The 116169-nt window shown below is 42.5% G+C and overlaps 1 protein-coding gene across 1 annotated transcript; it reads left to right on the top strand.

Annotated features, from left to right (window-relative positions):
- The first annotated feature begins 70569 nt into the window (after positions 1-70569).
- On the top strand, positions 70570-114276 carry OVCH2 (ovochymase 2). The gene is made up of 20 exons (XM_054972457.1): positions 70570-70660; positions 73206-73315; positions 75869-75960; positions 76100-76272; positions 77499-77594; positions 82753-82904; positions 85330-85525; positions 86203-86226; positions 88199-88289; positions 88398-88531; positions 90334-90474; positions 92132-92262; positions 93661-93754; positions 97517-97648; positions 98878-98958; positions 104238-104424; positions 108055-108127; positions 110926-111118; positions 111327-111478; positions 114014-114276. The coding sequence occupies exons 1-20, from the start codon at positions 70570-70572 to the stop codon at positions 114200-114202; spliced, it is 2532 nt and encodes an 843-aa protein (XP_054828432.1). The 3' UTR covers positions 114203-114276.
- Positions 114277-116169: the final 1893 nt, after the last annotated feature.

Genomic DNA, 116169 nt, shown 5'->3' with positions numbered 1-116169 from the left:
TGATGAGGAGTCCAGCGTCATGCCAAGACTTCTGACCAATGGAACGAGCACAAATGATGCCCCATCAAAGTCCAGGAGCTGGATCCTCCCCTCCGACACCCAACGGCCCAAGTACAGGACCTCTGTCTTTTTGGGATTCAATTTCAGTCTCTGCTTCACCCACCCAGACACGGCCTCCAAAGCTTTAATTAGGGCTTCAGGGGGAGATCCAGGCCATCCATCCATCAACAGATACAACTGGGTGTCATCTGCATACTGGTGACAACCCAGTCTGATCCAGAGGAAACTCCATATCAGCTGGGCGAGGGGGAGCATATTCAGATTAAACAACAGAGGGGAGAGTATCACCCCCTGAAGGATGCTGCACACCAGTGGTTAACCTCTCCCCAAGCTCCACCCTCTGTCGCCGACCATGGAGAAAAGAGACAAGCCACTGCAAGGCAGTCTCTCGTATCCCCACATCAGCAAGGTGGTGGGTCAACAATTTGTGGTTGACCGTGTCAAATGCTGCTGAGAGATCCAACAGCACCAGCAGCGCTGACCCACCCCAGTCCAGATGCCTACAGAGATCATATGTGAGGGCAACCAGCACTGTCTCAGTCCCATGGCCCAGATGGAAGCCGGATTGGAATGGGTCCAGAACTGATGCATCTTCCAGGAATGCCTGGAGCTGTTCCACCACTGTCTGCACAATCACTATACCCAGAAACGGGAGGTTAAAGACTAGGTGGTAACTGGACGGGTCAGTGGAGTCCAAAGTTGGTTTTTTCAAGAGAGGCTTCACTATGGCTTCTTTTAACGCCCCAGGAAAACCCCCGGAGCTCAACGACAAGTTAATAATAGCCATCTAATGGAGCCCTCAGCCCATCTGCACTGGCCTTAATCAGCCACGAAGGGCAGGGGTCCAAGGTATACATAGTGGGCCTGACCAGCTGCAGGATCCTGTCCACATCCTCCTGGGAGAACAGACTGAAGTGATCTAAAATCGGACCAGAAGATTGCCAAGGGGTCTCCTGTTATCTTACTGTATTAACTGTGACTGCCAGATTGCAGTGGAGGGACAAAATTTTGTCTGTAAAAAAGCTCCACAAAGCCTTACAGCTAATAGGCAAATTTCTAATTTGGCAGTCTCCCTGCGAGAGAGAGACCAAAGACCAAACTACTTGAAATATTTTTGCCAGGCGTGAGCCTGCAGACACTATGGAGGCACTGTAGTAATCCTTCTTTGCTGCCTTCACGGCCACCTCATAGGCCTCTAAAAGCTCTGAATTCTACCATAGGCTTTCATAAACACTCTACAAGATGATCTTACCTCTTCGTCCCAACTCCGTTGCCACACTCACTCAAGCCATCTCAGTTCCCGCTTCATCTGTCAATGCTCGTCTATATACCAAGGGGCTAGTCTGGCATGGGAACGGAGAGGGCGACAGAGCTATTTCATCGATGGCAATTTTGTCAATGGCAATTTCATCGACATGTTCTTCACATGTTAGATGTGTCATGTAGAGAGAGACTCAATTAAGAGAGAAAGGGTTATACTAAATCCAACACTGTAGTTAGAAAAACAAGTTAATGCAGCTGCAAAAAAGGCCTTCTATCAACTCAGACAAGCCTGGACACAGACCAGCCTACCTTGAGACAGATGAGTCGCCTTCCTGGATTCATGCCACGGTAACATCAAGACCATACTACTGTAATGCACTCTATTTAGGAGACTCTAGCTGCTGCAGAACACAACAGTTCATTTACTAGTGGGAGCTAGGCAGATCATGCACATTACTCCCATTCTGCAGTTATTCCACTAGCTACCCATCATTTCCAGGCTCAGTTCAAGGTTTTGACTATCACATGGCCTTAGCTCCTCATATCTATAGGACCACCTTTTCCCCTATGTTCCACCATTGTTCAGATACCAGGGGGGAGGGAGGGAGAAAGCAGCTGTGTGTCTATGGCTGTAAAGCCTGAATGCTTTTGTCCTTTGCATATGTGAGAAGCCTTTCTCTTCTGCATATGCAGGGGAGGGGGGGCCTCCAAACCTTGCCTCTAAAGCTCTGAATTCCACCATGGCTGCCCTGGGTCCAATTTTTTGGGTTCACTGACCCACAGTTTGCAAAGCAGTGAGTGAAGATGACCCCATTTGTGCATGTCATCTACCTACTTCTTTGTGGCTGCGTGGTGGACAGAACTGTCTTTGTGATATACATTTCCATATGGCCCAACTACCTGGTTCCAGGTTATAGTGTTAGCAAATATGAATGCTGTGCTGTCACAAAATGGCATTGTCAACTATATCAAAAGGCACTGATAAATACAGAAAGACAAACTGGGATGCAGACTCCCAATCAGAGGACCACTGTAGAGCATTCATCAGGGCAACCAATGATGTTTGTCTGCCATGACGGGCAACAATCAGACTGAAATGGATCATCTTATGACTTAGCAACAGGGGTGGACCGGGATGCCAAAATAGCCATGGAAAATGGCTCTTCACCTCCACTGGTCCCATCCCTCTTCCAACCCCACTGCCTCATCAGATGGAGATCCAACAGCTAATGGCTAATATGCAAGTACAAGCCAGCAGTAGCTAGCGCCATAGTGAAGCCAAGGACTACTGCTGCCTGTCTCAGCTCGTCCTTGCCTCACTTGCCTCATCATTGGTGCCTCTGGTCAAGGATGATCACTGATGGGGCAAGTGAGGCAAAGACAAGTCAAGTGAGGAAGACAGGCAGCAACTGCAGCACCAGGCTTTTCTGCACCACTATACCACTGTCTGATTCTTGCCTAGGTAGGTTTAATAGCCCTCCTGGCTGCCTGGTCACTAATGGGTGTGTGTGTGTGGAGAAGTTATACCCCAGGCCACCATCCTATGGGAAATTTTCTCCTGGAGGCCATAATGGCAAACCTGCTCCTGCTTAGAAGCCCCCTATCTGTTATATTCTAGCATATGACATTTTCTGCTCCACTATCCCCTTTCTCCCCAGTCTTACAGTTGCTGACTCTTGATTGTAACCGGTGATTTGGGGGTGAAAACTGAGGAGGATATAGTTTAGGAAGGGAAGGGACCTCTGCAGGGAATATTATCATAGCATAGAGCCCCCACCCACCCCGCTCCAAAGCAGCCATTCTCCCCAGGGGAATTGATCTCTCTTATCTGGAGATCAGATGTAATTCAAGGATAACTCCAGGCCCCACCTGGAGGTTAGCAACCTTATCCAGTCTGCTCTTCAGATCAGCTCTGTTGTTCTCTGTATGCTTAAATCATCTCTCCATGCACCTACTGATGCTTTAGTCAAATCCCTCTCCAAATGCCAATAGCTTCCCAACTGATGTGTCACCAATTTTTGCATCACTGATTTTGTTCACATTCATCCACTTTTCAATGTTCACACACACACCCTTTCCATCATTGTTGCACTCTCCTTCATTTTCACCCACTGACTGAATTGGTCTATGGGCACGCAGTTTCCTTTGTTTTGTTGATTTTAGGACATATTTTTTTGATTGTTAGTTGGAGCCTCCAGCCAGACGACCCATATTGGCTTGAAGCCATGTTTTAAGCCCCAGGCTAACTCCAGACAATTGGGGGGGGCGGGGTTGAAAACTTAAAGCCACTGCAGAAAAAACTGCTGCCTGCTGTTCTGACCCATTTCTCCATTGTTCTCCTCTCCTGAAAATCTGACAAACTCTCATTTCCAGAACTCACCCATAGCTCATCTGAACCTTTCTATGGAACCTGGCAGCCGCATATATCAGACAGTTTTTGTGCAATGTCTGAGCAAATGGAAAAGTTGATGTCTTGTTTAGATGGATTGCAGCCTGCATGTTTAGTTCAAGATTTTTCGGCAAACAAGGGTACACATGATATTTGTAGAAACATATATCCTGTCTTTAAATTGTTCCTGGCCACTCCATACCATAAAAAGCTTCAACTAGACATTTCCTCTATTAAAATAATAATAACATTCAATTTCTATACCTCTCTTCAAGACAACTTAATGCCCACTCAGAGCAGTTTACAAAGTATGTCATTATTATCCCCACAACAATTACCCTTTTAGGTGGGTGGGGCTGAGAGAGCTCCTAGAAGCTGTGACTGACCCAAGGTCACCCAGCTAGCTTCAAGTGGAGAAATGGGGAATTGAACCTTGTTCTGCAAATTAGAGTGCAACGCTCTTAACCACTACACCAAAAAGGGAAAGACATTTACCCCCAGAAGTGTTAGTAACCATAGCTCCAGGGCACTTTGTCTTTAATGCCTCCCACAGTTTTTTGTGGTACTAGCATTTATTTAGTGCCTGTACTGGCCTGTTCCATGGTGTTCCAGGAGCCTTTTGGCAGGGAAAGGTGTAATAAAAGCAGGATATTTCCATGTTTCCCTTTCTAAAATATTGGCCGTTTCCCCATGGTCTATATATAGCGAAAGACTCACAGAAGGCTGCCGGCTTCCTCACATGATATTTGACACCATCCATTTACAAAACGTCACAAACATGATTTGGGTCTTTAATGTTTCCTACTGTTTTTTCTGATACTAACTTTTCTTTAGTGCCCATTCTGGCCCGTTCCATGGTGTTCCGTAAGCCTTTTAGCAGGGAAAAGGTTAATAAAAGCATGGTACTTCAGTGTTTTCATTTCTAAAATCTTGTTCTCCAGCATCTTTAACACATCCTGCTGCTTTTTGTGGTAATAGCTTTTCTTTACTGCCCGTTCCGGCCCGTTCTGCAGTGTTCCATAATCCCTTTGGCAGGGAAAGGGTTAATAAAAGCATGCCACTTCAATGTTTTCAATTCTAAAATCGTGTTCTGCATTTAATATATTGCTTCTCACTGCATTTTGTGGTAATGGCATTTCTTTAGGGCCTGTTCCAGCCTGTTTTGTGCTGTTCTGGGAGTATTTTGGCAGAGGAAGGGTTAATAAAAGCGTTTCGCTTCAGTGTTTTCACTTCTAAAATATTGTTCTCCAGTGTCTTTAACACATCCTACTGCTTTTTGTGGTAATAGCTTTTCTTTAGTGCCTGTTCCAGCCCGTTCCATGGTGTTCCGGGAGCTTTTTGGCAGGGAAAGGGTTAATAAAAGCATGCCACTTCTGTATTCTCATTTCTCAAATCTTGTTCTGCATTGTCTGTAATGCTTCCCACTGCATTTTGTGGTACTGGCATTTCTTTAGTGTCCATTCTGGCCTGTTTTTTTTTTTTTTGAAAAATTTTTTATTGGGTTAGAACATTTTTATTTTTACATTACAATCAATTTTCCCCTAATTTTTCGTTTCTAACCCCCTCCCTTTCCCCCCCTTTTGTTGACTTCCAACAGCTTTCCCACCCTCTGTCCCTTTTCCCTTACTTCTATTAAATTCCTCTGTCTAAAACAGATATACATTCTCCATTATATTAAGCAGTGCATCATTAACTCCTTTAATTATTATACACCCAAACTATACGTCTTTAGATAAACAATTTATCCCATTTTCCAGTTTTGAATAATTCTATATAAACCTATATATCATAAACCATAAAAATTTCCCACATTTAAATCAAACAATTTGATTTATTCTCTATATATTACTCATTTCAACTTTTTATGGTAATTCTATATAACTCCTCAGATACTCAATCAATTTAACTCTTCTATACATTCAGTTTGGTGCATATAAATCTTGTCAAAGAAAGAAAATATTGTTAGTTAGTCAATCCTCATGTTTAAACCTTATCATTAATTATTCTCTATCAGTTGACCTATACATATCTATATATATCTCAATCAATTAATCTAACTGCTTATAAATTCACATTTCTCTTCCTCCCCCGGTAAAGTCACCCCTCTCTTTTATACTTTTATTATATTTCAATAGTTCTCAAACTGCCACAGTTTTCCTCCCACCTCCCATTTCTTCTCCAGGTATTGTTTCAGCTTCTCCCAGTCTGTGTTGAACTGCCCTGAGTCCAGATCTCTCAGTTTTCTTGTCATCTTGTCCATTTCAGCCATATACAGCAATTTGTAGATCCAATCTTCAATAGTTGGTACTTCTTGTACTTTCCATTTCTGCGCATACAAAAGTCTAGCTGCTGCAGTCATATAAAAAATCAACGTCCTATGATGGGCTGGAATTCCCTCCATTCCCAAGTTTAGCAGCAGGAGTTCTGGGTTCTTATTTATTTGAAACTGTAAAATTTCACTCATTTCTCTTATTATTTCCCCCCAGAACTGCCTAGCTACCTCACACGACCACCACATATGATAGAGGGAGCCCTCATGTTTCTTACATTTCCAGCATTTATTAGAAGTATTCAAATTCCCTAGCGCAATCTTCTTTGGTGTCATGTACCAACGATAGATCATTTTGAAAATGTTCTCTTTAATATTAATACATGTCGTTGTCTTCATTGTAGTTTTCCACAAGTATTCCCATGCCTCCATTGTTATTTCTTTATTGAAATTTATAGCCCATTTCACCATCTGTGTTTTAACTATCTCATCCTCAGTATACCATTTCAGCAATACTTGGTATACCTTGGATATTCTTTTCTTGTCTTCTTTAAGAAGGGTCTGCTCTAGTTCCGAGTTCTCTGTTCGTATGCCCCCTTTTGCAAAGTCTGAGTTGTATAAGTCTCTAATCTGTCTATACTGAAACCAATCATAGTTAGGTGATAGTTCCTCTTGCGTCTTTATTCTAAGTTTAGATACTTCAATCTTAGTTATTTCTTTATACGTTAAACATTGTTGTTCATTATCCACAGCTCTCGGATCTATCACCTCATATGGAACCACCCACAAGGGGGTTCCTTCTTGTAAGTAAGTTCTATACTTCTTCCAGATTGTAAATAGACTTCTCCTTACAAAATGATGCAGGAACATCGAGTTGACCTTTACTTTGTCATGCCATAGGTATGCGTGCCATCCAAAAATTTTTTTATATCCCTCTAGGGCTAATAGTTTCTTATTCTTTAATGTCATCCACTCTTTTAGCCAAATTAGGCAGATTGCATCATGGTAAAGTCTCAGATTGGGCAGTTGCATTCCGCCTCTCTCCTTTGCATCTTGTAAAACTTTTACTTTCACTCGAGGCTTCTTGCCTGCCCAAACAAAATCTGATATTTTCCTCTGCCATTTTTCAAATTGTTTAGAGTCTCTGATGATTGGTATTGTCTGTAACAAAAACATTACTCTTGGTAACACATTCATCTTAACTGCTGCAATCCTGCCCAACCATGACAGGTTCAATCTATTCCATTTGATCAAGTCTCTCTCTATCTGAGTCCATAATTTTTCATAATTATTCTTGAACAAATCTATATTCTTTGCAGTCAGCTCAACTCCCAAGTATTTCACCTTACTAGTTACTTCACAATCCGTTGTTTCCATTAACAATTGTTGTTTCTGCTTAGTCATATTTTTGCATAATATCTTTGACTTCTTTTTGTTAATGAAGAAACCTGCCAAATCTCCAAACTCCTTGATCTTGCCTATCACTTTTGGCATGTTCTCCAGTGGGTCTTCTACAATTAACATTATGTCGTCTGCAAATGCTCTGACCTTATATGAGTAGTCCTTTATTTTTATTCCTCGTATTTCCTCATCTTGTCGAATTTGTATCATCAGAATCTCCAATACTAAAATGAACAACAATGGAGATAACGGGCAACCTTGTCTTGTTCCTTTACTAATCGTCAATTTTTTGGTCAATTCATCATTCACTACAATTGCTGCAGTCTGGTCTCTATAGATTTCCTTGATTGCTCTGACGAATCTTTCTCCCAGTTGTAGCTTTTCCATAGTGGCAAACATAAAATCCCAGTTTAAATTGTCAAACGCTTTTTCAGCGTCTACAAAGAAGAAACCAACCTCTTTGTCACAACGCTTGTCGTAGTATTCAATAGCATTGATCACTGTCCTTAAGTTGTCTCTTATTTGTCTGTCTGGCAAAAAGCCTGCTTGTTCCTCCTCTATGACTTCCGAGAGCCACCCCTTCAATCTCTCCGCCAATATCTTCGCAAAAATTTTATAGTCATTATTGAGTAGTGATATAGGCCTATAATTTTTCACGCTAGTCAGATCTTGGCCCTCTTTTGGGATCAATGATATATTCGCTTCGCTCCAAGTGTCTGGAATTCTTTGATCCCTAAAAACTCCGTTCATCACCTCTTTTAGGAATGGTGCCAGTTCATTGGCCATTGTCTTATAAAATTTAGCCGTAAGTCCATCTGGCCCTGGCACCTTTCCTAGATTTGCGGATTGTATTGCCATATTTATTTCCTCATCAGTTACTTCACTATTCAACTTATTTCTCCAAACTTCCGAGATCTCTGGAAGTTTGGTTTTCTCCAAATATGATGCTATTGATTCTTTGTTTACTTCTTTTTTATTATACAGCTTAGCGTAAAATTTATAAAAGGCTCTGCTAATGGTAGTCTGCTCCAAATACGTTTTGTTTTCTTCACAAATTTTATTTATTATTTTCTTTTCCCTTTTCTTCTTTAATTGCCATGCCAAATATTTCCCAGGTTTATTAGCACCCTCAAAAGCTTTTTGATTCAGTCTTTTAAGGTTCCACTCCAATTCTTTGTTACTCATTGCTGTTAACTGTTCTTGAAGAATTTTGATTTCCTGATGTATTTTCTTTTTCCCTGGTCTCTTTTTTAACTGTACTTCTTTGGCCTTTATTTTCTCCTCAATCTCTTGTCTTTTCTCCTCTTTCTTTTTCCTTGCTCTACCATTTAAGTCCATTAGTATGCCCCTTACAACCGCCTTGTACGCGTCCCAAACTTTACTGGTTGGTACTTCTTTATTCACGTTGTATTGTATAAAAAACTTAGTCTCTCTTCTCAGTGTTTCCATATTCTCACTTTCCTGTAACAGGTCCTCATTTATTCTCCAGGCTTTCCTTTTTCTCCTTTTTCCAAATTTCCACATAATTGGGTTGTGATCTGAGCCTACCATCGGCATTATTTCTACCTCCTTAGTCCATAGCGCTAAGTCCTTTGAGGCCCAGATCATATCAATTCTTGATAATGTAAGATGCCTTGCAGAATAAAAAGTAAACTGTTTGGTTTTAGGATATTCTCTCCTCCATACGTCTTCGAGAGTCTCTTGTTGAATCAACTCAAAAAAAAGCTTTGGCAATAGTCCTCTTTTCTTTTGTGCTTTTGTAGTCTTTTTGTCTAATTCCAAATCTGTCACTCCATTGAAATCTCCAGCAAGAATTATCTGGTCATATACAAGATCGTCTAGGTGCTTCCTTAAGTCCTCAAAGAAGCTTTCCTTTGCACCGTTAGGTGCATAAAGTCCGACTACCAACACTCTCTTTAAGTTCCAATTACATTCCACTGCTACAAATCTAGCTTCCACATCTCTCATAACAAATTTTGGCTGCAGCTCCTCTTTTATATACAACACCACTCCTCTTTTTTTCTTGTTGGAAGCCGCTACAAATTCTTTGCCCAATTTTCCAGATTTTAAATATTTTACATCCTGTTTTCTAATGTGGGTCTCCTGCAAACAAACAATATCACACTTTTGTTTTAGTAGCCAATGAAAAATATTTTTTCTCTTATTCGGTGAGTTTAGTCCATTTATATTCCAAGATAATACTTTACATTCCATATTCATGGTTTTGTTGGTAAGTCTTTTTCATTGTCCTTGATAAATCTCTCCATCTCCCGCTCAGATCTGATACGTTTTTTTGCCCCTCCAAACTCAAAGGACACTCCTTCCGGTAACTCCCATCTGTATCTGATATTCATGTCCTTCAAAGTCTGAATTAGCACTCTATATTTTTTCCTGTCCAATAACACTGATCTGGGCAGTTCCTTCATTATAATAATCGTCTTGCCATCAATCTCCAATGGATCTTGAAATTGTTTGGTCACAATCTTCTCTTTCATATTTCTAGTTGTAAACTGCACAATCACATCCCTTGGTAGTTTCCTCTGGGTTGCAATTCTCGAGTTCACACGATACGCCACATCTAGGATAGCCACAATTTCCTCCTCCTCCTTCCCCAGGTAATCAGCCAACACCTCAGTCATCTGTTCTTGCGCTGACTTCCCTTCCGCTTCTGGCAGACCACGAAAACGAAGCTGCTTCTCCATGTGTTTAGTTTCTGCAACTGACATCCTCCCCTTCACCAGCCTCATCTCTGTTTGTTGCGTGTCTATTAAATTCTCCATCGCGTCTTCTACTGTTTTAACTCTCTGCTGCGTTCCTTGTAATTCACTGCTAATCGTTTCCACACCTTTTTTCACTTCTGACAGCTCCGACTTTACTGTCTGTGTAACTTCCTTGACCTCTTTAATAAGCTCCAATTTCGTGTCCTTAAGTTCTTTCATCATGTCTATAAGTTTTTTGTCCAAGTTTTCTATTGCCGATTGCCACTCTTTTTTCGACATCGTGGGGCTTGCTTTAGCTCGCTCCCACGAATCTGCTCTCTTCCTCAGCTCCGTGGCGTATAATTAAACGTTTTCCTTTTTTTTAAATGTCCCAATCTTTGCCAAAATTAATTTTTTATATCCAAAATGTCGGGCGTCTTTTCTCTATGGTTTCTCTATGTTATTATAATCCAAGATGGCCTACTTCCTCTTCCGCTGAAGCCACGACCCTTCCACTTTCAAAGATGGCGATTCCCCACTTCCTGTCCTTTGGCAAGGGCCGCTTCCCTCCAGCCACTCTATTGTTGTTACGCACTTCCTGTCTCCCGTCTTCCCACAGCAGGTCTCGCGATGGTGTCTTTTTCCCACAGCTCCAAAACCACAGGTATTCAAAACAATAGTCCGATTTTTGTAATAACTTCTTTAAACTTAGTCTCTTTTAAAATACAACTCCTGCCGAGTCTTCACCTCCTTTTCGCTAGTCTGTTGCAGTTTAAAAGTCTACTTTCTTTCCTCTCTGTTTTTGTCAATCTGTCCCGTTTCAAGAGATAGCGATCTTTACCTTCTCTCCAGCTTTCTCGGGTTGTAATCGCTGTTTCGATCTTAAATTCTCCTCTCGACTTCCCTCCCCGATCGAAGCTTGGGTATGTAGGTCTTATGCCAGCCGAATTGGCCCCAAAATTGCCGCAGAGGTTATAGCCGACCCGTCGCAAGGTGGGACCTCAAGGATCGGGGGGGAGACTCCTTGTGTAGAGCCCCCCCTCGTCCGAGATCTAACTCACCCTAGGGTCTTGAGCGTTCTTTGCCTGCTCCCCGCCTGAGAGCAGTCGGCCGCGGGTTATTTTCACCCCTCCGGCCGGTTTAAAACGGCAATCCGGTCAGCTCCACAAATGGAGCTGCGTTAGACCTCCATGAATCCCAAACCGGAAACCATTCTGGCCTGTTTTGTGCTGTTCCAGGAGAATTTGGGCAGGGAAACGGTTAATAAATGTGTGACAGTTCATAGTTTTCAGTTCTAAAATATTGTTCTGGAGTGTCTTTAACATATACCACTGTTTTTTGTGGTACCACTATTTGTTTAGTGCCTGGTCTGGCCCATTCCAGCTTTTACCCTGTCTTGATCTCCACTGCTTGTAGATCCACTAATTCCAGGAGATCTCCAGCCACCAACTGGAGGTTGGCAACCCTACAAGTTGACACTTTCGTCTCGCACTCAGAAGGGTTCAGGTCAGCTTATAGATGCAGTCCAGTTCCCACTCTTTTCTCCAAAGCTACCTTGAACTGCACATACGGGAGTGGGGGAGAATGTACTAAAAGGAATGACAGGATTGCTCATTGGAAATAATGAGAGAGGCTTCAAGGCCCATTGGAAATAATGGGAACCAGGAATGCCAGTTTACTTGCATGGGCTCCATTGAAATACGTTACAATCTAGGGTCTGTCATTTCAGTCAAAGAATGCTTCTGCTACTCCCTGGGGCTGTCATTCCACTCTGTGGGCTATTATTCCAGTCTCAGAACACTTCTGCTACTCCCAGGGGGCTGTCATTCCAGTTCCCAGGACACTTCTGCTACTCTTAGGGGCTGTCATTCCAGTCCTAGAATAGTCTATCTGGGCCCAGAAAGCTTTTGTTACTCCCAGGTGCTGTCATTCCATTCAGGCGGCCTTCACTCCAATCAAAGAACACTTCTGCTACTCCCGGAGGCTGTCATTCCACTCAGGGACCTGTCATTCCAGTCCCAGAACGCTTCTGCTTCTCCCAGGGACTGTCATCTCACTCTGGGGGCTGTCATTCCAGTCCTAGAATAGTCTATCTGGGCCCAGAGACCTTTATGGAAAATCCATTCCACATTTTCTTTGTAACTTTTTTTGTGGTGTAATGCATTTCAATGGAAACCGTGGAAGTAAATTGGCCTTTGTGGCTCACATTATCTCCAGTGGGGCTTCAAGCCTCTTTAATTCCAGTGTCATTCCTTTTAGTACATCCCCATACTGGGACCTGATGACAGCTCAGCTGGAGAAGGGCCAGGCAGAAGGGGCTGCTTCCCTCTCCCAACTCTGGGGCAGCCAGAGCTTGCAACTAGCATGGAGTCAAGCAGAGGGGCCCTGGGTAAAGGGAGGGACCACAAAATTCATTAAAAATTGAGGGGCCATAGACTCCGCTGCTATTGCTATTCAGTATGATCCTACTTGGTAGTTCCTGTATTGCTTAATACATCGGCCATAGAACTAGTTGTATTCTGTTTCAGCATTTCTTCAGCTCTTTTGTGGATCCTTGTGGATTTTTAAATGGCTGAATGGGGATTTTTACTCCAGTATCTCCACTTTTCTATTTCCGCAGATAGAAGGTTTCCCATCCATTGAAGTGTAACTTTGCCCCTTTCCCCACAGCCTAAAATGCCTCCTCAAATGATGCTCAGGGGGACAGGGGACCCCAAGGAATAGCTTGGGGGAGCTAGAGACCTACTTCAAGGGAGAGGGGGGATTAGCAAAAGTTGCTACCCATTGCACACAAAGAAATTTTAAATGAGTTCCAACCCCTAGTTGAACACTAACCACCAAACCACAAAAATACTTACGGAAAATGTATTTAGTCTTTTTTTCATGTACTACAGTCTCTGAAAAACATGGGAGGCACTATTAACCTAAGGTTAACTTCTTGCACTTCCCTGGTGCTTCATTTTTAGTGTACAGCACTTTCACCTGTGGAATGAGGATTTTGTGGATTTTAACCCATGTCCTCCCATTCATGGTATTTCGTAATGTTAATGTGTCCAGTGCTCTGGCCAGGATTCCTTACCAGGGATTGGCTTTCAGCTCTCATGTCTTACACTATCGGTTGTATTAATCATTCAGGCTCCAAGAGAGACCTGGCGGTATCCTCACACAATCCTTCCTTGGTAGATTGGTAGAGGCTATCACACTGTCCCTTGGATGCATGACTGCTCAATGCCTTTTACCTAGCTCTGCTCTCCTCACCGAGAGTGCTGTTTTTTCCTTGCTGCATTCCTGCTTGTTCTTTGGCAGTGACACTTTTAGAAAGCTTTCTGCTTCTCTAGAAGCATCTCTGGGAGAATGTCAACGAGACACTAAGCATTTATTGGGAAGGTGGTCCTCCGTAGTTTCTTACTTTGAGAGCTTCATACCCACCTTTCAGTAAGTGAGCTTGCTACTCTCCAAATGTGGGACTGTACAGAAGCCAGGAAGATGAAAACAGGCTTGCTCTTACCTGTAACTTTTGTTCATCGTGTGGTCTTCTGTGCAGGTAGACATTCTTCCTACCCTGCTATAAACTTTCTGGAACCTTGGTTTCTCGTGGGACTCTAGCAACGGCAAGGAGAGAACTAAGGGAATAGCACCTGTCCTGGTCATGTGATGTTTTTGGTGGGAAAGCACCAAAGAGAGGAAGGGTGCTCCTAGTCTTTGGAAATAATCAGTGCCTGGCCTGTGTGTGCACAATCCCAATGTGTGCCTGCACAGAAGATGAACAAAAGTTACAGGTAAGCGTGACCCTGTTTTCTGGTCCAACCCTCTGAGGCAACAGAAAACAACTCTGCTCCATCCTCTGTATGACAGCCTTTCAAATGCTTGAAGAGGGCTATCATATCACCTCTCATTTGCCTCCTCTCCAGACTAAACATTTCTAGCTCTTTCAACCTTTCCTCATAGGACTTAGTCTCCAGACCTCTCACTATCTTCGTTGTCCTCCTTTGGACACATTTGAGCTTGTCAACATCCCTCTTAAACTGTGGTGCCCAAAACTGAATGCAGTACTCCTCGTGAGGTCTAACCAGAGCAGAATAAAGTAATTCTATCACTTTGCTTGATCCGGACACTATACTTCTGTTGATGTGTTTGCCTTTTTAGTTAGCACATCACACTGCTTACTCATATTCAGTACTAAGACCCCTAGATTCTTTTCACATGTACTACTGCCCCCATCCTATAATTATGCTTTTAATTTTTCCTAACTAAATGCAGAACTTTACGGTATCTTCATTTTTTTTCTTCTACTATGTTTGCTACCCCTCCCAATTTAGTATAATCCGCAAATTTAATGAGCACTCTGTCTGTTCCTTCATCCAAGTCATTTATAAAGATGTTGAACAACACAGGACCCAGGACAGATCGCTAAGGTACTCCTCGTGTCACTCCTTTCCAAGAGAATGAGGAACCATTTACAAGCACTGTATGGGTTCCTTCTGTCAACCAGTTACAAATCCACCTAATGCTAGTAGGTTCCAAACCATCTTTTACCCACTTGTCAATAAGAATGTCATGAGAAACCTTATCAAAGGTCTTACTGAAATCAAGATTTATTATGTCCCCATAGCATTACACTGATCCAACGAAGTAGTAACTTTCTCAAAAAAGGAGATAGAGTTAGTCTGACATGACTTGTTCTTGCGGAACCCGTGCTGGCTCTTAGTAATCAGAGCTGTCTTTTCTAAATGCTTAAAGTCCCCAGTTCAATTCTTGCTTTTGCTATGAACTCACTAGTTGGCCTCAGACAAGATCACCTTGGCTATTACTCCATAAGATAGATATGGCTTACACACAGAACTATTGTAAGGACTGAAGCAAGACAATATGTGTGAAGTGCTTTAAACACTGAAAGTGCTAAATAATAATAGTAAAAATAGATTGCAATTTGAGGAATTCTTTTAATAGTGATAATGTAATAATAGGAGGTGATAGGGTAGTAAGAGGAGGTAATAGGAGGGTGGTGGTTTTTGTTAAAATATAATAGTGAAAATTGAATGTGTGTTGCAACCTTAGGCTCCTACTTGATTCTTCTGTGAATATCTTAATTTTCCTGTATTTCAGGTGCTCTTTTATATTGCTTATGTTGAGAGTTTTCATATTTTGCTGAGAAAAGGGAAGGAAACACAAGTGAGCTGCTGAAGTAGGCAATGTGAAACTTGCTGATTGCTGTGATTGAGAAGCACAAATCTCCAGTGATCCTAGGAGTGGGGCAGTCCTTAGTTCTGGATATAGCTCCTTCTCTCCAAAGGCAGGGTTTTGATCCCTGAGGCTCGGGACAAGTCTGTATGAAATGAAAAATTTTGGTATCGTTTGCATTGTATATAAGGGTATTTAACGGTTATGGAACTATACAATAATTATATGCCCTTACTATGTATTGTCACATAATGCTAGTTGAGTACCACTTCTGTGGAGTGAGGCCACCCAAGCAGATATTAACAACAAGTGGGGTCTATAAATGTAAATGCCACTACCTTTTATTTTAACTACATATAGTAATATTTTGACAGCGTTCTGGAATTGACTCACACTGCTATTTTTATTCCTATTTTTAATTTCAGGTTCCATATTTAAACTACCTGGCCTGAACCAGCAACATTTTATTTTTATGTGCTATAATTTTTTTTTTGTGTGTGTAATAATAAAACATGTTTGGTCTATGTGCAATCAGTTTTGTGACTTGCTTCTTCTATATGTGCTAACAATTTTGTGACTCTTTGTAACTGATGTTACTAGGTCTCTAGGTTTTTAACTTTGTTCCATGGTTTTTAATTGTTTATGAACTGTGCAATAAATAATTATATTCTTTTTATATTTTATATTTTCTTGGCCACTCAACCTTGCTGGTTCCTGACTTGTTTATCAGGTTGGGTTTTTCCCCTCTTGTTCTCTGCCTTTGGAGAGGAGGAGCTATATCCAGGTTTGCCCCACTTCTAGACCACCGAGAAAAGAAGCATCACCGTAAGTGAAAAACAAATCTTCCATTCAATATTCCACACATATATCAGACTTTGTTCAGTTTTGCAGCATTGTCATCTCCAAACTGCTGTTCATTTTGATGCTTTTAATTTATAGAACAACACTAAAAACAGAAGTACAGTGTGCTTACTTGCTTTATAGTAGGAGGTAGGGCAGCAAATATATATTATTTCTGGGACATCATTCGCCTCCACATTAAATGACCAGAAAGTGATTAATGTAATATCAATTTCCCTTTTTTTAAACAGAAAAGATCCTTTTGATGTTACAGACCTGTCATAAATTTTGGCCCATAACAGAGAGCATTAATAGAATGAGTAAGCAGTTTAGCAATAATAACAATTTCTCTGAAGAAGTGACAGCTCAGCAGAACGCAGTTATATTGAGTATTATCACAAACCATGCACAGGATTAGAGGTGGGCACGAACAGGAAAAAAAAACCAAACACGATGTTCATTGTTCGTTGCCATCCACAAACAGGGAATCACGAACAACCACAAACATGACCCTGTTCATGAACATGTTCATGGTTGGCTGTTCGTGGGAGGGTGGGGGGAGACTTGGAAGGGAAGAAAGTTCCCTGCACCATTTGCAAACAGCTTGGGGAACCTCTTTCCCTTCAAAGTCTCCCTCCTTCTAGCCGGCTGGAGGGAGGGGAGACTCTGAAGGGAAGACGGTTCCCCACGCCCTTTGCAAATGGTGCGGGGAACCTCCTTCTCTTCAAAGTCTCCCTCCTTCCAGCTGGCTGGAGTGGGGGGGGGAGACTTTGTCAGGAAACCCCTGACAAGCGGCTGAGTCGGGGGTGAAGTGCCTCTCTCCCTGCTGCTGTGTAGCAGCAGGGAGAAGGGCATTTCACCCCAGCAGGCTGCACTCCATGACAAGCAGCTGAGTGGGGGATTTAAATGTCCCTCTTTGCTGTGCAGCAGTAGGGAGAGGGAAATTTAAACCTCAACAGGCTGCAATCAGCCCTTGTCAGGTTTTTCCCTGACAAGCAGCTGAGTCGGGGGTGAAGTGCCCATGGGCTTAGATTGGGGTTTCCAGGGCAGCAGGAGTTCAGACAGAGTTCAAAAAGTCCGTGCCTACTGTTGCCAAGGGAATTGATTGAAAGGCGCCAGACTGTTTGGCTTGCCGAACGGCTGATGAACATCACGAACAGGGCTGGGAACGAACACATGTTCATCGGTAATGGGGCCTCTTGAACAGCTTGCTTGCAAACAGCTGATCGGGCTGTTCGTGGCTTTTTTTGTTCGTATTGCTGTTCATGCCCACCTCTACACAGGATTGACAAAGTAGTAGAGATCAGTAGATCTGGGAAGTAATGCAGCAGGTTACAGAACCATGCTCCCCCCACCATCTTGCTCCTTTCCTCCACTCACAAGTTCAAAAGGCAATATCAGGGATGTAGCTTTTAAAATTACAGGAAAATATTCTTGCATTTTGCCTTTACATCCAAGAAACTTTTATAATTCAGTGCTTCATCTTGGAGCTTACTATGGTAATCAAAAGCACCTGAATTGTACAAGCCAACATATGTTGTAAATGGATAACTCTCTACATACATCCATGATTTGAGTCCAGTGGCACTTAGAAACCAGCAAGATTTTCAGGATGCAAGCTTTTGAGAGTCAAAGCTCCCTTCTTCAGACATCAGTAGGAATGGAGATCCCTGAGCCTTTATATCTCAGCCAAAGGTGGGTGGGGTGTTACAAGGGAGGGCATCAGGATGTAAAGGTACAATGCAGCTTAATTAGAGCAGAAATTAGCATCTGTAATGTGATACTAATTTATGCTTGCCTCTTGCTGTGTGTGAATTTCCCCTTCAATAAATAATCTTTGTTTTGGGAAAAAAAACTTGTCTGGCCAGTTTTCTTGAAGAAGGGACCTGGTAAAAATTGGTGGAGGATCTCGCTTGTTACTGCCTCTAGCTGCTTTGTGATTGTTTGCTAATTTCCCCTACTCACAAGGAGACCCATTCCAGTAACATCAGGGGATGTGCCTTGGAATGGTTTAAATTGTTCCTCATGGGACAAACTCAAAGGGTTGCTATTGGAGACCAGCTATCCCCAGTGTGGGAAATATTGTGGGGTTCCACAAGGCACAATTCTATCCGCCATGTTATTCTACCTCTATATAAAGCTTTTAGCAAAAACCATTCATAGCTATTGAATTGGATGTCGTCAATATGCTAATGCTACCCAGCTGTATATCTCACTAGTGATGCTGTAAAGGTAATTAGTCATTTTTGACAGCTGTTATCAGATGGCTGAAAGCAAACAAATTGAAATTGAACCATACAAGATGGAAGTCATGCTGTTTGGAAAAGCAGAGATCTCAAAGGACATTGCACTTCCAATTGATGTGGTCCAGTTGACCTTGGCTGGCTTAGTGAAAAGCCTAGGGTTTATATTAGATCCAGCACTGCTGCTAGAGAAACAAGTAAATGCAGGTGCAAAAAAGGCCTTCTCCCAACTTGGACTAGCCTAGAATATGGCCCCCTAACTTGACGTAGCTGATCTGTTGTCCTGGATTCATGCCACTGTAACATTGAGACTAGACTACTGTAATTCACTCTACTTAGATCTCCCCTCAAAGTTAACTTAAAGACTCCAGCTGGTGCAAACTGCTGCAGCTCATTTACTTTCAGAAGCTAGGCAAAGCATGCATATCACTTCCATTCTGCAATCACTCCATTGGCTACCCATCTCTTACTAGGCTCAATTCAAGGTCATGACTATTACATTCAAGGCCCTTTATTGCCTAGGCCGCTCATATCTGTGAAACCGCCTCTCTCCTTGTGTTCCGCCATGTCAGCTTCACTCATCTGAACAGGTCCTTCTGCAGTTGGGCTATATCAACAACTACCCGCACACGTGATTTCTCTATGGTGGGCCCCACCTTGTGGAATGGCCTCCCCGAGGAGGTCAGGAAAGCTCCCACTCTCTTGGCTTTCCACAAACTATGCAAGACTGAATTATTCAGGAGGGCTTTCTACTCAGATTATAGAGCCATGTCATGAGAAATAGCTCAAAGAGATACCTTAGTAAGGGACAGTGACTGTAAACTAAGCTATTAGATACTATCTGCTGATGTAGATATGCACCTACTCAGCTACTGGGTAGTTGGATGTTCCTACAGATGTCATGTAAATTACTTACACTTTATTTCAGAAAGGTTTAATCTATGTATTTCAGTTTTATGCTAGTTTTCAAGTTTATACCCTATTGTATTTGTTTTCATTGAATGTCCTGGCTGTTGATCATATTGCATTTTTGCTGTGAATACCCTAGCTATTGATTATATTGTATTCACTGGCAGTCTTGGATCTCAGTGAGAAACAGATTGTAAATAAACAACAACTACAAGAAGAAGTTAGCTGTGACTTGATGGCAATAAAACAATTGGGGTGTGCAGGTTAAAATTGTTTTAATTCATTATAAAGAAATCCAGAAACACATGCTTATTATAATTTAATTTTGTTATTGTATCAGAAAGTCATCTCAGAAATACTGGAACAATACTCCTGTTATTTAATGATAAGGATAATTTCCTTACAAGAATTAAAATGGGAGTGATAACAGAATTTGGGAATATATCTGAAATTGCCAACCCAACCCCATTTCCTAAGTCTGCATTTCCTTAATTTACTCTTTTGAAGTTCTCTTCCTCCACTTGTTCTTGAAAAGCCTTCTAAAGATCCAACTGGTACAGAATTAATCTGCTTCCTCTCCTGTGTGAGGGGCTGGCCTCCTAAAAACAATTGGGGGAGGGGGTGCTTTAACCAAACTTAGAAAAATCCAAAAGGTGAAAAAATGTAACATGACTTAAAATAGCTACAAATATTTCAGAATCCTGTTTTCTTTGGCTCTATCTATGTAAAGCTAGCCTATCTAAGAGTGCCTCGCCCTCTTCCACCCTGTCCCCCACACATGTTCTCATACAATGAGGAGAAAAGGGAAGAGTCCGCTTTCCACTTAGATCCTTGAATAGATGAATAGATCAGAATGAATGATTAATATACATACCTTTGCAGATTGTAAAGTTGCTATTTACATTGAGATTCCATTTAAATGCAAAGGGAAAGCAAGTACATTCTTACAGTGTTTTTCCAAATTACTTAGCTGAATTGTTGAGGTCTACTACCTGGAAGTACGAGGCTGTGGTTTCCAACTACAAGTGATCTTTATGCCATCAACACGTGTGGTTTTCCTCCGTTTTAATATTTTATTTGGAAAGAGAGTACTGCTCAGTTATTTTCATTCTTTGTGACTCTCATTTAAAACCTCGCACATTCATTTTTAATAGGAATGTGCTGCACTTAGTTTAATAAGCCTGTTTCTGTGTGCATTTGGTTACGTCTTTTTTTTTTAATGGTGACTTGCGCATTCCAGCGCAGAGGCTTAAGTAAGTAAGGGGAGAAGGTGGACAAAGTTTAGGCAGTGTAGGATACAATGACCAATATATTTGCATGTATTTTAACAGTGGAATGAATTTAGTGCAGCACAGTTCTACAAAAGCTTCCCTGGTAATGATCCAGATTTGGGTTAGAACTACACCCTACTTATCTGCTTTTTACAAGCCAATTCTTTTAGTATTTAGCATGGAGGAAAAGTGACAGGACTTCTGATGAGCTTTCATTCTTTCTTTTTTTTAAGCTATGTCTTTTCTGGGTCAAACAAGAGTAGCTGATATGTGCTATTTTCTCAAGCTAGTAGCCACTCTATTGAAGAACTGTAATTATATCTGCTTTTAACCTTTACCAGAAGGATTCTAGGGCATGTGTGATCAAAAGGCAAAGCTGGAGTGAGTTTTCTGCAGAACTGATTCTGAAATAATTTAAAGTTTAGGCTGTAAGGAGGGAAATTACCTTCCAGGTGCTAGCAGAAATTAGCAAAAGTGGCTCTAGCAGTGACTGTACACTTGGCAGTAAAGCATGAATGGGAGAGGGGATTCTGGTCACAGATGCTCCCTTTGCTCAGAATAGATTCACAGGTGCTTGGCTTGATGGTTTAACCTTCCTGCGACTGCTATGTGGCTGATAAAAAAAACGGAACTATTAACATGCGAAATGTTTGCGCTCTTAGATTAGTATTTCTTAAACTACATGTAGCTGATGGAGATATGCTTCTGTAGTAGCAAAGAGGAGTTGCCTCAGAATTTCAGTACTTCCAAAGCAATGAAACTGACTGCTGCAAGGATACCAGCACTTTCTCCTCCATAACATATGACATACTAACAAATGGATGTCATTGGGGGTGGTGTTTGGATGAAGCCTAAGCTCCAAGTGGAAGCTGCTGTAACATCTATTTTCGAAGTCTATATCCTTCATCTCCCCAAAAGGTTTCACAGTAGCTCGCAAAAATATGCAATAGCATCAAACCAAGACAATTCATATTAAACTTTGCAAGCAGAAATTTTTTAATTTTTTTGAAAAATCACCAGAGCAACTACTCAGATTCTGCACACATCACTTTCATGTCATTAGAGAAATACCCTTTATTTTTATCCCTGAACATATCTAAGAATGGTGCCTCCCTGACCTCTACTATAACCTACAAGGCTCAGGATCCAACTGAATATGTCACTGGTGTAAGAGGCGGCCAGACCACCCGAAATTGGTGATAGGTTATCCATTTATAACAAATACAATTGGGGTACAGGTTTATTCTGAAGAGACGCCAAGGAAGGCAACTAGCAAGGCAGCCAGGCCATCTGCGGGGTGATGGGGCTCTGTGGCCTGGACAGAGGCCCAGCTGGGGCCCCTGACAGCACAACCACCCTCCCCAACCAAGCGAATGCTGCAACAGGCAGTTGCCAACCCACGATGCTGCAGGACCAGACCAGCCCCACCGTGGCAGTGGCTGAAATTCTGGGGTCATGCCCCAGAGCCAGACTGATGCCCGGCAGCAGCCAAGAGACTATGGCCACACCCAGCCCCCAGCAAGGCATGGCCAGCAAGGGCCCAGACCGGGATAGAGCCAGAGGATGGTACCAGGAGGCAGGCCCCTAGAGAGGGCAGGGGCAGGGCTGGGGCAGAGCCATATGGCAGCCTCTAGCCCAGGTTTTTAGCTTCACCCTGGGGTTGGGAACTTGGGGTGAGGGGCGAGTCTTGTATTAGAGGGGAAGGATTTAGGAGGGCTTGCACCCCAGGCTAGGGAGAGTGGATAACTGACCCTGCTGTAAAAGCACAGCCTCTCATGTGGGGAGAAGTTTTAAGGGGGTTCACAGCCCTGACTCCTCTCCTGTCATTTCTGAAGTCACTTAGGTGAGCCCTTGAGGAAGGGTGCACCTCACAGCAGTGACCAACAAGACAACCAAGGGCCAGGAACTAGCAAAAGAGGCCAGGGATAGCATTGGCACAACCATGGACAGCAGACCTGGCCTTGAGGAATCCTCACAATGTGGTGGAGAATATGGGCAGCAAGACTGCTCTGAAGCTCCCTCTACCTCACTACCCCACACCAACTTGCTGGATGAACAGGTGCACCCTTCTATGCCCCATCCTCCTGGGACCCACACCCTCCTGACCAATGACTGGTGACAAGGCAGCTAGCACCATGATGGATGAGACTTTGGCAGGAGCACAAGGACCTGCTAACCCATCCATGAGCATGGCCCAGTTTCGACTGTGGCTGGCAGAACAACAGGGCCATCTCCTCCAGGGTATCACAACCCAGAAACAAGAGAGACAGGCCTCCCTGATCTAGGAACTCTGTCAGGTCCTAGAAGGGGCTCGAGGGGAACTCAGCCATGGGGGTGGGATAGTCATGGGCCCCAGCAGTATGGCTCCCTCTCAGCTGACAAAATTGGGGGGCAGATAATATTGATGCAAATCTTGAGTTAAACAGCCCTGGAGCTGCCCACTGGCCTCAAGAGCAGTGAGTCTTCATACTGGGCCCTTACCTAACTGGAGAAGTGCAGGCTGTGTTGAAGGCTCTCACCAAAGAAGACAGGACCAACTACCAGCAGTTGAAAGTGGCCATACTGAGCCAGTATGAGGTAATACCAGACACTTACCGGCAGAAGTTCTGGGAGGTCATCTACCAGAAAAGTGACCATCTGTGGGCCCTTGTCATGGCCCTGCAGGCTCAAGCCTGTGACAGAGGATGAGAAGAAAATTGTCAATCAGGTAGTCCTTGAGCAACTACTCAATATCCTCCCACCCAGAGCTCACTACCTGGTGCATGCAGGAAGCCAGATGGGCTCAAAGAGGCAATGGTCCTGCTAGAAAACTTTACCACCTCTGAGCCTCAAGACCCTGGGAAGGAGACCACCAAGGGGGGAGAGACTCAGGCTGGAGCAGCCAAGCAGCCCTGGAGCTGCCTAAATCAGGATGGGTTCAGCCAAGCCCCCAGGATCCACTGGCACCGACATCACCATGCCCCAAGAATGGGCCTCCAGTGACCCCAGCAGCAACCAGTGGATGAGGACTCCCCTGCCAAATGCAAGGAAACCCCCGCTGGGCCCCACCAAGGAAGCAACTGGGGCCCCTGTTTCAAGTGTGGGCAGTGGGGCCACTTCATGTGAGACTCCCCACTCATGGAATGGGATGCCAGGTGGGACAGGATGGTCCCCCAGGCCATCACCCCTGCTGCTCCTGGTAGAAGTGGTGGGCCACCATCTCTCCACCCTCTTGGACAGCAGCAGCTTGGTCTCCGTGGCTGCTGCCCAAGGAACTTCCTGTCATTTGTACTGCTATGGTGGCTCGCTTCCACAGGCACACAGAAAAGTATCCTGTCATGAGCATCCCCATGTGGGACCAGAGGCAGAGCTGGGAAGCGGAGTTAGCCAGGGTCACCAGTGTCCCATACATGCATTACTTATGGACCACGGTAGTGCCAGCTGAGACACTGCCCATTGAGGGAGAAGCTGATGCAGTCCCCAACACACAGGACCCTGACATCACTGTCCAACCATGGAGGACCAACCCAGCATTCAAGGAGGCCTATGAAGCAGATGCCACTTTGGAACCCTTGAGAGACAATGTAGTGATGAGTGAGGGGGAAGTCCAGGACAGGTAGCAGACCGGCCTGTACCCCTGGGTCGTGCAGGAGGGGAGCTGTCTGGTATCTCCCCAGCAAAACGTGGGAGGTGGAGACTTGGCAGCTGCTGGTACCACAGGGTTTCTGGGAGATGACATTGGCATTCTCTCATGACCATATCTGGACGGAGCACCAGGGGACCAATAACATCTTGACCAGAGTGTTGACTCAATTTTTTTGCCCTTCAGTAGCCTAGGATGTTAAGGACTTCTGCCATTCCTGCCCCATCTCCCAGCGGGCCCCATGCCACCCATCACCGAGGGCCCCCCTCACCCTACTGCTGGTGACTCACACACCTTTTCAGCAAGTGGCCATGGACTTCATCGGGCCCCTGCCTTGGACAGCAAGGGATTGCTGGTATCTGCTAGTTTTGATGGATTATGCTTCCTGTTACTTGGAAGCAGTTCCCCTTGGTACAATGCAGGCTGCAGGACAACCTGGGCCCTCTACCAGTTCTTCTATCAAGTGGGGCTGTCTCAGGAAATTCTCACTGATTGTGGTACATTTTTCATGGCCTCTGTTAACCAACAACTCTGCTCAACCTTGGGTATCCATCTCAGTCTACCCATGGCTCTACCCAGGTCATGGTAGAGCCAGAGGTCAGGGTCAGGAGGCAGGCCCCATGGAGGGCAGGGGTGGGGCTTGGGCAGAGCCATATGGCAGCCTCTAGCCATGGTGTTGGGCCTCACCTGAGGTGCAGACACTTGGGGTAAGGAGTTTGCATTAGAGGGGGAAGATTTAGGAGGGCTCACACTCCAGGTCAGGGAGGAGAGTGGAGGACTGATTCTGCTGTAATAGAGCAGCCTCTCAGGTGGGGAGGAGTTCTAAGAGGTTCACAACCCCAAGTCCTCTCCTACCATTTCTGAGGCCATTTGAGGGAGTTGTTGGGGAATAGCGAACCTCACAGCAGCAGCTGATAAGGCAGCCAAGGAGCAGGAGCTAGCAATAGGGGCCTGGTACAGCAGCAGCATCATGTCAGATGCACTGACGGCAGATCTGGCCTTGAGGGAACCTCAGACTATCATAAAATATTTAATAATTAATAAGCCATTAAAAACCCAGCCAGAGCACAAAAACAGCATTAAAACATAGAGGAGCATAAAATGAGACTCGTAAAAATCTTTTCAGACAACAAGCAAACTGTAAAAACCATTTAAAAATATCTCCATTGTGGCCTGGCCATTAAAAGAGAGTAGGGCACCACGTAAGAGTACAGAAAAAGGGCATTCCACAAGTGAGGTGCCACCACCCCAAAAGCTCTCTGGTTGCCACCTGCCTTACCTCTGAAGGCACAAAGTCTTCCTCACAAGGCTTGTGAGGAAGATCTTAGTTGGAGGACTGAACTGTTGGGTTTAGTCTTCTGAAAACTTCCCCTAGCTATTCATGTCAACTCCTCATAGGAAGGCCAACTTAAAAAGCTTTTTCATTCATTCAAAAAAGTTCACTATAACTGCGAAAAACCAAGACCTGACTTTGAGAGCCAATATTAGTTTTCTATGAGGCCTGGGGAGACCCAGGTTCCAATCCATGCTCACAAATAAATGCACTGTCTGAACTTGCTGTAATAGTAAGACGAACAGAGTCATGTGTGCTGTCCTGAGCTCCTTGGGGGAAGGGCAGGATAAAAATGTAATAATGAACAAAAGTCAATATAATAATATGATAAGGCTACCAGTGTCCTATTCAACTAAGACAGAGCCTAGCTCAACTTTTGGTGCAGACTGCAGCCACTGAGACACAATATGGAGAAAATAAGGTGATGAGACCCAGACTTCCCAAAACATGTATTTCTAACCTCTAGCACCAGTGTACTCAAATCAGTAGTTTTATTTATAAATCTGGTGGACCCACTGAAACAAGTTGGTTATGCTGATTAGAGTTCAGCTAGGAGATTCATCCCAAGTCTCTCTCCTCCAAAAACAAGGGCACTTTACAGTACAATCCTATGCAGGGTATCTAACCAAGTGAGCTTTGGCTCTCAAAGGCTTATAAACCCTAGAAAGTTTTCCTGGTCTTTTAAAGAGCTATACCAGACTCAAATTGGGGTTCTGCTACAAAAGACTAACACAGATACCCACCTGAGGCAATCCTATATGCAGATTTGCAGCCTTCCAAGATCATTGACTTCAATATTTAGGATTACACTGTTGGCTTGTGTAGCAGGGAGCATGATTTTTGCCAATTTCAAGCTTCCTGCTGCAGATCCCAAAGTTGTACTTGATGCTGAGGGCCTTGAGCGTTTCCCAATTCCTAAGAGCAGAGTTTTGGAGAGAGCAGGGGGCTGGAGCAGAAAGGGGTAGGTAGGAAATATCTGAACACAGGCACAGCTCTATTCACAGTCTTTTGGACCCAACCCGGGGTTTTGATTTTTTCAGAGTAAATGTCCATCTCATAATTGTAGCGGGATTATCATTTAACAGCTGGCTTCCTCTGAAGACATCATTTTGGTTGCTAAAATTAAATCTTAGTCTTTAAATTAGGGTTTAGTTTCATGCATGTACAGGCACATATTTTAAAATGGTTTTAATTGAATGTAATGGAATTGACCCAGATCAAAGACAGAAAGTGGATATTGTGTGTCCATTTGTGAAAGTGTATTTGCCATATGTTGAATCCCAAAAGGTAAGAGCTACAGGTTGACTCTGTGAGTTCAAAACTCTTGATTTGATGCTCCATGTACACACACACACACACACACACGTATAAACCTTCAGTAAGGAGTGTGGGACTGTGCTTCTCAGAGCTGCTAATTGTTGACATTACACAGATTTATTGTAGTCTAAGGTTTGTTTACTAGAGCTATCTAAAATATAAATCTGTTCCATAAGGTGGCACAAAACTCTTTGTTGTTCTCTGCTGCAGCAGGCTAATGCTTTAACTCCCTCTGGGGAGAAAACGGATTAAGTTTGTGCATGTCCAAACATGCATCAAGATCCAGCCAATTTAAGTATTTTACTTAAGTGGAATTTGGTTGGCTGGATTGCACCTATGGTTATAAACCAGGTTTCAAAGTATAACAAAAGTGTGGAGTTTGCAAATAACCGCTTGTAGAGTAGCTGATCAGTTTTATCACAGGAAATTCCCACTAACCCGCACAGAGATTTTCAGTACAATCCTAAGAATAGTTACTCCAGTCTAAGCCCATTAAAGTCAATGGGCTTAGACTGGGTAACTCTGTTTAGGACTGCACTGTTCATCTGTCTATTTCTGTAGCCTGGGGTCTGATTTCATGCCCAACATTCTTTCTCCTAAGATTCTTGGCATTCACTTTTATGTCATTCCTGGAACAAAATTTGAGGCCAGTAGCACCTTAAAGACCAACAACATTTTCCAGGGTATAAGTTAAAGTACGCTTCCTCGGATGCAAATAAGAATGAAGATCCATCAGACCTTATTTCAGGACAGGTGGGAAAGATGCTACAAAAAGAGCCAGTTGCAGTCAGAATGCAGCGGTACAAAGCATTCAGCTTGACTAAAGCTTGAGTCAGCTTGACTAAAGCTAGGAAATATGCATAGAGGTGGGAAATGCAAAAAATGTAGCATCTGTAATGGGATAAGGATCTTATGTCCCTATACAGACCTGGGGGTCCATTGTCCTAAACTTGTTAATGAATTTTAGTTCCACAGTTTCATGGTGTAATCTCCTTTTGAATCTTCTGTGTAGGAAAACTGCCATTCTTAGGTCAGCAGTTGAACGTCCTGATCGATTAAAATGTTCTGGCACTGGTTTCTGAGAATTGTGATTTTTGATGTCAGATTTATGTCCATTTATTCTTTTGTGGCCTGTTTGTCAAATAAAGAGAGTAGAAAGGCATTGTTGTAGGGAGGCCTTCTGTCTGGGTGCCCACCACTACTCAATAGAGTAGCAGGGAGAAAACGAGTCAGGGAGTAGATGTTGCAGTAACATTGCAATGTCACTTCTTGCTCAAACCCAGAAGTGATGGCATGGTGCTTGCTTCATCAGGGAGGAAGGAAACAATGAGGCAAAGGAACTGGTCACTACTCCACCATATTCTCTCCCTATGCAGTAAACAGGGCTTCATCCTTCGGTCACTCCATTTCTAATTAGGCTAATCTTGGTCAAAGAAAGAATCAATAGTCTTTATTGCCACCTAAGAGCCCCGAGTGGCATTCTCCATCTGACCAGAATGACTATTGGAGGAGGGATGAGCCATTCCAGCCCACTGAGCTTTTCAATTCTTTGCAGGGAGAATTAGTCTTTCCTGTTCAACCCTTCAGCCACAAGGTAGTTGCTGCTGGGGAACAGGGGCATATGGCTGGGCTATCAGAATAATCCAACCTCCTCCAAATGGTATTCACAACTTGATTTCTCACTCCCAACAACGTATTCCAGTACTGATTTATACTTAGAAGGGTGTAAGCTCTGCTTAGGACTGCACAATAAGGTTTGTGGGAAACTTCCATTTTCCACTTACCCATCAAACTTTTCATACTCTTAATTAATTAGCAAAAAATTGGTGATACTGTGAAAACTTTAGAAAGACATATTGCCACAAAGAAGGTGTGAAGAATGAAAGCTTTTCAGAGGTTAGCAACCAGCCTGTGGCCTTGTTTTATAGGCCAACAATGAAGCAGTGGCAGATAACTGAATTAACACATTGAAGGCATAAAGGCGTATTCAGGGAGGACACGGATGAAGAGGGCCTTGATTAGAACTGTAAAGTGGAGGCAAAGAAATATCCCAAATAAATAAATATGTTTTTGAAAAAGACTATCTTATCTTGTGTATCTAGTGCCTCGATGATATACTGGCAGTCTGTAGTTTGGATAAAATCCTTCTTATAATTTTAAGAGCTTGTATTCTTGGGAGAAAACATTTTGTAATCCTTCCCTCCCCAGTGGATTTTCTGCTAAAAATCCCTTCCCCTCTAGCCGTTTTTCCCCCTAGGGGGTAAAGATGCAGGTATGTTGTGTACATACAGCTTCAGTTTTAAAGTGAATGTTTACAGCTGAGTTTATTGCCCAGCCCAGTAGGTCAAAGAGCTGATGCAACTGATTTCTGTGCAGCTGCTACTGCTACAGCTTCTTCCTAGAACATGAGCTAGCAGTACTGAAGAGGAGCAGAAGCAGATGAAGTTGATAGTAAGAGGGATTCAAGGAGGGTGGAGATAATTACTTGATATTCTTCTCTTTTTCTAAGAAGATATGTATTTTTGTTGTTGTTCTGTGAAATGAGCTCTAGCACACTTCACTGGTGTAATGTTGTGTGACTTGGATTCATTCATACTCTTAGATCAGTACTGGTAATAGCTTAATCTTCTATTTAAGACGCTTCCTTATCTCTATTGTCAACTACTTCCATTCTTTGCAAAGGTGTTATACTTCCTAAAACCGATTCCAACTATAGTTCATTCATTCAAGCAACAACATTTCATATTATCTTTTAGTATAGTCATATTTATATATATATCTAATAATTGGAAATGTATAACTATTCTAGCATCCACTGTCCATAGCTGACTACTTCATTCTATATGACCTCCATGAGGTCATCAAGCATATCAGAAGAGACATCAACACTGGATTCCTAGATCAGCATGAGATCACTTGCAGGTGATGGCAATTTTTAAATTCAGTTTTCTCCCAGTGGCTGATAGAGAGATGGCAGGCAGCAGGGGTTGTTAGTGGGAGGTCTCCTACCCTAGTTGGAGACCTAGCAACCCTATGATGTGACCAGGGTTCCAGGGACTGGTCAGATGTGCTCTAATTTTGTGTGTGATTGGAAGAGACTCCAACTCTACCAGACTCCCCAAGATGGTGTGCTGCCTCCCATCTTGGGGGCAGGGGGTCTGGCTGCTCACCGGCAGCACCCCCATGTGCCTGCCCACCAGTTCTCCGGGTTGGAGGCAGACAAAGCATCCGCTTGTGCAGCAAGGTGGGTGAGGACTGCAGCCACCAGGCCGGGTGGCCCCAGGGAGGTGGTGGAGTGCCGCCTCCCATCTTGGGGTCAGGGGGGTCTGGCCACTTGCCAGCAGCACCCCCCATGCGCCTACCTGCCAGGCCTCTGGGTCGGAGGCAGACAAAGCATCCACTTGAGCAGCAAATTGGGTGAAGACTGCGGCTGCCGGGCCTGGCAGGCATGGGGAGGTGGTGGTGTGCCCCCTCCCATCTCGGGGGCGGGGGGTCTGGCTGCTCGCCGGTGGCACCCCCATGTGCCAACCCACCAGGCCTCCGGGTTGCAGGCAGACAAAGCATCCGCTTGTGCAGCAAGGTGGATGAAGACTGTGGCCGCCAGGCCTGGCAGGCATGGGGAGGTGGTGTGGTGCCTCCTCCCATCTCAGGGTCGGGGGGTCTGGCCACTTGCTGGCGGCACCCCCCATGTGCCTGCCCACCAGTCCTCCGGGTCAGAGGCAGACAAAGCATCTGCTTACGCAGCAAGGTGGTTGATGACTGCTGGCACCGGGAGGTCAGGGAGAGGGGGACCCAGGGGTTCTGGCCACAGTGATGAGCCATAGCTGCAAGATCTGCGAGGGGGATAGGAAGACCCCGATCCGTCAGTGGCTGCTGTCTTCATCCACCTCCCTGCCATCACAGAAAGGAGGGGATGGGGCAGTGCAAGTCTTGGGGAAGGGACTCGTGGCAGTACCCAAGAGGGAGAAGAAGAAAGAGGGAACATGAAGTGGTCAGGGTGGGAGAGGGGGACTCAGGGGTTCTGGCCGCAGTGACGAGCACACCTGGAAGATCCTGCGAAGGGGATGGGAAGACCCCAATCTGTCAGTGGCTGCTGTCTTCACCCACCTACCTGCCATCACAGAAAGGAGGGGACAGGGTGGTGAAAGTTTTGGGGAAGGGACCTGTGGCAGTACCTAAGAGGGAGTGGAAGAAAGAGGGAATGCGAAGTAGTCAGGGTGGGAAAGGGGGACCCAGGGGTTCCGGCCACAGCGACAAGCCATACCTGGAAGATCCTGAAAAGGGGATGGGAAGACCCTGATCCATCAGCAGCTGCCATCACAGAAAGGAGGGAACAGGGCGGTGCAAGTGGTGGGGAAGGGACTCCTGGCAGTACCCAAGAGGGAGAGGTATGGACCGGGAACTGGAAAGCTCCCAAGCGAGAGGTATTTGGGAGGGATCAGAGTGGTCCCAGAGAGGGAGAGGAAGAAATAGGGCAGCAGCTGCATCGCCCACCTTCCTGCCTTTGCTGAAAAGATGGGAGTCGTGGAACACATTCCCACAAGGCTCAAATGGGTGCAGTCAGTCCCATTGACAGAGAAGCCCCCATGCTGTGCAACCATGCCGTATCCCTATATGATACAATCGGCTGCACGATCGCAGCCAAGCTGTCCCTTGTGACCAAGGAGGGAGCAGTAACAGGATAGTCCCTCATAAAGCAGTGGCTGACATGACCCGCCGTCCTGCCTTTGTGGAAAGAAGGGGATGGGCAGGACAGGAGAAGTTGCTTGGACGGGTCAGAGTGGTTCCAGGGAGGAAGAGTCAGAAATGGGACAGCAGCAGCAGTAGCAGCTGACATCGGCCACCTTCCTGTCTTTGCAGGAAGGACATGACATGAGTCGAGGGACCCATTCCCCCCTGCTCAGAGGGCACAGCGTTTGCAATGGATAGGGGCACTGTGCAGCTCAACTACATGTGCAACAGCTCCTGAGCTACTGCGCAAGTGCCCAAAGGAGGCTGCCACCAGCATCACCCACTTTCCTGCCTTCGCAGAAAGGAGGTGTCATGATGATCTGGCTGTGCCAAGAAGGCCTATCAAGGTCTCAGAAACCTGTTAGCAGTGGGAGTGGGCCTGGCTAAACTGGACCCAAATGTGCCAGCCCTCATTCAAGATACCTGCAGGACTCGACAGGCAAGGGTGCATGGCGATGGCATGGAGAACCAAAGGGCAAAATGTTTTAGTAGCCTGCGGAACCCCATGCACTCAAAGATGGATATGGGCAAGCCATATAGGGCAATCACCTCTGCCAAGACGCGAAGGCCCGCCTCCTCCTGAGCCCTCAACCTCGACATCCTAAGTGGTGCTGCTGTCCCAGACCCCGAGGGGACAACCTCCGTGAGCGCGGCCTGCCTGAGCGCTCCGCTCCAACCAGTGTGAGCCTCAGGGCAAGGTGACCCACTGATCCCTGCTCAGAAGGGCTGGTTGCCCCCTTTCTCCCCCCAACGGATGTTTTGCTGGGCCAGGACAGAGACCACAGGCTCGGGTGGTGCATATTCAGGTGCCGAATCAGGGCCGTCGATGACAGGTGCTTCGGGTTTTTGCCCCTGCGCACCAGGACATCACAGGCACTGCACCACACAACACGGGGGTCATTAGGAAGGGCCCAAAAGTGCCTCCATACGGAGGTGTTAAAACGTGGACCGGTACCTGTTCCAGAGGAAGGAGGATGAACAGTTACAGGCTGCACTGCGGAGCTGGCCACGGACGATGGAGTAAGGGGTGGACTGCAGGCGGAGTCACCACCAAGAGTTTGGGATGGAAACGGGAGGGATCTTTCATAAGACACAAACCATTCTTCAAGGGATCCGTCACCCACCCCCTCCTCAAAATGTTGAGAGAGATCCTCTCCCCCCAGCGGAAAGACCTCTTTGGCCTCCTCCACAGCCCCCACAGGTGAATTTGGGGGAGCGGGAGGACTCTCTGCTGCTCATGAGCCACACCCAGTACTGCTTTCCACAAGTAAACAGGAGGACTGCCTTCGCACTTCACCCCATAACCACCCTTGGCAGCCAACACAACAGGAAGACTCATTGTGCCACCAAACTAGAATTAAGGAGGACAGAAAAGGAGAAAACACTGTGAGCCCTTCGCAAAGGTGCTTGGCCCCAGGGCCTGGCAGCAGCCCTAGCCCAACACTCCCAGAGACCTGACCAGATCAGGCAGTGATAAAAATGTGAGCCCTCATCCGAGGTGCCCACTGAGCTTGGCTCCAGGGCCTGGCAGCAGCCCTGGAACCAGAGGGAGGGGGAAGAGCCCTAGCCCAACACTCCCAGAGACCTGACCAGATCAGGCATTGATGTGAGACCTCAGCCGAGGTGCCCACTGAGCTTGGACCCAGGGCCTGGCAGCAGTGCCGGAACCAGAGGGGATAGCTCCCTATCCCACCCACCACACACAGAAAAAAGCTAAGCTCCAATGCACTCTCCTGCTCTCTCCTCCCAAACGGTATTAAGAGCTCTGTCCCACTCCACTGCTTGCTGAAAGTGGAACCAGAACTGGGAGTGCAGTGCCCTTTTATAAGCTGAAAATTCACTGAAAAACGCAGGAAATCTGTGGTTGGCAGTCAGAATTGCCTAACAGGGTTTGCAGGGATGAGATCGGGGTTCCCATGGCCACAGAACACCCCCTCCCCCTCCCCCCAGGGTCTGCTCCCACGTTACCAATTGTTACCGATTTGCAGCTCCACGCTTGGAAGGAAGACCTGCCCATCTAGCTAAGTTGGGCTTTGATTGGGGTGTCTGGGGCGACAGAGGGAGTGCAGACAAAGTTCAGGCACTCCCCCCCTCCATTTCCAAGGCAATTGATTGAAGGCACCTGAGTGTCTAGCTTCCCGAACAGTGGCCGAGCGCAACAAACAAGGCTTGCTCCGACCACCTGTTCGGCTAGAGTAGCGTATTGCGAACGACCCGTTTGCGAGCAGCTGAGCAGCATGTTTGTGGGGGTTTTTCGTTTGTAATGTTGTTCGTGCCCATGTCTAATTATAATATCTTTAAGTGTTTCTATTGACAAGTGTGTTTGGGGAGCAATATGGAGGGAGACAATTAAAATGCAGTGCAAACCATAAGGTTGTTGCAAAAATACCCAACAGGAACCAGCCAAACAGACCCTTGCTGTTGTGACAGGAACTTTTTTTAAAAAAAAAATTTATTGGGTGAGTAAAAATTAATATTACAGATTTTCAATTAAAACCCTCACTTCCATATTCTCCCACCCTTTCCCCTCCCCCCTTAATCTAAGACTTCCAACAGTTTTCCAACCCGCTGTCTAAATCTACTACTTATATCCCCTTTTCTATCCTTAACTATCTTAACACACTAGTAAAATAGATAATACATATTAGATTAAACAAAACCTAACATCAAACTATCAGTTACATTATGTTTCTAACTTATCTCCTCTCTTCTCTTGTAAATATCAGTATCTCCTCCTTTCTGCAAAATTAATAGTTATCTAACAACCATAATTGTCCCTTTACGTCCCACTTCTTTTCCAAATACTGTTTTAGTTTACCCCAGTCATTAAGAAATTCTTCTGGATTCTGTTCTCTCAACTTTCTCATCATTTTATCCATTTCTGCCATGTACAGCAATTTTTGTATCCAATTTTCAATAGATGGTACTTCTTGCGTCTTCCACTTCTGAGCATATAAAATTCTTGCCGCTGTTATCGTATAGAATAATAAAGTTCTTTGTTGCCTGGGAATCTCTTCTAATTTCAGATTTAGCAACAACAGTTCTGGGTTCTTATTTATTGGGATTTGTAAAATTTCAGTCATAACTTCTGTAATATCTCCCCAGAACTGCTTTGCTACCTCACAGGTCCACCACATATGATATAATGAACCTTCACGGTTTTTACATTTCCAACACTTGTCTGACATTTTGTTGTTCCCATATGCTATTTTCTTCAGAGTTAGGTACCATCTATATATCATCTTATAAACATTTTCTTTAGTATTGGTACAAGTCGATATCTTCAATGTATTTTTCCACAAGTATTCCCATGCCTCCATTGTTATGTCTCTATTACAATTTATGGCCCACTTCACCATCTGGACTTTAACAATTTCGTCTTCTGTATACCATTCTAACAAAATCTTATAGACTTTAGAAATCTTTTTCTTGCCTTCTTGTAGTATACTTTCTTCCAATTCAGAGTTTTTCCATTTAAATCCCAATTTTAAACGATCCTTGTCATATAAGTCTTTAATCTGTCTGTATTGGAACCATCCATAGTGAGAGGATCATTCTTCTCCTGTTTTAAGTTTAATCATATTTTGCTCCATTTTCAGCACCTCCTTATATGACAAACATTCCTCTCTGTTGTAAATTGTTCTTGGGTCAATAACTTCCAGTGGCACCACCCACGTCGGGATACCCTCATCCAAATATTTTTTATATTTTTGCCTGACCGTGTAGAGGCTTCGTCTAATATAATGATGCAGGAACATAGAGTCCGCTTTAATTTTATCATACCATAAGTACGCATGCCAACCAAAGAGTTTCTTGTATCCTTCAAGTGTTAAAAGTTTAAGATTCTCGAACGACATCCATTCCCTGAGCCACACCAAACATATTGCTTCATGGTATAGTCTTATATTTGGTAATTGTAGTACCCCTCTTTCTTTGGCATCATATAACACTTTCATCTTCACTTGAGGCTTCTTCCCTGCCCATACAAAGTCCGATATTTTCCTTTGCCACTTATCAAATTGTTTATTGTCTCTTATTATTGGTATTGTTTGCAATAAAAACATAATCCGTGGTAGTACATTCATTTTAATTGCTGCTATTCTTCCCAGCCATGACAAATTCAACTTATTCCATTTGATTAAGTCTCTGTCTATTTGTTGCCATAGCTTTTCATAATTGTTCTTGAATAAGTCAATATTTTTAGCAGTAAGTTCTATTCCTAAATATTTTACTTTATGTGTTACCTCACAATTGGTAATTTCCATTAACTCTTCTTGTCTTTGTTTCACCATATTCTTGCACAATAGCTTAGATTTTCTTTTATTAACATAAAATCCAGCCAAATCTCCAAATTCTTTTATCTTATCCAACAATCTTGGCATGTTTTGAATTGGGTCTTCTACAATAACCATTACATCATCTGCAAAGGCTCTGACTTTAAATGTAAATCCCTTAATCTTCATACCTCTTATGGCATCATCCTCTTGTATCTGCATCAATAAAATTTCCAATATCATGACAAACAACAGTGGAGACAATGGGCAACCCTGCCTTGTGCCCTTCCGTATTTCCAATTTCTTAGTTAATTCATCATTTACTACAATTGCTGCACATTGGTCTTTATATATAGTTCTTACCGCTTGAATGAACTCTTTTCCTATCTGTAACTTCTCCATTGTGGCGAACATAAAATTCCAATTTAAATTGTCAAAAGCCTTCTCTGCATCCATGAAATAGAAACCGACTTCTTTTTTACAATGTCTATCATAATACTCTATCGCATTTATTACCGTCCTTAAATTGTCTTTAATCTGTCTGTTTGGTAAAAATCCTGTTTGTTCTTCTGCAATAAATTCAACCAGCCATTCTTTGAGCCTCTCCGCCAATATTTTCGCAAATATCTTATAGTCATTATTTAACAATGATATAGGTCGATAGTTTTTAACGTTGCATAAATCCTGCTCTTCTTTTGGAATCAATGATATGTTAGCCTCATTCCAGGTTTCAGGAATCTTTTGTCCCTTTAAAATCCCATTCATCACTTTTTTCAGGAAAGGCACCACTTCTTTTGCCATTACTTTATAAAATTTAGCCATTATTCCATCAGGTCCTGGTGCCTTCCCCAATTTGGTCGATTGTATTGCATCCATAATTTCTGTTTCTGTTATTTCAGCATTTAATTTTTCCTTCCACTTCTCAGATATCATTGGTAAATTAATTTTGTCCAAATATCGATCAATAGCGTTCACATCCACCCTTTTACTCTGATATAATTTAGCATAAAATTTATAAAACGCTCTACTTATAGCTGGTTGGTCCGTTAACATTTTGTCGTTCTCCACAATCTTGGTTATCATTCTCTTTTCTTTCCTTTTTTTCAATTGCCAAGCTAAATATTTCCCCAGTTTATTAGCCCCTTCAAATGTCTTTTGTTTTAATTTTTTCAATTCCCACTCCAATTCTTTGTTCTCCATAGCTCTTATTTGCTCTTGTAACATCCGTATCTCCTGATGTAATTTCTTTTTTCCTGGTCTTTTCTTTAATTGCATCTCTTTGACTTCTATTTTTTCTTGAATTTCTTTCCATTTTTCCTCCTTTCTTCTCTTGTCTCTTGCATTTAAGTCCATTAGAATGCCTCTCATGACAGCTTTATAAGTATCCCATACCTTAGGTGTTGGTACCGATTTGTCTAAGTTATATTGTATAAAAAATCTGGTTTCTTTCTGTAACACGTCTAAGTTGCTCTGATGCGTTAATAAGTCTTCATTCATTCCCTACCTGTACTTTTTCACGCATTTTCCAAATCTCCACATAATTGGGTTGTGATCTGAGCTCACTTTAGGCATTATTTCAACCTCCTTAGTCCACATTGTTAAGTCTTTTGAGGCCCAGATCATATCTATTCTCGATAGCGATGAGTGTCTTGCAGAATAGAAGGTATATTGCTTGGTCTTAGGGTTGCTTCTTCTCCAAACGTCTTCTAAATTCTCCTGATTTTGTATTTCAAAAAACAATTTTGGCAATAGTCCCCTTTTCTTTTGTATTCCCTTCATTTTTTTTGTCTGCTTGCAAATTTGCTACTCCATTAAAATCGTCCGCCAAAATTATTTGAGCATATGTCACTTGATCTAGTTGATTAATCAATTCTTTAAAAAAATTGTCCTTGGCCCCATTTGGTGCATAGATTCCCACTATCAATATTTTTTGAAAGTTCCAAATAAATTCCACCACCACATATCTGCCTTCCAAATCATTAAATATCAATTTAGGTTGTAACTCTTCTTTAACATACAAAACAACTCCTCTTTTCTTTTGTTTAGTTGCAGTCACAAATTCTCTACCCAATTTACTATATTTTAAATACTTTAGATCTTGTTTTTTTAACATGGGTCTCTTGTAAACAAGTTACAGTGCATTGTTGTTTAGATAGCCAATGAAAAATAGCCTTGCGTTTGGAAGGTGAATTTAGTCCATTTACATTCCATGAAATTACTTTGCACTCCATGATTATGATCTGGGTCTCTTAGGTAAGTCTTTTTCATTGTCAAAAAAGAACATCTCCATCTCATGTCGTGATCTGATGGTTCTTCTAGTTGATTTAAATTCAAAGCTCACACCTTCTGGTATCTCCCATCTGTATCTTATATTTAACTCCTTCAGAACCTGGATAAGTTCTCTGTATTTTTTCCTTTCCATCAAAACTCTCTTGGGTAGCTCTTTCATTATTCTCACCTTTTCCCCATCCATTACCAGTGGATTTTGGAAATGCCTGCTAAGAATTTCTTCTTTCATTCTCTTTGTAATAAACTGCACAATCGTATCTCTGGGTAGATTTTTTTGAGCTGCATATGTTGAGTTAATTCTGTACGCCACATCCACGTTGCTTGCAATCTCCTCCAGTGTTTTATTCAAGAATCCTGTCAAAATCTCCAAAATCTGTTCTTGGGCGGTTTTTCCTTCCTCCTCCAGGATGCCTCTAAAACGAAGTTGTCTGTCCATGTATTTACACTCCATCACAGCCATTCTATCGCTTAACACTGAAGCTTCCACTTTGAGAGAGATGCCAATTTTTCTGTTTTTTCTTCAACTTCTTTAACATTTTGCTGTGTCGTTTGTAATTCCTTCTTAACATCTTCCATATTCTTCGCCAGTTCAGCCACCTCCGATTTAATTGTTTCCTTAAGATCTTTCAACATCTCTTGCATAGTTTCTTTTAACTCTTTATTACCTTCCACCATCTTTTTATCCAAGTTATCAAATGCTGATTGCCAGTCTTTTTTTGACATCGTGGGGCTTGATTTACTCTGCTCCCACAAGTCTGCTCTCTTCCTCAAATCCATGATTTAAATATTTTATTTCCGCTATTTTAATCAGTTAAAATTCGATTTTTTTCCTGTGATGCGCTTTATATCATCCAAAATGTCGGGCGTCTTTTCTCTATGGTTTTAAGGTTGAAGTCTTGCCCTTTACCTTCTTCAAAATGGAGCACTTCCTTTTACATTGAAGTCATGCCCTTTCCCTCTTCCAAAAATGGCGATTTTCTACTTCCTTCTCCTCTCAGCGGTCCCTCTGTCGCTTTAGCTCGATGGTTTCTGATGCACTTCCTGTTCCTTCTCCCGTCTCACAGCTACCTTCTCACGATACTTCCTCCGTTCCCACAGTTCATTATCTCTTAAAACCGCAAGTATATAAACAATAGTCTCTTTTCTCCTTTAAAAAGTCTTATTTTCACATTATTTCCTTTCCAGAGTGAACTTAATTAGCCCTTTACTCAATTTCAAAGCCTGATTTCCACTTTTACTTTATTTTTTCAGTCCAGATCTAGCATCATAGAAGAGATATCGATCTTTACCTTTTCGGCTCTTTTCGGGGTTGTAATCACTGTTTCTGATGTTCAAATTAGTTGATTGGTGTTACTGAAGCTTGGGTACGGTGGTCCTATGCCAATTCAATGACTCCAAAGCTGCTGCAGAGATTACAGCCACCCGTCTTAGAGCGGGACCTCAAGGCTGAAAGGGAGTCCTTTATTCAGAACCCCCCCCTCAGCCGAGATCTACTCACTCTCTGGGTCTCAAGCATTCTTGCCTGTTCTCCGCCTGAAAGCAGGGGGCCGCGGGTGATCTTGCATCCCACCAGCCCAGACAAACAGCAACTTGGACAGCCCAGCTCCCTGAGCTGCTTCAGACCTCCATGATCCCCAGCCGGAAGTCTCAATACTCAATATGGAGGGAGACAATTAAAATGCAGTGCAAACAATAAGGTTGTTGCAAAAATACCCAACGGGAACCAGCCAAACAGACCCTTGCTGTTGTGACAGGAACTTAATAAAACTCTCCTTGTGCACAGTGCCATGAACAGCAGGCCTCAAACACAGAAGTAAATCAGGGTAAGGAATGGATGATAAGATGTTGCTGTAGATAGAGGCTTTAAAGGGTTGGGAGGAGAGGCTGTTATAGACAAGGAATGTGGGACAAGGGAGAGAAATGTAATCAGTAAGAAGTGTTGGGGGGGGGAATCGCCCACGCCCAAACTTAAGGAAGTGGAAAGTCGGAGGTAGAATGCCAAGCAAAGGAGTCATGATGAGAGTTGGGACTCTGCTTGCAGGAAAATGGCTATGCAAAAGGGAGCTCTGTTGAGGCAGGACTCAGACAGAAAGAGCAGATGGAAGTTGGCCCATAGGAAGAGAGGGAGATGTGGAATGGTCAAGGGCAGATTGCTGGGTAAGAGACAGAGAGAGGGGAGAAAGAACAAGTGGGAGGACATTATTCAGGAAGGCTTTCTACTCAAATTATAGGGCTGTGTCATAAGAAATAGCTCAGAGATATCTTGGTAAGGAGACAGGGACTATAGTTCTGGGATAACAACACAGACATTTAGCAGCTATTGGAACAGGGCATGAAAATCAAATAGGATCCTAAACATGCATATTATGTGTGTGCCATTGTTTAGCTCTTCTTTCCCATCAGCAACTGCTTATGACCTGCCCCCTCCCCTTGTCTGGTGATTGTCTAGAGTGGAAGTCTCTGAGGCAGGAGAAGCTGCAATCAGAAAGGAGAAGCAGCCCACATCCACCGTGTAGAGGCCCAATACCATTTTGCAAACACAGGTTTATTTGGATTCCATCCAGTACCAGAATATAAAATATAAATATTACATAAATTATACAGTTGTATTGGGAATATTTTTACAGTTCTAGATGTTTCACATAAAAATGATATTATAGAACAGAGAAAAGGCATCCCAAATGACCAAGAGGTTGGAGCCTTTAAAGAAAGGCTAAAGCCATTTGGGGCATTTTGGGTTTAGTACAAACTAAAGATAAAACTATGCATGGAGGGGGGGGGGTTCCTTGTAAGATTAGAACTTGTAGTTATTCAAGAAAATTGATAGAAAAGCACATTCAGGATGAGCAAAACAATATACTTTCATGCAGCAAATTAAATTATAAAATGATCTGCCTTGGTGTCCTGCACTAGCTTCCCCGAATCCTCTGGCTCACCACCATTGGAAACAGCATACTGGACTAGCTGGATCCTTGTTTTGATCCAGCAGGGCCCTGGTTCTTTTCTTATAGCTGGTTGATCTAAATGAAGGCAAACTGGGTTGTGATAGTTAGAGCAAATTTTGGGAATGTCACTGTGATGGAATGGGCTTTTCAATGAGAGGTTTACTAAGTGCAGCATCCAGAAAGTGGAAGGGGAAGGGTTAAAATACTGCCTGAAGAGAGAATCATTGACAGGCTGCTCCCTCACTCTGTGATTGGCCAGTGAGAAGGTAACATTGGGTGCTGACAGAATTGTTGAAGCAATTTAAGTCTGGAGGGTCAGACTAGTTACCCTCTGTGTGAGAAAGAAGGGAAAGTTTGCCCTAACCAGGACAGCTTTATATTGAAAGAAGACTTTTAGTTGAAGTAGTTAAGTGTGAAAGCCAGCACTAACTTACACAGACAAGATAGAACTGAGGGGGGGGGGGTTGTTGGCAGAGGAAATGGATAGTGAAAGGAGACTTCCTTTCAACCCAGTGATCAGGGTTATGTCTTTTGGAGAAGAGCAATTCCTGCCCCAGTGTCTAAATAGGAGAGTTTGGCTTTGAGGAGGACCCTAGGTCTGGTGTAAAGGAAAAGAGTATTGTATTGGAGTCAGAACACCTAAACTGTAAACTGAAATCTATGAACGAACCTTTTAAAAAGTAACCTAACTCTGAAATTACCACTCTCTCACTTTTAAGATCTATAACTACTGACACTAAGTTTTAAGAAGATTGTGCCTAATGTTTATGAAGTATTCTGTTCTACAATCAAAATTTATCTCAGCTTTACTTTCCCTGCCTACCTATATATCAACCCTGCCTGTTTAATAAATCTGCCATTTTCTTCTAAACTTTATTCAGTCTCTAGTGCCATTTCATTTAAAGAAGATGTGGGATCTTGCTTCTCCCCTACCATATATTTGGGCTAGGATATAAGCCAAAATATATCTATTTTTAAGTGTGGGAGAAAAGAAACTTTAGATTATACCCAGAGAGATGCTACCAGAGGCTGCCCAGTCCCAGCAAGCAATTTTGTCCATTTTGGAGGGAAAATCTGTCTCACAGTGGAGTAGTTAGTGGAGCTTACATCATAATCCCATGTGTAATGTTGGCCGTAGAATTTTAAGTACACTGAAGTCCTCCTGAAGCAGTGAGCCACAAAGAAGCAGCAAAGGGCCTTTGGCCAAAAAAAGCATGGTACTTGCCAACCCAGCAAAGTTTTACAAACCTGGAAGGGGAAAAAACCCATCAGTCATTTTTGCTGTTTGTACATATATAGATGTTATATCATAGCAATTTTGTCTATGACAAAGGAGGGAAGATAAGTGATGTCCAAGACATAAAAATACATAAATACAGACATTCTGATCCATAGAATTACAGGAGCAATGAAAGATTTTGAGTAGGTTGTACCCACTGATTCACAGAATAAACTGTCATGGTGGGATCTGATGCAATAAGGGCAAGCATGCTCATCTATGACCATAGTCTTAGTGCTTGAATGCAGTTGAGGGTTTTTTGGCATGATTGGCTGGGCCAATTCCCTTGGCTCCATCCCCCAGATCTCCAGGAATTTTCCAACTTGGAGCTGGCAACCCTGCCCAGCTGGTATACTTATTGAAATCTCTCTTTATGCACAGACAACTTTTTCTGGTTTGGGGACAGTTGGTTACAAACCAAGTAAGAATACCACATGGCTTGCCCTCTTCTTTATCTACATTAAAATTGAGAAATAACTTACCAATACATCTAATTCTCAACATGACCCCTTCTGTGGACACTTAAATCTTGAGACTGGAGACATGAACTGGCAAAACAGAACCACAACTTTGCAGAAGAATGTGAATTTTTTTTAAAAAAGGGGGGGCTAAAACCCTCCAAAGTAATAGAAGCAGCACCTGTACATTTCAGAAATTGATGCCCTCTTCAGTGGCCATTGTGGGAGTTGCTAGGCAACCATAACAATATTGCTAGCCTTCAAGTCTTGGTTTCTGTCAGTAAAAGGCAAGGGGAGGGGGCAGGGTCCTTTCCAGGGCTGTTTTAGCCTTTGAGGAGAACCAATTGAGGCCAAGCCTGGCAACAACTACTGGCAGAAACACCAATCAGAATCAGATAAAAATAAGGGAAACCTTTTGTGGTATACAATAAAGAGTATAAATATAGATTATTTCAACAAGTGCAAAAAGTGCTGATGTGCCAAAGTGCTACAAAAACAATTAATCAGTTTCATAAATATCTTTTCAAAGGTCAATAAATAGATAGTCAATAAATAACATGAGTTATGATGGCCAAGATACACAATATAAAACAAATATACAAAATATTTACATATCAACCATAGTCTCAATGATAATGTGAAATGTATGGAATAATCGTTTTTTCTTCTCTCCTACTGCAGCAAAAGAATATTCGCAAGGATAAAGCCTCTTCTTGGATCAAAGGTAAGTAAACAGTAGAGATGGGCATGATTCAAAAAAGATTAACGAGCCAGTGGATTGTGGTTCGGCGCCGGTGCCGATCCCGAATTAACGATTCACATTGATCATCTCCCGTTCCCGAACTGTGGATCGTGGATCGTGGATGCCAAAGCGGGGCATGCTGGTATTTTCAGCTATGTGGGAAGGTGGGTTGTGGCGGCGGCTGACTCTCTCAGTCTCTCTCTCTCTCTCTCCAAAGGCTAGCAAGTAGCAAGCAAGAGCTCTGTCCCACTCCACTGCTCGCAGAAAGTGAAACCCAGCCTGGGAGACCACGGCTATTTATAAGCATGGGTCCCATTCCGCAACACAGGAGGTCTGTGTTTGGCCATCAAAGCTGCCTATCAGGGTTTGCAGGGATGAGATTCGAGTGTCCATGGCTACAGAACACCCCCTCCCCCTCCCTCCCCTGGGTGTCTTCTCCCAACTTGTGACTGCTTTGCTGCTCCGTGGTTGGAAGGAAGCCCTGCTGATCAAGGAAAGCTGGGCTTCCATTTGGGTTTCCAGGGCGACAGAAGGAGGGCAAACAGAGCTCAGGCATTCCCCTGGCTCCGTTGCCAGGGGAATAGATTGCTGGTGCCTAAGTGTCTGGATCCCCGAACCGAGCCTGAACGCCACGATCCAGGCCTCTCCCGACCGCTGGATCGTTGGCCGTGGACGATCAAGGTCCACCGGGTCGCGATCGCGCAATCGCCATTATCATGGGTTTTTTCATTCGTAATGCGGATCATGCCCATCTCTAGTAAAGAGTCTTAAAGTATAGTCGTTTAATTGGCTCTTAATTCTTGTTTTTCAGGTCACACCAGGTCCTGGAGATGATATAGTCAATCATCCTGGCCCCCAACTGGCTGCTAGCCAGTTGGGGGCTCGTTTCGCTGTGCTTCCTCAGGGGTTCCTCAGGCTGCAGTCTACATATAATCACAGCAACTACTGGCAGGTCTGGATACTTGCTGTTATCCAATAGCAGCCACTGCATGAAAGCCAATGTAGTGTAGCAGTTAGAGTTTCAGACTAGGATCTGGGAGACCCAGGTTCGAATCCCTTCTCCACCATGCAGATAGTTTCAGGGAGGTAGCTGTGTCAGTCTGCAGCAGAACAGCAGGATTTGAGCCCAATGGAACTTTAGAGACCAACAAGATTTTCAGGGTGTAAGTTGTGTTAGCAATGTCCATCCACTGTTGGATGAACAGTACAGTCCCTATGCAAAAGAATAAATTGACAAAAAATCATAACACTCAAAAACCAGTGGAAGAACATTTTAATCTTCCATAACATTCCATTGCTGATCTAAAAGTGGCTGTCCTTAAACAAAGATGTTTAAAGGGCAAATTACAACATGACACTGCTGAACCTGAGTTCATTCACAAATTCCAACAATGGAAGCCTTGTGGCTGAATAGAGACCTACAATTTTTATCTCACTGCAGAAATTAGCATCTAATTAGCTCTAATTAACAGCATTGTAACATTGTACCTTTACATCTTGACTTCCTTCTCTGCTTCACCCCTCCCACCTCCTGACTGGGATATAATGCTGCTATAGTGGTTAAGTGGCTGGGATGCTAATCAGCACTCCTCTCAGATCGAGCTCTCCAGCTGTACTATGGGGATAATAATACACTGATTTTGTTTACTGTTCTGAGTGGGGTACTAATCTGTCTAGAAAAGCAGTACATAAGCACAGTTATTATTATAAAAGTTCAGGGATTTCCACTCCTTCCTATATCTGAAGAAGGGAGCTTTGACTCTTGACAGCTTATATGCTGAAAATCTTGTTCGTCTCTAAGGTGCCACTGGACTCAAATCCTGTTGTTACTCTGCCAGGAAAGCTTACTACCTTGTAACAGTTACAAATTTACAGCCTAACTTACCTCACAGGATTGTTGCAAGGAGAAAATGGAGACGAGGGGGATGATGTAAGCTGCTTGAGTCCTCATTGTGGAGAAGACAAGGGTATAAGTGAAATAACAAATATAGCTAAAGGGCGGGGCAGACTGGTGGGTGGGTGGGAAGGAGAGAAGGAAGTAATGAAAGGTGAGGAGGTTGCCAGGAGGGGGAAAAGAGAAAATAATGTGGGGGAGGGGATACAACGGAATATAAAATGTTCCCTATAAGTCTTTGTGAGTTTCTCAGTGCAACAGGGCCTGGTCTGGCAGTTGCCACAGCACAACTGGGTCATAGTTTTCCCACTCAGAGGCTGTTGGAGGGAAGGAGGAAAAGCTGAATACAGGGAGGCAGAAAAAGATAGGTTGGCTGGTGGATGAGAAGGAGAGAAGAAAACAGGACAAGGTGAGAGTCTATGGGGGGTTGAGAGATGTTCCCCACAACTCCTTCTAGATCCTCCATTTGTAACTTTCATGTGACTATAATTCAGAATCTCATTTTTTCCTTTCTGATTTTAATTTACTGAATTTGAGAATCCTGTCACCTAACTTTCATTCATCTAATTTCCTTTAAATTGTTTCTCTAATTTAACTTGGTATTTTACAAAAAATGTTTTCCCTAGTCCCAAGTGAGACATTGATCTACTCTTGACATTTCTTTGACACATTCATAAATCCATCCCGCACATGTGTTTGTAGTAGGAAAAGCCTTCACAGGCATTCCTGTGAATGAAACCAGTACATTCCGTTTATAACAGCATAGTTAAGTGTTTGACACAATTTCACAGCCCTGATGGAATGTGGATTGGCTGGCTTTTATGTTCAGTATGTAACTGAAAAGGTATACACAAAGAACAACCGGGAAAAGATTAACTGGGACAGAGGTCTGTGTTGTTTAATCTCTACTACAGTTCAAAGTGATTTAGAAAGCCCTGTGCAGCCTATGATGAGAGAAGACAGCATGGTATAGCCCAATCTCGTCAGATCTCAGAAACTAAGCATGGTCGGTACTTGAATGGGTGACCTCCAAGGAAGACTGCAGAGGAAGGCAGCAAGCCACCTCTGCTTTTCACTTGCCTTGAAAATCCCTTGCTGGGGCCTCCATTAAGTCAAATGCAACTTGACAGCATATACACACAAACATGCAGCCAAGTATTTAAAAGATTGATGACTCCCATTTAAGTCAGCTTGGGCACTTTTATTTTATTTACATTATTTATAGTCAGCATTTCTCACTGAGACTCAAAGTGTAAGTCAATACAATCAACAGCTGGAACATTCAATAAACAATACAATAGGGTATAGGTTCCAGAAATTTGAGGGAAAAAACAGTGGAAATCCACTAGTGAGCTAAAACAATGTTGAAACAAAACATAAGTAATGTAACACAACATATTAAATGATGCAGAAACTATCCAATAGTAGCATATTTGCAGCAACAAACAGTACACTGTAGTATAATCTACAGCCCCTGTACCAAAGTATCTCTCGGAACCATTTCCTTACAGCACAGCCCTATTACCTGTAGAGAAAAGCCCTCCTGAATAATTCAGTTTTGCATAATTTGAGGAAACCTAGGAGAGTGGAAACCCTCCTAACCTCAACAGGCAGTCTATTCCATAAGATGGGTACTACAACATAGAATGTGCATGTAGGGGCAAATGTTTATTTTGACTATTTGCAGTCTGGTACCTGCAGAACACCCTGCTTTGATGAGCAAAGTCAGCTTGATGGAGCATAGGGAGAGAGGCAGTCCTGTAGATATGAGGGACCAAGGTCCTGAAGGGCTTTGTATATGATAGCCAATAACTTGAATTGAGCTATACTACAGCCCTAATAAATAGCTATAAAAATGCTCTCCTCAACAACTTTGTTTTATATAGTCATAATGCAGAATAATGTCATAATGCAGAATGACAAAAGTGTGAGAGCCTCCCTGACATTGTGCTAACATCTCCCTGAAGAAAAGGGCTGGATAATTCACAAGTGTGCTCACCATTTTATCTGTTAATCTGAATAAAATATATTGTACTATATATGGATATGGATATAATATGGATATTAAGGTAAAGGTAGTCCCCTGTGCAAGCACTGAGTCATTACTGACCCATGGGGGGACATTGCATCATGATGTTTTCTTGGCAGACTTTTTACGGGGTGGTTTGCCATTGCCTTCCTCAGTCATCTACACTTTACCCCCAGGAAACTGGGTACAAGACAAGATTGTTTTTCATGACATGGTACATTAACATCCTTTGTGTCAGGAGAATGCTCACACATAGCACTGGAGGTAGCAACTGTTCCATCAACTACAGGGAAGGACTTTTGTATACATTTGGGAATGTATTTTGATGGGAAATTAGCATAACTAGAGGCAAGATACTCAGAATGTATGGTTGCCAACTCTGGGCAATTCCTGGAGAATTGGGGGTTGGGGCCTGGTGAAACCAGGTTACAGGAGAGGAGGGAAATCAGCAAGATATAATGAATGCTATAGTATCCACTCTCAAAAGCAGCCATTTCTTCCAGGGGGAATGATCTCTGGTTACACCTCTCTTCCCAAAACAGGCTTCTGTGAGCCTGCCCAAACAGCTCCTCACGCCAGAACCAGTCTTTCAATTGCTTCCAGTCTATGTCTTGTTGTAGGATCTGGGACATCCAGATGCAAATCCTCACTGAGCCATGGAAGCTTGCCGGGTGACTTTGGGCCAGATATACACTCTTGCAGGCTTCCATGAAGGTTTCCAGGGAGGGGCTGCAGGTCTCCTGCAAATACCACTGATCACCACACAACAGAGATTATACACTCTCAGAATATCTTACCTCGCAGGGTTGTAGTGAGGGCAAAATGGACGGGAGGAGAATGGTGTACAGTGCTTTGAGTCACCATTGTTGAGAAAGACAGAGTGTAATAGAAATAAGAAATAATGTTTTGTTTTAGGCAACTGTACATGTAAAAAAAAATCCTGGGCCGATTCCAGATGGCCAGAAATTGCGGGTTTTCTGCGGAAATAATCGCTTACCGGCCACGTGTTCACTTTCGTCTCCATCCACTTTGTCTCGCAGCATGCCATGCCATCCCGCTTCCGGATGTTCTCACAGCCAACTGAGGTACCCGGGATTGGTTGTTTCCTCCCCGTCACAGTTGACGTTGGGGGCCTTCATTGGTTCGCATTTTGGGTTTTTTTAAAAAATTTTTTTTACATGTTTTGCGCATATGCGCAAACGCGCAGGTATGCGAATATGCAGCGTCGACTTCTGTGCACTTTTGTGCATTTGTGCGCATTTGTGCAGTTTGATGTGTGCAAACGTGCGACTGCGCAAATGGCGCCCGTTTTTTTTAAAAAAATCAAGGGAATATTGTTGCTGGCCGGCCGGCAAAGGACGGAGGGAAAGGGGAGGGCCTCTCCACGGCGACGAAGTGTCCAGAAGTGTGCAAACCCGCAATACCGCGTTCACACCATCCGCTTATAGAGCGCAACTGAGCGCCATGGACCGCAGGTAAGCCGGGACGGGAAATTGCGGGTTTTTACGAGTGAGGTCGCTGAAAAAGCGAAAGCACTCGCTCTATTTGTGCCCATCTGGAATCGGCCCTGTTCTTTTTTTTAAATTCCTTTGAGAGTTCAAAGAAAATAAAAGAATGAAAGTCACCCTTGTCTGATTTCTGGTGTCTAGATTTTAAAAGTGGTGTGCTGGTAATTAACAGCCCAAAACAACCATTTTCCCACTGACATGTGAATTACTAGACTCTGGGTCAAAGCAGGCTCAGATGAGGGGTTCTGCGCCATTTGGTCAAAGTTTACAACCCCTGACACCTTTCTAGAAGTTAATCGGAAACAGGTAATTGCAGAAAGAAAACCCATACTAGTGTTCAAAAATACTAATGATATTAAGGTTGTTCCCAACACTGGCTTCTGGGAGGCAGCCCAAACAGGAGGTCCTAGCTTCAGAACCAGTGTTTGGATAGGCACCAGCACCTGTCTGGTTGTAGGGGGCAGTCTAGTGAGTGCAGGGCTGTGTGATGTGGGGCCATGCAAGACTGTTTGGGGGTACAGAGGGCTTGTATCTCTTACCCTACTTTGAAGCTGTTAATTCAAGAACTGGGCTTTGTAGGAGGACCCAGTATATGTCCACTTAAAGGGGAGAGTCTGCTGAATACGTAAGTGTATGATATGTGCTCCTACAGTCTTTGTTTTGGGGTACAGAGCTTTTCAACTTCCGCCAATATTTGTGTTTTTCTCTGCAAATAAGAAACTAGGAACTGTGAACAGGAACTGGAAACTGGTTCTGCCGATAAGGAAATAGGAACTGTAAATTAGAGCAGAACCACAAGTGACAAAAGGCACAGATTGGACACTTGTCAGCTTCCCTCAAGTTTTGATGGGAAATGTAGGCATCCTGGTCTCGCAGCTTCGCTCTCCGACTGCTGTCCAATGGACTTTTCAACTGCCACTTGTCCAACATTCCGCCAAGCTGCCTACATGTCCCATCAAAACTTGAGGGAAGCTGACAAGTGTCCAATCTGTGCCTTTTGTCACTTGTGGTTCTGCTCTTAGGAACTGGGAACCAACTTCAGCTTCATGTTCCATTGTCCTGTAGTGCTGCATTAACTGGCTCAAAAATAGACAACACTACTTTCATCACAAGTACTAAATATGCAAGCCTCATATTTGCACAGAAATCTGATACAAAGCTGAAACAATGCTGAAACAATGCATAAGAATTTAAACATGACACATTAAACAATGTAGACATTACATACTAAGAGGATACTTACAATAAACAGTACACAGTAATATAATCGACAATCCCTGTTCCATTACCAAACATCTTCCTGTGCCATTTCCTTGCAGTACAGCCCTCTTACCTATGTAAAAAAGCCCTCCTGAATAATTCAGTCTTTGATCGTTTGTAGAAAGCCGGGAGAGTGGGAGGCCTTCCTAATGTCATCAGGCAGACCATTCCATAAAGTGGAGGCCACACCAGAGAATGAACATATATGGGTAGTCGTTGATTCATTTGCAGGGTGGCACCTGCAGAAGTCCCTTTCAGATGAGTGAAGCTGTTGTGGTGGACTGTAGGAAGAAAGGCGGTTATTCAGATATGATAGACCAAAGCCATGAAGGGCTGTGTATGTGATAACTAATATCTTGACTTGAACCCAGGACCTGATGGGCAGCCAATGGAATGATTACAAAATGGGAGAAATACGCATGCTCTACCTAGCTCCCAATAATAACCAAGCTGTGGTATTCTGCTCCAACTGGAGTCTGAGTTGACTTTGAGGGAAGACCTATGTAGAATGCATTACAGTAGTCTAGTTTCAATGTTATTATAGCATGGATCCCACTGTCCAGATTAGTTGTTTCAAGACCATCTTCCAGGATAGACTGACTGGAATAAAGCATTTTTTTGCAACTGCATTTACTTGCTTTTCCGGCAGCAATGCTGGATCATAATCCCTAGGATTTCAACTGAATCAGCAAGGGTCAAATGAACCTCATCAAAAGTGGGGAACACAATGTCTTTCAAAATCTCTGTTTTCACAACCAGCATTACTTACATCTTGTCTGGGTTCAGTTTCAATTTGTTCAATTTCAGTTATTTGGTCACAGCAGTCAGACAGCAACTCAAGACCTCTACTGCCTCACCATGGAATTTAGATAAAGAGACATAGAACTGGGCGTCATCTGCATATTGATGACATACAATTCCAAATCTATGAATAATTTCTCCTAAAGGCTTTGCATAAAGGTTAAATAACATGGGGATTAGATTACACCCTCTGGAGCCCACTAGACAACCCACACATGGAGGATAGCTGGTCTCCAATGGCAACTCTTTAAATCCAATCTATGAGGAACGATTTAAACCAGTTCAAGGCACATCCCCTGGTACATACTTCTGCTTCCAAACACCTCAACAGGATGGCATGATGTACTGTATCAAAGGCTGCAAATAGATCCAGCAACAAAGAAGCATAGTCTCTGTCTACATTCAAATGGAGGTCATCTTATAAGGCCACCAAGCCATCTCTATCCCATAGTCCAGCCTGAAACCAGACTGAAAAGGGTTGACTCCAGAGCACAAGAGTTACCCAAGAAGACTTGGAGCTTGCCCACTCTTTTTCTCTTTAGCACTTTACATAGAGACTGGATGATAATTGGTCACATCATTTTTGTGTAGGAATGGATTTTTTTAAAAGTAGCAGATGGATAATGTCTCTTTGAGTGGCCAAGGGAAAGCACCCTCATTTAGTGAATGATTTATGATAGTCACCAAATGCTCATTAATGAGTCCTTACATGATTATAGCAGCCAAGATGGGCAAGGGTCCAGTGCACAAGTGGTGGCCTTCGCATATCCCAGGATCCTGTCAATATTCATCACAAGTTTACTAACTTTATTTTAAATTCTTTGAACTCCACTTGAGTTTCTTACTAGCCATGATACTAGCAATATCATAGTGCTATTAGATGTTCAGGATTAAACCCACACTCAGAAAGAACTTGAATCAGAAGATCAGATATAAAGTTTACTGTTAAATTTGAAATTACATACAGTACCAAAAGATGTTAAATTAATTTGCTATCTTTTACAAATCTGACTACAATTGATAGATTTTCACCAGCTCTCACATCATAAGTCTTGTCAGCTTTTACACAGTAAGAATTTACTTCAAGGTTTTGGTAAAGGGAAACAATGTTTTCAATAACTATTGATCCCAGGTTATTTCATTTTGCGTATCTGGGTATATTCAATATGCAGATTATTGAAAACTTTTCAAATGATTCACAAATTAAAGCCTTCTAAAGATGCTACCCTGCAAACAGGTAAGATCAACAACTGCCTGTATACAAGCATTTTCTATGGTGCTCCCCATCTTGTTGAATAGATTGTTGGAGGATGCCAGGAAGGCTCCCACACTTTTATCATTCCTTAAACTACGTAAAACAGAATAGTTCTAGAGAGGCTTCAAACAACAGCCAGTTTGGTGTAGTGGTTAAGAGTAAAGATGGGCACAATCTGAATTACGATTTCAACCCCCCCCCCCCCGATTTTGGCGTTTTCACCATCATGACTCAGCTAATCGGTTCTGTCCATGGCAACCGATCCAGCGGTCGGGAGTTTGCTTGTTCGGGACTTGATTGGATGGGTCAGTTTCTGTTCGGAATTGCAGACACTCTTGCGCTAGTAATTTATTCCCGGGGCAACGGAGTCAGGGAAATGAACTGTGTTTGCCCTCCTTCTGTCACCCTCGAAACACGAATGGAAGCCCAGCTTTCCTTGATTAGCAGGCTTCCTTCCAACCATGGAGCAGCAACCCTTGTCCTGGGGAAAGGCAAAAGGCAGTGCGGGTGGCTGGGAGGCCACCTGCGCTGTTCGCCTTTCCCCAGGACAAGGGGCGCGTGGGCAAGCTAGCCGCCCCTTGTCCTGGGGAAAGGCAAAAGGCAGTGCGGGTGGCTGGGAGACCGCCTGCGCCGTTCGCCTTCCCCCAGGACAAGGGGCGTGCGGGCAAGCCAGCCGCCCCTTGTCTTACGGGGCAGGTGAACAGCGTGGGCAGCCTCCAACCCACTAGCGCTGCCGCCAGCTCCGCAGTGCACCGGGACAGCCAGCTTGCTGCGTGGGCGGGGGCGACTCAGGAGCGCGCGCGCGCGCACACACGCAAGAGCCTGACTATGGTTGCCCTGGGTGCTGGCCTCCCCGATTCCCGATTGCGGACCAGAAACAAGAGTTGATCGTTTAGAATCGGTGGCCTGCGTTCGGCAGCAGCCCAGATCCACGAATGGCTGAATAGGAAATTTTTTTGGGGTCGGGCCCATGTCTAGTTAAGAGTGGTGGGACTCTAATCTGGAGAACTGGGTTTGAGTCTGCACTCCTCCACTTGAAGCTGACTTGGGTCGGTCACAGCTCTTCCAGAGCTCTCTCAGCGGCCACCCACCTCACGGGGTGATTATCCTTAATGATAACATACTTTGTAAACTGCTCTGACTGGGCATTAAGTTGTCCTGAAGGGCAGTATATAAATCGAACAGATCCAGATCCACAGCCATGTTAGTCTGTAGTAGCAAAATAGTAAAGAGTCCAGTAGTAAAGACTAACCAACTTTATTGTAGCATAAGCTTTTGAGAATCACAGTTCTCTTCGTCAGATACATGGAGGGTATGAAGAAACTGGCCAGAGATATATAGGTGGTGAGGGGAGGGGGGGAGTAGATGCAAAACAATGAAGACTTGAAACAGCTACTGATGAAGGTTAAAGGAGAAAGTGCCAAGGCAGGATTACAGCTGAAAAGTAATGGCTACAAAGAAATTACTACTCATAAATTGCCCTCCAGAGCAACTGGGTGGTGAAACAGGATGCTGAACTAGATGGACCATTAGTCTGATCCAGCAAGCCCTTCTTAAGTTCATATGTGAGCCATCAAGAAAAAGAGTATCATTTTAAATTTGTGTACAAGGTAAGGATGTGCATAATAATAATAATAAGAAGAAGAAGAAGTAGAAGTGAGGCTGTAACAGCCAAGATCTTAAGAAGAAAGCACCTTAAGATTCTTTATTAAGTATGCTACTACTGTTCTCTTCCTCCTAAGTATTTACTTATTTATTCTCAATATGTGACAAATATATTTATAATGTTGCAGTCTAGGAATTTGCTGTGAATCCCTATGATATATCAGTCATTTAAAATTAGCTTAAATTTCATCAACTTAAATTTCAACTTCTAATTGGACAGTTCTCACAGGACTGTTGTGAGGATAAAATGGAGTAAAGGAGAGTGATATAAGCTGCTTTTAGATCTCCATTAGGGAGAAAGGCATGATTAAAATAAATGTACTTCCTGCAAAGCATAAAAATATGCTGTTTTAAAATCTCCAGTGAGAGATAAATTTTCAGAAAGCTGAATTTGCTTTCTGCAAATTCTGTGCTAGAATTACTACAGGAGCACAAACCAGATTTTATTAAAGGTAAAGTCCAGGCTTTCTTATTCAGACTAATATCATCCCTGTTACCCTTCCATCTGGCTGGTCACCTCACCACCATTCAAGGAGGAGAGGGAAAAAGTTGTTTCAAGCCTCATGAGGTCATGGCAAAAAACAATGTCCCCACACTGTCCCTCGTAACATTTTTAATACCCATTGGGAATATATCATGGAGCAGCAGGCAGCTACCAGGAAAAGACAACTGACTACAGCATAAAGAAGAGGGTTAAACATCTTGACGATGTTATGATGTTTTTCTTTTCCTATTACCCTAATTTAACCAAACAGCAAAACGCTGTCCCCCCAGACATACAAGAGATGGGGAATAGATGTTCCAGGCAGCCATACTAGTCCAAAGAAAAATGTAAAAACAAAACACATTTTCTGATGCATAATCCACTATAGCAAAGGCTACTAATCATAAAAAGTGCTCTTCTCATTTAGGGAGGAGCAGCTGCCAAAAAGGTTGTGCAGGATTTTTTTGTCTTGCCTGCCCAGCAAATTTTTAGCACAAATCATCAGCAAAGCTGATTTAAGTTTTTTAAAAAGATCAACTCTCATCAACTGCTAGATAACAAGCCCAGTTAGCATCATATGGTTAACAAAATCAAGGACAGTTAGAGTCTAAATAATAAATAAGCATTTACTTTTAATACAAGGGTGGAACCAAAACAGATGGTACGGTTGTATCACGCTACCAAGGTTTATAAAAGCACAGTTGAAACTTAGGCCTTTTCCACATGTCCTTAAAGGGATGGCCCACTCACTGAATGCTGATGGCTTTTCCTCTTGACTCTAGCCGTCTTCATTTTCAAAATGGTTGTAGGCTGTTCAGCTTCCATTTTTTAGGTGTTTCTTCTGCGACCACATTTGCCAGTCTTTTCTTTTGTTGTGGCTTGACGGAGCATTTTTTCTTCATTCTTGGACATGTGAATGGTAAAAGCACTCCAAGGAATCCTCCAATCGCTGCCTGGCTCCTCCCCACAAGCTCTCAGCAGGCAATTGTGCATGTGCAGAGCAAAAACAACATTTTAAAGCAAGGTGGGCAACGGTAATGGAAGTGCCTGACCTCTCGTCCAGCCCCACTTTTTATAGGAGCTGTTGAGGCTACCTGCAACCACAAAGCACAAGGTAAGTGCTTTTGGGGAGTGTGTGTGGAGGCTGAGTTTTCAGAGTGACTCAGCAAAATACACACAATAAGTGGGACAAGGGCAGGACAAGGATGGGAAAGACCAGCTGTGTGGAAACAACCTTAGTTAAAAGAAAAAAAACACTTCCACGTGAGTTTTATATGCAGTCTAATTATTTGCTGTGGAGCAATCCCCCAAATATTGTATTTTATATTGCTCTTTCAATCTACCTGCATTTTCCTGCTTTTCTTTCTGTTAATTTTATATGTTCAATAAAGATTAAAGGTTATATGTGTCTGGGGTCCACAGCCCAGCCCCCAGACTTACCTGGAGAAGAGGACGGGAGACCCTCGGGAGACAACTGCCCAGCTGCCTCAACAGACAGTTCTCCAGGGTTGAGCAGTCCCGGTAACCCAGCAGTAGATTCAGGGTGCCCAGAGGCTCCAGGAAAGGCAGCACAACCAGCAGCAAGTGTGGGAGGGAGAGTGCCAGAGGGGGAAGCCATCCAGGGAAGGGCAGCCACGCTCAGCATCAAGGGACAGGCAGCCCAGACGCCGGCTGGGGCGGCACCTCATGAGCAAGGCCAGGGAAGCGCAGCCACACCCAACATCAAGGGACAGGCAGCGGCAGCCCAGACACCGGCTGGGACAGCACCTCATGAGTAAGGCTAGGGAAGTGCAGCCACACCCAGCCCCAATGGACAGGCAGCTCAGATGCCAGCTGGGGCGGCACCTCATGAGCAGAGGCGGCCAAGGCATGTCACCTGGAAAGGCCCTGCCAGCCCTGTCCTGCAGGAAAGACTGAGGGAGAAGGAAGAAAAGGAGACCCACCTGGGGGAAGCCTCAGCTGGGATACATTTGCATTTAACCCCACCCTGCTAGAGAGGCAAGGAAGGCCAGGAGGTGTTAGTGAAAGGGAAGGAACACCTGAGGGCAGACACCGCTGGGCAGCATCAGGAGACGGAGGGAAGGAAGGAAGGGGGGTGGGGGGTGGCAGGTAAAGGAAACCCTATAAAAGCTGGCTAAGGAGAGTGTTCATGGTGGGTTGTGTAGGAGTGATGGAGTGGAGCGAGAGGGTGTGAGGAGGCAAGGAGGAAAGTTGAAGGAGGAGGAGATGCAGGAGATTGAGGGAGATGACAGGAGCAGGTTGAGCAGGAAAGCGAGTGGACTGAGAGGGAGTCTGGGTGATGTATACCGCCCCTCCTTCCACAGAGCAGGGTCCTGCAGCATCCCTGACACCCCTTTGAACTCAGAGCCAGCCATGCTGGTGCCCAGCCGAGCAGTGCCCGTGACAAGCCCTGACAATATATTATTATCCTCGCCATTATCCAAGCACAAACAAAAGATCCCTTGACATGGAAGACTAGGAATGTATGTGTGAACATAGTTTGCAATTGTACTCAACATTTCTGGTAACCCTGCCACAGGTGCATCTTTCATGCATATTCTAGTGCCCTCTTTTTCTATAGGTTGGCTACATTGTTTTATCATAGCACAGATTGTAAGTTTACACCAATAAAGTCTCAAATCCAGAACTGCACCAGTCAGGATCCAACTCCAAATCTATCAGTGACCGTTATGTTCCAAACTTCTGGTGCAATATTGACTCAACAGCAACCCTTCCTCATAGACACCAAGGTGAAATCAGATAAATAAGAGGATCTCTAAGCCCTTTAGTCTCTGTGGAGGGCTTTCATCCACAACTGTCTTCTAATCACCATGAACACGACAACACTGGAATCTTCTTCTTCAAGACAGGTAGAGCATGACCTCTCTCCCATTCTGCTTTCTTTCACAAATTAATCCTTTCACACCAGTCTTCCTGGTTCCCCTACTTTAGCTCTTCCAGATCACAGCCTTGAAAGCCTATTAACATGGTAAATTGATATAAGAGATAGAGTACTACTGCCATCTTATGGAGATTCTGAAGGCATAACAAGGTTCTAATACTTTTCTATAATCTGCACTGTCAAATAGATGATGATGTTTTTTTCCAGAGCTGGCTTCTAATGACTTAAGATAATGAAAATAACTCTCTTTTAAAATGTAGAAAGACAAAAATATTTCTAAAGAATTGTGTGTAATCCTAAAGCATACTCATTCATAGACCAACTTTTAATAAAATATCACATTTCCTAATTTGTGACTCTGTTTTTGTGACCCACAAGATTGCAGTCTTTAGCCCCCCACCCCGCCAGAAGAGCTTATAGGTAACCCAGAGGAACCTGGAGCAGTTCTCCATTAGATCAGCACAGACCAGTCATTTGTGGTGACTAGGATTCCTTTTTTTAATTTCTTTTCAAAATTGCCTCCTTTCATGGTATGTATCTCACAATTCAGAACTGAAGGGAAGAAGATCATGGAACAAATCAGAGCAATGTTGTGATTAATACTGATGAGAGTTCCACCAATTGGTAAATATGGAAATGTCAATTTTAAAAAGCATTTTAAAAGATGCGTTGGTGACTATAAGCCTCACTATCTCTTCCTAGCTGGCCTCTTTTTCTGCAGCTCTCCTTTCTTCTTCTGTTCTTAGAGGCACTCATCTTTGATTGCTACTGTCTGATCTGAACTTTGCTCAGTGGTGGCCTCCTTCCTTCAGTTCTGTGTAGTGAAGGACATACCACGTGAGTGGCCAAAGAATAGGTCAGTCACCACTAGACATGGGCATGAACAGAAAAAAAAATGAACACCCTGTTCGTCATTCGTTGCCATCCATGAACAACGAACAATGAACATGGATGACCATGAACTGTTCCTGGACATGTTCGCTGTCTGTTGTTTGCGAAGGCCAGAACCACCCCCACCCCCCATTTAGCCCCCTCCCCTCAAACCCACTTACCTGGTCCTTTAAAGATCCCTTTAAACTATCAGCTGGCAGGTGGCAGGGGGGATTTCCCCCTGCCACCTGCCAGCTGATAGTTTAAAGGGCCCTGTCCTGGCAAAAACAGCAGTGTCTGCTGGCAGCTAGTTTGAGGGGTTGCAAAAGTGACCTTCCCAATGTCCAATACCCACCAAATTTTCAGGGGGCATAGTCCTCACTGTCCTCTGAAGACCCCCCAAGGTTCAGATAGATTGCACCCTAGGAAAGGCATGATCCATGGGTCTCCCCGTTGGCTGTCATTTTCTTTTCACAGTGGCAAAAACAGGACTCTCTGCTGGAAGTACTTAGAAGGGTTAAAGCCAGAAGGAGTTCAGACAGAGTTCAGTCTCTCCCTGCCTCTGGTTGCCAAGGGGATTGATTGCCTGTGCCAGACTGTCTGGCTTGATGTACGGCTGCCGAAGGCAACGAAGGAGGCTTGCAACGACCACCTGTTTGTTTAGGATGGGGCCTCATGAACAGCTTGTTCGCAAACAGCAGATTAGGCTGTTCGTGGGTTTTTTCTGTTCGTAATGCTGTTCATGCCCATGTCTAGTCACTACATAATATGTTTGCTGGGGAAGAGCTTTGGAAACCCTGCAGAATATGTCCCCTCAATTCAGTTGTGTTGCCAGATTGGAGTAAAGGCTGCTGGTAGCACAAAGGCACTGACACTCCTTTAAGCACTGGAAAGATCTGCTGTTATGCTGTTCCTAGAGAAGAAGCATCTGGGAGCCCCTCTTTTAGGTTAAAATTTGCAGACTTCCTAAATGCAATTTATTATTTTCTTCTCAGGCAGTGCCTCACCTTCCCATACAGCAAAAGTGGTCATGAGGAACAGCCAGATAGAGTTTTGGAATGTGGAACAGTATAATATATGTGTTAATGTTCTCAGCTTTCCTCAAGCAATCCCTTTCTATCATGGGCCTAGGAAAAGTGAAAATAGAGAGAATCAGCCCATTAACAAGGGGGGAAATGAAGGGAATAGAACAACTGAGCTAAAGTGATAAGCATGCAAAAAGATTGGGCAGAGTTGTCCCAGTAGTTAGCTGCATGTTCTGACACTGTATTTATTTACAATGTTCCAATATTGGCAAGCTCTTCCAAGTTCCTGAATGTGTTCCTGTTTCCTGTGTTAGCCAAAGCTCGTCATTGCTGACTGACCAACAGAGAATGCTCTAATGAACTGGCTTTAGTTCTCCTTCCTCTTCAGAAACACTGAAATGACTTGGCACACCTTGCTGCCCTGTTGTGGGCCAGCTGGATACAGTCCCGATTGCATATCTATTTTACGAGGTTCCCAACAGGGACATACTTTGTGAGAGAGCTTGTGTAAAAAGACGTCAAACAATGTGATCTTTTTAAAGCCAAGCCCTTGATGTGCACAGAGTACACCATCCATCTGTACTTCTTACTGATCTATGACTATGGAGGCTGGTGACATTCCAGGCACCCTTTTGTAAGGATGAGCTTGTTATATTCCAGGCTTAAGGGTATCATTTATGCAGTGGCCCTACAGACTAAGATGAAAAAAGGCAAAACATGGCTAGAGTAGTAACTTTGTACATTGCAAGGAAGTGTTGCCAGAGGATGCACAAGTGCATACATCCCTTTTTTCATGCTTCTGGAATATGTGATGAACAAATGCTTGCTTTTTCATTGTTGTCAGCACATCTTAGAATCCTAGAATCCTAGAATCATAGAGTTGGAAGGGGCCATACAGACCATCTAGTCCAACACCCTTCCCAGTGCAGGATCAGCCTAAAGCATCTCTGACAAGTATTCATCCAGCCTCTTCTTGAAAACTGCCAGTGAGGGGAAGCTCACCACCTCCCTAGGCAGCTGATTCCACTTTTGAACTACTCTGACGGTGAAAAAGTTTTTCCTAATATCCAGTCAGTACCTTTGTGCATGTAGTTTTAGCCCATTGCTTCGCGTCCTACCCTCTGCTGCCAACTGGAACAGCTCCCTGCCCTCCTCCAAATGACAGCCTTTCAAATATTTAAAGAGAGCAATCATGTCCCCCCTCAACCTCCTCTTCTCCAAACTAAACATTCCCAAGGCCCTCAGCCTTTCCTCGTAGGGCTCAGTCTCCAGACCCCTGACAATCCTCATCGCTCTCCTCTGCACCCTCTCGATTTTGTCCACATCCTTTTTGAAGTGAGGCCTCCAGAACTGCACACAGTACTCCAGGTGTGGCCTGACCAAGGCAGTATAGAAAGGGGCTATGACCTCCTGCGATTTCGATGCTATGGCCCCTTTGATACAACCCAGGATTGAATTAGCCTTTTTTGCCACCGCATCACACTGACTGCTCATATTCAGTTTACAGTCCACTCTTACCCCAAGATCCCTTTCACATATACTACTGCCCAGAAGTGTATCCCCCATCCAGTATTTGTGCTTCTCATTTTTGTGGCCCAGATGTAATACTGTGCACTTGTCTTTGTTGAATTGCATCCTATTCACAGCTGCCCACTTCTCCAGAGTATTCAGGTCTTGTTGAATTTTAATTCTATCTTCTTGGGTGTTTGCTACCCCTCCCAATTTGGTATCATCAGCAAATTTAATGAGCAGCCCTTCCACTCCTTCATCCAGATCATTGATAAAAATATTGAAAAGTACTGGGCCCAAAACCGAGCTCTGCGGCACCCCACTGGACACCTCCCTCCAATCTGATGAAACGCCGTTGACCACCACTCTTTGAGTGCGGTCCTCCAACCAGTTCCCTATCCACTGAACTGTCCTATAGTCCAGTCCACAGTCTTCCAGTTTGCCCATCAGAATGTCATGGGGGATCTTATCAAAAGCTTTACTGAAATCCAGATAAATCACGTCAACAGAGTTCCCCTGATCCAGCAAGCTGGTCACTCGATCAAAGAAGGAAACCAGGTTGGTCTGGCAGGATCTGTTAGGAACAAAACCATGCTGACTTCCCCAGATCACTGAGCGGTCCAGATTAAGATGAAAAAAGGCAAAACATGGCTAGAGTAGTAACTTTGTACATTGCAAGGAAGTGTTGCCAGAGGATGCACAAGTGCATACATCCCTTTTTTCATGCTTCTGGAATATGTGATGAACAAATGCTTGCTTTTTCATTGTTGTCAGCACATCTTTGTAATGTGCAAAGTCTCATCACTACCAATTCTGCTTTATAGAAATCACTAAAACAGGTTTGTTTGGGTCATGGGAATTATTGCCAGAATAATGGGAGTGTAGTGTGTTGTAGTCTTTAGAGATTCAGATCACACCTGGGGAGAGCTGGGCTCAAATCTGGACTTACTAGAGGGCAATATCCCATCCTCGCTTCCTTGGGCCCTGGCCTTGCTCAGTGGACTGGCAGGAGCAAAACAGGGGGAGATGACATTTGTGACACTACTTCCAGGTAAGTACTCAGAGTCAGAAGTGACATAATGGTGTCACATGACAGTAACAGTTCCCTAAATGTTCATGGTTTTTAGAGCATTGCATGATACCATGATGTCACTTCTGGCTACTCACCTGAAAATGATGCTACAGTATTGTGCATTGCCATTTCCCCAACTCTCCACCCTTAATACTCCACCTCGCTGGATCTTCCCTGCGGGTGGCCCTAATTTAGTTCTTTGGAGGAAGGATGGAATAAAAATCTATTAAGTAACTAAAATGTCAGTTGAGGAACAGGAGTCAGTCCTATACTCTTAAACACTGCTGAAATTTGAAAAAGAAAAATCTTTGTATGTATGTCCAAAATGCATATTTTTGACAAAGGCTGGTATAACTTCAGCAGTTTTGGACTTTTTTTGGTGATATGTAGGCAAGGAAGCTTTCATGGGCACTCTTGAAGAATATATCTTGTTCCTGTTTCAGCAGTCCATTTTTTTCAGAGTTTATCCCATCTTGAAAATTTCATCTCTTACTTAATACTAAGAGATTTGCCTAAACCAGTGATGGTGAACCTATGGCACGTGTGCCACAGCTGGCACGCAGAGCCCTCTCTGTGGGCACACAAGCCAAGTCGCCAGATTGCTAGGTCCAGGGCTCATTTGGAGGGGGAATGCCTGAAACGGCATTCCGGTAGCTCTGAGCAGAGATCACATGGGTTTTGGCCCTGCCCATGTGATTCCTTTTCCTCAACGCTGCCTCCTTGCTGCCTGTCTCTTTAGCAGCAGGAAGCGGAGGCAGCAGCCAGGCTGCTGAGGCTGGCTTTCTAAAGGAGAGTAAGCTGCTTTGATTTCACTTGCTTTACTTTCAGTCGTGGCTCTTGAGTGAGTGAGAGTGAGAGAGAGAGAGAGTGCTTGCAAGCCGGGCTGCTGGTCTAAAGAAGGGCAAACTGCTTTGATTTAACTTGCTTTACTTTCATTCATGGCTCCTGAGTGAGTGAGAGTGAGAGAGAGAGAGAGTGCTTGCAAGCCGGGCTGCTGGTGTAAAGAAGGGAAAACTGCTTTGATTTCACTTGCTTTACTTTCGTGAGAGAGAGAGACACACACTGACTGACTGCAAGCCAGGCTGCTGGTGTAAAGAAGGGTAAACTGCTTTGATTTAACTTGCTTTATTTTCATTCGTGACTCTTGAGTGAGTGTGAGTGTGAGTGAGTGAGAGTGAGAGAGTGAGAGAGAGAGTGAGAGAGTGAGTGCATGCAAGCCGGGCTGCTGGTGTAAAGAAGGGCAAACTGCTTTGATTTCACTTGCTTTATTTTCATTCATGGCTCCTGACTGAGTGAGTGAGAGAGTGCTTGCAAGCCGGGCTGCTGGTGTAAAGAAGGGCAAACTGCTTTGATTTAACTTGCTTTACTTTCATTCGTGGCTCCTGAGTGAGTGAGTGAGTGAGTGAGAGAGAGAGAGAGAGAGAGAGAGAAAGAGAGAGAGAGATGTTCATTAGTTTGGACAACTATATGAACTGTTTTTTTCTTAACTAAAACCTCAGTATTCAGGTTTAATTGCAGTGTTGGCACTTTGAAATAAATAAGTTGGTTTTGTGTTGCAGTTTGGGCACTCGGGCTCAAAAATTTTCGCCATCACTGGCCTAGACACTAGACCATATGACAACTACATTTCAAAGCACTATCATATATACTTTTAAATATTTAGCCCTAATTTTCATCAATGTGCTCTCCCAGCTGAGCACTTTTGTACAGCTAAAATTAGCCATAGGCAATACCAAAAAGCAACCAAAGTTATGGTAGATAATTTCTTTGTAAAGTTGTCCCACCAATTGCGAAAGAAGACGACAAATGGTGGAGGCCAGCAGGTAACAGACTTATAACAACAACAACAACATTATTCAATTTATATACCGCCCTTCAGGACAACTTATCACCCACTCAGAGCTATTATTAAGTGTGCTATTATTATCTCCACAACAATCACCCTGTGAAGTGGGTAGTGCCGAGAGTGCTCTGGAAGAACTGTGACTGACCCAAGGTCACCCAGGCCGAATCCACAGTTCCCTACCTTCTGCTTTTCATGTGCATTAATCGCGCTGGATTCTATCCCGCAATGTCCCAGTCTGTGTTCACAATCCTTCTCTTACTGCCGCTGCCTCGCGCTATACTTCCCTGGTAGGATCACGCAATATGGAGCGGGCTTAGATCCGACATCGCCGATGACAACATCACATTCCTTTTTTTAATGTTTTCATCAGATTTCCGCTGTAGTGGTTTTTTGCTAAATTGCTATAGCGAGGCCACACCACTATGATGCCTGCAATTGGTTAATGTTATTCTATGCCTTCTTTGAAATCCATTGGACCATTATTCTGGCGGGCTAATTTGAACTTATATTTAAGGTGGGGGTGATCCAAACTCTCCAAACAGGCAGACTAATTATTTGATGCTTGAATGTAATGTTAGAATGATGGATTTCCACTACAACGGTAATTTCAACAGTTAAAAAAAAATTTTTTTTTACAGCCACTGATATTTCCGTTTGGCATCCTAAAAATGACACAGAAATGGAAATGACGCCACCCCTTGATGTCTCCACGGGGTTTTTGGACCACCCCGATTAAGATTTATGGCCGGGTTTGTGTAACAATGCTGGGAAAGTCCCCTTCAAAAAAAAAAAGGAAAGGGCGGGGCAGGAAGGCATGCTGCGGAGTGGAAAAGCTTGATAATTGCACAGCAAAGAGGGATGGTGTTCCGGAAAGGCTGCAAACACGGAAGTGGGGTGGTTTGAAGGGGGCAGTCTCCTTGTGAAACGCTTCTATTTGTCCACATCCACAGTGAGAACTGCGCAAGAGAAGCGTTTGAACACATGACAAATTCGTCTGAGGTGCAACGCGAAAGACGTGAGAGAATGGCGGGATTGAGGTAAGAGTATGTGAACAGCCCTCTGAGAAGCAAATAATGGGTGGGAAAAAAGCAGAAAACTTGAGACTTGTGGATTCGGCCCCAGCTGGCTTCAAGTGGAGGAGTGGGGATTGGGGAATCAAATCCGATTCTCCGGATTAGAGTCCTGCCTCTCTTGACCACTACACCAAACTGGCTTTCTTAACAGGAAAGAAGTATATTTTGTCAGTGTTGTGAGCAAATCCTGCTCACAATGAACTAAATTGTATTTCTCAGCAATCTTTCCAAATTTGTGTTTGCTATGATAACTGGAAAGTAAGACGGGGCACATAAAAAAGATAACTAGTATGCAGGAGAAAGTTTTCTTTGCATGTGTTTTTTCCTTTGGTTTGGTGTGCTTATATTTTTCAGAACTTAGCAGGGAAAAATGATTAAAAATAGTGGATGGGGGAAATTTGCAGAGCAGATTCAGTGGGAGGGGAAGGTTAAGCACTCCTTGATGGTCATTTTCACCCTTGAATTCCCTTTTCAGCCCTGTATTAATGATAAGACAAAAACAAAAAGAAGTAAAAGCGAGGCATAACTTTGTGGCAGAGCTACAGTGTTTTAAGAGGTCAACATTTCTGAAAGTTTGCACATTCCCTTTCAAAAAGAAATCTAACCTCTTAAAATTACAGTGATTGTGTCAATCTTTAAAGTCCTTTTAATTGTGCTTCATTAATGTAATATTCCATAAAAACACCCACCTTTTAAAATCCTTGAGGAAACAATGAATTGTTTTGTCTTTTTCTGAGGAAGAAACCAAATGATCCTTCTATTTAAAAGTAACATTTACATTTACATCCTTACATTTCCAAGTATTTCCAACATTTACATCCTTACATTTCCAAGTATTTATCCTAACTCTTACACTGTTTAAACTAGGGCAAGGAACTTGAGTTGCATTGCTTTTAATCAATGCTATAACTATCAACACTCATACCAATTAAGCATACCCAGCCATTGCTCCTTTCAGTGCAATCCTAGGCAAAGTTATTCCAGTCTAAGACCATTCATTTCAATGGATTTAGATTGCAGTGACTATCCTTAGGACTGCACTGTCAATCCTGTAAGGCTTGAAAGCCTGAAAGTATAGATATTAACAAAAAGCCTGATATTGCACTGTTGTTGTTTTCAAAGGCTTTTTCTATGAGCATACCCAGGAGAATTAATGAAACAATGGTGTTGAAATACGTTAGTCTAAGAACCAGATTAGACATGATGGCATTCATGGATTTGACCTGTGGATGGAGCCTCCATTTAAAAGGGATTTTAAAATGCTGCAAGGGCCACAGTGCAGGGGTCTGAGTTGTTCTTGTCCCCCCTCTCCCCCGCCTAAACTTGGGTGGGGCAAGGGTGAAACAAGTGAGCCTCAGTCTGCTGTGTTGCAGGCCCAACCAAAATCAAGACCTCACAGCATTTTTCAATTCCTTTAAAATGGCATTGTTGCTCACAGATCAGATTCATAGACTCTGTCACATGTAGTTTGACTGTTCCTGGTCTTGGCATATCATGTGTGCACATGAGCCCACACACGCATACTGGCACTTTGTTCTACTAAGATACAACAGGCAAAAAGAGAGAACTATGAGCAGAACCACAAGTGACAAAAGGCACAGATTGGACACTTGCCAGCTTCCCTCAAGTTTTGATGGGAAATGTAGGCAGTTTGGTGGAATGTTGGACAAGTGACAGTTGAAAAGTCCATTGGACAGCAGTCAGAGAGCGAAGCTGCGAGACCAGGATGCCTACATTTCCCATCAAAACTTGAGGGAAGCAGACAAGTGTCCAATCTGTGCTTTTTGTCACTTGTGGTTCTGCTCTATATTTATTTAAAATTAAGGGCTTTGATTGAAGCATATAATATTCACTTAAAATAAGTTTCAAAGTCTGCATAATCCCAATACACTCAGGACAACAGGATCTTTGGTGTTGAATAAAGGTGTAAGAATTGGAACAGGTAAAAAATGTATGATTAAATGGAAGCAAAAATGTCGTGAAAATATTTCAGTGAATCAATGGGAAAATTTATGGACTAAAGAAATGAAATTTACAGATTGTCAAATGTTAAGAGAAAATTGCTATAAATGTTTTTAAATGGTATATCACTCCTAAGGATATTGCAAAATCTAGTAAGGATTATAGCGGAAAGTGTTGGAAATGCCAATGTATGGGTGCACATTTCTATCACATGTGGTGGACATGTAAAATGGCAAAGAAGACACTGGATAAAAATACATGAGGAGATGCAAAAGATATAGAAATTTCACTTTGTGCTGGACCCTACAAATATGTTATTAAATATTTTACCAAGCAATATAATAGAAGAGCATAGTGAACTTTTCAAATATATGGTGACAGCAGCAAGAGTAGTGTATGCAACAAAATGGAAGGCAGAATCTTGTCCAGACATGACTGATTGGATGAATAAACTGTATGAATTTGCGTCGATGGCGTCGATGGCAAAATTAACTTCTTATATGCATAATAAACCAAATCAAGAATTTCAGGAAAATGGAAAGGTTTTTTTGAATATGTAGCTGCAAACTAAGAATAATTAAATGAAAAGTAATATTAAAATGGATCAATTGTTAAGCTAAATAGTTGAGTTAGCATGCTAATATGCAGAACATAATAAGATTGAATATAATGTTGAATATAAAATGTGAAATATAAAAGGCTGTACATAAAGTATCTTAAGTCTTAAGGGTGTGAGAATGAAAGAGTAGCTGTGGTGGTTCATCTGGTATAATGTACTGTTCCACACAGCACGCAGCAGCAAATCTGATGCCCCTGCAAAGTTTTAAGTAGGGCATGGAGTCTAGGATCTCACTTTGTTACAGTCATCCACTGATCTTCATAGGTGTACTGATTCTGAACATGGAGTTACTGTGACTAACAGCCATTAATGGCCTATCATCCATAAATCTGTTTAATCCCCCTTTAAAGTTAACTAAACTAGGGACCATCACTACATCTTGTGGCAGCGAGCTACACAAGTTAATTGTTTTTTGAGCGAAAAAGTACTATCTTTTGTTAGTCCTGAATTTGCAGCTCATCATTTTCCTTAGGTGCCCCTGAGTAATGGGAGAGGGATTACTATGGGAGAGGGACCAAAAGTTCTCTCTTTTGAGTGTCACCATCCAATACATCATTTTCCAAGCCTCTGTCATGTCCGCCCTTAGTCATCTTTCATTTAGGGCCACTTACCAATAGAGATGGGCATGAACAGAAAAAAAACCCCGAACATGATGTTCATTGTTGCCATCCACGAACAGGGACTCATGAACAACCATGAGCATGACCCTGTTCACGAACATGTTCGTGGTTGGCTGTTCGTGCAGGCCAGCAGGTTCTCCTCCAGCCATCATCCAAGTTTGGTCAAGATCCCTACCGCACCACTCCCAGAAACCCTACCTGAGCAGGCAGCAGGAAAAGTACCAATAATAAATAATAGCTTGGCCCAGAGCCTGGCAGCAGCCCTGGAACTTGAAGGGGTAGATCCCTACCACACCACTCCCAGAAACCCTACCTGAGCAGGCAGCAGGAAAAGTACCAATAGTAAATAATAGTTTGGCCCCAGAGCCTGGCAGCAGCCCTGGAACCTTAAGGGGTAGATCCATATCCCACCACACACAAAGAAAATTCAAGCTCCAATGCACTCTCCCTGTCTCTCTATCAAAATGCAAACAGCAGCTGTCTCTCCCTCTCCACTGTCTGCAAAGACTAGCCAGAGCTGGGAGCCCCCCTCCCCCATGGTCTTTGCTCTCTTGTAACAAATTTGGAGCTCCACACTTGGAAGGAAGACCTGCCTATCAAGCTGAATTGGGCTTAGATTGGGGCTTCCAGGGCAACAGCAGGAGTTCAGACAGAGTTCAGACAATCCCTGCCTACATTGCCAAGGGAATTGATTGCAGGCGCCAGACTGTCTGGCTTGACGAACAACTAACAATGCTTGCAACGACCACCTGTTTGTTTAGAATGGGGCCTCATGAACAGCTTGTTCTCGAACAGCAGATTGGGCTGTTTGTGGCTTTTCTTTGTTCATATTGCTGTTCGTGCCCATCTCTACTTACCAAAGAATGCTCTCAAGCTACTGATTTTGGATTCATAGATGGTTACCATGTATCTCTCATGTAAGTAGGGCTGCAAGATTTGGAAAAGGCAGTTCTTGCTCGCAACCAATGGAGAAGGCCAAGAGTATGATAAATGCCTTTGGAGGAGCGTGGGTGTACTTCATTCTCCTTGCAGCAAGGGTGAGAAGAATAAATAGCAGAAGAACAAAGAGCAGTGCTGCCCTGCCCACTCACTACTCCATCCTGTCCTAAGGAAAGAATTGAAGGAACATGCTGCTCTGGGTTCATGTGCTGTTTTCCTCCCTCACCCAGAGACATTGCTCAGTGAGTGTTTCCTTTCCGTATCAGAAATTCTGATTGATTCCCAAAACTTCCTTAATCATTAGGATATATAGTCTGGTATGCCATTGACAGAGAATGTAAAACATTGCAAGCTGTAACAGCATGATTGGCTATAACTTTAGTATACAGAGTATACTATAGTATACGTTTAGTATGCAGAGTTATGATCCTCTAAGCCTCTGTTTAGGAATGCACTAAAGATTCATGGTCTTGAAAGATGCTATTGATGAAACCTAATCTCAGTATTCTGGAACAACAGAGGGACACACTGAGAGATGGCACAGCAGGGTGTTTGGTTTTTTTAAAGCATGGGAAACACATGAAGATGACCTTAAAGAAAATACTGCAGGTGAAAGCAGGAATGGACTGTACAGTACATGGCTTGCTGCAAATGTCAGTTCAAGTGTTCGGCGAGTGGGAGTTGAGCTACTTTCTTCTCAGTCCTCAGCCTGGCTGGCTTTAGGTTTTGGGCTGCCTCCTACTACTTGTGTATCACTTGTTATTAGTGAGATCAATGGGACTGTTGTTGCCCAGGACAGTCACACAAGCTGTGCAGCTTAGTGGCAAAGTTTCACCAGCTTCCAATTGTAGTTTGTGCCAGCAAGGCACAGCCTGGTGTGAAGACTATGGAATTCCCTGTAACAAAACATTTTCCACTACATTCCCAAAGAAATATATATACTACATAACATACTGCAGGTTGGCAAAAAGTTTGGCCTAGCAATCTTTTATGACTATGGTTTGTTTCCTCCTTGAGGTTTTTTTTAGTAAAATCTATTATTCCTCTATTTAGACTATAATTTCAGTCCCTGTAAAGACTTAGCCAGAATTTATTTTTGCATTTTATACAACGTTAATGCTAATGATGCATGCTGATAATAGAAAAACAACTATTTTGTTTAAAATATTATTTATGGTGAGATCCTAACCACATGCATTTAAAAATAACCTGGATTCAATACAATTTACTCTCCAGTAAATTAATTTAGATGGCAGTTTCAACATATAACCCAGCACTACTGCTATGCTGTCAGACCTATAAAGTACAGGAGATGAACTTTTTAAAGAAAATCCACATGTGATAACCTTGGGAACGACTATTATTAAACTGGAGCTGTTGTTAATCATCAGTTTGATTCTGTTATATTGGCAGAAGACTTTGTGTGGGTAGGCAGGGGACCTGACTTTATTGCCCTTTTTAATGTATAGGCTGGCCTTTAAAGAAATGTTTGAGCTAAAAATTCAGCAATGGAGAGCATCAGTCTCTTTAGAATTGAGAAGGAATCATGCTTGGTTAAATTTGGAAAAATTTACTAGTGCCTGGTTCAAAGCTTTACCACCTGATTAATGAGTAACCTGCATTTGAATTAGTCAGTTGCTGCTCTCCCACTGTGTTATAGTTTCTTCTTTGCCACTATAAAGTTCTCCCCCTTTTTTATTTAGTCACTTACAGCCTTGGAAATGCCAGTGTCCTTAGGCAATCTGCTTGTTCTTATGCTTGGGACAACTTATGTTAGAGAGGGAAGCTCTGTACCGATGTTGCTGCAACAAGGTATGGCTGAGATTTCGTATTTTTCTCTAATTGTTTTTTTAAAAAAAGAGTGTTTAAATCATGTCAGCCTGTATCTTAACTGCACATTGCAAAAACGTAAGGAAACTTCTGTTATTGGGAAGGAGTTCTGTTTTTGCAGAATCTCACTCTTGCTGCAGTTCACTGAGCCTGCCCAAAGTGGACCCTCCCAAACAGCATCAGTGGCAAAGTAGGGACTGGGCTGGCAGTATCCTAAATTGTCATAACTTTATTTGGATACTGGTTGTCATGCGAATGTTACCTTTAGTTACAACAGTGAAGTTCTGCCTTTCATTTCAGCTGCTGCTTTCGGTGGAATAAGAGTGGGTTTGCACAGCCACTCTGCATTTGGCTGAATCGCTCCCCCGCTTTGGCTCAGATTGTATGGTGTATGTTACTCAATTTTGATCATTCATTGAGTGAAAAAAATGAGCTTCAACGTATATAGGGATGATTTGCAGTGACATGTTTCTGATGACCACATCCTACATCCTACAGCCATTGATAAGCCAAGAAAAATACCCCTCACATGCAGAGTGTATAGGTGAATCAATACTATATCTGGATAATTTCAGAGAAGTGATTGTTCTGTTGAGGAGGGGCTGTGGCTGAGTAGTTGGGCCCATGGTTTGCATATAAAACATCCAAACTTCAACCACTGGCCTCTCTAGGGCCAAAACAGATGTTAAAAGTCAAGCTTGGTTGCTTCTACTGTATTTTACCCAAACATGGAACTTGCTGCAACTTTGAAGGGCATTTTTAATCACGGAAGAGGTACACAAAGAAAAGGTTGCCTTCTTCCATGGTGTTTGTTCCCAGTCTTCAAAGTAGCTTGCCTTAAGACTGCTTAAAGAAAAAGATCTAGATGGCCTGACTTGATATAAGGACTTATATATATAGGTTGGTATATATATATACACACCAATATATATAATATATATATACCAATACACACACACATACATACATACCAACAAAGAATCATGTGGCTCACTAAATGACAAATTTATTTTTGTTTTGGGTATTTGAAGGCTAGAATGTACTTCATTTGGATCTGAAAGTTGAGACATTTTAAAGTCATTGAATATATTATCATCATGACCTCTCATATATTAATTATTTTTTGCTGGTTTTGTGACAAAGATACAAGCCATAGAAGAAAACTAATTTGCAGCTGGACCCTTGAAAAATATAAAGTCAATTCCAGAATAACCTCACAATAATTTCTAGTTTTAATACACTTTTTTCCAGATGGTGATTTTTCTTTTCTATTTGGTGTAAGAATATAACGTGTTGTGGAATTTTAATTATCAATTTTCACACTAGCAAATTTTGTACAGTGAAATATGATAAAGACATTGTGAGTCCCCCCCCCAGGGCAGGTGTCGTACTGGCCCATGGGGGGGGGGGTCACCTTGAGGCTGAGCACTTTGAAGTGAGAGGCAACAGGGCCAGCAAAGACAGGGAAGAAGGTTGTCCCACAATGAAGTCTGGGCTCAATGCTAGGTTGGACCTGGCAGGAGAAGGACTACCTGGCCCAACCCTGGCAGAGTCTCTTGGAGTGAAGGGCCACTGTGACCTCGCAGGTATCCCCAAGGAAGAACATCTGATGACTGCCCATTCCAGAGAGGCAGTTGTACAGATGGCCATCTGATCCATGGAGATGGTGGTGCAGTCTTCCCCATGAATCCTTCTGGCAGCCTGGACCCTGAGTAAAGAGGGATAGGATGGGCTGCCAGTGGCATGGTTGGACTCTGTCTTTAACACAGGAGGTATGTGGGTCCAGGGAAGCGGCCAAGAGAAGGCAGCTTGGGAAGAGTGAGATGCAGGGCTGAAGTAGAATCCATTATAAAAGAGGAAAAGTAGGCAATGGGAGGCCAATGCAAAGGAAGTGTGTCAGCCAGGGAAGAGCTGAGAAAGAGTAGTTAGGGCAGTTGCAAGGTGAGGTAACAGAGAGTCTCAGTGAAGTAATCAGGCCCCAGTGTGTTGTTCTCTACAACACATGATGCACAATTCACTCAATAAACAAATTCCAAGCATCTCTGGTGGCCTTCTTGCTGGGTGGAGGGCTCATTTGATATGCCTCTGACTCCTGGTGTTCTGATAGATACTAAAAGCAGCTTGCAATTTTAAAAAATTTCTAATGTAAATCATGCATGAAGGTTGTTCATCTGTAACACCATTTGTATTTAGGTTTGTATGGGCACTGTGGTGTTTGTAAAGCATGAAACCATAGTTTATATCAACGCCTGTGCTTTACCTTCTGAAAAAAGTCAAACTACAAATTGAATGATAATACATGAAAGTGAACATTTAGGCATATTGCTCATATTTTTATTCAGTAGTTGAACTTTTCTCATTTAATTAATAGTAACTAAAACTGTTTTATTAGGTTATAATTATGTGAGAATATTTTTCTTATCTATTTTAGGACTTTTTGAGAGTAGGAAGCTATCGTATATTTTTAAAAGATAATGTGGACAATAACATTGTGACGTCTTGCTCTTTTTTCCTTTGTGCCTTTCAGATTTTAAATGTGGGAAGAAACCTTTAGAACCCAATGTAGGGAATTTTTATACCTACCTCTCTAGGATTGTTGGTGGGAATCAAGTGCAGCAAGGCTCACACCCATGGCAGGTGAGTGTTCCCTGACCAAGGTAGCTGTAGACCAAGACACCTGCAGAGCTAAATCACAGCATATCATGGAAATAACAAAGGGATAAAAACAGGGAACTGCATGATAAAAAAACAGGCTGCACTGCAGGTCTTTTGTTTAACACAGTTTTGCTATCTGCAATAGTACAAATCAAGAAAGAAACAATCTTAGTTTTATCTAGATCTCTAGAAGCTTTTGTGTGATTATTTTGTTTTCATAGCAAGATCTATTAAGAAGCTGAGGCAGATCTACTAGAAAATAATATAATACTCTCCAAATATAAGATTTCTGTGCCCGTCTCTCAAGGTTCTGTGCTATTTAGCCTGTAGCAGCAGAGTGAAGATGATATGTAGAATGTGTTTTCTATGTGCGTTACACACAGTCATATGCATGACTGGAGAAAGGTTAGTGTAAACCAGTATGTACTTGGCCCATCCACCTCTGGGATTTAAGCGGTTGCTGTTTTCCAGATGTTACCCTCCCAAAGATGCATAAACTTAGAAGTTTTAAGACATACATGTCTGTCTGTTTTGACTATATGACCTATATGCAAAAATACATAAAACCAAATTATTAGATTAAAACAAAGAGTTCCTATGTCAGTTTACACAGTTATAACTAAGATGGGCACACATAGCTGTTAACTATTGCCTACAATCTCTGTGGTCCTGCTATGGATGGTCTTAGGCCAGGTGGGAGAAGATTGCCTCATTCTATAACCTACTCTCTCTCTCTCTTTCTGTCTCTGTCTTCTGGCCAAGTGAAATTGTGCAGTGACCCCCTCTTTACACATTATGCAGAGTATGCAGTTTTGGTCTGGCAGGTCCCAATCAGACATGAGTACTCAGTTCAGAATGTGCCACTGGCATGTGGAGAAATGGGTTCGGCTTTCCTCCCCAGTGCCATTTTCCCATTCTGAAACATTCTGGGGTGCTACTGGGGAAACCCACAAGTGTGCATATGGGTTTCCCTTGCAAGCCGAATAGTGTGCCCTCCAGGAATGCTTCAGGTTGAGAACGTGGCTTGGGAGGGTGGAAGTTGAGGCCCTTTCTCCATGCATGCCCTGTGTACTCTGCAGTGTCAGTCTTTAAATATACAATTATCTCAACCACAAGAGCCAGTCATAACTGGCTGGAGTTACTTGGAGGCTTCCTCCCATCATAGTTTGGAAAGATAATCTCGTATTTGAGAGGAAGTGAATGCCTGCCTGCCCTTCTGCGGGGGGGGGCAGGGGGAGACTGCTGTCATCAAAGGCAGGATGTTGCCATCTACTCTGTCTTGTGATTTGGTTTGTTTATGGCAAAAGTAATTGTGAAATATGCCTTTTGAATGCTTTTTTTTAGTACATGGTAAGCCACTTTGGTTCTCCATTTTGTGGAGAAAAGCAAGCTAAAAGTGTCCAAATAAACAAATATTATTCATTTGATCTCCTTTATATTTATGTTTGTTGTATATTCTTTAGGGAAGGATACCTTATGCTTTTATTCCTTTTGTCTGCAGGACAAGTGGGCTGCCTTATCACTGGAAGAGGGTCAAAGTATGGGCCTCTGCCTCTGTTTCACCCAGGAAAATTTTGCACCAAATTTGTTAGCATATCTGTAGCCTCAGATAACAGGATAGCTCAGGAAAATGTGGTCCAATGAGAATCCCCACCCCACCCAAGTCCTTGGGTTGGTGCAATGAGTGGAAGAAACTGTGCACAGGAATGCCAATCAGGACATTCCAGCTTGACATAAATATACCTGTCAGACACATATTTGCTGAATCACTTTCTTCCCTGAGAGCCAAGCTACAAGTGACGGCTTACACAGGTTGGACACTTGTCAGCTTACCTCAAGTTTTGATGGGAAATGTAGGCATCCTGGTTTTACAGCTTGGCTCTCAATTACAGCTGCAAGACCAGGATGCCTATATTTCCCATCAAAACTTGAGGGAAGCTAACAAGTGTCCAACCTGTGTCAGGCGTCACTTGTAGCTTGGCTCTCGCTGTCTGCCCCTACCCTTGATGCCCAAGGGAAACAAAAAACTAAAGAGAGTGCTGGGAAATACAAAATGAAAGCAGAGAGCAACTGCAGACTTGACCACAAATAATGTTTGAATAGGGCCTGTTCCTTACCAAAAATCAGAAATAATTTCATTCCATTTAATTGCCTGGAGTTAATACATTGGGCGTATTCAGACCAGACTTTGGAATAGTTACATTCAACCAAGGCTAAATAGCCCTGATGATATTAATGCAACATCCTAAAATACTCCAGGGCTTATCACTTTTTAACAAGAAAATGTTGATAATACCAGAAAAATTCTGTGAATGCCTAGAAATTCAGAGATTTATACGAATATGGACTGTCACCTAAATTTTACTGCCATCATTCATTTCTGTGCAGCCAAAAAGTGATTTTATACACAAAATTAAATGAAATCATTCAAATGTACATGTTGACATTCTGCTACATATACATCCTATTCTCTTTGTCAGTTTTGCAGATATGATTAGAACATACCTTGCATAGTGTGTGTTCTTTCTTTCATAGGTTTCTTTGAAACGACAGAACATTCATTTCTGTGGAGGAACCCTCGTTTCTCCCCAATGGGTGATCACAGCAGCTCACTGTGTTCAAAGCAGGTATGGATATTTCACTAGAAGGATATGATTTCAGAAATATATACCACTAGTTAAGCATTCTGTGTATAAAAGATCTTTTAACAATAATGAACTTTACCTCCCCCCGCCCCCATTCCAATGATTTTCCACCACCATGCAGATATCTGCTCAGTTCTTTGACCATCACTGCTGGAGAACATGATTTGAGCCTGACAGAGGAGGAAGAACAGACACTACCAGTAAAGTATATCATCAGTCATCCAAAATTTGACCCCAAGAAACCAATGAATTATGACATTGCCCTTCTGAAAGTGGATGGTAACTTTAAATATGGTAATATCATAGTCAAATATGATAATTTTGTAGGGAATCGCAAGCATCTATCTGAGTTGTTCTAAACATAGTTACTAATACTCAAGGAGGAATAACTTATGACCAATTAACAGTGCAATCCTAAGAAGATGGCTTCAGAATCCCACTGAAGGCTACTGCCAGGAGAGTGTATTTAGGATGACGCTGTAAATAACATCACAGCTGAGTCCAAAAGATACCCCCACCCCCAGTGACAGACCTAATCGATCCAACAACCAGTACCTTTACGTATTTAGTTCACACGATCAGGCTGGTGAGGAGAATGTGGGAAGAATAGATTCATTTGGTTCTTGAGAAAACAGTAATATAATTGGCCAGGGGTCAGCAAACTTTTATAATTAAAGAGCCAAATTACATCAACATTCCAAGGATCCACAAACAGTCAGTATAACAGTTCCCATTTGCGTACCACTTACATTACTAATAATTGACATGTTGATAAATAATACATAATGTTTTTGCAGCTCAAACTTTAGTTTGGGTGAGTCCTTATTAGGAATTGGCACATTTACAGTGCAACCTAAGAGCACTTTCCTGGGAGTAAGCCCTGTTGAATAAACTGGGGCTTACTTCTGATTATGCCTCCTTAGGATTACTCCTACAAGGTTTCACAATAAATAATAAATATATACAGTAGCAATCCTGCAAGTGACTGGACTTCTACATAGGGGTGGTGAATGTCAGAAACTTACCTGAGAGGATTGGCAGTGGTTGGGGAATGGCAATGACTGGGGAGGACCCCCTTAAGTAACTATGCCCATGTGCTTCTGGTTCTCTCATACATACCGCAGTCTTGCTGTTTCAGTGGAAGTGGCAGCCTCATGAGTGCCTGTGTATGTGACTGGTGCTTTAGAGGTGAATGGATCTTGCTCTAGAGAATGTGTCGTGGTTGTATAGTGAGGGGGGAAAGTTGAATCCAGAAGTTTCTGTGTTATGAAATAGAAACAACCCAGGAGAAAAAATTGCAAGAGGTAGAAAATATACTTAATGTCACTCTTCATCTCAATGGTATTTGCTCAGAAGAACATCCTTGTGAATTGGTGTCATATATCTTAGAAAGCAATTTTTTAAAATAGTTGTGAAAGTCATTATAAATAAAACTTTTGTTGAATGAGAGATTTGGTACTTAACCCTAATAAGTATTATTCTTTCTAATATTTAACAATCACAATTCATTCTCATGGTAGGTCCAAAAGTTTGGCCAGCATGTCTTCCCAATCCAGATGAAAAGTTTGATCCAGGGTCTATATGCAGCACGTGTGGTTGGGGTCGTCTAAGAGAAAGTAAGTCTCTGTTGTTACTTCTGAAAACCTTTCTTTAACAAGTCAACTATTTAAATATAAACATGTGTGCATAGAATCATAGAACCATAGAGTTGGAAGGGGCCATACAGACCATCTAGTCCAACCCCCTGCCCAGTGCAGGATCAGCCTAAAGCATCTCTGACAAATATTCATCCAGCCTCTTCCTGAAAACTGCCAGTGAGGGGGGGAGCTCACCACCTCCCTAGGCAGCTGATTTCACTTTTGAACTACTCTGACCGTGAAAAAGTTTTTCCTAATATCCAGCTGGTACCTTTGTGCATGTAATTTAAGCCCATTGCTTCGGGTCCTACCCTCTGCTGCCAACTGGAACAGCACCTTGCCCTCCTCCAAATGACAGCCTTTCAAATATTTAAAGTGAGCAATCATGTCCCCCCCTCAATCTCCTCTTCTCCAAACTAAACATTCCCAAGGCCCTTAGCCTTTCATCGTAGGGCTTAGTCTCCAGACCCCTGATCATCCTCATCGCTCTCCTCTGCACCCTCTCGATTCTGTCCACATCCTTTTTGAAGTGAGGCCTCCAGAACTGCACACAATACTCCAGGTGCGGCCTGACCAAGGCAATATAGAGAGGGGCTATGACCTCCTGCGATTTTGATGCTATGGCCCCTTTGATACAACCCAAGATTGAATTAGCCTTCTTTGCCACCTTCTTTGACTGCTCATATTTAGTCCACTCTTACCCCAAGATCCCTTTCACATATACTACTGCCCAGAAGTGTATCCCCCATCCAGCATTTGTGCTTCCCATTTTTGTGGCCCAGATGTAATACTGTGCACTTGTCTTTGTTGAATTGCATCCTATTCACAGCTGCCCACTTCTCCAGAGTATTCAGGTCATGTTGAATTTTAATTCTATCTTCTTGAGTGTTTGCTACTCCTCTCAATTTGGTATCATCAGCAAATTTAATGAGCAGCCCTTCCACTCCTTCATCCAGATCATTGATAAAAATATTGAAAAGTATCGGGCCCAAAACTGAGCCCTGCAGCACCCCATTGGACACCTCCCTCCAATCTGATGAAATGCCATTGACCACCACTCTTTGGGTGCGGTCCTCTAATCAGTTCCCTATCCACCAAACTGTCCTATAGTCCAGTCCACAGTCTTCCAGTTTGCCCATCAGAATGTCATGGGGGACCTTATCAAAAGCTTTACTGAAATCCAGATAAATCACGTCAACAGAGTTCCCCCGATCCAGTAAGCTGGTCACTTGATCAAAGAAGGAAACCAGGTTGGTCTGACAAGATATGTTAGGGACAAAACCATGCTGACTTCCCCGGATCACTGCGCGGTCCTTCAGATGCTTACAGATTGATCCCTTTAAAATCTATTCTAATATTTTCCCAGCAACAGAAGTCAGACTGACTGGCCTGTAGTTTTCTGGGTCATCCTTCTTCCCTTTCTTAAAGATTGGGATAACATTCACTCTTCTCCAATCTTGTGGCACATCCCCAGTCCTCAGGAGGCCTTGAAGATGATGGACAGGGGTTCTGTAAGTTCTCTAGAAAGTTCTTTCAGCACTCTTGGGTGCACCCCATCCGGCCCAGGGGATTTGTATTCATCCAGTGCAGCCAGATGCCTCTCCACAACCTCTCTGTCAATGTCAATTAGCCACTCAGGTGTCCTGCCACATTTTCTTATTCTGAAGCTCCCTGTACATCCACATCGGTTTCTTGGAGCCCTTACCATGTTTCCGTCTTGCTGGGATAGTGAGGGCTTGAGCTTGCAAAAGCTCGTGTTTGAGAAGGGCCCACCCTTCACTCGCTCCTTTCTCTTCCAGCACACTCCCCCACGGAATGACTCTCATCAAGCTTCTAAGTTCATTGAAGTTGGCCCTACGAAAATCTAACTTACGAGTCTGGCTACAAACTTCCTTGGCCCCCCACAGCAACTGGAATTCAAGGGGGACATGGTCACTTCCCCCTAAGGTCCCCACCACCTTTATCTCATCTACCAATTGGTTAATATCAAGTCTAGTATGGCCGAGCCCCTTGTACCTTCCTCCACCTTTTGAAAAAAGAAGTTATCAGCCAGCAGGTCAGGAAATTGCATGATTCATGACGCTTTGCTGAGCCTGTCTCCCAGCACACATTGGGGAAGTTGAAGTCACTCATAATTACAAGGTTCTGATGTTTGGATACTCTACCAATCTGTTCAAAGAGGGCAGCATCCATTTCTTCTCACTGATCAGGTGGTCTGTAGCAGACTCCAACAATAATACCCTTTGTCCTTCCTCCCCTTATTTCTACCCATATGCTTTCCACTGGGCTGTCTGCCCCATTCTCCATAACTTCTTGACAATCAGGCCCTCTCCTCACATACAACGCCACTCCACCTCCTCTTCTACCCTTCTGGTTTTTTCTTGAACAACTCATACCCATCCACTAACACATTCCAGTCATGGGAATCATCCTACCAAGTCTCAGTAATTCCTACTATATCGTAGCCCTCTGTTTGCAATAGAAGCTCAAGCTCTTCTTTCTTATTACCCATACTTTGGGCATTGGTATATAGACACTTGTAGCCTTGTACCTTTGTTTAACCTGTTCTACCCAGGTGGGTCCCCACTGTTTTCATTTTGTCATTGGAATCCCCATGTCGATCATCCCCTTTCCCTTGCGGCATCAGTTTAAAGCTCTCCTGATGAAGTTCTCCAGGTTCGTTCCAAACATTTTCTTCCCTGCCCTTGAGAGGTGAAGCCCATCATGTGCTAGAAGGCCTTCTCTAAGAAAACCTATCCCATAGTCCCAGAACCCAAAGCGCTCCTGCCAGAACCACCATCTCAGCCAATGATTCACCTCAAGTATGGTCTGCTCCCTGCACGTTCCTCTTCCTATGACTGGAAGGATAGAAGAGAATAACACCTGAGCCCCCAATGTCTTCAACTGCCTTCCAAGAGATGGTTGTTGTGGGTTTTCCGGGCTGTATTGCCGTGGTCTTGGCATTGTAGTTCCTGACGTTTCGCCAGCAGCTGTGGCTGGCATCTTCAGAGGTGTAGCACCAAAAGTATGCCATTCTAGTACTGAAGTCTTTTGGTGCTACACCTCTGAAGATGCCAGCCACAGCTGCTGGCGAAACGTCAGGAACTACAATGCCAAGACCACGGCAATACAGCCCGGAAAACCCACAACAACCATCGTTCTCTGGCCGTGAAAGCCTTCGACAATACATGCCTTCCAAGAGCTTCATAATCCACTTTAAATCTTGTGATAGTATTCACAGCCGTGTCATTCGTTCCCACATGAATCAGCACAAATGGGTACTTATCAGCAGGGTTGATGGGTCTGTTCAGTATGTATGAGCATAAAATAAAACATGCTTTAATATTATGCTGGATTTCTATGCTCCATCTTGCTTACTAGTACAGAATATAAAGAAAGCCAACTTCTTCAAGAAGAATCTTGGGTCTAGCAGGAACCCATGAAGGAGAGATTTTGCATTAGCAAGACCTAGAATGAGCCTAACTAGATGTTACCTTTTACATGAATTCATCCAGGTGACTTAGAGTCATACTGCAGCTGCAGGTCCCAGTGGCAACACCTGTGTAAAAAACACAAATGGCCCCCATTCTGATTAGTACTGGGGCATGTGAGGGAAGGGGATCCTGCCCCTTCTTGCAGCTTTTTTGGCAGCCAAACTGACCGGGGGCATGGGCGGCATTATTTGGTCTTTTGGGAGGCTGCTATGGAACAAAAAGACCACCCAGATCCCCTAGTCTTTTCAGATGCTGAAAAAGGGTGCAGGGGGAGGAGGTAGGAGGCTCTCCTCCCTCAGCCCTGGTCCCAATCATAATTGGGCTCATCTGGGACTTGCAGGTACTGTCTGTCTGTCTGTCTACCGAGAGCCAGTTTGGTGAAGTGGTTAAGAGTGGTGGGTCTGTAATCTGGAGAACCGGGTTTGATTCCCCACTCCTCTGCCTGAAGCCAGCTGCGGTACCTTGGGTCACAGTTTCTAGGAGCTCTCTCAGCCCCACCCACGTCACAGGGAGATTGTTGTGAGCATAATAATAACATACTTTGTAAACCACTCTGAGTGGGTGTTGTCCTAAAAACAACTTAATGTTCCATGAGAAATTATTTAAAGTAGTCCACGACACATCCTTTGATACTCACTTCTGCCTCTAAATGCTTCAATAAGGTGTCCTGGTCTACTGTGTCAAAGGCTGCAGATCGATCTGGAAGAAGTAACAATGAACAATGCCTTTGTCTATATTCAGGCAGAGATCATCCACTACAGCTACTAAAGCTGTCCCCATCCCATGACCTGGCTTGAATCCAGACTGAAAATGGTCCAGATCAGTAGAGTTATCCAAGAAGACCTGGAGGTGGTCAGCTACTGCTCTATCAATCACTTTGCCTAAAAAGCTCAGATTAGAGACGGGACACTAATTGGCTATATCATTTTTGTCTAGAGATGGCTTGGATATTATCCCTACCCAATCTCATGGTTGAGAACTGAGGTACGAGGTAACTAGATAGGAACAAGATGTTTTTTCTTTAAAAAGAGAGACTTGGAATGAAATTCATTTCAAATAGCACAGACTGAAGGAAATACTAACAGTAAATATTGAGCAGTGGGGTTTTAGTTTTTAAACTGTACATACCAAGAAAAAATGCTTTCCAATCAGGCTTTAATAACTTGGTAACACATAACCCCTGTTGCACCTTAATAATACCTTTCACACTCACAGTGCAATTCTAAGCAGATTTATACCATTCTAAATCTATTGAAGTTAATGGGTTTAGAAAGGTGTAACATTGTTTAGGATTGCATAGTTGCTTACCAGACAGTACAACAAGACAGTACTAGTATGCCATTCTAGTACTGAAGTCATTCTCATGAATGTAATCAAATGTTAGGTAATGTTATAAGGAGATTCAGTACTCTGTGCTTTACTTCTTTCCTCTTCACTTTCTGTTTAAGAACAGCAACACACGATGCTGTTTCCCCCAGAATATTCAGTCATGTTACATATTCACAATCCATCTTGGTTATGCTTCCTATGATACAAGTATACATACTCTGTGTGGTAGACAAATAAATGACTAAATAAATGAAACTTTTGTACTCAGTAAGCAATGATGGACTGTTTTGCTTATTGTCTTGCTTGTTATTCAGATGGAATCCTCCCTCAAGTCTTACATGAAGTGGAGTTGCCCATCTTGGACCATGATGAATGTTCCAGAGCACTGTCAACTTTAAAGAAACCCATTCAAGGTGACACTTTAATGTGTGCTGGGTTTCCAGATGGAGGAAAAGATGCATGCCAGGTTGGTAAAATGAACAGCTACGAAAATGTGATATTTTTTAATATTGCTTTTGCTCGATCTTTGTGATTTTAAAAAATGAGTAGGTAGGTTCTTCAGTGCGTTACACAGCCTTAATAACCTCTTGCAGAAAAATAACAAAGTACTCTGGACTCTTTGCTTTGAAGCACTGGCTCTGATGTTTTCAAAGCTCTTGTGATTGATACCATAATGTATGACAGTGGCATTCCAGCTTTTCGTAAGCAAAAATTTCACATTTGAAATAAAACTCCAAAGCATTGCAAAAGAACCTAGGGAATTTTTAAAGATGTCCTATCCCTGTTCTGAGATCATCATTTATGTCTACCATAGTGAAGTTGCTGGGCTGTGTAGGGAAGCGATTCTAAAGTACTTAGCAGACCCATGCAGACTTGGTTCATGTCTTAAATTAAATGTCATGTTCTATGAATATGCAAGGAAAAAACCCAGGTAGGTAAAACTGATTTATATACTAAATCCATGAGGGAAAGGAAGGGTTTCCCCTCAAAGGTAAATAAAAACTACAGCTTTTACTCAAGTTACTGAAATGATATGCAAGTTCTCAGTATTCCAGATAGTTGAAAAGACAAAAAATGGGAACATGACAATAACCCCTTCTGCACCAGGGACATAACTCCTCACTACCCATGAAGTCAAGGTGAAAGGCATGGAATCAGCTTGTGTGTTGCCATTCGCACCTCTCATGTTTGGTCCACATTGCCCTGGTTTTGGGGGAGTTCAGTCATATTTGGGGAGTGTCAGTTCCTGGCAAGTAGATCCCTCAGCCCCTCTCCAGTGAACACACATTAGTTCCTGTAGAAAAGCTTTATTTAGGATTTGACAGTTCAGCTTTATTTAGCATTTGACATCACAGAGCTTGGTAGAAGTGATAAGGGAAGGCAAGCAGTTCTATGTTATACTTGATTTTCCCGTGCTCAAATAACTGTTAAGGTTTTGGCGTGCAGTATACACAGGTCCCGTGAGAACCCTTTTTAGTTATGGCTAGACATTCAGTATACAATCATACATTCCCAGCATCTGGGCGAAGTAGCAAGAGCTGGCATCTGGATGCTCCAAGGTCAGCGCTAGCTTAGAGGAGCATATTTCTAGAAGATAACAGGAGAGGCCCACTCTGGGTCTCAAGTAACATTTGTACTAAGGAGAGAATACATCAGGTTAATAATGAGCATTGTGGTTACAACATACAGACAATCATGGCATGACTGAACACAGACATGACAGGGAGCTCCATTCCAGCTGATTCTCGGGGCCAGGGGGGCATGGATGTTGACAAGCTGTTTGCCCTCAAAAAAGGAGGCAGTGTTTAAAAAACTTTTTATTTGCAACAGGTGTGTATGGAAATAGGGTGAAATTGACCAGCTTCCTCTACTTAGCAAGGAGGTGAAATTGATGAAGGTTGGGCAATTTGAGTTGTATTGTCTCTCTGCAAAAAGAATGAAAAGGGAACTTCCCCCTCTATGCTTTCAAAACAGCAATTAATCAATCCTGCATTGGACTTAACATAAAAAAAAGAAGAAAGGGAGGATGAGACGGGAGATGGAAAGGAGGAGAGAGGGAGTGGCCGGATAGACAAGGGTAGCTAATCACAATGAGGTGGGCTGGCAGGGGGTGGGAGATGGAGCAAAAGGGTGGAACACCCAAAAACATAATAAAGAATGTGCACAAGGAAACGGCAGACCGCAAAGCAGATTTTTAAAAAAGTCATGGTATAAGCACTCCCAGGAAAGCTGTGTAGTGGCTGAAGTGACTACTCATGGCAGCAAATCTGATGCAATCAGGAAAAAAGGCTGTAGTATGGAAACTGAACTAGTGAAATAGATCCATGCAGTCTCGGCTAATAAACCATAGTGGGCAGCAATGTGCTGGAATGCACAGAGATCCAAAGAGGAAAGGGCCACTCCAGTCCCTAGCATTGTGAAAACAGGATGAAGTATTGTGCACCTCATATCCCTGTATCATTAGGACTTTGTTTGAACTATTTAAAATTTTAGAAGATAGAATCTACACACAGGTTTTTTGGTCATCTCTTTCTTTCCCAATGAAAGCCCACTCCTAAAGCAGAGCAGACTGCAGAGGTCATAGCAGCCTCTTGATGAAAGACATCCCTTTCCCCCCCAACACAACTTTGCCATATTTTTTCCAGTTTCAACTTCTATGGACTTATTCACCAACAGAGATCAGGAAGCAGATCCATAACTGATTACAAATGTCATTATGTACTTTTGAGGGACTCTTCTGTGGCTCACAAAAGCTCATGCCCTACCACTACTGGACTCTTGCTTTTTTCTACTGCAACCGACAGACTAACACGGCTATCCATCTTGATCTTAAATAAATGCTGTTTTACATGTGCCTCCTTTTTGAATAATTATTTTTCTTTTCCCTGCAGGGTGACTCTGGAGGCCCTCTTGTGTGTATGAGTGAACATGGCTCCTGGACCCTGGTTGGAGTGACCTCATGGGGCATGGGATGTGCTCGTGGCTGGATGCATAACCTGAGAAAAAAGTACAACAGAAGAGGATCTCCAGGAGTCTTTACAGATCTTATCAAGCTTCTTCCCTGGATTCAACAACATATGGCCACTGGTAGTCACAAAATCACAGAAATATAATTGTTATGTTAGTGTTAGTATCCTGATGCCTTATCCATTAGAACTTGATGATCCATATGAAAAGCACTGCTTGATCAGACCAAAACTCCATGTGATCTAGCACAGTCCACCAGATGCCTCCATAAAGTTCACAAGGAGGGAAGGAAGGCAGTCAGCCTTGGTCACTTGAGGCCTTTTTTTTAACCTATAGTGAAAAATGCCACTTAAGCCAAATCTGTCAATCAGGCAGGGAAAAAAACAGCCAGCCAGCTGTGTCCCCCCCGCTTTTCCGACCAACTGAAAGAAAAGTAAAACTGAAAGAAAAGTAAGTTTATTATGTAAGTTTTTTTAAAAACTTGCTTTGCACTGGTGCACAATGCATGCATGCAGGAGCGGCACCAGGGTTTTCAGCGCCCACAGCTGGCCGGCGGGCTGGGCACCTGCACACAGCTGTAGGTTTTGCGATGTTAGTAAGATAGATAACACTGACACACATGATATTATTTTGAGTTCAGCTGCTTCACAGAGATGAAATTGTTCTGCTTAGAATGGTTCCAGTGCAATTGTTAATGATATCTATATTCTCATATGGACAATTTATACTGGTATTTAAAATATATCATTACAGTTCTGATTTGCCATAGTCCTAAAATATTTTTGTTTTTCAACTAGATGTCAGAATGAAAAGTTCTACAGGTAAGTATAGAACCTCTTATCTTTGAACTATGCATTTTCTTGATAAAGTCTAAAATGATTTCATTTGTGCTAGAAATGTATGGATTCTGGCGTGGGGTCCAATGAGCTGAACAATTAATTCCACATGCCCCAAAGAGCACTGGGCTTGTGTTTCTTGACCAATAATCTACCATGCTATGTGTTAAATCTGGTAGTTCATGAGCTACCAGTAGCTCTCTGGCTGCTGTAGAATAATTCATGCATCCTTTAGAAGACCCAGGAAAAGATTGTGAAAGATCTGCTTTCAGTTTTTTTTAAAAAAATAAACAGCTTTTATTCTATATTTTTATTCCATGCTTAGCTGATAGCTTTTTTTCTGGCAATAGTCCTAGTCCATTTTCTGGTGATCGTCCTAGTCCATTTTCTGTTTTTAGGACAGAACAAATCACGGTAACATGCTGTATGGGAAGTATTATGGGATATTTTCCATTATTCAGAAGTAGCTTTCGCTAAATAATAGGTTGGCAACTTCTGTGTCAACCCATGTTTGAACATATTCCAAAAGCACATTGGAATATGATACGGGATCCTGCAGGTTGAAGAACAAAAGTAAAAACTCTCGCTGGATATACCCAAACCTTTGGAAATATCTAAAGTGGCTTTTTGGATGCTGGCCATAATAGTCTTAACATTTATTTTTGTATTACAATTAAATGAGACTTGGATTATAATTTTTGTTTTAACATCTGAATGTAAATGGATTAGATTTTTATGGGATTTTAGCTTGAAACAAAGTTACTTATAAAATTTATAGAAGATAACTTCTCATCATGAAACAGCTGTTTTGCATCTTGTGCTAGACTCTTATGTAAGGAAAGCAAAACTGTATCCAAAGATGGTCTTCTGCAGGTAGCTCTGGGGAGAGAACCTTTTTCATCAGAGGAAGGCTTTTTAGGCTGAAGGAAGAATTCAAACTTTGCTGGGCAGAATCATAGGAGACAAGCCAATATATCTTTGTGCTATGCTGATGCAGAGGCTTAATTATCATCCCAAGTAGTTTCCAGAATGGCTTTGGGATTATGCCCTAGCAATGTCATCCAAAGCAGCCAATAAATTTAGAAGAGTGTAACTCTATGATAGCATCATAAATCACTCATTTATTTCCACAGATTAGGGAAAATGATTTTTAAGAGGCAGAACATGTAGTTATTTCAGAGTTTTGACACTTTGGAAATGGGGAGGATGTTCTTGTCCAGGCCAAAACGAGATGGAACAAATTATTCAATACTTAGGCTAGGGATTTTTCCTTCTCTGATTCTCAACAAATAGGCCTAACCAAATTGTGACTTCATTTTAGTTTTCCATTTCAAGCCAAGAACATTCCAAATCAAGAACAAAGACCAAATGTGCTTCAAAGTCCTCTGGTAACCATTTGTTCTTAGGCATTCCAGGTGTTCTTCACACAGGCAATTTGTGATGAAAGAAGGAAGTAATGTTTGAAAAGCCATTTCCTGTTTGGGAGTACTGCAGAAGCATTGTGAATTTACTTTCAACTTACTAATTAGGGTTGCTAACAAGTCTGGAGAAAAATGTCCTGTCCCTTTAACGGAGGCTTAATGTGTAGAAATGGGAAGAAGAATGCTTTCATGGCCTAAAGGTTAATAATATCACATGATAAATAACACCTCATTAAACCTCTGTTAAAGGGATGTGACTTTTTTCCCTCCAGGCAGTTGACAAGCCTCTTCCCAGTTAAAATTTACTCTAAAATGAAGAAACAAATCATTTTCCTAGATTGAGTTGTACATTAATCCCACATTGCTCTTATTTGATTATTTTGAAACGCCCAAAATTAATATAACCTCATGACACAGACATTTTGAGAAATTCTGTCACTGTAACTTCCCAACTGTCCTTTGCCTAATATATGCTATACCAACTTTTGTTGAATTTTGAGATCCCGTAATACAAACTTTCATAATTATGAATACAGCATCATGCAGTATTCAAGATGGTCGACTCCCTGACAATGAAGGAAGGCTACATTTTCCTGAAAGCCCGAAACATTTTTATCTGGATAATCAGTGAGTAGATGAAATACAATGACTTTTAAAGTCACTACACACAGTATTTTGCTATAGTGGTTCAAGATTTGCTAATTGCCAACTAAAAGTCGCTCACTATCAATCTAGGCTGTGTGTTTGGACGCTGCTTGTACCAGAAGGAATGCATATTCTGCTGAATTTTTCCCATTTTGATGTGGAGCCAGATACATTTTGTGACTATGATTCCCTGTCAGTGATTTCTAGGGACGATAGGCTTCTTGGTGAGTTTCTTCTTCAAACTAAATGCATGGTTTTGAACCTTGAAGAGGGGGGCTTGGGAGGGTTTGGGGCAGAGAAACAGCAGCCAGGAAAAGGTGTTAAGCATTTGCTCTCCTCTCCTCCTGCTTCTCCACTACAGATTCCCTCTGTGAAATGGGTTTTCTCTTTGAAAAGAGAAAGCTGTCAGAATTTTGTTACTTCCATGTGTAATGTTTATTTAGGTGCTGACTAGCATCTCGTGATCTTGGGATTGGAAGTATTTAGTGCTGTCCTTAGGGAGGGGAGGGGCTGTGGCTCAGTGGTAGCACATCTGCTTTGCATCGCCACTTAAAAGAAGTAGTTAATAGATTAGGTGAGAGACCACCACCTGAGATCCTGGAGAGCCACTGCCAGTCAGAGTAGACAATACTGACCTTATTAGACCAATGGTCTGGTTCAGTATAAGGCAATTTCATGTGGGTCTGCAGTGACACAATTGTTTATGGGCTCATAGCGATTAGAAGCTTCAGAGTTTAAAAGTATTAGCATCCACATTATGTTTTCTTGTAAAGTTGTCTGGTTGAAAAATTCATCTGAAAGATGGCTGTTCTAGCCTTATTCAGACATTATGATTCTGATAATGCAACCATGAATAAGATGAAATCATACTATGAATCATACTATATGCTAGGTAGCTAGCTATTTTTGTGTGAATAGAACAGACATATTTTCTAGCTTTGGTATGTGTGATTAGAAACCTAGTAACAAAAAAGAGAGGGGTCCCAACCCAAACAGACTACAACAAGGGCACAAGCCCTAGGAACCCAATAAATCTATGATTATTATATCAAAATATTTTGTTATTTGTGTCTTACTCACCAAGTGAATACAAAAAATGTACAATCAGTCAAATATTTACAATGCATACATCTATAAATACAACAAGTACACACATCTATCCCATAGTTGCTGCAAAGAGTCAATGACAATTCTATAATCTAAATATGCTGGAGTAGTCCTTGGAATGATTCTTCCTCTTGTGTTCACATCAGGATGGTCAATGTAAAGGTAAGTGTCCAAAACAGCAATATCAGAAGAGCCTAATAAGATCCCTCTGGATCTCCAGGTAGGTGGCTCACATCAGGATGGTCAATGTAAAGGTAAGTGTCCAAAACAGCAATATCAGAAGAGCCTAATAGGATCCCTCTGGATCTCCAGGTAGGTGGCAACGAGCCTGCCAGCTTAGAGTTGCTCGTTTCGGTTTCCCTTCATCCTGGCCTCCTCTACACACATAATAGTCCCAATCACACTCTCCAGATGGATATTTTCGTTTGGATATTTTCCGTTTCTGATCAATGCTAATTCACAGCACTGCACTGTACATTTTTTGTATTCACTTGGTGAGTAAGACACAAATAACAAAATATTTTGATATAATAATCATAGATTTATTGGGTTCCTAGGGCTTGTGCCCTTGTTGTAGTCTGATTAGAAACCTAGCCTTTTCAGGGTACGTGTTCATGTGTACAGACACTAGAAAATATGCACACTAGCCTGTTCATGGGCAATGTTAGCCATATGTGTTGAGAAGGTTGCAGATAGTGCATTATCCTATTATGCAAGGTTGGAGTACAAAAATCACAATGATTTTCTCATGCCAAATATCCAGCCATACAGACTGATAATCAGATTTCTCTCCCTCCAGTAAACAAATGTACAGTGTTTTTATAACATAGCCACTATAATATATGTTAGAAGCAGGTACTTTTGACATGACTGGAACTATTCCCTAGTTAAATCAAGTGTGTAAACGAATAACTTTCAGGGAAATTCTGTGGACTGGATCCTCCATCACCTATCTTGATTGGCTCAAATAGTGTACGGCTTAAATTCGTCTCTGATAATAAGGAACATGGGACTGGATTTTTCATGAAATACCAGGCTGTTGCACCAGCTATGCTTCCAAGTAAGTATTAATATTTTTAATACATTAGCCAATTGGAGGTATTCTAAAAATTCTAGATTTGTATGGAGCATGAAAAATGACAGTAGTATGAAGCCAAGAGATTTTTGTAAGGCAGGATAATGCAGGCTGCATTTATAAATTAATTATTCCAGTTGATGCTGGAATAAAATATTGTCAGTCTTTAGAATGTGTCCTCCTCACTAGGCAGATGTTAAATATGTGGCTGTGAAGAAAAAGTATAAATAGGAGGGTTAAAGTTTAATCAAATGCAGGTAATACAGGATGAGATGAAATTACCTAGAATTTGAATGTAATCAAATAAAGTTCAGAGACATTCACAATAGTAATAATTGGAAATAACTTTAGTTTTGCTAGTGAAAACCTAGAATAGCTGATGAGTCCCAAGTCCACATTTATCAGTTTGAGTTCATATCATGCTTTTATGTCTATGTTAAGCCCAATAGAGGAGTGCCTAAAGCAGAGCTTAGAAAATATTAGGAAAAATGAATTAGTCATCATAACAATAATGCAGAAAAATGCATCCTAAAATTGTATCACAAACCAAATTAAAAAGAATAACCAGTTTGCCCACATTAACTTAGAAACCAGGGTTAAAAGACTGGATCGAAACCCAATGAATGTCACAGCAGCATAACTTGCAAAAGCTTCAGTATAAAGAAAAATATTATTTTAAGTCTTTACAATGTGAACAAATGCAGGCAAAGCAAACCTCGCTAGGGAGGAAATTCCAGAGCTGTATCCCTGCCGCGGAGAAGCCTTTCGTATGGTCATCCATTGTGCTTCAGACAGGTATACGTTGGTTGTTAGCCTGTTAAAAGTACATATTTTACCCTTCAGAAAAGGACCCTCAGGGCAAGCTACAGCCATTAAAAACACCTGAGCGCTGTAACCAAATAAAACAAAGTCATCAGCTCGCACCACGAAGACCAGTGTTGTTAAATCTCTAATGGTCAGCAGCATAGCTGGGTTAGGACCATATTTAACATATGGCAGAATGTTAACAAGGATGGGTTGAAGTGGACCTCCCTTGGAAAGGAATTCCACCTCTCTCTCTTGTTCCTACCTGCCATATACACAGACTTTGGTGTCAGTGAAGATTTGAGGGCTTTAAAAAGTTATTAATGTAACCATCCCATGAAAGTCCCACGAGAATTGTAATCTGTTGTGGTGTAGCAATTAGAATCTTGGACAAGGACAAAGGAGTCCCAGGTTCAAAACCCCAGTCTTCCATGAAGCTTGCTGAGTGACCTTGGGCCACTCTTATGCTCTTCCTAGTCTAGTTCAGAGGGGAGTTGTGAGGACAAAATAAGGAAGAAAAGATGTACAACACTTGAGCACCTTAGGATAGGCAGAATAAAATATATAGATCTGGAGACCTCATAAATACACAGTGCAAGAATCTGGGCTATAACCACCTGCTGCCACTCAGATTCCTTCTTACACATTTATTAAGGTTACACATTGACTTAGTGTGTCTCCCTGATCTACTTAAGCAGTGTCTTAGTTATATAGATGTAAATATATTTTATTGGAAAATATACTTATTCATAAGTCCATGAGAGTTTCTGAGCACTGGAATTTCTGGCTTTGCTGCTTTAATCAGACTCATTTTAATTTTGCCTCACTGAACTTTCAGATTCTGGTTGTGGATCTCTAGCCATACTCTTTGAGGAAGGAACAATACAAAGCATGCACTACCCTGAGGCATATAGTAACCTGGCAGATTGTCAGTGGATTATTCATGCTCCAGAGAACCATGTGGTCAAGGTACAAAGTGGAGAGAGCATTTACCAACATCTGCAATAAGGATTTCCTTTGAACGAACAAACAAACAGTTTTGGTTGGTCCAAACTTTTGCATGCAGCATAAGATTTCACTAGTCCTGAGGCAGTTTTATTTTCAAAATTGCATCATAAAGGATGAATAAGTAATCTCTTTTACATTTGTTGAAATCCAGTGGTTTTTCAAATCTGAATACTCTTTGGGCCTGTCCCTCTTCAACCTCACTCAAGATCGGTCTTCTGGGACATCTCTCTGGCATTGGCAATGTGAACCACAGTATCTCGGAGCTGCTTTTCAAATAGAGATAGCAGCTGCATTTCAAGTAGGGAGTTCCTGTTTCCACCTTCTGTCCCCCAACATCACTTACCTGGACAGTGGGGGGAAAGGCACAGAAATGGGCCCCTCAAGCATTCTCCTGGGGCAGTGCAATGATGTCACTTCCTGGGAGTGATATCATCACACCACTCTGAGAGCACCTCTGTGCTTCACAGTGGGCCAATTTGGGTCCACTGTGAAGTGCATGTGCCCCCACCCCTGTACGATGATGTCACTTCCAGGAAGTGATGTTAAAGTGCACATGAGAGGAGCACACAAAAAGGGAAGAGAAGGTAAGTGTCCGGTCCCCCCTACTTCTGCAGGGAGGGGAAGAGGACCTGGCAACCCTATTTTCAAGGTTCCTCCTGATTGTATGGAGAAAATAACATAGGCATGTAATTCTGCTTTTTCTGAAAATCATTGTTCTTGAATATGAATTCTATATGTTAGAAAATAAAGAACAATACCTTTCTTGCAAAAGTAACTATCTCTGAACACCTTTAATCCTTTAAAAAAAATTTTTGAAAGGTTTGTATAAAAATTGAAAATTTGACATCCAATCCACATTAGGGGTATTATCCCATTCAAATGTCCAGTAGTTTTAATTAGGTCTGAAAAAGCTACTGCTTCCAAAATTTGGGACATATATGCACCCCAATGTTATCTTACCACTTTCTCTTTTTATGTATGAAGTTGCTGCATATGAAGTTAGACCATTAGTTCAATTAGCTCAGTATTGTGTATTCTTTCAGGCAGTGGCTCTCCAGGTGGAGAAGTGTATTTCCTGACACTGGCTGTAAGTGAAATCCTTCAGTCTCAGACAGCAGAGACTGAAGCTGTCACCTTCTGCATGTAAACCAATGAGCCACCTCCCTGCCTTCATTGGTTGGTCTTCTTTAGACTTCCCCAATGAATACAATGAAGTGTAATGTATTAATTGATAATAAAAAGAGATGTGCTTTGGTATTTACGTGCACCAAATACAGAATTTCGGGATTTATATCATTTTTCTTCAGTTGTAGGAATGTTTTATTTTATTGAATTGTATGTGGTTTTATTTTTCTAAAGCTCACATATGAACATTTTAAACTGGAAGAAAATAGAGACTGCACTTACGACTCAGTGATGGTGTATGAAAATATTGTAATGGATAAAGAAATGGGTATGTGGTTTATATTTATAGTAGATTTGGTATATGTTGGTCTGTATTCAGCCATGCAGTTAAGTTTGCATGAAAATGAGAGTCCATTTCTAATGATTTCCCTTAGTACTGCAGCCCCTGGAGGCCCCTGACATTTTGTTTTGGGAGTCAATGAATCCTCAGGAACAGATTAGTGGGGGTCTCCAATGTGAGAAGAAATGAATGGAAATTGCCTGTCCCTTAAGAAAACTTAAGTGCCCTTAATTTTTCTGAATGTATTTGTATATATGGAAAAAATCTGAAAAAGCAAAAAACAAACAAAACCCTCACTGGTTTCAAAACTCAGGGCCAAGCTACACATGACAAATGACACTTGAATGGCAAGTGTATTTCTCCCTGTTCACTTGCCCTCCACTCAATCCACTTGCCGTTCAAGTGTCATTCGTCATGTGTAGCTTGGCCCTCAGATACATTAATGAAGAAAAGAACATATGAAGATTTTAAAAATAATTTTGGAGCCTGGGTTGTACCATCAATAGAACTTGTGTACATTTTGTCATTTTCCAGTACAACGTGGAAGTGTGCACACTCTTTGCATGAGTGCCTTCTCCCAGGTGCCATTCCCCCCTGCCAGCCAGGTGAGCAGAGGTGGGGGAGCAGCAGCTTGGGGACGGGATCCTCTGCTCCCAGCAGGGGGAAGGCATCCCTAGCACTGGCACCATGCAAAGAACTTGTAGGGCTCCGCACACTTTACTGAAAATCAGGTGCCACAGACTCAGTATCTGTATAGAAACCATTTTCATCTTATTTTTTTTCAGCTGCTTCCCACTATAATGTTGTCTGACTATAGAAAGGCCTTGTCTGATTTGAAAAATTGGAGGATGGATAAGTTTCCTTTAGCTTCTTTTTGTTCCCTTTCTTTTACCTCCTTATATTTCTGGCTGCCTGATATGTATTTATAGCCACCACTAGACATGGGAGCAGATGTGTGACAGAGTGAATTAGACACTTAATTCACATATATTCTGGGCATGCAAATCCTCCCAGAATAAGCAGCCACAGTTGTTCCCACTGTCTTATGGTATTTCGCTTTGCTTGTCCCATCAACTGTGTCTCCCTCCTTCCTGCCTATGCAAAAGGAACTCTGGGGCTCGAGTTGTTTTCACATGTCTTACCAGCTCCAGTATGTTGCGCAAAGCTCCTGCAAGGACAGCATCTTCCTGGCGTGATTTCACGTGAAAACTGGGAAATCGCACCAGGAAGACACTGACCTTGCGGGAGCTTTGCATGATGTACCAGAGCCAGTAAGACATGTGAAAACAGCCTTGTTGTTCTTGATATGACAGACCCGGGAGGCCCTGTAGTTCAGAATGTTGCTTGAGACTGATGCGCTAACACTGCTTCTGATTGGATCCAGCACATCTCACATGATCTGGACAACGGCTACAGTGAAGTGAACCCTTCTCCTTCAGTGTGGGGGCCCTGGCTGATTACCAATTCGGATATGACTTAAAAGCAGGGATCTACAGGAGTGCAGCTCTGAGACTGTTTTCAAATCTGGAACAATAATGCAATCAATTGAAGCTCCTGGTGGCTTCACAGTATTGTGTTCTCTTGCCTGCTCAGAAGTAAGGCCAACCTGGGGTTTGCAACACACACAGCCATACCTGGCCTAACATCTGCCTTTTGCAGACCTCACTGTGCACAAGGTGAAACTGACACTTGATTTCTTTTATTTCTATTAAAAGAAAAACAGAACCCAAACTGTTGAAGAGCTCTGCAATCTTTCTTGATCAAAACAAATTCAAATACAGTTGTTTCGTTCCCTTCATCTTTCCTCTCTCTTAAAAATATTCCACAAATTGTTTCCTTTTTCCCTCCTAGGTGAGAAAGGGTAAAGGTGGTTTTTAAAAAATGCAAAATACAAAGAAAAATATTCCTCTTTTTCGTCTTCATTAAAAAAAACTGATGTAGCAGTACTGAAAATGCAGGAAGCAGGCTGCAGGGTATAAACAATAGCTTAGATGTAGAGTGCCTTGAACACTCTAAAAATGCTCTATAAAATGTTATTATTAATGACTTTGCTGGCTTTAAAAATAAACCAAACTCAAGGATAATTCTATCAACTTTTATCAAGCATGACAGCTAACAGAACCTTCATGTTCAAAGTAGTTCCTATGAATACCAGTTAATGGTGTGTGTGTGTGTGTGTGTGTGTGTGTGTGTGAGAGAGAGAGAGAGAGAGAGAAACATATGCATAGGGCTGCTGTCTTTATGCTCTGCGGGCTTCTTTCTTGGATGCATCTGATGGGCTACTGTGTGCAAAACAAGATGGATGGATTAGGTGGACCCAATAATTCTGATCCAATGAGTCTCTTCATATATATTTTATTGACGCCATCTTTTTAAAAAGACCTGCAAAACAGATGAGTATTATTAGCCCATATTGCAAGAGGGGCTTGGAGTGAGCTGATGAGAGATTCCAACTGAATGATCAGTCTGTTAGTCACTATGGTGAAAGGGCACAGTCTGCCTTGGTTTATTGAAGCCCACAAATATGAATGGTACTAGGAATTAGCATAAGTACTTAACTTCTTAAGTGAGAGGCAATGAACTTCATAGAGGCATCTGAATAACCCTTCAGCCTGGGTCCACCTCTTATTAATTTGAGTTCTGTATAAGGGAATAATAACATAATAATAATAATATTTGATTTATATACCATTCTTCAGGACAACTTAACGCCCAGTCAGAGAGGTTTATAAAGTATGTTACTATTATCCTCACAATAATAACCCTGTGAGTTGGGTGGGGCTGAGAGAGCTTAAGAGAGCTGTGACTGACCCAAGGTCACCCAGCTGACTTCAAGTGGAGGGGTGGGGAATCAAACTTGGCTCTCCAGATTAGAGTCCTCCTGCTCTTTAGAAGAAATCTAAAGTTTATATTTTTGTCATATAGATTTAATGTGGGTTTGGCTATGGGTGTGGTGTGGCTATGGGAAGTTATAAAGGGCTCCTGCATTTCAAAATTTACCATGACAACATTGTTTTCTGGAGTCCACTGCCAGAATTCCTTTTCCTTCCCACCCATTGTGGGAAGGTTCATTATTGGAAATGAGCACAGCAAAGATAAAAATGCCTGCGGGACAGTCAGGTATGCCACAGAAGAGGGGATGGGTCAGTATGTCTCATCTGAGCCCTCCTTTTGCTTTTAAAATTGGGCCTTGCTCCCACTTCGTATACTAGATGACAGGAGCTGGGTTTTATCAAATAGGGCTGCTGCCATCACTTGTGCATTTACTGGTTAGTTAATCCTATATCCCAAGCCCCATTAATTTATTATTTTTTCCCAAACTATTTCTTTTTATTCCTCAATATTTTTATGAAAGTAAACCAATGAAAACCTAACAAGCCCACAAATAACTACTTATCATACTTCTCCATTCCTCAAATTCCTATAATTAACGTAAAGAAAAAAAGATAGTGGCCAACACATTGCGAAGTGCTCAGTACATTGGGGAAGCCAAGTATAGAAAATGTTTGATGATTTAGCTTCTCAGGGTGAATGAAGGAGATTCTGAAATGTCTTTGTAATATTGTGTGTATTTACCCTATGGCAATGTTTATGGAAATGTCCTTGAAATTGACTTTGTAATCTCACATTGTATAATCCGCCTTGAGTCTCAGTGAGAAAGGCGCACTATAAATGACATAAATAAAATAAATAAAAATATGGTGGCGTTAGTTCTGTTCTGTTGTTGACATTTCCACTTTCTTTCTTTAGCTCGGTCCTGTGGATTTGCTATCCCAGCACCAATTCTCAGTTCCTCTAGTACCATGCTCATCAAGTTTCATTCAGATGAATCAGAGACTTTTGGTGGATTCAGAGCTACATTTTCATTCATTCCCATTGCAGGTAAAGAAAATACAAAAGATCCCCTATCCCTCCCGTACATGTGTTACCTATGATATTTATAGTTTTTATATTGGGTTGGATTTAGATTGAATTTTCTGGTGACAAAAGGGAAGGTGTAATTGCCTGTTGCAGATCCCTGATTCCTGCTGCAGATCTCTGATTTGCCAATCATGTCATTCTTGAGGGTCCCTTGTCCCCTGAGGCAGCATTTCAGGCAGATCAGTGGACTGGAGAAGGAGGGGTACTAGAGACAGAAAAGTTCTGTTCCACTGATGGAAGTGCCTTCGTAAGCATAACATTTAGTCTGGATCCAACTCATTGTATTTACAGCTGGTTTTACTTTATGAAGATATAGCCCCTGTTGTCCGGTGAATAAAAAAGAGCTGGGATTAAATCTGAGAAAGCTGTTAAAGTTCCACATCTACCACATTTAATTGTGTGTCCTCCTGGACAGCTCTCTCTCTCTCTCTCTCAGCTTCCCCATTTAAGCAATACTGTTTTAAAATAAGATTTGTAGAAATGATTTGTAGAAATAGGATAGCTCAGAATAATTTCAAAGTACGAAAACACGTTGAACGAAAGGGTAGCTGAGTGTGATAGATCATGGCATACCCAAGACTGACCTGGGATTCAATCTCATCTCTAAAACTAGACTCCATTTGGGTACCAGATGATCCAAAGTAAATTTGTTAAGAGGAACAGGGGATGAGGCTGATAACTAAGAACTACTCTTAATTTTGATTACACCAAATGTTTGTAGCAATAACTTCTGAGGCCTTTTTAATTTTGTTTTCTTTCGCTTTCATGGGCAAAAGATGTGATCATGGTCACTGATTCGAATGTGGATGTGGATTAGAGAGAATTATGGAGATGTCACTGATATTAGCTGTGATGTCTGTGTTCAAATTCTTCAGTATACCAGTTGTAGATAAACAATAAGGAAGAGTGCTTGATCTCATTCCCAGTTTATGGACTTCTTGGAAGTACCTGACTGGCAGCTGTAAGAAATGGGAAGCTGGACACTTCTTAAATTCTTACATTCACTGTATGTAACGTATAAATAGAGAAAAGACATAAATGGAATTAAGTAGAAATGCCCAAATTAAGAGACCCATAAGACCTGTATATAAATCATAGAAATTACTTATGTTACATTCTTTAAGGTAAAAAGCAGGAGAAAGTTCACTTGAGACATACTGATAATGACTCTGTTCTTTTTGTTTTGCTAGATTTAAATATATCAAATACAAGCAGTGAAGTGATAGTTCCTGAACAAATAAACGACGCTGCAAATGTAATTGACATTCCTGGTAAATCATCTTTTTGTTGGGGAATCCTTTTGAAAAAAAGTGGGAAAGGGGGAGGAGGAATATAGAGAAGAGTCTAGACTTCAGTTTGTAGATATTTTTAGAGGGATTCTCGGAGAGATTCTCATTCAGATCATCAGCTAAGAGGTAAGAATTATGCAGTTTTGGCTCTAGAATAACAGTACTGGATATTTGACTTCTCTAATGAGGTATCTGGCGCCAAGTGAAAAATATTCCACAGATCACATCTTAAAAGCCTGTGCCCTGTATAAACAAGCTCTTTGTCTTTAATTTATGCATGAAGCATGGCACTGGCCATTGTAGGTGTACTTAATTTCATTCAGATTTGTGGAAAAAACATCCTGAGTGGATTGTACCGCTGGATCCATTGTGATGTGGTGTAAGGCTAAGCAGAAATATTGTTATAATGCACTGGGTTTCAATCCTGTAATCGTTAACTTGAACGCAGTGGACACTCTTTAGAGGAGATGAAATCAGGCTGCTTGTTTTCCCCCCCAGCTTTAAATAAATTGTTTTAAAACAGAGAAAAATTGTACAATAACATCTTAAAAACAACATACATCAAATGTTAGAAATCAAAACACTGAAAGATGCTAAATATTAAAGTATACACAAGAATTACTAAGTAATTAAAGAACAATGGGTCAACTAAATTTACAATCATGGATAGAACTACAACTAACAACATATCTACATCATAAAAATAGGAACTTTTTGGGGTGGTTATAGTGGAACATTGCCTCATTTCTTGTTATAAAGTCAATTATAGGTTGCCATGTTTCAGCAAAATCAGAGATATAATGGTCTGACTTCACCTGCTTTTGTTGATCTAGGATTTACTCCATTACAAATATGCCCCATATCTTCTTGAACCAATCAGATAACAATGGGAGTTTACTGCTCTTCCAAGCTGTCACAATGACTAAGTGGGCTGCGGCACATAAAAAATGCTATAAGGTTAAGTCTAACCAGGGTATACCTGTATTTTGAAATAAATTTAACAGCATTCTGGCTTAAAAGGAGTTAGATATGTTGTAATAGTAAATGAGTTCGAATTAGATGCCAGAATGATTGGACATGTTTACGAGACCACCAAGTATGAAAATAGGAACTTCAGTCTCCACATTTTTTCCAGCAGGTTGATTGCTAGTTGCAGTTCATATAATGAATTTTAACTGCTATAAGATACCATCTCATTAATAATTCAAACATCTGGGTTTTAATATTGATTGATCTGGAAGTAGCCAATTTAGATTGCCAGATCTGTTGCCATTGAACTTGAGAGAGTGTAAAACCAAGGTCTCTGTGCCAAGCCTGTTACCGGAATTGGTCTCCTTATGAATAAAAGAATTTGTGGGGGGGAATTAGCAAGCAAGGAAGACCACTATGTGAGAGGACAGTAACCGCAGGGATCTATTACCAATTTTTACGGGGTCCCTTCCGTTGTAACAAACGAGGCTGGTGCTTAAAGTCAAACAACAATTTTTATTAAAAAGACTTCATGCACATATACACTCAGAATTACAGGGTAAAATGTTCACACACACACACACACACACACACACACACACACACACACAGAGTCCTAGGAAGCTTAGCCAGAAGGTTGGAATAGAGAGAGGGAATAAGTATATCTACCTATCCAAAGAGTAGTCCAGTCCATGGGAGAAGAGAATAGCTTCAAATGCCCAGCGTTCTCAGTCAGGAGAGCAAGAGGTTTAGGGCACACCTAAAGGGAACAACACTTTGGATCTGGTAAGCATGTACAATTTGAATGGGCCAGGGCTCTACCTTTATAGGTAAAACATGCCCTGAGGATGGAGAACCCACCTAGCTGTTAGAATAAAGACTCCCAACGGTCAGTTCTTGGGTTTGACGAAGAGTTTGATAGCCTTGATTGGTAGCTGCTGGGGCGTGTGAAAGCAAATGCAAAACTTGTTCTAGTGCTGTACAAAAGGGAAAGTTTGTTAATGAAGTCCACCAGAGCTAAGTTAATGAGTTTAGGTGGGGACTGTACTTTCTCAGGAACAATTATACAAACTTATGTCATTTAATTAGCTCCTCAATCAAGGACAGGAGATCTCATCGCGGAAGGAGGGAAAGGAATGTGTTAAGTGGGGATGACTCTGTGAGACCTTTGTTGCACTGGATTCCTTCGGGGCTGGAGGGACTGCAAACCCAGTCACCTCTAATCACTACGCATTCCTCTGTGGCATTCCATACATGCCGGGGTCGCCCAAATGGGACTCAGCAACTGTTGGAGGTCCTCTGGTTGCAATACAAACTGCCATTTTAAATCCAGAGGCCTAGTGATCTTTAATATCACAAGTAGCCACGTCAAAATTGCTATTAAAGATGGCAGAGACCGGGCTGACTGCTTACAATTCTGCACATATGATGGTGGTTTATTATTGGAGGCCGTTAATAAGACTGTGTAGGTACTTGAGATAATTCCTTTGTCACTTGCTGGAGGTACTTTTAACAATTTCTCCAAGTCAAAGTTTGTTATTTGAAAATATTGATACCAATGAATCTGGGAATCTAATTTGGCCTTTAAAGCAGACTTATCTAAAACCTATTAAATTTAAAGGTTAAATCTATTAACCTTGTACAGTAAGTTTTCCTCCCAAATCTGTAAGCTTGTGTCTGCAGCCCTGGTTCATACCATGATTGACCTATGAAAGTAGAAAGTGGAGATATTGGGGGTGCAAGCTTGGTATGCCAACTATCCCATATTTGAAATGAATTTAAAAGGAAAATAGTTATCAACAACAGATTTTGGTCTTTCCTTTGGATTATATGGTACAAGTCCAGGAAATTATATTTAAACAAATCATTTAACTCAAGGGGGATCTTGATCCCCAAATGATGCCAGAATATAGAGACCATTTGCAATTGTAGGCCTTCTTCATTTGGAAGGTAGTTGTTTGGGAAAGATGTTTAGGAAATCTTTTTGTTTTGGTTCGGTTAACTTGAAGGCCCGAAATTGCTGAGAACTGAGTAAGTTCTGTGTCAACAGCTGAAATGGTTTGTAATTGGTCAGACAAGTATAATACTACATCATCTGCAAACAGGCTGAGTTTCATTTCCTTATCTTTTACTTTGATATACCAAAGATTTGGGGGTTATTGTGGATAACTATGGTTAGGAGTTCAATAGAAAAGGCAAAAAGCAATGGCAAGAGCAGACAGCCATGTCTGGTACCCAGTGACAGCAGGAAGTCTTTCAAAGATAGGTTGTTTATTTGAATTTGGGTACTGGAGACAAACAGAGGTGCACAAAAAATGTCCCCCAAATACCATGTGACTCAAGAGTGAGATTAGGTATTTAAGCTCTAGTTTGTCAAAGGCCTTTTCTATATCAATAGATAGTATAAGGGATTTAATTTTCTTTTTGCTGTTATAATTTATGATGTCAAGTGATTTATGGATATTATCTGCTATATTTCTTTTCGGCATGAATCCTGTTCGGTCTTGGTGAATGTAATGTGTAATGAGTTTAACCTATTAGCTATGGTTGCTGTAAATATTTTTGCATCTTGATTTATTAATGAAATTGGTCTGTAAGAACTTGGATTAGTCAGGTTTTTACCCGGTTTTGGTATGACTACTATTCTGGAAAGCAGCCATGATTGAGGAACCCTGCCAAAGAATAAGACATCATTGCAAACCTTGGCTAGGGGATCTATAAGGATATCTGCATATTTCTTGTAAAACTCACTTGGGAATCCATCTCTGTCCAGGAATTTGTTTTTCAAGGATTTGATAGTAGTTAGAAGTTCTTGAGCTGTGATAGGGGCTTCTATTAGGTCTCTGTGTTCTTTTATAAGTTTTGGAACTGCTGATTTGGAGATCAAATGCACCCCAATCTGATGTGAGTTTGGATTGGAAGATGCATATACATCATTCACCCTTTCCTTCTCCTTTTATAGGAAGAGACAAAAGATGTGATTTCCCCCCTAGTCACAGCCTAGTCATTGCCTCCCAGATTATTGCAGAACTGACTCCACAGTCAGCATTATCTTTAAAATATGTCTGTATAGAGGAGGCAATTTCTGAATTTATAGTGTTGTTATATAAGAGTGAAGTGTTGAATCTCCATTCTGCAGTATTAGTATCTTCCTTGCCCATTTTTAGTACACAATCTAACCAGGAATGGTCAGACCATATTCTTTGGCCAATGGATGTAGAATGAACCAGATCTACTAGATTTTTAGAAATTAAGATGTAATCTATTCTGGTATGAATATCATAGTGTGCAGAATAGTAGGTAAAGTCCCTTAGGATGTTAAACTCGCCATATATCTTCCAATCCAAAGTTGTCAAAGATTTAAGTTCAGAAGGGTCTTTAGCAGTATTTGTTAAATATGCTCTCAACCTCGATCTATCAGCTATGAGATTAAAGTCACAGTTTATTAAGAAATCACCAAAAGAGATCAATTGAGAAGGTCTCATTCAAAAAGGAAATTTGATTACAGTTTAGGGCATAAATTGATGCAAGAGTAATTTGTCTTTCCTCCAAAGAACCTGTAAGGAAGAGATAACGACCTTGTGGGTTCAATTCAATTTCTTTAAGAGAGAATCTACAATTTTTGGAAAGTAGGATTGCCACACCATGCAATTTAGTGGACCCCGCCACATAAAATTGCTGGGCAAGCCATGAAGTCTTAAAAATCTGGCTACAACCAGGCTTAAGATGTGATTCTTGGAGGAATACAATGTCTGGTCTTAATTTAGTGAGATTGGTTTGAATTCTTTTAAGTTTAATGTTATTGTTTAACCCTCTACAATTCATAGATAAAAGTTTAACTTTTTTAGCCATTGACAAATTCATTAACAAGAACAGGAATCAAAATTTTTTATCCATGTTAGTAATGATCCATATTGTCTGTTGGAATTGCTGGGGAAATCACTAAAATTACTCATAATTTGTAAGGGAGGGCTGTTTGTTAAATACAAGCTACTTTCAAATAGTGACAGAATGAGGAGGAGCTGTGGCTCAGTGGTAAATCATCTGCTTGGCATGCAGAAGATTCCAGGTTCAATCCTTGACATCTACAGTTAAAAGGATTGTGATGTGAAAGCCCTCTATCTGAGATCTTGGAGAGCCTCTACCAGTATGAGTAGACAATATTGACCTTGATGGAAGGCAGCTTCATGTGTTCTGTTAATGTGATTAAAATGTAGGCAACATTATGATGTCCCTGGAGACTTTTTATAATTTACAGTATTTCCCCCACCACCTCCGTTCTGTGTATTCAGATAACTCTTGTGGAATAGCATCAAATCAGCCAAGGTTTCTTTTCAGTCGGATAACTGGAGGTGAGGAAGCTGTACCATACTCTTGGCCTTGGCAAGCTAGCATGCAGATTTCAGGTGAAAATATCTGTGGAGGAACAGTTCTCACTAATATGTGGGTTGTCTCTGCTGCTCACTGCTTTATATACAGGTAAGTACAATATAGACAATGTTATTGGTATTTATAATGTCCACTCAATAGCAAAATCAATCAAAAATATTGTAAGTTATTGTTATGTTAATGTGAGCGGAAGTCGGCTTCTTGGGGTATCTGTAAAGTTACTGCTCATGATTCTTCTGAGGCAGAGTAGTGTTTTGCAATCTGTAGCCTAAGGTGCATTTTTGTACCCGCAAAGGAGAGACTGAGATATTTAGCCAGCCAAAAAATCTTAAGGTCCTACTACGTCAGTGGTCAGGAGAAAATATAATTGAGGCTATATGAACTTTCAGCTGCTAAATAGACAGCAAACCAATATGATATTAAACATAATGTAATGCAGCAACACAGACCTTTTGCATCCATAGTAACTTCACCCTTATGCCACCACCAGTGATGCCCCCAACTTAGCCAGGCATGGAAGGAAGTAATCAGTGAATGACTCCACACAGTCATATCTCACTTTGGTGGGAAAATCCAATGCAGTTGGCTCATTTCTTTTGCCAATATTTCTAGGCTCATCATTGTTCCAAACTTATTAAGCATTGCTTTCAGAGCTATTGGAACAAGATGATTCCAGTAACCTTCCTACAGGATTATTTATGAAAACTCTGTATAGCTAAACAGAAGTCCAGTGGCACCTTAATTTTAATTTTGCTGCAAGAGACTTACATGGAATTATCTACATAATCAGTCATTGGAAATCTTCCTATTGGCCAATGAGACAATGGTTAGATAAAGTGTAGGAAGAGATGACAATGTATACACTTATGCACTTATGCAACTATCAATCCAGCTCTGAAGCCTCCCTCTCTCTAACCAGCTGGAAGGAGGGAGACTTTGAAGGGAAGGAAGTTCCCCACACCATTTGCAAACTGGTGAGTGAGCTCCCTTTATTTCAGATATTGAGGAGATTCCTGCCAAATACTGAACATCTAATATGTGTTAGCATGTCCTCATATGTCATTTCCCCCTTATTCTCTTACTAAGTCAGCTGCCTCTTACTAGAGGTGGGCACGAAGCAATATGGACAAAAAAAGCCATGAACAGCCCAATCAGCTGTTCGCAAGCAAGCTGTTCGTGAGGCCCCATTCCCAATGAACGTTTGTTCCAAGCCCTGTTCGTGGTGTTCATCAACCGTTCGTCAAGCCAGATAGTCTGGCACCTTTCAATCAATCCCTTGGCAACAGTAGGCACGAACTTTCTGAAATCTGTCTGAACTCCTGTTGCCCTGGAAACCCCAATCTAAGCCCAGGGGCACTTCACCCCCAACTCAGCCGCTTGTCAGGGCCAGCTGGAAGGAGGGAGACTTTGAAGGGAAGGAGGTTCCCCATGCTGTTTGCAAACAGCGCAGGGAACTTTCCCTTCCAAGTCTCCCCCCTCCCTCCCATGAACAGCCAACCACGAACATGTTGATGAACAGGGTCATGATTCCCTATTCGTGGATGGTAATGAACAATGAACATCGTGTTCAGGTTTTTCCCCCTGTTCATGCCCACCTCTACCTCTTACCCTCCTCTATACTTCTAGCTTTATTTACTGAGTACTACATAAATTATTTCTGGAAGTAAGTTTAATGGATCATTTGTATACTTGATGATTTTTATGCTTCTCTCTTTGAATAACCATTTATAGTTATGCCAGTAACCCCGTTCACGTTACAGAGAACACATGTATACTGTGCATGTACATGCATGCTTCTGTTAGTAAGAAATAGACAATGTGTATCCACTTTATTAATGAAACTGTGGGCCAGTACTTGGATAAATGTGGGGTTTCAATTACATGTACATGCATTGAATGCAACATGATAATTACTCAATACACATATAAAGAAAGAAAAGTGTATGTTCAGGATTTGTCCAGTGGTAGCTTAGAGACCAACAAGATATTTTCAAGGATATAAACATTCAAGAGTCAGAGCTCTCTTCTTCAGATACAGGGAGGAGTAGAGATTCTTGACCTTTATATCCCAGTCAGGACTCAGGAGGTGGGAGAGATGAAGCAAGGAAGGGATTCAGGATGTAAAGGTGCAACTTTACAGTGCAATTAGAGTCTAATGATATAAGAATCCTATGTCAGCACTGGGGGTTCCACAGTTCTGTACTTGTGAATGAACTCAGGTTGAGCATTCTCATGTTGTATTCTATCCTTGAAGCATATTTGTTTGAGGACAGCCATTTTTAGGTCATCAATGGAATATCCTGGAAGATTAAAATGTTTTCCCACTGGTTTTTGAATGAATGTCCATTCATTCTTTTGCATGGGGGCTGACCTGTTTGTCCAATGCAGAGAGTGGAAGGGGGTTGTTGACACACGATAGCATAGATAACATTGAAAGATGAACAAATGAATGAACCTGAGATGGTATAACTGGTGTTGTTAGGTTCAATGATTGAATTGTTGGAGTGAATATGAGAACAGAGTTGGCATCCTGGTTTACTGCAGGCCCTGGTTCCAGAGTCTGCCCATGGCCGTTTTCACTCTGCTTACTGGTCACGGAACATTGCACCAAGCTCCTGGAATGGTAGTGTCTTCCTGGCACGATTTTGTGTGAGACGCGCGAAATCACACCAAGAAGACATTCGTTCTGGAAGCTTGGCACAGTGTTCCGTGGCCGGTAAGCAGTGTGAAAATGGCCCATATTAGGAAATACATTATTGTGAGTGAGAAGTTGTTTAAGATTAGAGGGAGGTCTGTTGACAAAAAAAGCTTTGCCTCCCAGTGTTTGTAAGAGAGCAGTATCATTGTCCAGTGTATATTGCAAGTCATTAATGAAGTATTGAACTGATTTGAACGGAGAACTGTATGTGATCAGTGGCATTCTGTTGTTGTTTTGTTTGGGCCTATCTTGTAGCAGGTTATCCCTTGGTAGTATTCTGGCTTTGTCAATCAGTTTCCTTGCTACATCAGGTGGGTATTGTAATTCCAAAAATGTCTGTTACAGATCCTGCAGATAAGAATCTCTGTCAGAGGGATTGGAACAGATGCGGCTGTAGTATATATAGTACACTGATTGTATGTGTGTTCTTTGTAACTGGTGAATAGGTCTACCTTATATTGCTACATAACTGCTTTATGACATTTGTAGGGTAGCTTCTTGTTATAACCAAAACCAAGGCTCAAGAACCAAATGTGGTTTTTAAAAAGTAACAAAAGTCAAAGGAAAGCCTTGCCCTGCCTAGTCACAACTAATTTCCTAACTATTAAATGAAGAAGACAACAGTCTGGGGGTTTTGGTTAAGAAAAAAGTTGATCCTAAGAGACCTGAACTCTGCTCAGTCTGCCCTTGATCCTACAGTTGAGCTGTAACACCTAGTGGAGCACCTATTGATGGCTGTTTTGTGTGAATGAAACTAGGCCGTTAAGGAAGCTGGGTCTTGACACAGCTGTTTATTTGGACTGTATTATTTAAGTTGTATTTTTCTATTGTTGTAAAGCTGTTTTAGGTCCTTTGGGGGAAAATGTCTGAAGAATGAATATTCAAGCATAAGTTTGTGCAGAAATATACAAGAGACCACCAGTCAGTGATATTCTTATGCTTGAGTATACATGCTGGATACTCTGTAAAACTGTCTGATAAATTCTGAGGTATTTTTCCTCCTTACTATATGCTCTGTAAAGGAAACAATACAGAGATCTATGGAGAGTGGTTGTTGGAGTCCATGACATCAAAGCTCAAGAGTCAAACAGTCAGGTTAGTACAAACTATTTCTCATTATTAAAATAAGTTTGTCCTCATCTTCTAACCTGTAGAAAACCTTTGGACAAGATCTTCTTCTTGCCAGAGTTTCTGTAGCAGTGTGAATTTATGTTCATGCAAAAATAAGCTGAAGACAGGTGTCCGGGATCTGAGTCCCAGCCCCCAGACTTGCCGGGAGGGAGCAGTGGGAGGCAACTGGGAGGCAGTGGCCCTACCACCCCAGCCAGCAACCAGGTCCAGAACCTGCCCACTCCAGAGGGAAGGGGCAAAAGGCCAAAGCCTCAGAGGGCTGGAGGGAGCAGGGGGAGACCAGCCAGTCCCACCCTCCAGGGGAAAGAGAGGGGGCTAAGCAGGACAGAGGAAAAGGGCCAAGGCAGGGGGAATAGGGGCCCAGCAGCAGCCCAAACAGAGCCCTTACCAGCCAAGGAGGAGAAGCAGCCACTACAGCCCAGAGCCACACCCCGGCTAAAGGACAGCAGCCTGGATCAGGAGTTGCTGGGAGCCAAGCTCCTCCAGGTGGAGCTGCCACAGGCATTCTGGGGGAGGAGATGGGCAGCCCCGCCCAGCATCAATGAGCAGGCAGCCCAGAAGCTGGCCAGGGCAATTCCTCACGAGCAAGGCCAGGCAAGCTCAGCAGCGCAGCAGCCGGCTGGGGCAGCTCCTCGCGAGCAAGGCCAAGCATGCTCAGCAGCACAAAGGCCTACTGGGGCAGCTCCTCATGAGCAAGGCCAAGGAGACCTCAGCTGGGGATGGCTCGCATTCAACCCCACCCTGCCAGCAAGGCAAGGAAGCCAAGAAGGGATTAGTGGTAGGAGGGAAACACCTGAGGGAAGGCACAGCTGGGCCAAGTCAGGGGAGGGAACAAGCCTAGAAGGAGGGCGGGGCGGGGAAAGGAAACCCTATATAAGGTGGCTGGGAAGAGCTCTGAGGTGGTAGGTGTGAATAAGGAGTGATGGCGGGGGCGGGGGCGGGGAGTGAATGAATGAATGAATGAATGAATGAAGGAAGGAAGGAAGGAAGGAAGGAAGGAAGGAAGGAAGGAAGGAAGGAGGAGGAGATGGCAGAGGCCAAAGAGGGTGAGTGGCACAGGTTGAGCAGGTCAGCGAGTGGATTGAGAGGGAGTCTGGGTGATGTATACCACCCCTCCTTCCACAGAGCAGGGTCCTGCAGAATCCCTGGCCCCCCCTTTGAGGTCAGGAGCAGACCGCCCAGTGCCCTGCCCAGCGGCGGCTACTGCAAGCCCTGACAACAGGCAGTTATTTTTGAGTGAAAGTGCTCTGAGAAGGCTTTGATATTCCATGGGGTACAATTCTTTTGTCCCTCTACCACAACACAGGGCTTTTCTGCATAGAAACATATAGCTGAAGAGTTCCCCATGGGTCATCTAGTCCAACCCCAGCACAATGCAGGAAATTCACAGCTATATCCCCTCCCCTCCCCCAGTGACCCCTGCTCTATGCCCAGAGGAAGGCAAAACCCCTCCAGGATCCCTTGCCAATCTGGCCTGGAGGAAAATTCCTTCCTAAGCCCAAAGTGGCAATCTGAACACAATGCCAGTCTGTATGAGGGAGCTTAAAAGGGGAGCAGCTCCATCACAAAAACCTAAGTCTTCCCCCACATGGTCCAAACTGGAGAGCCCTGCTCAGGCTGTCCCAGAGCCAGGAGGAGGAAGCTGGCATTGGTGCAGCCAACCAACCTCTGTTGGGATGGAGCCCAGAGCAGTAGGGTCTATGTGTTTTTCAAACTACATGGCGGGGGGGGGGGGGGTTCTGGCACCAGAAGTGGCCACCGCCCCCTTCTCAGGGCTTTTGGAATTATTTTTAAAATCATCAGTTTCATATCAATATATCGACCTACCATTGTAATAATAGGTACAGCAAGATCTCTGAATTCCCAACTTTCATTTTAAGAACGTTAAGTCCCTAGCTCCTTTCATTGTGTCGATATAAGGAAAATGGCATATCTTGGCAATGAAAGGGGCTAGAGACGTACTGTAAAGAAAAATAAAAGGGAATTCAGAGAACTTGCTACATCTATTATTACAATGGTAGGCTGATATAACAATATTAAATTGATGATTTTTTTTTTTACGATTGAAAATAAAACTGGGGTGGAGGAAGGTGGTGGGGGGGAGTGGTTCGATGATGATGAATGTCCAATAATTGAAAAGTGGGTTAGAATTGGGTGGAAGTGGGTGAGACAAACAAAACTGAAAGAAACATTACACATGAGGGAAAAAAATCACTCAAAATTGGCTTCCAGAAAAAGATCAAGGTAAAGGTAGTTTCAAAAGAACCAGAAAAAACCTGTGCAGAAAACCCAACAAAGAGGATAAGAATAAATTATTACTTCACAGTCTTCCTCTCCTTGGAAAAAAGACCTATCATCTATCTTACACATTTTGGAGAACAGAGGCTGGGTCCAGGGTCTCCACCCTGCATCCTATGTAAGTTATGGGTTCTCTTTGATTCCTATGTGTTCAGTGCCCAGTTCAGTGGCAGGCATGGAGAAGTGGCTTCAGCCATCCACCTCCCATGCTTTTTTCCCAGCCTGCTGCAGTCCCAGGAGTGCTGTATTGAAGACTTTTGCCTAAACATTCCACTTATATTGAAGTTGATGACCCATTCTACCACAGGCTGCTGTTTATCGTGAAGGGACAATATCTTTTACTAAAATATTATCCAGCTGGGCTTCCTGCTACTGTGACTCTGAAGAATTGCAAAGACCTGGAATTTGCTTGAGCTTCTGATCTCCATCTCATTCAATGTGCTGTCATGCTTTCCTGTTTCTAGAAAAGAGTGGTGAAGAAGTACATCATACATCCGGATTTTAACAGCACAACTATGGATTCAGACATTGCACTGGTGCAGCTGAATGAACCTTTAGAATTCAATCATGTTCGTCCCGTGTGCCTGCCTGAGAAAGATGAGAAGGTTGAACCTTCAAGGGTTTGTGTCATCACAGGCTGGGGCATTCAGAATGAAGGTATGCTTATTTTCCGTTCAGTTATGCTTAAAAATCAACAGTAATGATCCTTAGGCACTACTACTTCTTCAGAGTGTTAGAGAGAAAGAATGTAGAGTGAAAACATTAGCTGACACATATTAAGGAACATTCTTGGAAATATGGTTTTTACCTATGAAAAGCATAGTTTGTTTTTTAAAAAACCTGTAATTCCCCCCTCTCCCTGAAGACAGAGAAAAATCAAGAAAACTTCAGCAACTTGAAGTTCCCATTTTGGATTCTGAAGCGTGCCATAAATACTACTTGAACCATTCTGGAGGAGTGAGCAAGAAGATGTTTTGTGCTGGATTCCCTGCTGAAAGTGACAAGGATTCATGTACAGTAAGCTGTCACAGAACATATGCATTATAAACAGCTAGGAAAGCTCTTTGTCTGAAGCTCTTAATGGATAGTGAGCTGATGTTAGTGGAATTATTTTTAGTGGAGTTAAAGTGACTCCTCTGGGGTTTTTGTTGCTGTCATGTTTAGTCAAATATTGTCATGTGCATTTTATGAGATAGAAATATTTAGTTATGAAGGCCTGGTTCATTAGGGTTTGAAGTATTATTCTCTGGGGCATTATTCACATACTTATCCTGACCATGTTCTAAGGAGATTAGGACATATTAAATGGGGACCTGCTAGAAGACTCTCATTTCCCCTCCCCCACCATCTCATTTTCCCTTTTCTCATCATGTCCTCTTTCCCTTCCCTAATCCCTCATAGCCTCTCCCCCTCTTCCTGCTTCCTTCTCTTCTGCTCCCCCCTCTTCTCCGCCCCCCCCAGCAGTATCTCCTCTATAGCCCAATTGCGTGGTGCCTGCTGAGCTGGGCCTAGTTGCATAGTGGGGAATCTGCAAGGACTAGCAGAGGGTACTTCACTTTTCCCTGTATCCTCTTCCTTACATTATTTCCTCTTTCCCTCCTCCTAGTCTTGGGGCTACCAGGATGTTCACCATTCCCTATGTCCTTCTCGCCTTCAACCCCACTAAATAACTTATCTTTTATCTGCCCCCCATCGTCACCTGTATTTCTTATTTTACTTCATTTATATACTGCCTTTCTCCACAATGGGGACTCAGAGCAGCTTACATCGTTCTCCTTGCCTCCATATTAACCACACAACAACCCTGAGAGGTAGGTTAGGCTGAGTGTGTGTGACTCAATCAAAGTCACCCAGTGAGCTTCTGCAGCAGAGTGGTGATTTGAACCTAGGTCGCCCAGATCCCAATCTGAAAATTCTTAACCACTACATTACACTGGCTTTTGTGTGTGTGCGCGTGCGGGGGGAGGGGTTGCTGGTGAACAGTAGCAAGCAGCCAGGTTTATATGTGTCATGCTAGTCATGTGGTATCAAGTTGCCTGGTGGTTGCTTCTGGGCCTGACCACAATGAGTACTCTCTCAAAACTCCGAACAGCCCCTCCCCCACTTTTACTGACAGCAACCAAGACTGGAATACTGGCTAAACTGTTACGGTTGCCTAGTAACTGCCACAGGTGCTCCTTTTATCCTTTTGGGTTTTCTTTAATCCCACCAATGGTTTCTTTCTTTCTTTCTTTTTTTTTAGATTTCAGATTTTTCTGCAAATTTAGGGCATTTCTTAGGTATTTCTTAGGAAGATCTGTCTTGTCCATTCAGGGCTCCAGTCTTCTGACTTAAGTATCCACAGATCAGGGCCACTTGGCTATTAGTAGATAAGATAGATATGGTTGCCTCTCACTTTTTTGTTTACAGAGGCTTAACCCTCCCCACATGCCATGTTTTCCAATGTGTAGCTATGACTACATGCACATTTTTCAAATGGTCAAACAGCAGCCCCCTGGGCTTGTTCCATGTTGGGAAAACAGTGCTGAGTGTCTCTACTCCTTGCATGCCACATGCATAATCTGAATGCACACTGGGGAACTATGTTCCCAGAAGAAAAATACCAGAACATGTCAGTCAAAAGTCCGCAGGAGCACACATGGACTTTGTAATGTGTTCATTTGCTCCTAGTGAAGCTTCACGATTGACCAGGGATCTATATCTCTCCAAAGTTCAGCACATTATTAATGGCATCACAGTAACTCTGTATATGGATTTACATCATAGTGTCCCTTTAAATGTAAATACTTCGGGCCTGTTATGTTGTACTCCTATTGCAACTTTCAAAGGCAGGAAAATGGTAAAATGAATAATGGTGAAGAAGTATTTTTTCTCCACACAGATTGCCAGAACTGAGTGTGGTTTCCAAATTAAGGTTTTGAAGATAGGGCAAAGAAACAATAGTCTTGTGCTTTACAGTGTTTTGATATTTAGAACACCATGCCATACAATACCTGTGGCAAACCTATGGCATAATTTGTATACCTGTGGCATCTATATATCTGTTTCTGAGCTAAGCCTCAGACAGTAGATCAAAAAAAAATCTACACAATGGTGTCAAGGACAGACAGGATTATTTAAAAGACCAATCTGGGGGCAGCTGCAGATGTGCAGTAAAAATGGGGGGGGGACCCCAAAAGCCTTAAAAACAAAAGCTTTAAGAAATTAATGCTCACTGAGATCTCGCAAGACTACTTTGTGAAACTTCAGTGGCCCTTTTTGGAGTTGCAAGTCTTATATGCTTCATTTACTGCCAGTCATTTACTGCAGGAGTAAGACTGGGGATTAACTCTGAAAAGGTAAAAATGGGAGGAAAGGAGGGAAGTGGGGAAAGGGGAGAGGCTGAAAGAGCTGCTAGGGGAGGAAAAATGGAAATAGTGTGGGGATGGATATACAGGGAGAAATGAGAAATGGGATAATTCCACATGGATCCCCTTCTTGCAATATATAATACAAGATTGTAACAGATGCCTTTTGAAAATATTACCAACTCAAATAATATTTTTTCCCTAGGGTGATTCTGGAGGGCCACTAGTTTGTCCTTCCGAAGATTCAAGTTACTACACCCTTAATGGGATAATAAGCTGGGGCTTTGGCTGTGGAAGAAAAGATTATCCAGGAGTGTATACAAATGTAGCATCTTTCATTGATTGGATCAATCAGCATATTTCTGGAATCAGTAAGCCTCTACTTTCATTTTAATAGCGGAAGTTACTCAAAGTAGCATGGGTGCCTATGATCTTAAAGGACATCATTTTCAGGAATAGAAGACCCAGCATTCACATTGAAGCACAACATAGAAATGTCATACCCCTTGCCCTTCATGACTATTGGCCTCACAGTTTACAATGTTTCTCTGTACATGTGTGTACGTATAACTATCAAATGAAAATAATACACATTTTACTTAAGCTACAATAAATTTCTGAACCAGAAGATTTTTGGTATTGCTGCAATAAACTGATACTGCTGCCTCTTTGGAATCAGGTGTCATCTGATGATCAAATGGGCATTCATGCCTGAAAATGTGATATGTTATTTTCAAATTCATATTTTTCTTGCTTTAAATTTATATTTGTGCAAGAATTCTGTTCTCTTGAAAGCTACAGAAGTTCTGCATGTGATTTAGTACTGGAGGGCCAATTTGATCTTATGGGTTGGCTCCTACCAGGGCTTTTTTTCTGGGAAAAGCAGTCGTGGAACTCAGTGGGTTGCCCTAGGAGAAAATGGTCACATGGCTGGTGGCCCCACCCCCTGATCTCCAGACAGAGAGGAGTTTAGATTGCCCCCCATGCTGCGACACGGAAGGCAATCTAAACTCCCCTCTGTCTGGAGATCAGGGGGCAGAACCACCAGCCATGTGACCATTTTCAAGAGGTTCCAGAACTCCGTTCCACCGCGTTCCAGCTGAAAAAAAGCCCTGGCTCCTACATAGCATGACTGGCGAGATATTCACAGCAGCAAACTTCCCTGCCTGTCTTACAACTGCTACCTACTGTGCTCCCCCTGCCCTGAATTGTGCTCCCGAGGAACAGCAGGCTCTCCCTGGGAATAAGATGGAGTAAATTTGGCTCTGACTGGGATGGAGGAATCGGTGAAAATCATCCCTGCTTTTGCTGGTGGAAATGTCTTCCCTCAGCACTCCATCATCAGCACTCCTTCCCGTGTGTCACTTTGGGCACTCGTTGACTTGTTAAAATATTATGAAGGCTTAAACAGGGGAATACCCTTAGTTCTCTTTTGACTATTTTATTAAAGGTTCTCACACCACAAGAATCTTCTTTTTCACAGAAGGCTAAAGATACAACTTGGAGCCAGTACCACTTTATCTGTTCAGATTTGCCTGGCATTCTACACAGGAGGCAGACAAGAGGCCTTATGAACAGGGTTTAAAACATCTCCCCCATGCCCCCCATGCCTTTCTTTTCTTTTTGCATCCAGCTTAATGAGCAGTTCTAGTAGAATTTAAATGCTTGTTCACAGTTTTGTGTTATTTTAGTTAGTACTCATGGAAATTCTTACATGGCTTTTAAAGATTTTTCTTTGGACTGGCAACCTCTCTTAAACCCTAAAATTCTCTCTAAACATTTTTGTGTTCCATTTCTCCTTTCTTTGCACACTCCTTATATATCTTTCCAATTTCCTTTGCCCTCCCCTCCCCATTTCTGTCAATTAAAATTCTCGCTCTGTCTCTCCTAGTCATCAATGGCTCTCTTGCACTAGTGGTGGCCTGGTGTCCCAAGGCTCACATGGCTATGTTTGTTCTTATATTGGTATTGGAACACTAATGCAAAATGCTACCAGTGGCCCTCTAGGATCTTTTCAAATCAATCATACTCAATAGTTACACCTTTAAGAGCTTCCTGGTGCCTGCTGTTTTATGTAGTTTTTAATTATAATGCTGATGGTGGCATTATAGTTGATGATTTCTTTATAGACTAACTGTATTGCAGCTTTTTCAGACTCATCCAACGAAGTGTGAAAATCTTCAGCAAAGCTTTCAAGGCAAGATACAAATTACAAGATGGCATAATTCTGTGCATCACTTGGTTCTTCTACATGAGCTCTTATAATCCTGTACCTCAGAGTTATGGATTACATATTTCATAACTAATTTTAATAGCCGCATGTTATATGAATAGATAATCCTATGTGGCTTTGGACACAAA

This window comes from Eublepharis macularius, chromosome 2 (assembly GCF_028583425.1).
Source record: "Eublepharis macularius isolate TG4126 chromosome 2, MPM_Emac_v1.0, whole genome shotgun sequence".
NCBI lineage: Eukaryota > Metazoa > Chordata > Lepidosauria > Squamata > Eublepharidae > Eublepharis > Eublepharis macularius.
This window is presented reverse-complemented; position numbering and strand designations above follow the sequence as displayed.

Bases quoted from the DNA above. Each gene is read 5' to 3' on its own strand.
- OVCH2 (XM_054972457.1), top strand. From the start codon at position 70,570: ATGCCAGTGTCCTTAGGCAATCTGCTTGTTCTTATGCTTGGGACAACT. The intron at 88,532-90,333 runs GTGAGTTTCTTC...AATAACTTTCAG, and splicing joins TAGGGACGATAGGCTTCTTG to GGAAATTCTGTGGACTGGAT. The intron at 104,425-108,054 runs GTAAGTACAATA...TGCTCTGTAAAG, and splicing joins GCTCACTGCTTTATATACAG to GAAACAATACAGAGATCTAT.